A 144,179-nucleotide genomic window follows, 5' to 3' on the forward strand; every position below is an offset into this window, starting at 1 on the left:
CGGCCACGTGAACGGGCATGGTTGTGTTCCAGAAAATTCCATTTGCAGCAATAGGTGGTGGGTGAGATTTGGCCCACTGACTGTAGTTTGCTGACCTTTGAGTTTTACCATTGGTAAAATGTAGTGGTTTCCATCACACAATTACTTGGAGCTGTGGATGCAAAATGAACGAAACTCTTAGAATTTCTAAGAAGTGGAAGAGAGTTTTATTCAAGCTCACGTGAGGACAGCTCTCTGGGACACACAATCTTCGCAAAGAAGAGCGAGCCCCAGAGAAGGAATGCTTTATATGGGTTATGCATGTTTTTTGTTACATCGAGAGCTACAAATCATCATGATGAAGGACATTCCAGAAAATGATAAACTTTACCTTGTGCTTCTAGTATGTGCGAGGTTGCAGGATTTGGAGGTATGGCAATGGAACCTAGGGATATTTTCACTCTTATCTTTAGTTAGAAAAAAATTTTTTAAGGTTATTTGCTAACCAAGCAGATGTACAATGTGTGCTTGGCAGAAATAGAACCCATGCTTTGAAGTTTGGTTAAGTCACTCTGACCTTGGTCAATGTCAACGCGTGGCTTCCCTGGGAGCCCAGCAGCAGGGCCCACACACATAAAAAGTTGAAAATTTCCTTTATCATTTCCCTCTTTTAATCAATAATCTTTCCTCAGAAAGCATTGTTGATCACCCTTATTTTTTCTGTCCCTCGGTACCAGGGTGACTGGCCTGGGCCCATCAAGTTCCTTGTTGCTAAGGTTTACCATGGGGGGAAAGTAACGTAAATGATGGGAAGCTTAAAAAATGATAAGTTGACAGGCAAACACAGTACATGTGCTTGGTTCAGATTATCTACTTTTACATTTGCTATAAAGTTTATAATAAAGATACATGAACAGTGAAAGAATTCCAATAAGTAACATTTGAAGGAAGCAGTGTGATTTTGGAGTTTCCTTTATCAGCTCTGATCGTTATTTTGAGGGGTTCTTAGATGGTTATTATTTTGATCTGGCTCAGCTTTTGTGCCCAGTTATTTAACCAAACCCTAATAAAGTTTTGCTGGGAAGAGCATTTTGTCTGTCTGATGTGATTAACATCTATGACCAGTTAATTGCTAGTAAAGGAGATTACCTTCAATAATGTGGGTGGGCCTCATTTAATCAGTTGAAGATTTTAAGAAGAAGAAGAGGGGAAAAACCCTGAGACCCATCTAGGAAGAAGAATTTTGCCTCAACAATGCAATATATGCCTGAGTTTCTAGCCACTGGCTTGCTCTAGAGATGTCAAGCTTGTCAGCCTCCACAGTCATGTGAGCTAATTCATAGATATATCTCCTATCGATTTCTTTCTCTGGAGAACCCTGCATGATCTAGAAGAAAAATGCCTACTGCATTATTTCTTACCCTGAAGACTCATTCTGCTTTACTGTGTTATTATCTTTACATATTTATTTGTTAATTCATCCATCCAACCACCCATCCATTCTTCTAGCAATCTTTGCCATCTAAGTAAATGGTACCAGTGTGCACAAGTTCTTAAAACTGGAATCCTCGAAGGTATCCAAGCCCCCTGTCTTTGTCTCCGAAACAGATTTCCTCCCTACCCTCACCCCATTTCCATGGTGCCACCCTATTCCAAGCCCCCTCTGGATAAAAGAACCTGAGGTAGAATTTTTCTCTGGCTTCTTTGAGCCTCTTCTTCATGTTGCCATGACATTTGGAATCCATATGCTTTGAAATCATCCTTCCTTATTTTGCAAAATTAATATCTAAAGACATACGCAGAAGAATAGCACTATGCGCTATGATTTGATCTTGATATATTACACAGTATGCCTTTAAAAAATAGAAATACCACTATACGCTATGATTTGATCTTGATATATTACACAGTATGCCTTTAAAAAATAGAAATAAGGAGTTGGTATATATATTTTTATACCCTTAATTTCCTCTCCTAGGAATTCCTCTTCTGCATTCCTTCCTCCTTTATCTACCAGTCCACCAATAGAACATTTGACACAATTTCATTACATAAAATTATAAGACAAGGTTCATGGGTGTCATCATGAAAGGTGAGAAAAAAGGGGAAAAAAGAAGGTTAATTCGGCTCAATATACTGTAAATCAAAGCATGATACACTTTTCACTTTTTGGCAGAGGGGTCACTGAGTCAGCCCACATATTGACGATCATCTTGCTCATTCCATCAAGTGAGATGTTGAGGACGGATGGGTCAATGTTGCTCTAAAATAACAGGAAACCATCTCTAACTTTTCTTTTTTTTCTTTTTTCTTTTCAGTGTTCCAGAATTCATTGTTTATGCACCACACCCAGTGCTCCATGCAATCCATGCCCTCCATAATACCCACCACCAGGCTCACCCATCCTCCCACCCCCTCCCCTCCAAAACCCTCAGTTTGTTTCTCGGAGTCCACAGTCTCTCATGGTTCGTCTTCTCCTCCAGTTTCCCCCAACTCCTCCTCTCCATCTCCCCATATCCTCCATGTGATTTATTCCTTATGCTCCACAAATAAGCGAAACCATATGATAATTGACTCTCTCTGCTTGATTTATTTCACGCAGCATAATCTCTTCTAGTCCTGTCCACGTTGATACAAAAGTTGGATATTCATCCTTTCTGATGAAGGCATAATACTCCATTGTATAGATGGACCACATTTTCCTTATCCATTCGTCTGTTGAAGGGCATCTTGGTTCTTTCCACAGTTTGGCAACTGTGGCCATTGCTGCTATGAACATTGGAGTACAGATGGCCCTTCTTTTCACTACATCTGTATATTTGGGGTTAATTCCCAGTAGTGTGATTGCAGGATCATAGGGAAGCTCTATTTTTAATTTCTTGAGGAATCTCCACACTGTTCTCCAAAGTGGCTGCACCAACTTGCATTCCCACCAACAGTGTAAGAGGGTTCCCCTTTCTCCACATCCTCTCCAACACACTGTCTTGTTGCTTTTGGCCATTCTAACTGGTGTAAGGTGGTATCTCAATGTCGTTTTGATTTGAATCTTCCTGATGATGATGCACATTTTTTCACGTGTCTGTTAACCATTCATATGTCTTCTTTGGAGAAGTGTCTGTTCACATCTTCTGCCCATTTTTTGACGTAATTATCTGTTTTGTGTGTGTTGAGTTTGAGGAGTTCTTTACAGATCTTGGATATCAGCCCTTTGTCTGCACTGTCATTTGCAAATATCTTCTCCCATTCTGTGGGTTGCCTCTTTGTTTTGTTGACTGTTTTCTTTGCTGTGCAGAAGCTTTTCATCTTGTTGAAGTCATCACTAACTTTTAAAAGGAACTGCTAGGTAAACCAGACTTTCAGAGAACATTGCAAACAATGTGCGTGCCTTCTTGCTAAGTACTGTCTCTGGCATTACTTACCCTTACTCTAACCTGCTTGTCACCATTCCAGGGAAGGAAGGGCCTTTGCTGACTTCCAGTTTCTAGAATCTTCTTTACAACTTCCCAGACATTCTCAGCAAGGAGGACTCTGGTACATGTCACCAGGGGCATGCCCAGCAATAAATAGGGGACCCCTATTAAGGGCAGAGTGGGGTCACATATGGTCAGAAAGGCAGAAATTAAAGTTGGCCCTGGGCATCACTTTCTCCAAACTGGTGTGTGGTCAGAAGCCAGAGGGCGGGCTGCTCTGCCTGCCAGCATCACCTTTGGGAAAGACCCTCACTCTTGAGTGCCCACCTGTGATGTCAGAGACCACGGGCCTCTCTCTGAGACAGGTTGTCCTCAGGCAAGGGGATGAGTCCCTTTTTTATTAGACCTTGTGTTACGGTGTCCGATGGCTCCCACCCGTAGCCACATGCACACATTCATGGTGAGCCTGGTCTGGGTGGGTCAGATCTGGGTCCATCCTGGCTTCACCTCTGAGTGTGAGTTTTTGAAAGGTGGGATGAAAAGACAAGGGTCAGAGGGTAAGAGAGGTGGAGAGGCCCTCTGTGGTAAAGCTGGATGCTTGGATTTCTCCTCCTCGCTCCTAGAGGGATCCCTGGTCTGGTCCCATTGGCCAGCACCGCTCTGCCTCCTACTCATGTTAGGGGAACCCTTCTCAGTATAGATGGGAGCAGACCACAACGTCCCTCAGGGGCTCAGTTTCTCTGCTGGACTCTTCCTTCTCTGGGTTCCAGGAAGCCCCACCAAGAAGCAAGTGTGTTGAGTCTTTCAGACTCCAAGTTCCTAGACCTGCCACTTCCCAGTGTTGGGAAGAACACAAGAAGAGGACAAAGCTCTATTTCCAGTACACCCCCTCTCCTTTGATTCACTTCTTGGCTTGGGCCCAGCTGGGAAGGGGCTTCTCTATTCCCCACCCCTGAGCCCCCAGCAGCCCCCAGTCCACATTCGCTCTTTCCGTTTGCATAGAATGGGCCACATGGTTAGCGCAAGTTTCCATAAATCTGAGTAAAGGAATTTTGTGCAAACTTGACTTCTACCAGACTTCTTAAAGAGTCCTGATGTTTTTTCTCCCCTGAATATTTGAAAACACAAGACACACAATGGCATTCTTGGGCAGTGACGGTATAGGGAAAGTTGGACTATTTCATCCACAAGTTCTTGAATTTCAGGTAGGGAAAGTACTATGTAAACAGAATGCTGTATTAAAAGTTTGTTCATTTTTCCTCTTATTTTTTAAATGTCTCAGTTATGATACCAACAAAAGCTGTGCTCAAATCAGATTTGATGGACCTTCCTTTGTATATTTCAGGCAACCTTGCTGTTATCACCATGTGGGTATATTTCAATCAGCACTGTCTTCGTGTGCCAGGAATAGTATTTCTTTTTTTATATAACTTATCATTTAACTTTGTGACTCTGTTCCATGGAGGTGGTACAAATTTTGCCAGCTTGAGTTGACCCCAACATTTCTGGGGTCGTATTTCAACTCTGATCATGAGAAAAGACAGGGGAGAGCCTATCTGACATTTATTTGTCTGGGATGCTAGGATTTGCTATTGTATCTCTGATCCTTGAGTTCCAGTCCTCCCTCCCACTCCACGTCGTCCCTCCGTTTTGCATGACCCATCTGTGGATCTAATTTGGCTGCCTTACATCTGTGCCCAGGATGCATTCTGCTTCCGGGGCTCTTCCTGGGGCCAGATTCAAACCCCCCACCAACAGAAATCCTTGTCAACACTCTTGGGGCTCAGTCTGAGGAGTGCACGGGTGCGATCCTTTGCTCAGGGTCCTTCCAGCATCGTAGATCTGCTGGCTTTTACTGACTGTCCCCCCGCAAGCCTGGGGATGCTAATATTTCCCAGGTGGCGAGAATAGACAGGCTTTTTATTTGGAACCTCCACTTGGAAAACCCCAGAGCATTTCCCTGCTTTCTGCCATAACATGATTCTTACCTGAGCTCACACACTTGGCTCCTCCCTCCTGGTTCTCAAAGGGTCCCCGCGAACATGAAGGGGTAATGTCAGTTAAGGCTGAAAGAGTATCATCGGAGACAGTTTCTCTCCTTCATCAGCTCTATCTAGTAAATGATGCTTTATTGATGTTCACTTCCTGATGGAAATGTATTAAGGTCTTAGAAAACAACGGTGAACATAACATCATTCTCTCTTGAAGGCTAACAATTCAGGATGGAAAAAAAAAAAAAAGAGAGCTGCCTTGATCTGAACTTGATAATAGGGTATAAACCAGCACTCTGGTAGGCAGGTGAGGACACCAGTGTACCATGCGGGTGTCTGCACTGTTTCCTGAGTATCATTTGGTGCTCAGGAATCGCTATGTCCAGAATTTGAAATTACTACTTTCACCACTGATGCGAGGCAATGGGCTCATCCCTCCTGAAACGATGGAGGCACACAATGTGCCGATCGCGTCTTAAATACTGAAAATGTGTCCCTCAGCTGCTCATGGTTTGCATGAAAAACTTTCCCCGCAAGTAGGTAGGCCAGCACGATAACACTGGTCTTCAATGAGCTGAGGAGATTAACACTTTCTTAGCAAAGAAAACTTGCCTGGTGGATCCTTAGCATTGAGCCTCTGTGTTTAAAAGTCCAAGTTGCAATCTTGAAAATCTATGAGGGATCAACAGCCAGGAAGTTCTCGGATCCCATCACCCAGTTCAGCCATTTGCTCAGGGGTCTCCGATCACTGTGTACAATGCATATTGAGACAGTTCAGGGACCCAGGTGGCCCAGGACCAAATGACAGAAGCATCACACTGAGTTCAAAATGGACTGCCCAACAGAATGCCATCCCTACTCCCTGGGCTTAATATATACCTTTGCAGGGTTCCGTAATTCTGAATGTATTGATTTTATCACAGTTTCTGGAAGAATTACATTGCAAGTAGTGGAAGGTCCTTTGAGAGAAGTTTCTTGGTAACTGTTTTCCACTGTTTGCCCAGCATCTAGCCATTTGCCTGCACATTGTCCATGCTTAGGATTTGGCCCTAAAGCCATACTATAACAGAAAATACTTGCTTATAAAACTCCCTCAAGGAAAAGTCATTTATGTCGAAGAAATGAGGTCATTCTTGTACTTGGCCTGATTCTGTGATACCAGGAACTTGTCAGTTACTACTTGTATTCTGCACAAGGATATAATTTGCCTCAGTGGTTCACTAGAAAATGTTACATCTTATTGATAGATTTGCCTAAGAACAACACAAAGACTACATTTGTAGTCCATACATGGGGCAGAGTTTAAAATAGATTTTTCCCTTGGAAATAACGATTTGGAAATAAATTTCCTTTTGCACATTGTGTTATTTATTTATGTTCTAGCTCATTGCAAAGGAAGATAGAAAATGGCTTAAGAAGATACAATATTTCAACATCATAAAAAATTTAGGAATATCGAAGAGGCATTTTTAGAAAACCAAATAAAGGACCAGGGGTCTGGACTTAAAATAGAGCCAGAGGGAGGGTCGCCTGGCAGGCCCCATGGTCTTACACTTGGTGGGAGGTGGACCACAAAGTTGGTTCTAACCATGAGGCCTACAAAAAGATGCAAATGAAATCAGCCACAGAGCTGGATTTCAGAAAATGCTTGAGTCAAGTTTTAAAGGGCGGGTAGAGTTTGCCAAAGAGTCAAAGGCAAGGAGTATGGTTAGTGAAAGGCAAAGGTAGTAGATTTTAGCAGAGGCAAGAAATGTGCAAACATCTTCCAACTTGAGAGAAAAGAAGCCATTCAGATGAGCCCAGAAAGCAGGGGTTAAGTACAACAACCCATGTACAACACTTATACATTTAGTATAGTCCCTGCAAAGAAAACATCTAATAAATGTGATGGTTACACCGTCTGTGGAGGCTTTGGCGTTGTTTGATGGTGATCATTCTTTTGGGGTGGTGGTGATAGTGGATGGGTTGTTGTCGTGGCTGTTGGTGGTGACTTTGTTGTGCCGGTTGATGGAGGCCATGTTGGTTTTGTTGCCACTGATGAAGACTGTGGTGATGGTTTTTGTTATTATGGTTGGTACTGATGGTTTTGTTACTGGGTTCAGTGGTAGTAGTGTTGGTGGTAGTGTTGATAGTGGTAGTGGTTTTGTTGTTGATTTTCTTGGTTTGGGTGGTCATCATTGTGTCGTCATTCTTGGTGGTGCTATCAGTCGTGGTTTGGTTGTTGCTGTTGTTGCTACTGGTGATGGTTGTGATGGTAGTGTAAGGAAATATCCATGCCTGGACCCTAGGGGACAAGAATGGCTGGGGTTCAGGCTGGTTCAGGTCTTCAGTTGGATTGTCTTAACGTTCATAAAGATGTGCTGTTGGGCTGTGTGACGTGTTGTGAAAATGAGTAATAAGATTTTGTGCCTCAGAATCCACAATGGCCAGGGACCTCTCCCCTTAGGAGAAGACCCCAGGCCCATAGTTATTAGGTGGTAAGAACTTGAAGCCTGGGATCCATAGAGCTCAGGTGTTATTTGATAAAAACTGTGCAAAATCTTTGTGGCAACACCAGAGAACTACCGAAACTCTTCCCAAGGTCTAAGGAATTTTAAAATGTCAGTCGATCTGCAAGCTGGATTAGCAGGCTTGGAGCCCTGGGGCGGCAGATGGTGACAAGCTCTCAAATGCCAATTTGACCCCAGACTGAAATATTTCTGTGCACACTCCTGATCTCTATCTTACTTTCATTCATGTCCATCTGTTTCAGAGGCTGGTTGTTCACTCAAGAACTAGGCACTCTCTTCGTAACACAGCAGGGGTACGGCGGAGCCTCTGTAGGCATCTGTAGGGCCATCTCACAGCGTGAGTGACAACTTCTGTGTAAGCAGTTTAGGGAGGGTGAAATGGATGGCAGCTGTCCCAGGCCACACCCGGAGCAATGGTGCTGGGAAGATTCCAGGCACCAATTTTTTAGTCTTGGCATCCCTAGGTTCTATGACTATACTTGCTCAAGTGCTTCTGATATTCTAAATACCAGGTGGTATTTTTCTTCAGTGAGCTTGGATGATTGTAGGAAGGATGAAATAACGCAGAAAACAGCTCGAGGAGGGGAAAGAAAGAAGGTAGAACCATTAATGAAAAGAGTATGGGGATTTAACTTTTGCTTTTCAGCGTAGAGGCCCGCCCATGATGCAGAAGCTTAGTGTGCCCGGAAGAACCACCCCCTCCCCCTAGACCTGGCACTGCTCCAAAGGGTAAGCATAGCATGTGTTTTGGTGAGAAAGTGATCCACAGAGTTTCTCCAGGAAGCAGCAAATCAATCTCGTCAAGTCGTAGGGATTAAACTCAAACTTTCCTATAGTGCTTAGTACAGTGTGGATGTATTACTTATCCACTGTTGCAGAAAAATTACTCTTAACCTGGTAGTGTCAAATGAGGGCATTTGTCAGCTTACTGTTTCTGTGGGTCGAGAACCTGGGCGCGGTTAGGTGAGGTCCAGTGGCTCAGAGTCGCCAGTGAGGTTGCAGTCCGGGTCTCAGGAGCGGTGGCTTTGACCTCATGGATCAGCTGGGAAGGATGCTCCTGGGCTGCCGGTCTGAGGGCCTCAGGGCCTCCGTGGGCCTGGGCTCACAAGATGGCAGCTTGTTTCAGCACCGCAGGCAAGCAAAAAGAACCAAGGAGAAGGAGTGGAGACAGGAAGGAAGTCACAGTTTTCAGAGCCTCACCTCAGGAGTGACAGACCATCGCTTTGAAGGCATTCTCTTCTTTAGAATCCGGTGGTTGCCTGGCCCACCCACAATGAGGAAAGAGTACCGGAAGAGGTGGGGCCTTTGGGAGCCATTTTGAAGTTGTGGAACACAGAAGCGGGTCAGTATTTGACTGTGATTATTATGATTCCTAGCTAGGTACTATTTCGTATAAGCTGAAGACACAGCAAAGCAGAACAGTAAAAATAGGGGTTTTTTGAAAAATATATAAAGCTTTATTGAAATCACATGTTGGACCTATTTGATGAATCTTCAATCACATCTTGTGTGTTTCTCCTTCAATTTCCTATTCCCTAGTTACTCAGGGCAAAAGGTCTTTAACCAGTGAGTATAAATTCTCCATTAATCAGAAATAGTCACTATCCTTTGTAACAGTGAGCTAAAAATATTCAAAACTGAATTTGTCAAACTTGAGTAAAAACACATCTATAGAAGATAAGCAAAAAAGAGGGAAAAATAATCCAGCCACACTCAAAACACGATGATGATGATGGTACTTTTTGTTTGACCTTTTTTTTTTTTTAAAGATTTTATTTATTCAGTGCATACAACAGGTGCATCCAGACCCTTGGAGCTTTTAATAACCTTTTGTTTCACCCTTCTGGACCTCTGCAAGCTTAGGAAGGGCCTTATTTTCTAGAAGGAGGAGTGCAATCTCAAGATGACAGAGGTGGTTGGGAGCACAAGGGCTGTAACCCAGCCCAACTCCAGAGCCATTGTCTCCACAGCCCCTCCACATTCTGGTTTAGGAACATACTTTTATATACAATTTCATGTAAAATTTGCTTCTGGCTTTTTTTTTTTTTTTTTTTTTAGCAAATGCATTTAAAAATGTATGTAGCCTTGGTGTCAGACATGCTATTTTCACGAGAACCTCCAAGGAGCCACTTCACGAAAAGCTCCTTTGCTCTTTGCTGGCATAGACTCGGCTCCTAACCTATCAGAGAATTTCTGCCAAAAAAGCCTTAATTAGCACATTACTCACTGGTAGGAAAATAACCTCACACACTCCTGGTTCTCGGCTAACACCTATAGCAGGTGAAAGGGGCCCCCAGAGGCCCCCAGCTGCACGGCCACTTTACACCCAGGTTCCCAAACATTACTGAAGCCATTGCATCTGCCCGAGGGAATGCAAAATGACAGCGTCAGGAGAGGGGGGCACAGCAGCCCTTCAAGTGTAGTGTCGTGCTCAGGAAGCTTCCGAGACACCTCCTTAAGATTCTGATATCAGTTCCTTTGGACATATAGCTAGAAGTGGGATTGCTGGATCATACTGTAGCTCTAGCTTTAGTTTTTTAGGACTCTCCATACTCTTTCCCATAGTGACTCCATGAACTCACATGTCCACCACCAGCATACAAGCATCGTCTCTTCTCTGCGTCCTTGTTAACACTTCGTAGATCTCTTGACTTCTTCAGAACAGCCATTCCAACAGGTGTGAGATAATATCTCCTGTGGTTTTGATTTGCATTTCCCTGGTAATTACTGATGTTGAGCACATTTTCATACACCTGTTGGCCATTTTTATGTCTTCTTTGGGGAAATGGTACTTAGTTTCTTAGAAAGTGTCTTTCTTTCATTTTTAAATTTCGTTATTTAGGATTTTTTTTTTTTTTTTTTGGCTATTGAGTTGTAGGAGTTCCTTATATATTTCGTGTATTAAACCTTAATCAGATATATGGTTTACAAACATTTTCACTCATTCTGCAGGTTACCTTTCCAAGTGTTGACTATTTCCTGTGTTGGGCAGAAGCTTCTTAGCTTCTTGTAGCCCCACTTGTTTTGCTTCTGTTGCTTATGTTTTAGTGCCATATCCAAAGAATTGCTGCCAAGACATGTCAAAAAAAGGTAAAAAATTTTTTTCCTTATATTTCCTTCTAGGAAATTTAGAGTTTCAGGTCTAAATGTTTAAATCTAATCCACTGTGAGTTAATTTTGTATATGGTGTGAGGTAAGGGTTCAATTTCATTCTTTTGTATGTGGGTACCCAATTTTTTAAAGCTCCATTTATTGAAAAGACTATCCTTTCTCCACTATATACTCTTGCTATCCTTGTCAAAAGTCAGCTGACCAAGGGGGCATCTGGGTGGCTCAGTCGTTAAGCATCTGCCTTTGGCTCAGCTCATGATCCCAGGGTCCTGGGCTCAAGCCCCACATCAGGATCCCTGCTCAGTGGGGAGTCTGCTTCTCCCTCTCCCACTGCCCCTGCTTGTGTTCCCTCTCTTGCTATCTCTCTCTGTCAAATAAACAAATAAAATCTTTTTTTAAAAAAGGTCAGTTGACCATATATGTGTGGGTTTATTTCTAGGCTCTCTGTTCAATATTGGTCTGTATGTCTGTTCATATGCCAGTATTACACTGTTTGGATTACTGTATCTTAGTAATACATTTTGAGACCAGGAAGTGTGAGGCCTCCAGCTTTGTTCTTCTTCCTCAAAAATTATCTGGCTCTTCACAGTCTTTTGTTGTTTATGGAATTTTAGGATGTTTTTTCTATTTCTGTAAGAATTTCCATTAGGATTTTGATAGAGATTGCATTGAATCTATAGAAGATTTTACAACTTTACATATTTTTAAATAAATTAGTTATACAAATCTTTTCTCTCTTATGTATGTTATAAATATTTTCTTTCAGTTTGTCATTTTTTGACTTTGCTTATGTCATATTTATGGCATCCAAAATTTTTATTTTATTTTTATGTAACTTTATTAATCTTTTATTTTTCTTATTATGCTCAGTTAGCCAGCATATAGTACATCATAAGTTTTTGACGTAGTGTTCAACGATTCATTAGTTGTGTATAACACTCAGTGCTTTATTGTATTTAATTTTAAGTGAAGTCATAATTACCAAGCCTTTTTACTCTACTCAGCTTTAGGAGAATTTACCCCTGTTTTCTTCTAAGTATGTGTACACACACACACTCTTGATCTTAGCCAAAAGGCCGAGAAGCGATGTGTACACACACACACACACACACACACACACACACACACACATTTTCACATTTAGATCTCTGATCTATTTGGAGTTTATTTTTATGTATGGTTTGAGGAATGGATCTAATTTTATCTTTTTCCAAATAACTACCTAATTGCCTCAACATCATCTATTAAAAGATTATGGCTGTCCTGGTGATTTGAGATCCAGTTTTGCATCTTTTTCTTTACTTTGTCTTCTACTCCACTGTTCTGTCTGTTCACGTGCCAGTCACCACACTGTTTTAATTGTGTAGGATTTGTATTATGTTTTACCTTCTAGTAGGCTTATTCCTCCTCCCACTCTCCCCCACCCACCGAGTCCTTTCTTCTCAGTGTTTTCCTGGCTATTCTTGTGTGCTTATTTTTCTAACTCACCTAGCTCCATTAAAAAGCTCCTGAGAATTTTTACTGCATTTTTAATTTTTATTTGCATTACATTTAATTTTAATTTTTAATTGCATTACATTTATAAACTAACAGGGAGCACTGACATCTGGAGAACATTGAGGCATCCCAACCAAGAACAAGAGATGCTGTTCTATTTGTTCACTTATTCTGGAGGAGACTTCCTCCTCTTATTTCCTTCTCTCCCTTCACTGCCTCATCTCCAAAGGGTCCCATGTCTTCTCCGTATATCCGTTTCTCTCCCACAAAATAACGCTTCTTCCAGGATGCCCCCTTGGGTCCCACCCACCTGCAAGTGTCTTTTCCACGGTAGGATGAGAACTCTCCAGCTCCTGGCTGGTGCCCAGTCATTTGTGTGCATTGTTTCCCTTCCTCCTTCCGGGGGCGGTTCTGTCTGTAGTTCTTCTAAGCCCTCTGGTCCCTCTGCTCTTTCTTCTACTCTTTCCAGCCTCTGTATTCAGTTGCTTGGAGCAGTGGCGAGTGGGCGTGGGAGCTCTGTGGGAGTCCGTTGCTTTTCCCTCTATGTTCAGATAATGCAAAGATTGTGGCTTTCTCTCTCTTCTGGTAGTGCTGAAGGCATGAGTCCTTTAGAGTTTCATTTGTTTTCCTTATCGATTTCATGGTTGTTTTGGGAGGAAGGCCAGGTTCCAAACCAGACAACCATTGTTCTTCCAGGCCTGAAGCTTGGGAGCCAGGCAAATCTGGAGCTAGATCTCACATCAGAAGCTGTCATTTTCCCCGTTAAAGACTTGACTATATTCCTAGACTATGGTATACAGAGAAGGACAATTTCAACTGATGAGGAAGTTTTGTGCCCCGAGGAGAAAAGGGTTTGTCAGGGGAAATTTTGAGAGCAGAAATGAGGGAACCCAGTTCCCAGGGAACCCACATTCTGGTGAAGAGGAAAAGAATCTTGAAAGTAAGTGTAAGTGAAAGCAATAGAATACAGACTGGGTGGAAATCTGGATTTGACTAAATTTGATTGCAGTTCCTGGGGCTTTGTTCCAATATAATATACTAATGTAGACATTCTAAGTTAGGTTGTGACAGTCACAAATAAACGGTACAGAGGTACTGGAAAGAACTGCCCCCCCCATCACCCTGTGCCTTGGTTGTCACCCATAAAAGAAGTATCTGACCTCTGAAATTGGGTGTGTCTGTCCCTATTTGGGGGTTGCCATACTAAGATAACAGTGTATTTGGGGGTTGGTTTATTATGGCCTTTGAACTTGAAGTATGCAAGGGGAAAATGGCTCTATTTCTCTCCCACTTCTATTTTCCATTCTGCCCTGTGGGATTTCCCTTCCCTGCCCATTGAAGAACATCTCAGGCAGATCCATGCAGCTTTCTCAATGCCTCAGCTCATGTAGTAGAGAAGGTTCACTACCAGGCATTGAAAGTCTAGTTAGACTGAAAACTTCAGTGTCACATCTGGTGCAAAACTGCTCCTAACCCCAGCTCTCCTTGCTTCTCCCTGCATCTTCAGGATGGGGAGGGGGGCTCAGGGAAAACTGATCGGGGGAAGCAGGATACCTTTTCCATGCTTGGCGCCATTGTAATCCACCTGTCTTGTCTGTGTGCTTGGTTTTCCCAGAGCTGACACTCTCTTGGGAAGTGCCTCTGTGGTCTGGCAGCCCCTCAGAGAACTCTGCAAATAGATCATAGAACTCTGTTGCAAAATAGATCTTTTGCAATCCTCCCTCTACTCTTGTTCTGATGGTATACCCACAGCCTCCTGGGGTTGGGACCCCTCACCACTGGACGCTGCCCTATCAGGTGGGTGCTTCCAAATGGCTTGGCTTGACCGTCTTCTCTACATCCTTACCGTTCAAGGCAGTCACACACGGGGGGTCCCAAGTGGGTCCCTTCTCCCTAGCTCCTACAGTGCCCTGCTCTAACCAGCTGTCACTTTCAGAATTCTCAGGAGAGAATCAGGCAACAGTCTCTGTTTACAGGTCCCCTCAAATGCTAAGAAACACACACTTAGCTCCCCTAGGACTACCCTTCATGTTTGCTCAGCATGCAGTGCATTGGCTGTAGGATGCCCCATCTCTTACTCTTAAAGTGTGTTGTTTCTTTTCTGATATCTCTGCTGGAGTCTCCTTTTCCTTAGTATGAGAGAGTGGCAAAGGACTCTGCTTCCCTTTCAAATGGAGAATCCATAGGAATCTTCCCCCAGCTGGCTTATCTTATTTTTTGGCTCATTCCCTTCAATAAACTCATTTCTTCACATATATGTAACTGTGTATATAAGTATTATGTTTTTATTATATATATGATATTTATATTATAACAATTATGTTATACTGTATTATTTTATCTACACATACATACAAAAGTGCATACTGCACGCAAATGCATGGGTCATGTTAGATGCACGGTTGGGTTGCTAGACTGTCTTTTCCATCTTTTCTTTAAAATTTAAACTCAGTTATCCAACACAGAGTACCTCATTAGTTTTTGGTGTAGTGTTCAATGATTCATTAATTGCATATAACACCGAGTGCTCATCACATCATGTGCCCTCCTTAATGCCCATCACACACCCAGTGGTTCCATCTGCCCACCCACCTCCCTTTCCACACCCTCAGTTTGTTTCCTGGAGTTGAGTCTCTCGTGGTTTGGCTCTCTCTCTGATTTCTTCCTGTTCCGTTCTCCCTCCCTCCCTCTGTGCTACTCCTTATATTCCACATATGAGTAAAACCATATGATAATTGTCTTTCTCTCCTTGATTTATTTCACTCAGAATAATCCCCTCCAGTTCCATCCACGTTGATGCAAATGGTGGGTATTCATCCCTTCTGCCGGCTGAGTAATATTCCATTGTATGTGTGGACCACATCTTTATTCATTCATCTGTTTAAGGACATCTCAGCTCCTTCCACAGTTTGGTTATTGTGAACACTGCTGCTATGAACATTGGGGTGCAGGTGCTCCTTCTTTTAACTACATTTGTCTCTTTGAGTAAATACCCAGTAGTGTAATTGCTGGGTTGTAAGGTAGCGCTCTCTCTCTCTCTTTTTTATTTTATTTTATTTTACTTTATTTTGTTTTCTTTTTTTCAGTGTTCCAAGATTCATTGTTTATGCACCACACACAGTGCTCCATACAATCCATGCCCTCCTTAATACCCACCACCAGGCTCACCCATCCTCCCACCTCCTCCCCTCCAAAACCCTCAGTTTGTTTCTTGGAGTCCACCATCTCTCATGCTTCATGTCTCCCTCCGATTTCCCCCAATTCGCTTTTCCTTTCCTTGCTCTTTTTTTAACTTCTTGAGGAATCTCCATACTTTTTTCCAGAGTGGATATACCAGCCTACATTCCCACCAACCATGTAATCTTTTAATAAGATCTGAAGGAATGTGTAGAACTTTATTCTGGAATAGGAGGGTCTTTCCCTCTCTTTGTTTGAAGTCTTAGCCAGAATCCTGAACCAGGGGAACGGTGTCAACTATATTTAGTTACAAACTCTTTCTACCATTTGTGATCATCTCTTGTGGGCCAATACCTATCCTAAATGCTTGAACCAATTTTCATCCTGTTCCAGGAAGGGAATTTTTCTTCGCTCCCTTCAACCGAGTAGGGTACTGGGGTTCAGCGAGGCAAACCATCTTGCCCAAGATCACACATCTGGTGAGGCCAAACGTGGAGAGGGCTGGAGAGCTGTCTAATTGTGAAGCTCATGTTCTGGTCTTCATCACACCATCAGATGGTTAGACAGCATCAGATGCCTCCTGCTAAACTACAACAGGCCTCCTTCTCCTGGAAGGGGCTGATGAAAAAGTTCAGCGGGGACATTGTGCTTGCTATCATGAACGTTGGTGTGGATAACACTATATTCTCTGGAAACCATGGAGATAGGATCTACATCCCATTTACAGATGCGAGACCAAATAAAGACTGCAAACTACTGCTCCTCGAAGAGGGAGATCAGCTGGTCCCTCCCTAGGGACCGTTCACATTTCTCGTGTCTCTGTGAATGTCCATTTTTGACATGAAGCTATCTGTGCCCTTGGGGAAGATACCATCAGAGGCACGTAGCCTGTGCCACATGCCAGGCTCCGTGCAAGGTGGGAGAACTCTTTGGATGTGTAGTCCTGTCGTTCAAAGAGCAGACCCAACCACCAGCATGGTATTTATATATAGATGAGCAGCTATCCTTCTATCAGTCTTAAATGAAATAATTTTTAAACCAGTAATTATTCTCCCAGTAGAGGAACAAAAGGAATTCTGATCCTGGATATGTTATTTGTTCCACCCTTTTGTGGATACACACCCGTGCTTGGTCTTTGGCTGACATGGACATTGAGCCATAAACCATTGGCCAGAAAGATCCTAAATGATCAATTTCCCCTGTTATTTTAACTCCCTCGTCTCTCCTAACTGTACCACGCACATTTTCCCTCCCTGACCTTCCAACACATTCCCAGCTTTCATGAGCTTTGTACTTCAGTTATTAAATTACAAAAGAAATGGAGCAAAAGGACTGAAATATATTTCTCAGAAATACAGCTGTGCTAGCAACGGGCGCCGCATGTGAAGTATGTCTCTTATCCCACTTCTCCTCATCACATTTCAGCAAATAAATCCGACTCTCTGTGGAACAATTTTGGTGTTAGCACAAAGTAATTCGAAACAGTGGGGGGTGGGAGACGCATAATTATGACCAACAGAAGATGTGCTTGCAAAAGCCGTGCATGAAATGATTGAGTTAGGAGAAAGCTTTGCCAGAAGCCCAGAAAATCCTTCTGTTTCCCCCTAAATTACAAAGCATTTATTCTATTCTGTAGTGATTTACATGATAATTCCATAAAACTATTTTGTCTAAAATTATTCTGTTTGTCCTCCTCACTAATAATGTTAGGATTCATCCACTTATTTATTCATACATTGGACAGAGTAAGAGACAGTTCCACGTAAATGAGGTCATTACATCTCAATCTAACACATGGATTGAGAGGGGCTGCTGAGCAGGCATCATCCGCGAGGACCATGTAGCAATCTGCATGGTCATGAGAAGCTTCCTGGACAAGGTGATGGCTGGACCAAGTCCTAGGAGAGGAGGTGGCATTGTTGAGAGTGAGGTAGGACAAGATGTCCTGGGTGTAAGGGACTGGCGTGAACAAGGACCAAGGCATGACCGAGAACATGGAAGACAGAATCAGGAAGTATAAGGAATATGGTGAGTGGTGTCTTATTTGGCTTGGGCTACCATGAGATACCATAAGCTGGGTGGCATACGCAGTGGAAATCTTTGTTTCAAAGTTCTGAAGACTGGAAGTCCAAGATGAACATACCAGCAGGGTCAGTGTCTGGTGAAGTCCCTCTCCTTGGACTGCAAATGACTACCTTCTTACTACGCCCTCACATGGCCCTTCTGTGTTCCTAGGTAGAGAGATCTCCACATTTTCTCTTTACTCTTCTTAGATGAACTCTAATCCAATCATGAAGGCCCCACTCTCTTGAGGTAATCTAACTCTGATTACCTCATGGATCTTCCATCTCCAAATACCATCACAATGAGGTTTAGGACTTTGGCATAGGAATTTGATGGGACACAGTTCAGCTGATAATCGTGTGTATATTAGGGTTCTCCAGAGAAACAGAACACATATATATGTGTCATATATATACATATATATATGTATGTATATACATATGTGTGTATACACACACACACACACACACACACACACTCAGTGTGTGTGAAAGAGTCAGAGAAAGAATTGGTTCACACAATGTGTGGGTTGGCAAGTCCAAACTGTGTTGGACAAGCCAGCAAGCAGAAAATTCTGATATGAGTTGATGTTGCAGTCTTGAGTATGAATTCGGCATGACCATCCAGATGGGCTGGAAACTTAGGCAAGGCTTCTGTGTTTGGGTCTTGAGGCCAAATTCCTCCTTATTCAGAAAGCCTTAATCTTTGTTCTTCAGGCGTTCAATTGGATGAAGCCTGTCCCCATATGGAGACCAATCTGTGTTATTAAAAGCCCACCCATTTAATGTTAATCATATATTTTTAAAAGATTTTATTTATTTGACAGACAGATCACAAGTAGGCAGAGAGGCAGGCAGAGAGAGAGAGGAGGAAGCAGGCTCCCTGCTGAGTGGAGAGCCCGATGCGGGGCTTGATCCCAGGACCCCGGGACCATGACCTGAGCCGAAGGCAGAGGCTTTAACCCACTGAGCCACCCAGGCGCCCCAGATGTTAATCATATCTTAAAAATACCTTCGCAACAACATCTAGACTAGTGTTTGATCTAGACTAGTGGTTGATCTAAACTGGTGTTTGATCTAGACTAGTTTTTGATCTAGGCTAGTGGTTGACTCAATAACTGGACACCATAGCTTAGCCAAGTTGGCACATGCAATTCAAAAGGAGGTGAACGTGAGAGATTAATGGTCTGGTACTAGATTCCAGAGAAGCTGACCTGTGCTGATGAACCACCAGTGCCTTATAGATCTGGGATCATAAACACAGATGTCTAAAGGACAAGGAAGGTAAGACAAATGAGTGAATTGAGACCTGCTTGTATTTCTTATACACTTTGTATATACATCAAACACATGAGAATTTTCTATTTTATAAAGAAAGATGTGTTCTCAATTTCTTTTTTAGTAGAGTGCTTTGATTTATGTTTTGTTTTCCCACATTTGATAGGGACAAGGATACACAAAAATATGTCTCATTATAACCAAATAATGGTGCAGATGAGGAGAAAAAATGGCAACTATCATGTGCCTTTATTAGTGTTGAGAGAAGAGCATTGGAGGAAGCTTGATAACACTGGAGAGGACCTGCTTTCTAGCAGGGGTGGCCAGGCCACTGGCCCAGCTCATGGTACTCTATGGGCATATGGAGAGGTGTGGCCAGCTGTTCTGATGTTTATGTGACATGTCCCATTTTTGAAACATCAGTTCAAGATATCTTAAAAGACTCTATAGCCAAAATTCCTCTGCTGGAAATGCCAGGACTTCTGCTGTACATGCTGGGTTTAGGTTTTAAACAGTACACTTTCATGTGAAGTGAATTCAGTATCCACCACTGCATAACAAATGTTCCCCCACTTTTGTGGCATGAACATTTATTATTGCATGGTTTCTATGAATCAGGAATTGGGAGCAGTTGAGGTGGCGATCCTGGCTCAGGATTTCTTGCAGGTGCTAGTGAAGATGTCAGCTGAGGGCTTGACTGGGGCGGGAAGACCCACTTCCAAGCTCAGTCACGTGGCTCTTGGCCAGAGGCCTTTCTTCCTCCTTCTGTGCAGCTCTCCACAGGATTGACAAGAACCTGGCAGCTGGCTTTCCCCAGTGTGAGGGATGAGAGAGACCAGGATGGACACCATGGTGCCTTTCATAGTCTAACCTCTGAAATGAAATCCTAACATTTCTGCCATCATCTCTTGGCCACACTGACCCCCCTGGAGCAATGTGGGGGGGGACTCCATAGCACAGGACTCTCAGGAGGTAAGGATCACTGGGGGTCATCTTTAAGGCTGGTTACTGCACTTGGTTTTGGGCTGACATCTGTGTACAGGTTAGATTTGTGGTAGGGGCCTTTTCGGAGGATATTAGTTTGACAGAATGCTGATGACGGCATATGGTAATTAGAAAAAGGAGAAGAAAGTAAGTTGACAAATACTTAAGGAATAAGATCACTGAGAACTTATGATGGATTCAGTGACTCATTTCTAATCAATGGAGAAGTCTTATGGGAGGGAGTTCTAGGGAAAAAATTCTATCCTGATAAAAATACAGAACTAAAGAATGAAGGCATCCTCATTTCCCTGGCTTCTCCCTGAATTTCCCTGCCTTTGGAATAATTATGTGGGACCACGTTGTATGGCGTTGTGGCAGCCATTTGTGACAATGAGGTGACAAATGATTATGCTTGATGTGGTAAGGCTGGCTGTTTGGTGATATTGCTAAGTCATTGATCAATCTTAAAATGTCTCATCTCATTAACAATAAAGACCATAAGAACTTAAACCACCATGTGTGGAGCATTGTTATGTGCTGCTGAAAACATTGTTTTTGTTTTTTGTTTTTATTTTGTTTTTTCAGTGTTCCAAGATTCATTGTTTATGCACCACACCCAGTGCTCCATGCAATACATGCCCTGCATAATACCCACCACCAGGCTCACTGATCCCTCCGCCCCCCTCCACTCCAAAACCCTCAGTTTGTTTCTCAGAGTCCACAGTGTCTCATGGTTCATCTCACCCTCTGATTTCCCCCAATTCATTTTTCCTTTCCTTCTCCTAATGTCCTCCATGTTATTCCTTATGCTCCACAAGTAAGTGAAACCATATGATAATTGGCTATCTCTGCTTGGCTTATTTCACTCAGCATAATCTCCTCCAGTCCCATCCATGTTGATACAAAAGTTGGGTATTCATCCTTTCTGATGGAGGCATAATACTCCATTGTATATATGGACCATATCTTCTTTACCCATTTGTCTGTTGAAGGGCATCTTGGAAACATTCTTGACATACAGGGCGAGAGACAGTGGCATGAATTCTGGCCCCAAATCAAATGGTTTAGTGGAAAAACTATGAAGGTTTTTATTTCACAGTTCATGTAGATGATGGTGATGCTGGAGGAAGTAAACATGATGAGAGGAAAGAAGGTTCCAGGCCATGTGAGTCCTGGTGAAATGAGCCTGGCTGGGGGACATCCACATGAGTGAGACCCGCACGTTTCATTCCCCTCTGCATTCCTCATAGCCAGCATCACTTGTCACACATGGTCAGCCTCTGAGAAATGTATGCTGAGGAATGAACGAGTGAGTGGACGAAAGGACGATGAGGTCTACACAAAGGTAGTGGTCATGGGTAGAAGAAAAAAGACCAGTTGTCTGTGCTCAGTGACAGAGCCTCTGTGTAAATGGCTTGTCACAGATCCCTGTAAAGATTTTAATCAGTGTATTTAAAAGTTAGACTGGGGGCACCTGGATGGCTCAGTCAGTTGGGCGTCAGACTCTTGATTTCAGCTCAGGTCATGAGCTCAAGGTGGTGAGATCAAGCCCCATGATCAGCTTTGCCCTGGGCCTGCTTAGGATTTCCTCCCTCTCCCTCTGCCCCTCCCCTCCACCACTCGAGTGCACACTCACAGTCTTGCTGTCTCTCTTTCTCTCTCTCTTAAAAAAAAAAAGACTGTATGGAAAGGGAGACATCACTACATATGAAATGCATTGAGAGGACATTCATTTTCTTTGCCCTCTAGTACATATTTCTTTATATGGTAAATTGCCTTTGAAGAAAATGCTGTCTCTATTTTTGCAGAAGAAAACTGTAGGAGAGAAGAAAAGGAAGTGAACCAACTTGAAGCTGCCAGGTGGCACAGGATTTTCAAGGATTCTCATTTGAACACCAAGAGAAAGCCTGGTGGTCAGTTGTTATTTTCATTTGAAGAGTATCCCACGGGTGGGTCCTTCTTTCTTCTTCTTTGGACTTTGAAGTTTATTTCCATCTTCTAGGCTGCCTTCAAATGATGACACACTGCAGCAGAAGCACACGCCATAAAGACAGAATATTTATGGTCAAGTTCTTTGTGTGCCCTCGTTTTCACTAGACACTGGAAATAGGGTTTCAGACGGAGACCCCACCAGGGAGCCCAGCTAGCAACCATGGTGAACAGCAGCCTGGGAAGACGGACACTCATGTCTACCGTGTTGGCTGGGAACAAATAGTGAGGTGCAGACCAGCAGATACCACAGGGTCTCAGCAGGGTCTTCATGGCTAATCTGAGTTGGTTTGCATTGCTCCCCCCCACAGTCAACCCTGATTCTAGAACATCACGTGGTGCAAAAGCTCAGGGAGGGCCCTGGTAAGAGCTCCATGCTTAGCCCCACCTGGTTGCTCCAGGTGGGCAAGTTCTCTGGTCTTCTAAGTTGGCGTAGGGCGTGGGAATGTTTGAGGCCATCTAGGGTTATGAATGACAGAACTAGACTGCCCCACCATGGTTTCCTCTCTGTGTCTGGTGGCTAGACATGGAATTTGGGGGCACACTTGGTGGGGGTGTGCTCTGTTCTCCTTGTGCTCCTGTGTCCTCACTCCTGTCCCCGATTCCACCATCAGCCAGAGGGAATCCTTCCCTAGTCTTGAGGAAACCTTTCTCCGTTCAAGGATTTTGGAGAGTTTGTTTCTGGAGTCCTCACATGGCTTTGGAGCAACTATTGTTCTTAGGGATAATAAACTTAATGGTCTTCGGGTCTTTCTGCCCTTCCCTCTGTCACATCCCACCACTGAGGCGATTATAAGCAGAGTGATTCATGGGTACCTACTCTCATGGGGAGACATTGGCAAAGGGGGAAATTGAGTGAAGAAAAAACTCACAGGCAAGAAAATCATTGTTTAATATCTCCAAATAGTCCCCTACTGGAAGGGCCCACTATCCTTTAAGCCGGGCCTTGCCAAGCCTGAAGACGCCCTCCCACACTGTAGTTAGGGCGCTGCACCATCATGACCTGAAATATATTGGATCTGCAGGGCTGTAGGGCTCTACTTCTGTTTTGGTTTCTGATGGTATGTCCCTGATGAGAAAAGTGACTTTCCCTCCAGCTTTGCCTGGTTGCATGGAACACGGCCATCACATCTAATGGTCACTGGCCTGGTCCCCATCAATGCTTTGGTTTTGCTCAGAATATAACAGAGCAGATGGGATTCATGACCCTGGGAACCATGACCCAGCTGTCTGTGACTCCAGGAATTACTTAGATCTACCTGATGACCTACCCCATGGTTCCTCCTGGGGCATGTCTGGCCCCAGTGGGGATTGACCTGGGCCTGGGGGTTTGGGTTGCTTGTCTTGAAGGCCACACCAATTTCCCCTGTTTTTGAGTATGAGCCCAGTTTGGCTCCTTTCTCCCCTCTGGGTCATCCTGGCATTCCATCAGGCTGGGGAGACCACATTTGAACTGTTCATGTGGAAAATAGTGCTGGTTTGTAGCAGAAGGGCCCAGAATTATTTGTTGGAGGGACAGGGAAGGCTTAAAGTCAAATACTCATCTTTGAGGCTTAAGTTATAATACAGACAAAACATTACATGCATTTTTTTTTAAGATAGAGATAAAGCATGAACAGGGGGAAGGGCAGAGGGCATGGGAAGAGCAGGGTCCCCTCTGAACAGGGAGCCCGATGTGGGGCTTGATTCTGGGACCCTGAAATTGCAACCTGAGCCCATGGCAAATGCTTAACCAACAGATGTCCCCATTGCATGGACTCCTAAGAGATCCCATTTTGGAGAATGTGACTTAAGTATGAAGCCAAGGGGCTTGCCAGCTCCTTCCCTCAACTCAGACATGGCCTTAGGGAAGTCCCCCAATGGAAACTCACTCGCCTATGTCCCTGCTTCTCACTGAGTCCAGCAGCATGGCTCTCTTGTCCCCAGATTGTCCTGGTCTAGTACTGAAAGCCTTGTACCCCAGAAAATCCTGGGTCCCAGCAGATGGAGTGGGAGGAGGGGAAGATGGGGAGTGGAAGGGCCATTGGTCACCTTAGACCCCTAGACTGCCCCGGGCTCAGGACTAAGTTGATCAAAGTGATGATTAGGATGGGGGGTGGGCTTAGACACTATAAATCAGCACCAAATTTCATTTTTTGGTTTACATTTCTGCCTCAGTAGAGTATGGAGTATGGCTTCTTTTCACCAAATCGTTGGATATTAGGAAAGCAACATAGGCTTGCTTACAGGAAATCATTTCAACAACACAGAGGAGTCCATGTGGAGGTTGGAAGTCAACCTCTGTCCTGACTTCCTGTTTCATATCTTCCAGCCAGGGACAGCCTCTTCCAATCATTTCCCAGTGTTAGTCTACAAATATTCAATGCTCATAGCTGCCTCTTTATACACAGTATGTGTGTTTTACAACCCCCCCTTTTTTTGCAGCATCTCTATTTTGAAATTCCACCTCTAAGAACACCTATGCCTTTTTTATTTAGGTTTTAAAAGACAACTGTATAGTTTTCTTCCCACCCAAAACCAATGTCCAGTGGCCTACTAGTGGATACATAGCTCGTGCTTAGTTTTCTGAGATTTTGAAAATCCGCGATGAGTAAGCTAGAAGCACATTTGTGCACGCATACCTGCTGGGTAAATGGCCACAGGTGGAATGGCCCTACCCCGAGGTATGTACACTGCACACTCTGATAGCTAAGAAATGTGCATCAGTACACTGTACCCTTTCATGTTCAGGTTCACTGTGTGTGGGCATGTCTGCTCTCAAACTTTCTCATTATCTCTGGGTAGCATCAAACTTCACAACGTTTGGCACTCTGATAGCAAAAACAAAAAACACTACAATTTTATTTGCATTCTTTTAGTTAAAAATTGGGCTGACCCTCCGTTATACCTGAATTGGACACTTGTCTGATTTGTGAGGGGACTAACTTTTCCTCTCCTCTGTTCATTCTCCCTCTTCTTTTGTGAACTCTGAGGGTTTCTGCTTCTTAAGACTAGAATCTATAGTTTCACGATGATTTTATTTGGTTTCTTCATCATGAATTGCCTTTTGTTGTTCCTGGAGGGTATTAACTATTTACATTTAAATATTTAAATCTCAGTGCAGCTTGGGAGCAGGCAGCCTGCCGCTCATGGGATCTATTTCACATTACCAAATTAGATTTGTAATATCTAAATGTTTTTCTCAGTGGAGCTGTTGCTGCAGGAAGTAGATAAAGAACAAGGGTCAATTAAAAAAAAATGGAGATACTCTGGGAAGGGGCAAGTTTTCGAGGGAAGAAATGGTAATAGCAAAAATTGGGATAAGCGTGACATAAAAAGCTAAGGCACTCTTAAGCCCATGGGGTTCAACACTTCTGATCTGAATTCAAATTTCATCCCCCAGCTTTCTGAAGTCTTAGGGAAATCATTGTATTTGTTTTTGTCTCTTCATTTCTTCACCTGTCTTATCAGAGTGTCGATTAATATTTAATATTAATATCTAAATAGAACAGAGTACAGTCAAAAAATTCCTAGACTAGGAGTTCCGGGAAAATGAATATTTGTGTGATTTCCCCCCCCACTGATCAGCTTTATAAATTCAACCATTTGGCAGTCAGTTTCCATTATAAAAGCTGAATCTCTCAGCCCCCAAATCTTGGTCTTATGGGATATCAGCTGTTCTCAGAGCACGGATTTCATCCAGTGGCTAAGACTTTGTCTTTGACAAATATGAACCATCTCTCCAACTGTCAGCTGTGCCCCTTCATCCACTCACACCAGAAGCAGGCAGTTATGGGCTCAGGTACAATGTCAGCAAGGCTCAGGGTCTTCACCTGGAGAGTGATACGAATGCCAAGTTTCCCTGAAGACCTGTTCTTCCATCTTCTGAGGAAGGGATCTTGGTGGCCATGTTCGTTCTACTCACGGGCTGGTCATCCTGGCTTTCCAGGGATTCATCTACCTTCTCCCGCTGAGTAGGGTGACCCTTCGTGTATGTGTGGTTGGATCTCTTCTGCCTTGCTGTTCCCTTGTTGTCTCCATGGGACCCTTGTCACTTCCCCCAAATGCTTGCTGTGTGAAGGGAGGCTCCCCTAAATGACTGTCCTGCCATCGGTCGCTCAATTTGGCCAGTCTCGTGAGCTCCAATTCTAAAGCACTCATCGCTGGTATAGACTTGTTTATTCATTTTTTTTTTCCAGCCTTCTCTTTGGACGATGTTGGTTGGAGAAGTTCCAGAGTCTACGTCCCTACCTAACAGTATCATATCACAAAGCTCCATGCCACAGATGAACCGTAATCCCAGTGCTGCCTCTTCCTTTTGATGTCTTTCCTACCCAGAGGAGCTACCCTCTAGCTGCTGGCAGAAGGGGTACCCTTATTTCTGGCATTATTGGCACTGATTGACTGGTGTCCCAAATCTCTATGACATCTTCTCTCCAGAGACCAGCCAAGTGTCCAGGGCCCACTCTGGTCCATGGCGTTGAAATCCAAGTCATACAGTCTAGCTCCGTTTTTGCCTGAAGGCAGTAACTTAAAGGAGGAGCTGCTTGGCCCCTTTCACCCTTTTACTGACCCATCTCTTGCATCCGATTGTTTTTCCCCCTTTCCTGAAATTTTCTTTTCACTTTCACTTTTTCTTTCTTGCTTCTGTTGATCCCACCCCCCACTCCTCCCCCACTTGGTCTCCTTTGATTTCATTTCCTGTCTGATGCCTCCATCACTTGTGTGGACTCTGTCTGTCTCTCCAGCATCCCTTAAAACTGCCTTTCTTCCACGCTCATCTCTGGTAGCTTTACAAGGTCATTCTGGGCACTGTCATCTGGGCTATTTTAAATTACCAATTTGTATTAGTTAGTGCTGTCTACATCACAAATCACCCCAAACTTAGTGGCTTGACATAATAGCTAGTTAACTCTTTGTTCTTCTAACTGGCCATTTAGGCTGGGCTCAGCTGGGCGAGTTTCCGCGCCCTTATGAATTTCTATTCATCTCTGAGTTTCCTTGTATTTCCAAGATTTTTCACCCTTGGCACTATTGGAGTTTTAGACCAGATAACTCATTGTTGGAGGGGCCATTCTGTGTATGGTGGGATGTGTAGCAGAATCTCTGGTCTGTACCTGTTATATGCTGGTAACAAACCCTCTTCCTCAGTGTGACAACCCAAACTGTCCCTAGGCATGGCAAATGTCCCTTGGCGTGGGGAGGGGGTAACAGACCCTGGCTGAGAAGTGCTAATCTCACACAATACTCAGAAGAGTGAGAGCCAAAGGTATATTTAATGAATGAATGTTATTTTTACTCCTGCAGATGTAAAACTTTTAGAAGCTTTTGACACTCACTGGACAGACCTGTAGTGAGTAGGTTCTCACCAGGGTGAATATTTCAAGGTTTAAAGGAAAGAGAGGCAGGAAATAGCCTTGCAACGATCTGACTTGGAGACATGAGACCACATGTAGCTGGAGCAGTAGATCCCATGTTCGACATCCCTTCTAAGTTTTTCTTCAGACAGGGCATCCACACGTCATTTAGTTGTCTACGTAAAGTGACCCCTAGGCTAGTTTTGCCTTCTGCAAGTCAGATTCATGTCTCTCTAGCAGAGACTTTAATGATAATAAGGAAATAGTCCATTCTATAAAAGGCTTTAATTTTTTGCACTGTTTTATCAAGAACAGTAGTGATGCGATTGTGAGGAAGAAGGGGAGTTTTAACTACGATGTGTGGATTTGATTTGGGAAACATCTCACAGTCTTTCAAAACATATGGAACAGATCAAACCCGTTGTGATAAAAATTGGAAAAAAAATGTTTCCAACATACGAAGACATAACTTTACAAAAGTATTAGGAATTAATACACATATATAGGCTTCAAAATTAGTATTTGTCAAAGCATCATTGATTCTAATTTCTAGCATTTAGATTTCCTTTAATTCACGTCTGTCTATCAATCATTGTTTGCTTGTTCCTCAGAAACGGGCATCTTTTTTTCTTTGTCATTGTACCAGGTTATGCTTATATGCAGTATGAATAAGACATTGAGGAGGACTTCTGAAACACTCAGTGTTACCCCGTCACATTTCATTTTTCTTGTCAGAGAAGTAGTTTGCTCCATGCAGTAACTCAAAGTTATTCAACCTAGTCACAGCAAAGCTGCTATTCATCTTGTTGCCAGACATATAAAGAGAAGGGTTTCAGTCAAAGATGAGCTCAGGGAAGAAGCAGATGAATATCATTACGGGGCTCCCTGTGTGATATGTCCGCCATATTGCCAATGAAATAGTAACCCCTTTCAGCAAGAATTGCTCACCACCCAGGCCCATGAGGAAACCCAATTCGTTTTTCCCATTTCAACTTTTTAGAGACTAATCGGTCAGTGATGTTCACCTCTATCAGAGGTATTAAACAGCCTCATAATTCCTTTGAGAATGCTGCAATGTTGGTGCCTCCTATATGCTATGGATGGAATGATGCTCCCCCACACCAAAATTCATGTGCAGAAGTCTTAACCCCCAGCCCTCAGAATGTGACTGTATTTTGAAATAAGGTCTTTACAGAGATAACTAAGTTAAAAATGAGATCATTTGGATGGACTCTAATCCAATATGACGTGTTTCCTTATAAGAAGAAGAGATGAGGGGCACCTGGGTGGCTCAGTGGGTTAAAGCCTCTGCCTTCGTCATGATCCCAGGGTCCTGGGATCGAGCCCCGCATCGGGCTCTCTGCTCAGTGGGGAGCTTGCTTCCTCCTCTCTCTCTGCCTGCCTCTCTGCCTACTTGTGATCTCTGTCTGTCAAATAAATAAATAAAATCTTTAAAGAAAAAAAAAAGAAGAAGAGATGAGGTATGCAGACATGCACACAGGGAGGACTATGGAAAGATACAGGAAGAAGACAGGCGTCTGCAAGCAAAGGAGAGACCTCAGAAGACACCAACCCAGCTGGCATCCTCAGCTTGGACTTCTTGCCTCTAGAATTGTGAGAATATAAACTTCTGTTGTTGGAACCACCGAGCCTCTGGTACTTTATTATGACAGCCCAAGCAAACTCAAATAAATGCTATATTCCAAATCTGTTGTGCAGTTGTGTAAGTTAGATTTGAGTTTCTTAGAATGGTCCTCCCAGTCTTTTCTATTGCTTCCTGGGCAAGTACACAAATTGAAAATAAGAACAAAGATAATGAAGGGCATCTCCACGGAGGCATATATATATATATATATAGATAGATAGATAGATAGATAGATATACCCTTACATCTATGACTGGTCTGTAACTGACTTCTACGTTGCCTATGGTTGCAATTTTCATTATTTGTTCAATTGGACCTATAATGGAACTAGAGTAGACACATGGCTTCTTTTCCAGAAACCTCATTATTTCAAAATTGTGAACTTGATCAATGATTCCATTTCAATGGTAGAAAACATAAGCTGGATACTGAATCAGGGTCATTTTTTAAATGAACTCACTTAGAATCTCTCTCTCTCTCTCTCTTTCTTTCTTTTTTTTCTTACTTTATTACCCAATTTATGGGAAAAGCTCAAATCATTGTAAGAATTTTTAAAAACATATCCCACCACCATGGTTCACTTAGTCTGTAATGCAAGAGGTCCACTATGGTTCTTCAAAAGCAGACAATGTGGCTGGTGATGTTAAAAGCCTGAATGTTCTATAAATAGAAATAAATTGTAGAATCAGAATGGCAGTCAAACTACCTTTTTTTCAGAGATGAGAAAACTGGCAGAGACAGAAAATGAAGCATACTAAGATTTATTTCTTCTTCCAAGTATCTTTCTGTAATTTAAAATTTGGAAGAAAAAGAAGTTTCCCTCAATACCCTTTAGACATTTGTTTAATCTCATGCAATGCTCTTCAAATCCACAAAAGATAACCCAGGAAGATTTGAGGTCAACCTATGTAAGCATGTTATGGATTCTAGTGACCTCATACCACTTGCTTGTGTTATTAAGATGATTGAAATTTGGCCTTCCCTCCCCCCAAAGTCTTATTGAGAAATAAATGACATCCATCACTGTGTAAGTTTAAGGCATACAGGATAATGGCTTGATTTACAGACATTATGAAATGTTCACACAATAAATTCCGCTAATGTATCTTCTCATATAGATGCAATAAAAAGAAAGGGAAAAGGGAAAAAATTCTTCTTGTGATTAGAACTCTTAGGATTTGCTCATTTAATAACTTTTAATAGATCACACAGCAGTATTAGCTATAGTCATCATGTACATAATATCCTTAGTACTTGTTTATCTTCTACCTGAAGTTTGTACGTTTCACCACCTTCCTCCCTTCCACCTCCCCCCACCCTTCACCTGTGGTAACCACACACACTCTGGTCTCTTTTTCTTTGGTACATTTGTTTATTTGGATTCCACATACAAGGGAGAACAGAAGTTTCTCTGACTTATTTCACTTAACATAATCCCTTCAAATTCCATCCATGTTATTGCAAATGGTCAGATTTTCTTTTTTTAATGGCTGAATAATATTCCATTGGTTCTACGCACCACAACTTCTCGATCCATTTATCCATTGATGGACACTTAGGTTGTCTCCATGTCTTGGCTTTTGTAAACAATGCTGCTAAACCATGGAGGTGCAGATACCTGTTCAAGTTAGTGTTTTCAGTTCCTTTAGATATATTTCCCAAAGTGGAATTACTAGATCATATTGTAGTTCTATTTTAAATATTTGAAGATCTTCGGTAGTGTTTTCCATAGTGGATGAATCTACGGTCCCACCAATGGTGCACAAGGATTTCCTTTTCTCCACATACTTGCCCGCTTTTATCTCTTATATTTTTGGTGACCGCTGTTCTAACTGGCATGAGATGATATCTCAGTGTGGTTTTAACTTGCATTGCCTTAATAACTAATGATGATAGGCATCTTTTCCTGCATCTGTTGGCCATTTATATATCATCTCTAGAGAAATCAAATCTTTTCAAATCTGTTCAAATCTTTTGTCCATTTTGATTGGGTTATTTGATTTTTTTGCTATTGAGTTGTAGGAGTTCTTAAAATATTATGGGTATTAATCTCTTATCAGATATACGATTCACAAAATTTTTTGCCCATCCCATAGGCTGTCTTTTCACTTTGTTGCTGGTTTCTTTTGCTGTGCAGAAGCTTTAAAGTTTGTTATAGCCCCACTTGTTGATTTCTTATTTTGTTGCTTATGTTGCATTGGTAACTGTGCATTTGCGTAATTGGGCTCTTCTTCTAGACTTTATAGTTTTTCATCAGCAGAGGTAGTTCTTCACCAGTTAGTTCAGTTTGAGTTGTATACACTGGTAATGTGCTTGGGCAGGTGGGCATTGCTATTATGGTCTATTGAGACCCCCTGGACAGGACTGCTGGTTTTCTACCCAAGGGGGGCAGTGGGAGGGCTCTGTAGTCACCTGCATTCTCTATCAAGCTTACTAGATGACCAGTACTGGGTACTATATGAAGTAGTAGATAGAGCTATAAACTAGTTTCCTTACCCTAGCAGGGCAGTAGGACAGGACCCAGGGTGTGTATAACACATTGCTAGGGGACTTGATTCAGTCCAGAGTGTACATCAAATTCCCCGGTCAGACGAGGCCACCAGCAGATAGGGGAGCTGTGGGCTGTGCTCCCTATTTAGCTGCCTCTCTATCTACGGCTATCGAATTCGCTGTGCAGCTTGGTGGGCTCTGGTTAGGTTCTCAAATCAGAGAGCCTGAAGGCTGTATTCAGCACGAGCAGGGCTATGGGTGAGACTCTCTGCTGGGCCCAGTGGGAGAAACAGCTGTAAAGGTGGTAAGGCTCTTGGTTTGTTGTCTTAACCCAAGTCTGACCTGCACCGCAAGTTCTCTGATGGACCAGGGCCACTGGCTTTGCTCTACAAACTATCAGCTCTGCCCACCTGCCTCGTGGCTTGCGTGCAGCTGGTCCCACAGCCCTTCTTGTCCAATGGGGCCAGAAGACACTCCCCACCGCTGGCAAGGCTGTGTCTCAGCAACTTCACCTGGCCAGGAGGTGGAGGGGACACCGACTGGTGGGGCTGGGAGCCGTCCTCAGTCTTGGCTGTGAACAAATCCCCCCTGCCTGTGCTTAGCATGGGGACACTCCAGGCCTTGTACTGGTTTTGCTCTGGGGACAATCAGCTCCGCCTGCTCGCCTCTCTCTGCCCAAGCACCACTGGGCAGCACGGCTTCCGGGAGTCCCCCCCCTCGCCCCCTCCAGCCCCTCTGATCCCCTGCGGGTGGCGCTGTGATTCAGCTCTCCCCAGCAGTTGAGTCCTGCAGACTCCCCTGAACCCCATGGGAGGAGATCAGAGTAGGGACTTCTGCAAAGCGACCCACTATGCAGGATCCAGGTGGGGACTGGTTGTCCCCCTGGGAGCTCTTTTCCCTCTGGAGGAACTGGAGGCTCCAGAGAGACCTCTCTGCCTGGTGTTACACTCGCCTGGGGGAGGGGCAAGGTGATCTGCTTGTAGCCATTTCTCCTCCCTTGGAAATAGTCCGGGCTTGGTGTCTGTGGTGGGCGGGAGTTTTCAGCCTCAGCCCATGTTTTAGGATTCTTGCTGTGATGTCTTATTCTTGAGTAGTTGTTAGTTGTGTGTGTGTGTGTGAAAACAAAATCAGGAACAACCTGTGTCACCCTCTTAGACTCTTGATGATAAGACCATGATGCAAAAGTTGGGGGGAAAAATCTCATTGTGTTCAGAGTGCTATGGGTTAGTTTTCTTTGTTTATGGCAGAGGGAAGCTCTGTTTTCCACACAGTGGCATTAGGTTGGACACCAGAACACCTCCGGAGTTTTAAAGATAATGAAATGGGTTACCTGAGAAATCATGGAATCTCTCTCTCTGAAGAACCTGGAAAAAAATTGTCTGACTCTTCTATGTCAAGGACACATCGTTGTGCTTCTTCTTTGGGCTATCGATGCCCCAGAGGCCCTACTAGATTTTTGTCGATATAAGAAAAAAGTGAATTATTACTTCAAAGATGCTGCAGGCCTTTAGTTAACAGTGTTTTTGCAGAGGGCTCAGTCAAGAACCAGAAACAGCATGTTGCAATTAAAAGAATGTAGGCTTGCAGAGAGAAGAAAGGCAAGGTGCCTGGTGGGCCGTCAGCTTGCAGCACATCAGGTTCCCATCACAATTGCCCACAAACGTGGCCAAACATCAGAGCACTTGCTCTTCCCATAAGTAATTAAGGTCCACAGGGGAAGTGTGTTTAGATACAAAATTTTAGATGCCAGGAAAAAAAAAAAATCACAGAATCCCCAAGAATATGTGAGTTTTGGAGATAGAATCTGACTTTGGCTTTTCATACGAATCTGGATTTTCTGTAGTGGTTCAAGGGCATTAGGCACAAGTAATAAAACAGGACTGTATCATTTCAACTCATATGAATCTTCACCAGAGGAATAAACCATCCTTAAAAGTCAGAAAGCTGTATCTGCTGCATATTAATGGGAGCATGAAAGCATCCAAGGGAACTGGCTCATTCCGGGGATGTTCAGCCCCATCACTTTGACTTTGGTCCATAGAGTTAATTGTGCCTCTGATTGGACTTACATGTGAGAACATTCTGTATGTTTACATGAACTGGATGCTTCTAATCACCGTGTTTATTTTATAGTTTGTGGGTAACCATGAGAACAAATTTTTTTCCCATATGTCTTGGTCTCTTCTCTTTGACTTCACAGTTTACCTATATTATTTGAACTATAACTGATACACAAGAAACTGCACATATTTGATATATGCAATTGGATTAATTTGGACATATGTGCACGTCCATGAAATCATCATCACAATCAAGGTGATAAGCATACCCATCACCTCAAAAGTTTCTTAATGACCCCCTGCCTTTTTTTAAAAAGAGATATTATTTATTTATTAGACAGAGAGAGACACCGCGAGAGGGGACACAAGCAAGGGGAGTGGGAGAGGGAGGAGCAGGCTTCCCACTGAGCAGAGAACCGGATGAGGGGCTCTAACCGGGACCCAGGGATCATGACCTTCGCCGAAGTCAGACGCTTAACCAACTGAACCACCCAGGTGCCCCTCCCCCTGCCTTTTTTTGGTTGTAGGAACATCCATGTGAGATATACCCTCTTAATAAATATATTATGCATGTGACACAGCATTGTTGACCCTAGGCACTATTTCGTACGGCAGATCTCTAGGACTTACTCGTTTGTGTATCTGAAAGTCTATACCCATCGAACAACTCCCAATTTTCCCCTTCCTGCAGCCTCTAGCAATGACAATTCTACTCTCTTCTTCTCGGAGTTTGGTTATTTTAGTTATTTCATGTAAGTGGAATCATGCAGTATTTGTCTTTCCGTGTCAGGCTGCTCTCACTTAGCATAGTGTCCTCCAGGTCCATCCGCATTATTGCATATGGCAGCACTTCCTTCTTTTTTTAATGTTGAGTAATATTCCATTTTAAGGATATTTTCTTCATTCATTCATGAGGAACACTTGGATTGTTTCCGCATCTCGCCTATAGTGACTAATGCTTCAGTAGATGCAGATAAGTCGTCAAGGCCCTGATTTTGATCTCTTCTTTGGTACTGTACCATCTGACATTTCTCTTGACGTTCCCATAACTGAGCCCTATGCACGCTGGGGCAAACCACAAACCCATTTCCGGCTTAGTTCTGAAGTGGGCAAGTCTTCCTTATTATAAAATTCCTTTCCTGCAAAAAGAGTAAGATGTTACTCCATTTCCACTACATGTTCTAAAATATTGTGGGACAGGATAGATCAATTTGGAACACAGAGACAGAGAACATAGATAAACTTTTTCTCTTAATTTTTTATTTGAAAACAATTTTTTAAATGATCTTCTTTCATGAAGTCTGTGAAGTCCGGCCACATCTGCAAGCAGTGTAGCCACTTACCACTGCTAGTTGGAAGAGTCACAAACTGTCGAAGACGGAGTTTCCAGAATATTCTCTGCCTTCATTACTAAATACTAAATTAGTAATTACCAAAAATGTATTGTTGCTAAAATAAAATTTGCTTATTTCTCAGGTGTGTTTGTGTATCATAAAGGCAACTACCTCTCCTCTTTTTTTTTTTTTTTTTTTTGAGTGAGAGACATGAGTTGGGGGGGTAGTGGCAGGGGGAGATGGAGAGAGAGAATCTCAAGCAGACTCCACACCCACCATGAGCCTGACTCAGGGCTCAGTCTCACAACCCTGAGATCAGGACCTGAGCCAAAATCAAGACTAGATGCTTAACTGACTGAGCCCCCCAGATCCCCTCGACCTCCCCTGTTTGATGTTTTCCTGTGACAGCACATTGTCTAACTTTGAAAGTCAATTGAAAAATCTGTCTCACGTTTGCTAAAAACAAAATAGAATACAACTCTACAGAAAAGTGTTTTTTATACAGACATTTATATGGTTAACCAGGAGCTGAAAAGAAAATATAAAAATAAATATGTTAACCAGGAATTTGGGGGCTCCAATTTTGATGTACTATTGGAAACATTTGAGGATGACATGCATATTATTTTATGATATTGTTGTGGAAATCAAGCATAAATCCTTCATTTGAAACTATTAAAATAGACTATACCTAAGCTATTTGTACAAGTTTATTCTTTCAGGAGGTTTTGAATCATCTTTTCAAGTCCCAAGAAAAAAATTTATTGGGATTTTGAGTACATCTCTATTAGAACTATGTATTCACTCCGGAAAATGGGCATGTTAAAATATTCATCATGGGGGCACCAGGGTAGCTCAGTCAGTTAAACGTCTGACTCTTGATTTTGGCTCAGACCTTGATCTCAGGGTCGTGAGACCAAGCTGCATGTCAGGCTCCAACTGGGCGTGAAGGCTGCTTAAGAACTTCTCTCTTCCTTTCCCTCTGCCCCTCCCCCATTATCTATTTATCTATATATAATATGTAAATATATATGCATATATATGTAAATATATATGCATATGTATGTATATGTATATATGTATGTGTATATGTATATATATATGCATATGTATATATATTCATCATGTTCTTATCTATGATTATAACATGTTGTTCCTTCAGTATTTAAAAAATATTTTTTCACAATAAAATTCTTTCTTTAATGAGGTTATCCCTTGATGCTTGGTGTTATATATGTGCTGAGAACAAGATCCCTGCCTATTAAGACTTTTATGTTTCTGGGGCATAAGTTAAGTTTAATTTTTTCAACCTTACTGAATTTCTTTCTTATTCTTTGAGATTTTTCCGAATGATTTTTTTTTTTGGATCTTTAACTTTTCTTTGCAGTTTTTAATAACTTTTGCCTTATCCTTCTTAATAGGTATATTTTAATTTCCCCCCCATATTTTATTGCATAAACCAGAGCTTTCTGAATTATATAAAATAACAACAGTGATGATTATCATGCTCCTGATTTTAACCAGAACGTGTTTAGCATTTTAAAATTAAGTGTGATAGCTGTTGGTTTGAGACTTAAAAAAAATTATACTGAGAAGATATTCTTCTATTTGAAGTTTGCTGAGCTTTTTTTAAAAAAATAGTAAATAATGTTAAAATTCAATGAACTTTTTTGGGCAAGTAGTAGGATCCTTAGTTTTTCATACTTGTTCTCTTCATGTATAAAATTATATTAACAGATTTCCTAGTACAAAGCCAGTTTTGCACTAGGGGAATCAACCTTCTTTTACGAGGTAAATCAATTTTTCAAATATTATTGAATTGCATTTAATGTCCCTATTTCCAAATGAAATTGGACTTGAGTTTTAATTTATTTTGTGTTATATTTTTTATACATTGGTCTAGTGCTCTTCTGCTAGCTGGATAAAATGAACTTGATAACTCTGTCTATTTCTCTGTCCTATGAAATCGTTACGCATATGCACTACTTTCTTTAAAGTTTTGAAAAACTTATTAGTAAAATAGCCTGGCTCCAAAGACTTTATGGTGTGTGGTTCACTGGTTGGTTTCTTTGGTAGCTTCTTCTGTTTCACTTATATCTATCTATTCATCATCTATCATCTATCATCATCATCTTACCTATCTACACACACACACACACACACACACACACACACACACACACACACATTTGATATTTTCTCAGAAAAAATCCATTTATTTAAAAACAATCAAGGTCCATCATAAGTTTTCCCAGGCAGTACTCTTTGTCCAGCTTTGTTGAGATAGAATTGACATACAATGTTTTGCAAGCTTAAGGTGTCCAAGATGTTGATCTGACTCATGCCTGTATCACAATATGATCACTGTCGTAGTGTTAACTAACACCTCCGTCACATCACAAAATTATTTTTTTATGGTGAGAACATTTAAAATCAATTCTGTCTGCAACTTTCAAATACATACTACAGTATTATTAACTGTAATTATTATGCTGTACATGATTCCCCTGGAACCTACTCGCCTTGTAGTGGGAAGTTTATACCTTTAAACAGTATCTCCCCTTCTCCACCACACTCCCCTCCAGTAACTACCATTCACTCTGTTCTGATGAATTTGGCTCTTTTAGATCCACATATAAATTTTATCATACAGTACTTGTCTTTCTCTGTCTGACTTATCTCACTTAACATAATGTCCACATAGTCCATCCCTCTTGTAAATGGTGAGCTTCCTTCTTTCTCATGGCTGAGTAATATTCCTGTGTGTGTGCGTGTGTGTGAATATAAAGAAGATGGATTTACCCATCTTCTTTAATATCCATCTTCTTTATGCATTCAACTTTTGACTGATATTTGGATTGTTTTTATATCTTGGATCTTGTAAATAATGCTGCCATGAACAAAAAGGTGTAGATATCTCTTTAAGATTCTGTTTTCTTCCCCCCACCCCACCCCCGCCTTTTTTTTTGATACACTCAGAAATGAGATTGCTTGATCTTAGGGCGGGTCTATTTCTAATTCTCTGAGGAACTTCCATGCTGTCTTCCAGAGTGGCTGCACCAATTTACATCCCCACTAACAATTCTCAAGCGTTCCCTTTTCTCCATATCTTGGCCAACACCTGTTATCTCTTGTCTTTCTGCTAACCGCCATTCTAACAGGTTTGAGGTGATGTTTCACTGCAGTTTTGATTTGCATCTCCCTGACCATTAGAGATGTTGAACACATTTCATGTACCTGTTGGCCATTTGTATGTCTTCTTTGAAAAAAAAAAAATGTCTGTTCAGTTCCAGTGTCCATTTTTAAATCATTTTTAAATTGTGTTCCTTTAGTTTTTTGTTTGTTTTTGCCCTTGAGTTGTATGAGTTCTTTATATATTTTACAAATTAAGTCCTTATCAGATACACATTTTGCAAATATTTTCTTTCATTCCATAGGTTGCCTCTTCATTTTGTTGATTGTTTCTAATGCTGTGCAGAAACTTCTTTGTTCGATATAGTCCCACTTGCTTGTTTTCGCTTTTATTGCTTTTGTACTTTTGGTGTTACATCCAAAATGTCATTGCCAAAACCAATGTCAAGAATCTTTTTTCCTATATTTGCTTCTAGGAGTGTCACAGTTTCAGATCTTCTGCATATGTCTTTATGTTGAATTAATTTTTGCAAGTGGTGTAAGGCAGGGGTCCAATTTCATTCTTTTGCATGTGGTTGTCCATTTCCCCAGCACCATTTATTGAAGAGAATATCCTTTCCCCATTGAGTATTCTTGAGTCCCTTCCCAAATAATAACTGACCCTTTACAAGGGTTCATTTCTGGGTTCTCAATGATCTTCCTTTGGTCTACATTTCTATGCCAGGACCAAACTGTTATGATTATTATAGTTTTGAAGTGTAGTTTGAAATCAGGAAGTGGTATCTCCAGCTTTGTTCCATTTTCTCAAGATTGTCCTCACCATACAGGATCTTTTGGAGTTCCATATGAATTTTAAGATTTTTTTCCACTTCTGTAAAAAAATGTCATTGGAATTTTGATAGGGATTGAATCTATAGATTGCTTTGGGTATTACAGACATTTTAACAATATTCATTCTTCCACTCCGTGAACAGTGGATATCTTCCTATTTGTTTGTGTTTCTTCAATTTCTTCCATCAAAGTCTAGTATTATTTTAACTTGAAGAAAATATTCTGTGTCTTGGGGGACAATTTCTTCTCCTTTTTTTACTTTCCTGATAGTATTTATTTGTTTTTTTTTTTTTCAAGAGGGTATATACTTTTTAAGACCACTTTTCGATTTAATATGAGTTCAAATATTTCCATTGCAATAATATTTTCTTCCCTCCTCTTTCCTGCCATCTTCCCCCTTCTTTGTCTCCTTTTTCTTCTTTTTCTGGTTATCACTCTGTTTGAACTTCTTGAGTTAATAACAGCTTAGTTCACTTACCTTTGTTTAATCTCATTCATAGTGAAAGCATTTAAAGCTGCGAATTTTCCTCTGATTACATACTTGGTTATATGCTTTGCTGTTTTATGTGTTCTATTCTCATTTTGTTATTGTATTTGTAGCTTATAATTTTGATTCATTTTATTTTTAACCAATGGTTGTATAGAATATTGTACAATTTTGAAGTATTTGGAAAAGTTTTATTTTTCAAAACTAATACTAAAATCTCTCTTTTACTCTGACTCTACTAGGTAATAGGGGGGAAATGCAAATGTTTTATTCTCTTCCCGCCTTTACGAATACATTCTGAGACTTTCAAAACACATTATTATCATCAAGTTATTATTTTCAATCCTATATATTTTTTTGTAAGATTTATTCATTTATTTGAGAGAGAGTAAGAACGTGCAAGTGAGGGAAAGGGCAAAGGGAGAGGAAGAGGTCTCAAGCAGCTCCCCACTGAGCACTGAGTCTGACACGGTGCTGGATCCCACAATCCTGAGATCGTGACCTGAGCCAAAATCAAGAGCCAGATGCTTAACCTATTGGACTGAGCCACCTAGGTGCCCCTAGCATACGTTTTCTTTTACACTGCCAGTAGCCCACTTACATTCATCCACCGTAAAATTACTTTATTTTCCACTCTGTTAATGTGGGTTATTACTTTCTCTAGTGTGTGTTTTAATTGACCTCACTTAAATTTTTTCCATATAATCTGTCTTCATTTCATCCAGTGTTCCTTTCTGCAAAGCCTTTCTCATCGTGATTCGTTCTTCCTTGTTCCTCAGAAGTGACTGCTTCTAGCTTCCCACCTGTTTTGCCTGCCTCACGCTCCATTTCCTGAACCATGCTTCAGTGGCTGTGGTAAATATTTGACTGAGGTATAACCCCTCCTGCATCTTCAAGATGGTGTTCCCTTTGCTCATCTTGGGGGATTTCTCACAGGTCGTGTTGAACATGAGGGTCTTGCTTCCGGTGGTCACGGAGACCTGCCATTTCCCTCAGTTTGAGTTTCTGCACACCAGATGGCCTTACTCGCCATCCCCTTGGTGACACCCATGCAGCTTTGTAGATACTCAGAAGCAGGTTTTGTCGACCTTGAGAGCTTTAATACCTAGCATCGAGGCCAATCTTGCCCCAGTCCCCCTCCGTTCATGCTGTAGAGGATATGAAAGGTCTTCCAAATTTTCCTCAAGCTTGAATGTATCTCAGCCCAGTTTCACCTGCCGTGCAGTTGCTGCAAACTTCTTCCCAAGGCCGGAAACAGAAGCAGAACCCTGTCAAGCCTGGATCTAGTTCATGGGCTTCCAGGTTCCCGGTTTCTTCATAGCTGTTTTACTAAGAAGGGTTTGGGGCTTTCTCAGGGCTGTGGCAAGATGACAACTGAAGCAACGACAACAAGAACAACAATAATAATAATGTCACAACTGGTTCTAGTAATAACGACAACAGGAGCGGTCTGTCATCTTAAGAGGTTTCCCGCACTGAGCGCTCAGGCATGAATTACCAAAGAGGTTCCACTAAGTCACACAGTGGGTGGTTGGGAGTGGGGTGTTGCTGGGAATTCCCTGAACCAGCTGAACTCCATAATCAACACTTCTAACCGTGCACTGAACTAGAAAGGGTTTTCTGTGCTACTTAGTCTACTTCTAGGGCTCAAGAATCAAACTCTGAACGATGTCATGGCATTGGGGCCTCTAATGGTGAACGAGTGAAATAAAATGATGGAACACTGACAAATCAGTGAATTCTAGAGAAAAGTGAGGGAAAAGAGGGAAATTCCTGGAATGACTCCCATGGGGTATTAGCCTGAGGAATCAGTGTCTGAGAAAGAGTTAAGGAATAATTGTTTTACCAATTTTCAAGTCCGTTTTCACGTACCCTCCTCTCTGATGCTTGTATTGTAGCTGACAGGACTTTCTCACCAAACATCAAGACCTACAAAACTGAATTTAAATTGAGATAATAAAAGAGATAAAAAAATTGAGTTCAAACAATAGAAACCCATTGGAAAGAAATTGCCCTTTTAACATTTTCTTTTTACTGATTCATGGGTGGCAAGAGGAGGCTATCCACTTCAAACACAAGTTGACACCTATTGGAACACCAACACATTGGAAGCCAGGATTGAGAAAACCTTTGTTTGATAAGTACGGTAACGCAGACTCATTTTTTCTTCTTCTGCCTTTATTTTGGGGAAACAAATGTTGCTTCCAAGGCCCTGGTTTGTTGCCCCTAAGCGAAAGACAAGAAGTCACTTTGTGTTCTCCTCTCGTTTGATTTGCAACCACTGAAATTTCCTTTGATCTCATCTTAAGGTCTTCCATATTTTCGTGAACTAAAAACTTTTGTTTTCTCCAATTGTTATAATTTATCATCGGCTTTCTTGTCAACAGCTGCAAACATCTTGGATGCTACACTTAAAAGGGTCAATTTGGGGATTCATTTGTGTCTTAATTTTGGCCAAGGAACCTAATTAGTTCTAACTCTTCCTTCATGAATTACTAAGAAGCCAGTTCCCTTGTGTAGTAACACTAGACCCGGAATAGCTTTGTTAAAATTGGATGCCTCTCAGGGGAGAAAATAAAAAGCTGTAATTTCTTTGAAGATAAACTATGGTTGATTCTTGGAGGTGAGGGTTTATTGAGTTATAATGGTGAGTCTAATTCTAGTGGAATGTATTATATCCCAAAGTGGTGTTGAGCGTAGCAACTGGCCATGTTATTTACACCTGCTATATAATGGCTGACACTTTATACAAACCCGTCTCTAAACAGACCCATGCATTGGTTTACTGCTGGCTGTGTAATAAAACCTTTTTAAACAGGCAGTGTAGTTAGCACACCCGGTTTAGAAACAGAAAGCATCATACCAGAGGTCATGCTATAATTCAGCAAGAAATATAGATAAAGAAAAACAACAAGAAATGTACTTGCCTCTTTATGGTGGCTCCCTATTTAAAAAAAAAGAGTTTTGAGGAAGCTTTTTAAAAAGGCCTGTAAAAAGCCACATGTTTTAACTAGTCACCGTACAATTTTTTTTTAATTTAAAAAAAATTTTTTTTTTATTTTCAGCGTAACAGTATTCATTGTTTTTGCACCACACCCAGTGCTCCATGCAATCCGTGCCCTCCCTAACACCCACCACCTGGTTCCCCCAACCTCCCACCGCCCGCCCCTTCAAAACCCTCAGGTTGTTTGTCAGAGTCCAGAGTCTCTCATGGTTCACCTCCCCTTCCAATTTCCCTCAACTCCCTTCTCCTCTCCAACTCCCCATGTCCTCCATGTTATTTGTTATGCTCCACAATTTACCTGATATTTGTGTATGTTTATTTTTCATTTTTCATCATTTCATAGGCTGAGGGCAGACAGCCACCTCTGCATCACTGTAAACCTTCGGGAACGCTTTGTTCATTTCCAGAGATGCATCCACCCATGAAGAATAGTCTTTGAAAGATTTTCCTGGGGAAGGAGTTGGGTGGAGAGAACTGAAGGGGAGGAGAACAGTATGAAGAACCAGGGAGAGAGAAAGAGCTTCTGAATTCAGGAAGAAAAGTCCCCAGAGACAAGAGAAATGAATCCTCCTTTATTATGGGTCTCACGGGTCCTCAGGGAACATCTTTCTTAGTAAATAAATTTTTGAAAAATAAGTGAGAAAATCAGGATGAAGGAAAAAAATAAGAGGAAGCCAAGTTGAGGCTTCTCCCCAGGGGTGAGCCGAAAAGCCAGTTTCATGACACTTGGGGAAGGAGAACACGTCTTGTCATGTAGTTCTTGGCATCCACACAACATAAACACTAACTCAAGGGAGACACAGTTCTTTTTGATATGCAGACCTGAGAGAAGGTTTTCTCATTGTTTCATGAAGACCAGGCCCTTTGATGTCAGGAACTATTTGATCCACAATAGTTCGACCACAAATTCAGCTAGAAACTGAAGGGCACTTTTGTTCAGGATTCCTCACCGGAAATAGATAGCATAAAGTCTCAGAGATGTTTGGTGTGAGCATCTTAACAGGTGACTAAATTACGTGACCAGGATCTTTAATGGTCTGGCTAAATGTAACAATAAAAACTTAATATTTAGAACCACTGGGTTTTATAAGAATGGACTTCCATTGGGGGAGTTGTCTGTGAACCCTAGGAAATTGTATGCAAAAATGTGAGTGTGTAACTTATCATTGAAAATCTGTAACTCCGGGTGCCGGCTAGGCTTGGTTGCTTGAGTGTCTGGCTCAAGTCCTGATCTCAAGGGTCATGGGATTGAGCCCTGTGTCTGGCTTCGTGCTTAGCAGGAGTGTGTTTGGATATTTTCTCTCTCTGCCCCTTCCCGTGATCGTGCTCTCTCTTTGAAATAAATACATAAATTTTAAAAAAAAATTTTAAATAAGAATTAAAATAAAAAAAAAAAAAAAGAAAATCCACAACTTCATCAGGTTCTCAAATTGTAGGTGACCCCAATTTTTAAGAACCACCAATCTGGAAGAAGGGTAGTGTGAACTCTCAGGCAATACTGTAGAAGTATTTTCCCTCTGAATTGACCTGTCGCTCACCATTGGCTGGCAGTAGGTTCCAGGGACATTCTGACAGGCACCGAGGGTGCAGAACACACCCTACACTGGGTAGTGAGGAGGGTGGTTTTTGTTTGCTTTGTATGTCGTCGCTTCTATTCCTTCACTATTGTTCTAAATGTCCAGATTAGCAGGTGCAGGTGGTGCTGATGCACCAATGGTAGGCGCCATCTTTGCTGAGCATTTCTCCCAGTGCCCAGTTCAAACCATTTGTGTCCAGTACCAAAGCAGCCAGTCCCCAAGCATGAAGCCGCTAACATAGCTAACATGCCAACTTCTCCATTCGTGCCCTGCTTTGCCTTGTAACTACCATGGTCTTTACAAAGTGGTGAGGCAAGTGGGCTTCTGGAACTGGAGGGAATGAAAACCAGTGGTTCATCCACTGGTAGAGGTCTTTACATTCCCAAACTCCACAGCTGTTGATATTTCCCCCATCATAAAGATGTGGATATGAAGTCATCCAGAACCTAGGGGACTCACCCTTCCTTGAAGGAGTGTGGAAGGTTGGACATCTACTTGACACGAATGTCTGTCTGTCTTTCCTCTGCATTTCTCAGCACACACGGGAAACACCTACATCTAACTTACCTATGGTTCTTGTCAAAAGGGCAAATCCCAACCTTGTCCCAGATCCACTTAATCAGAATCTCTGAGGGATAACTAGGAATCTCTATTTGCTTTAATAAGCCCAACAAGCCATTCTTATATTCAATAGACTTCAAGAATTCCTTTATTTCTGAAAAAAAGAAAGCATATTTTCCTATAACCATATGGAATTTCATTTAACCTGCCCAAGGGATCAATCAGCTCTCTGTCCATGGCAAGAATTTTGAAGCTTATTCAAGGTCACTCCATCAGTGGTTTAAAGAGTCCCTATATTTCTATGGATAGCTAATTAATATCACTTAGCACAGTTTCATCCTCTTGTTTTCCCCGATACAAGATTTTTCTCTTCCTCCACCCAAATGTGAGTAAGATGAGAGAACATATTATGTCTATACTATCCTGGGTAAAATTGCCTCTTAAAAGAATCAAAATTTAGAGTTATTTTTGGACACACCATGGGTGATTTCACTGGAATAGAAATCTTAATGAGTGTCATGTTGTTGAATATCCTCTAAAAAACTTCATCTGTCATGATATGTTTCTGGTCATTTTCTTTCTCCTCTGATACTTTGATACCTACTTATCTTCAGGAACTATGGTACCTGTACAGTTTTATCAGCAAATAAGAAATTAAATGGGACACTTTTGTAATTAAAAAAAAAATCACTTAGCATAGTCATCTCAGCATCGAATCAAAAATGATGTCTTTATTCTGAGTTTCTGGTCCTCAGATCTCCTCGGCAAGGAACAATGCCTAATGTGCCACTTTAAAGTCTTGGGTTGCTTTTTTCCTCTCTGCAGGAGTCCATCCTATTGAGTCAATGACTCCAGGGATTTTCTAGTAGCTCCTCTTCTTGGACTGGCCCTTGGCACGCGTAGCACCACATACCCATGAAGTAACCATGGATTCCTATTGGTAGAAGGACTTCGCCTTCTATTCATTACCCGCCCCATTCAATTAGAATTACACAAAACAAATACTAATTAAAGATCTACTGCAAGCAGGCATCCCTGTGGGCACTGCAGAGCACTGTTAAAGAGGGTAGGATGCAACCTCTGCCTTCTGGAAGCTTGACAGAAAGTACACGGAGAAAGCTGGTGACACCGGAAAATCTCTTGTTAGTAGATGAGCATTTCTGCCCTGCTCTGTGCACGGCCCTTGAAGATGCCTGGGAAATAAGGGGCAGGTGCCTTTGACTCTTTGGTGGCCAGAGGGAGTAGAACAACAGAGCGTTAAAAGAGAAGGTCCGTGGTGAGATCCTTAAATCTTCATCCGAGCACACGGCAGGCTTTGCCTGGTCCGTCTGTTCACCATGACCATCAGTCAGGCTCTCAACCATGGGGCTGCTCATGGGACTGACTCACTCACGAGAGGATCACAAGATCAGATCGTATTGTAGACGCCGGCATCACCTAAAAGTCAGAAACATTTCCCAAGTCAGGTGAAAGCATCGTGTTTCCCTTTTCACTGGTAGCTCTTGTTTAGTCTGGCAATAATTTAGTATAAGTAACAAAATCATGGATAGAATTTTGGGGAACCAGTGGATATTTATGTTTTTAAGGCTCAATTTTAGTGATGTACTGTTATCATAATGTGTTAGCTTTAGAGAGATTATTGACTATGAGAGACTCTATAAATAGGCATACCATATCAAATTCTATTTAAAATATATCATATGCTAATGACTCTTAATTAGAACATATCATATATTAGAAGATATAGTTGAAATACCTACTAATAATTCAAGCTATCTTTTTGTGGTCTATCAAAATAATCACAATTATTAATTTTAATGGCGTATTTTGCATGCATTTAAAACTCACACAAAAAGTAACCAGATATTTTGGAAGTATATAACAATGGTTATTTTACTTTCAAAGTAATACATGTTACCTTGAAGGGCACTATAGTATAAGAAATACAGGAAAACACATAGAAGGAAATACAGATAATCCACAAGTATTGTTACTAAGGTGTAATTATTATTAATATTTAGATTCATATTTATAGTACTCAATGCTTTAAAATAAAATTGGAATTATTTGATGCATTCCACTTTAAATTCTACTTTTAAAATGTTGACATTTTAACTTGTAGATAATTAAGTTCTGAAGATCTAATGCACAGCATAGTGATTACAATTCTGTATTATAAACTTCAGAGTTGCTAAGAGACTAGATCTTAATTGTTCCACCACAAAAGAGATATTAGTATATTCCATGATAGAGGTGTTATTTAACAGCACATTGATAATTACATTGCAATAGATAAACGTATCAAATCCACACATTGTACACTTTAAATTTATCTCATGTTATATATAAATAATAGCTCAATAAAAATAAATTTTAATTTAAAAAGTTAACATTTCACTGAGAGACTTTTTCAATAATATTAAGTTTTTTGAAAGGCAAATTTTATAGCAGGCATATATTTTCTATTACATAGATATAATGTAATTTGCCCATTCCCTCCTATGATTTATTTCTTTTGATTTATTTTTTCCTCCTCAATTTTCTCCTATTTTCTTCTCTCTCTCTCTCTCTCTTTCTGGTAAACAAAGTTACACAGAACATCAGATTAGAGGCCTTGTGTGTGATTAATTACGTGACACAGAAAGTCCCAAGAATTGCTTGGATTTAATGGCCACTAGGAAAGAGTTCTCCATGGGACAGACCTCCCATTTGGTGACCAAGTCTTTGGGAAATGCCCAGGGATAACACCCCTACTGCTAGATCAACATTTTTTTTTCCTTCCTTAAGAATAATATATTTTTGAAAGTGAGATTTTCCCAGGGACAACAGCTGTGTCATGTTGATGACATGCTGGTACTGGGGCCATCATCTGCTTTTGAGGGGCTGATAAATAAATCTAGGGATTGAAGAGCTTATAAAATAGATTTATTCAATTGTTCATTTTTTTAAAAGATTTTATTTATTTATTTGAGAGAGAGAGCACAAGCCAGGGGGTGGGGGTGTGGCAGAGGGACACAGAGCAGCAGACTCCCCACTGAGCAGGGAGCCGGAGGAGGCAACGCTCGACCCCAGGACCCCAGGATCATGACCTGAGCCGAAGGCAGATGCTTAACCAACTGAACCACCCAGGTGTCCTTCAATTGTAGTTCAAAAACAGTTTTTATCTGCCTAAAGAATTTGCTTGCATTACTTAGCAATATTTAATTGTGTATATAACACAACACACTATACACTTTGTAAAAATAATATTTAGAAAAAACTAGGTTTCTTCCTTGGCACTGTGGACTGTGGATTATGCTGGACTATGTCATTTTATCAACAGCCATCAGCCCTGTCTGGGTAGTTTCCACAGGCACTACAAAAAGTCCTCAAGGTCTGTCGTTAATATGTAACGACATCACTGATCTGAGTAGACATTGACACAATTATTAAATATGTAAATAATCACCTTGGGCTGGTGGCTCCAATTTTATTTTTATAAATATATTTATGATACACTACAATACAATATAATGTGATATTGTAACAAATATTACAGATATATAACTATATTATAAGTACCGTATACATAAACATGAATCGTTTTTTCTAAGCTCTCCAGAAGTGTTATCCCTGGACATATTTTTGTCTAAATGGGATGTTTTCTGTGCTTCTGCAGTGTTGGATTATGTGACCAATTAATCCATTTCAAAGGCAAAAGTCCACTTTTCTTCAAGTCTCACCTTTGGCTGTTTACTTATTTTTTTCTTTTCTTTTTTTTTTTTTTTTAAGATTTTGTTTATTTATTTGACAGAGAGAGACACAGAGCGAGAGAAAACACAAGCAGAGGGAGTGCGAGAGGGAGAAGCAGGCCTCCCGCTGAGCAGGGAGCCCCATGCAGGGCTTGATCCCAGAACTCTGGGATCATGACCTGAGCTGAAGGCAGACGCTCAATGACTGAGCCCCGCAGGCGCCCCGCACCTTTGGCTGTTTGAATAATAACACTGCTCTACAGCGCTTTCCCCAGGACGAATGAACATTCCTGGGCTATTTCCTCCCTCACCCGTAGTTTTATCTGTGCACTTTACCTTGATGCCTCTCACATCCCTGGTGCTGCCCCAGACCACCTTTTCTCTCCAAACCCTTAGACATGGTGGCCTCTTGGGTGTCCCCTGTGAATTCATGCTCCATTCAGTAGAGAAGAGCTGGGCATGAGCCCTGAGCTGGTGAGCCTGTTGTGAACTACACAAAGCCTCTGTCCTCCAGGGTCCAGATGGCAGTGGGTGAGGATGGAGGGGGATAACGTGTCAATACCTTGGACTCACTCAGTCTACTCTTGAACTTCTTCTGGGCTGTGTCCAGACCTGCTCTTCTTCCCTAATCTCCATTTCAGTTTTTGGCACCCCTCCTTCCCCTCTCCTTCCATTCTTATAACAAAAATGTGCACTTCCCTGGCTGCATGCTGGCAACACGACAGTAAAGAACTCAGACCTTGAGCCGACACCTGGAAAGACAACAATGTCAACAGTCTGCTGAGACAAATGTACAGGGCTGTGTTTGCAGGCAGGAGGGCTGAAAGAGGAAAGGCCCAGCCCTGGGACATCAGGTAGTTTGCATTTGGAGCACAGACTCCTCCGATCAATTAATTGAGGCTGCCCTGAGGTCTGGGTTGAGAAGGTTACATCTCGGTGGAAGCAGAAGATTGCTGTGATCGATTAGTAATGTCTGCCATGGGAAGTAGCTAAAGGCTTATGGTCATGAATGCTAAGCATTTACATCCTATATTGCTAACATGGGTTTCTATCTTAAAGAACCAGGGGAAACCATCCCTAGATGCTTCCTGAGCATCCAACAGTTTGCTGGGCTTGTATTTAAAGCCACCTGTGCCTCACTCAGGAGGGCTCTGCTTCCCCTGGGTTCTTATCTCCACCATCAAAACTTCCAAAATTGTGGCTGTTCATAAACTATACTGTGTGTGTGTTTTTTAATGCATGTGACCAGTGAGTATCATCACCTTGATTTCTTAGGATAATATACACAGGGTCTTAAATCATATGTGTTAAATGGATTTCCAAGAGACTCGGAGATGTACAGAGATCGGTATTCTGCCTGATGAAGGATTGTAACAGTATGAGATTTTGTTTTTAAATATTTTATTTATTTGACAGAGAGAGACACAGGGAGAGAGGGAACACAAACAGGGGAGTGGGAGAGGGAGAAGCAGGTTTCCTGCCGAGCAGGGAGCCTGATGTGGGTCTTGATCCCAGGACCTTGGGATCACGACCTGAGCTGAAGGCAGACCCTTAACAACTGAGCCACCCAGGCACCCCAACAGTGTGAGATTATTGTGTGGGTTATTATGAGTTGTTATTATGTTATATATATTATACATTGTATATTTCAGTAATACATATTATACTATAACACATATGGCCCAAAGATTTTTGGAGGAAAAAAATGGACTCTGCCTGGAGAGAGTGAGATACAGGTCTGTTTGTCCTCCATGACTTAAATCTTATGAGAGCAGATTCCCGCTCCCCAAAGGGAAGCCTGGATAAGCTTTTTGTCTGCCTAATTCCAGGCAAGGTACAAAGAAGCTGCTTAGCTGTACAGCAAAGCCATGTTCTCCCAAATCAGTTTTATCAGCAATAAATGGGATGTTTTGTACCTCATCACCCTGACCATTGCCTGCCCCCCAGTTATTCCTACATTTTGGCCAGGAAAATGGAGTGTTGGGTATTAACCTATAAAATTTATATAAAATTCCCTCACAGCCTTTCATTTCATAAGTCCATCCAGTCCTATTTCCATGAACGTCTCAGATACCATGAAAAAAAGCAAATTGGTGAGGACACAGACAATTAAAATATATCAGAGAACTACATGCTAAGGGCTTGGGGAGAACTAAATCCTAGTGCCTGAGCATTTCCAAATGTAAGATGGCTACAAACCTACCGGAAATCTGTTAGAAAGCAGTCTGATTCTGTAGGTCTGGGTGAGTTGAGGGTCTATATTTCTTTCTTTCTTTCTTTTCTTTCTTTTTTTTTTTAAGATTCATTTATTTGAGACAGAGACAGTGTGTGTTTGAGCATGGGTGGGGAGGGGCAGAGGGAGAGAGAAGCTCAAGGAGACTCCATGCTGAGCAGGGAGCCTGATGTGCTCCATTCCAGGAACCCGAGATCATGACCTGAGCCGAAATTAAGAGTTGGACACTTAACCACCCAGACGCCCCAAGGTCTGCATTTCCTGCATCTCCAGGTGATGCCTATGCTGTCAGTCCATGGACCACACTGAGTCGGGAGTAGCGACGAAGTCCGCTAAACCACGCTTACTCGCTGCAGTATTGCATAGAAGAGAGGCACCCAGTCCATTTATTTTGGAAAGGCCCAGGAAGACTTCTCTGAGGAGAAGACAACTAAGCTGAATCTTCAAAGATGAGCCATTTGTCAACAAAGATCTGGAGTAATGGAATGTCCAAAGGTGAAGAATTGTGGAAGAACATGGTAGTTTGTTGTAATTGTCTGAGGAGCCATGGGAAGCCGCCACAAGCCTGAAGTGGTATGTGAGCTGGAAAGAGGAGAAAATTAGAGCCTGCATTCAGTGCTAAGGATGGACTTTTTCTTTTACCCTGCAAGTAATTGGGACTGTTTAAGAACTTAAAGGGAATTTTCAGCATCTAATTTTCATATTTCATAGACTTTCATTTTTGAACAACAGTTTTAGAGTCACAGAAAATTTAAGAAGCTACTATAGAGGATTCCCATTTATCCAACACCCACTTTCCCCATTACTAACATTTTTAGTAGAGTATATTTGTTATCATTGATGAGCCAATACTGTTACATCATTATTAATTAAAATCCATGTCTTCATTTGTTTCTAAAGACTTTTTTTTTTTTTTCCCTGCTCTGGGATACACGAGATTTCATTGTCATGTTTTCTTTGGTTCCTTCTGGCTCTGGCAGTTTCTGAGACTTGCCTTTTTCTTGATGACCTTGACAATTTTGAGTACTACTCAGATATTTTGCAGGATGTCCTCTATTGGGGTTTTTCTGACATTTTTATACCAATAAACCTGGGATTATGGCTTATCCAGAGGAAGACCAGAGAGGGAAAGTGCCACTTTCATCATATAATATTAAAGGTACATAATATCAACATGATGGTGGGGGGAGAATGAATGGATGAATTACAGGGGATTTAAGGCAACAAAACTATTCTATATGATACTGTAATGGTGAATACATAACTTTATGAATTTGCCAAAACCTGTAGAATTTTACAGGACAAAGAATGAAGTTTGGTGTACGCAAATTAAAAAAAAAATCATTAGGAAGTTTGAGGGGATCCCCATAAGAAAAGCAGATGAGAGCAGAGAATCTAAATCATTACAAATGAATGAAATAATCACATTAAAAGGGGTGAAGGCCAAGGTGCTGACCTAAGTCACTCTGGAAATGAGCAGAGACTGAGACTAAAAGCAAAAGGAACTGCACAACAACTTGTACTGTAGTTGATAAAGTTGTTTCCCATGGGGTGTGGCTTAACCTGTAAATAAATTATCTCACCTGGATAAGGGACTTTGAGATGTGCATTCAGATTACTAATCAGTTGACCTTAAAACAGGGAGATTATTCTGGATTATCTGGGAGAAACCAAAGTCCTCACAGGAGCCCTTAAAAGGAGAAGCAGGAGAGGAAGTCATAGAGATTGAAAGCACAATGGGTATTCAATGTGCTGTTGCTGGCTTGGAGATGGAGGTGGCCGTTGTCAGGAAACAGGGACTTCAGTCCTACAACGGCCAACAACAAATATGTGTTTGGAGGCAGCTTCTTCCATGCAGCTTCCAGAAAAGAACCCAGCCCAGTTAATACCTTGAATGATCCTAAGCAGAGTAAATAGTCATGCTGTGTGGGACTCCCGACCAAAGAACTGTGGGGTCACAAATGAGGGTTTTAGGGCGCCTGGTTTATGAGACGTGGTTCCATGGCATCTGCATCCCAATAGAAGGACCTGAGACTAGTTCCTGAACCCTGCTAAGTCACTCTCCTCATCCGTAGAGAGGAGCTAATGATAGATGTGTTCCCTGAAGATTAAATTAAGTCATTACATAACAGTCTCATGTGATTCATGGAACTTGGTGGAAATTCCATAAATGCAGGCACACTTCACGGATATACAATCTTCACTGTGGGAGTGAAGAGTGAAACGGAGAAACTCTGACTAGCAGAAGTGGCCCTTTCACTGAGTTTTGAGGAACCAGCAGAGTTTTGATAGACAGCTCAAATTAAAATTAAGCCAGTAAAGAATCAGGCGAAGAAAACCCCACGGTTTACACAAATCCATCACATTGCACTGAAATATGAATTTGCATTTTAATAGGCAGAAGAAAATTAACTGATCTCAGGATGTGGCAGCTTCTGGAGGCAACGTTCAATCCCAAAAATAAAACAGGAGCCAAAAAAAAAAAAAAAAGGAAGGAAGGAGCTCAGTATAGAATATATACAGTGGTTTATAGCCCATATGTTCATCGAGCTGACTGACAGGCCCAGCACCAACACAGGGCTCGTTTTGACTTCAACGGTGTACCATCCACACTGTATGCGCTGGAATGTTTCCATGTAAAGCACACCAGCGCCCCTAAAGCCTGCAGGGGCCACACCATCACACTCTTGATTAACATCCGATGCACGGAATAGAATAACCTCCATGTTTCTACAGAATTTGAAGGAAGCCAGACTGAAGGGAAACCACTGAGATTTTAAATAGTGTTAATTCAGAGATGACAGTTCTGCTGGCTTGTTGGGAAATGCCAGTAAGAAAAGAGGGAGGATGGGAGGTGATCTCGGGTAACATGGGAGTGGATTCGTGTTCTAGAGTTGCCACAACATACTCTCCCAAACTGGTGGGCTTGAGGCAACAGAAATTTCTTCTCTCATGGTTGCAGAAGGGTGAAGTCTGAAATCAAGGTGTTGGCACCAGCTGGTTTGTGCCAGAGGCTCTGCGGGAGAACCGGACCTCGCCACTCTCCCGGCTTCTCGGGGTTTCGGGCAATCCTGGGTTCCTTGGCTTGTAGATACATCACTCCAGTCTCTACCTCTGTTTTCTCAGGGACTTGTCCTCTTCTCCTTCCTGTCAGGACACTGGCCGTTGGGTTTCGCACCCAGCTGGGTAACCCAGGATGATCTCATCACAAAATGTTCAACTTGATTATGTTTGCAAAGACTCTACCCAAATACGGTCACATTCATGGAGCAAGGGGAGTGATGACTTGGAAATATCTTTTCTGGAGGTCACCATTCAACTCATTACATGGACCATTACCTAAAACCTATGGAGAAACAGCCTATACCTTTATAAATGTGAAATTATAAGGGAAAATAAGACAGCAAGCCCAGTGTGGCTCATTTCTATAGGTAGCATTTTAAGTTAAAACAAATTATCTAATTTGAATGTCAGGTAACTATTAGCATAATCTTCCACATGAACAGAAAAGCTTATTCTTAGAAGAAAAAACAGAAAAGTTTAAATCTCTGGAGGAAGTTAAGCCATTAGAAGCAATTGGAATTTCTCAACCTCTCCTTTTCCATTACAAACTTAGAAAAACATTACAGTTTAAAAATATAAGCTATTTTCTACCTTTTTTTTTTCAATTTTTTAAAAAGTATTGCTATTGGTTAGGTCCAAAAATTCCAACTGGTAGTTGGGGTGATTCACTGTTATCTTTTCAGCCTTCTTGCCCTATCTTTTTTTTTTTTTTAAGCACAAATGCTTTTAGAATCACCTTTATTTAGCAAAGTTTATACAAGAGTAAGCTCATTTCCAATTATGGTCTTTATAACTTTGTTATGAATTAACATAGGTAAGAGCATGCAGCTATAAAGTGGAATTTCATTGGCTGAAGCAAGTCACCTGACAACATTTCATTATAAGCAGGTGGGGAGTAGCCAGAGTTCCCAAGGAGAAAGGGCCAGATTATCTGAGAAACAGCCCAAACTACCACACGTTGGCATCCAAAGAAATGGCAATAGATTTTTCTGATTCGGGCTATGGATCCCGTCCACGTTCTTCCATATCTAATCAAAGCTCACCTGGTCTTGACAAGGAAATTCAATTTAAATTATTATCTCTGTAACAAACAAGATAGAGTTAGCCCTCCTATAAAAATTTCTTATGGAAGTGACAGAAGTACAGCCTACGTTGTTTTTTCTCTACTGACATATATTTAGAGAACATAATTTTCAGAAGTAGCAGCAAATATTTGAGGTGTCGTGGTCTCTCTACAGACTGAGGGTGTGTGTGTGTGTGTGTGTGTGTACATGTGTGGGGGGATGCATATATGTTGTGCTATTTGTTATCGAATATATTTGCTCATATTTGAGGTCCCCTCTCTCTGGGCAAATAAGACTTCACGTCCCACCGCCCGGAAGGCTGGTGTGGTCGTCTAGCTTACTTCGGACAGTGAGCTGGTTGGAAGTGGCGTATGTCACTCCGGACAGAAGCATTTAATCATCTAGAAGACACTGCACTGATACCTTTCACTCAGTTATGGTAACCAACACAGCATGCTCTACAGGGGGGAATAAATCCATCAAAGGCCATCCTGCCTTTCCGAATGAGGAATGACATGCAGGTGAGACCTCGCAGACCATGATGGACATGCAGCCTGGGTCAAAATAAACCTTTGAGATTTGGGGTTTTGCTACCTTATGAACATAGCCATCCATCCCTCCGTCACCTTCGCAATGCTTGTGGCTCCCCCCAGCAAGGGGCCCATTTTCCTCTTCTGCCCCCCTGAAATGGGCTGACTGGGTGGCTTGCTTTGATCAGTCCCCTGAGGGGACAAACTGAGAGTGAGGAAGGCCTCCCGCTCTCCCCTCACACCACCCTCAGCCTGTCTTGGAAGCCAGCGTCCATGGGGAGGGACCACGTGTGCAGAGACTGGCTGAGGGCCAGCGTCCACCTCCAGGCATGACCCACGGGCCCGCCTTGGACCCCTCAGCCCCAGATGACAGCACCCCACGAGTGACCCTAGGCGAAACCCAAGGAAGAGCTGCTGACTCAGTCCCGTCCAAAAACTGTTGGACTCTTAAGTGAAGAAATTTGCTTTTTGGGATCACGCGGTTTGTGTGGTTGGTACGTGGCAATGGATAACAGATGAGCGTAAACTGTGTTTGTCCTGATTAATGCGTATCTGTGTGTGCACCCATGGGTGTGCACAGTTGTGTGTATGTGGGTGATAGAGATCTGTGCATATGTTACACACATCTACACACACACGGTTATGTCAGACCGATTTTGATCAGCGGGCGGGGTCAAGAATGTGACCCCGTTTTTCTTTTATAAACAGAGAAATTCAGATGTCTCCTCGAATCTTCCTTATTCCTGTCAACCCGATTTCAGCAGATGGCTGGATTAAAGTGATCTTACAAAATGGACTTGAGGAAGTCATTCTCTAATAGCTGATTCTTCTGGAGACAAATTGTATTAAAACCAGATTGTGGGGTTAGAAGATCAGTATCTCTGTTTTTTCCTCTTTGTCCTGATACATTCCAGAATATTCTATGCGGTCCATTGCCAGACGTGATTGAGGCCACCTTCAGGGTCAGGAAAGATAGCATTCATGCGCCTTTTAGAGGTTAGGATTACATCACTCCTAACTGACACTGTTGTGATTAGTCAAACTGGAATCATTTGGGCTAAAATCGAGCATGGAAATCCACTGATGGTTTTAATAGAGAAAGTCTTGTATAAAAAGTTATAAAGACTTTTCTAAATTATTTCATCTGAGGAAGAGGGTTGCTTTACAAGAAGGGACCAGAATTCAGGCCGATTAGAGTCTGCAGCTAGAAAGAACAGGTTTGGCTGAAGTGGAAAATTTTTAATATTTGCTTGAAAACTAGGTATTCTATTGCTGCCATACCAATGACCATTAGCTAAGGTGATTGAAACCACACAAATTCATTACCTTCCAGTTCTGGGGGGCAGTCCAGTGTGGGTTTCAGTAGACTGCAATGCGGTGTCAAAGGATGAGTTCTTCTCTGGAGGCCCAGGGACAATCTGTCCCCTCATTCAGACAACTGATGTAATTCAGGTCATCGTGGTTGTAGAACTGGGACCCCCATCGCCTTGCTGGCCATCCCCTGGGAACCGTTCTTTCCTCCCAGAATCCTCTCTCCAACGCTCGGACCTTGCCCTTACCTCTTGACACTTCTCTTCCTGCCATCTGATTTGTCCCCCTGCTGTCTTCTTCCAGCTTCACGAACTCATGAAATTAATTTGGATCCATTCAGATAATCCGGATAATTTTCTCATCCCGGATGTGTTACTTTAATCACGGCTGGAAAGCCCTTTTACCATGGAAGGTGACATCTTCACGAGTTCCGGGGACTGGAATGTGGACATCTCGAAGAGCTGTCATTCTGCGCCCCCAACCCCCGCCACACACAACCTACAGAGAGGCAAAGGGTCATTAGAGGTACATGTTTTGAGTATCTCGAGACCACCGGGTCTCACTCTCGGGGCTGGGCGGTTTGGGGCGTGAGCTCAAGGAAGGAGCACGTTAGAGATTCTGTGTACCTTGGTGACCAGTGGGGTGTGTTCTGTGCGAGGACGAATGAGGTTCTTATTCAGGCTTTATAGTTTGTCCATTTATTTAGAAACACTTCAGACGTTTCCATCATACCTTTTATTTATTCTTAAAAAGTATTTTTAACTACTTCTGACTATTTAGGGACTCCTTTATAGATGAAAACTGACTGTTCATGTCCCAGTCTTGAGACACTTACTGGCGAATCCAGGGCTCAGGGAATATGTGCAGTTTGGGTGTCCCCCCGCAGAGTGGGACAACCCGAAGGCTGTCACCGCCCCTTTTTCTGACTCTGTGGGGGAATGGTCCCAAACCGGAGACATTGTCTTTTGTCATGGGGAGTGTAGAGGATGAGAGGATGCTCACAGGAAGGGAACTCATTTGGGACAGTCATATGGATCTCAGTCAGAAGCAAGGTAATATCAAAGGGAACCCAGTGATAAAATGAAGATCTTCTATTGGGTCTCCTGGGCCTGACCCATTATGACCTAACAAAAATGTTCACATCATGTGTTTTCGCCTCTAATAGCTTTGGAGCGGGCCCTTGCTAGGAATGTGCCCATGCCCCAATTTCTCATGCATCGGATAGACCTGGTGGGGAATCAGGTCCTGTCCTGTGATGGCGTCTACCGGCCACCAGCTTGGTGGCTCTGTGAGGCGTTCATACAGATGGAAGGAAACAACTCCTAAGCTACAGCTCCGAGCTGGTTGTTCCAAGTAGAGGAAGGTTCAGCCTGAGATCTGTTCTTAAATGCGGTACTGTCATCCTTCCCAGAGGGCAGCCAGCCTAGGTCTGGAGGGGAGCCACAATTAGGGATGTCAAAGTGGCCTTTCGGAAACCAACCTCTGTTGCTGCAGTCCCCACGTCTTTGGGGAGGGATACTCTCCATTTCTCGGGGCAGGAGTTCCGGGGTTCCCGTGCTCCCAGTGCTTCCCCCCAAGTCTGGGCTCAACTGTCCCCTTTGAGAGTCCAAGAACTGATTTGATCAGTTTTCACAGAGGTTATCAAGCCTTGGGGGTGTGATCCATGCAGGAAAATTAGTAACAGACAGATTTATTAAATCTGAATGCCGATTTGCTAATTTGCCACAGGGAATAGACTTTGCAGGCATAAGGATACTTGTATCCAAGGCAACCTCTCCCGGAAAAGCAGATGTAGAGTGAGAGCAAGGGGAGGGCGAGGTTTTGTGGGGTGCTGTATTCATATCGTGTCTTTCGTGACTTCTGAAAACGAGGTTTTAGTGATTAGAAACCCATGTTGTGTTGTTATGGTGGTTTTAGAGTAAATGATACTCCTCGGTTTTCCATTGCCCTGGACTCCCAGCAGGCTTGTCACGGGAACACGTTGCCTCATCCTTGCTGCAATATAGTTGAATAAGTAACAATTTTTAAATTGGATTATCAGCCAACTTTGCTACCAATTACTTCTATATCAATAGCAAGTCATTTGGGGTAAATTAATTTGATCCGCGAGTAACTCATGCATTATTGATTGTTTACTAGATTTAATTCCAGGAACTGGTGCATTTTATTGCAACACTTGGAGAGCGTCTGCCGCGCAGCTCACCGTGGGGGCCCCAGCAAAGAGCGCTCGGCGCCTCGGGGGAGCTTGGCAGACATGCGCAGTAAGGATTACTGAATCAGACTCCCCGAGGACACGGTTTTGACAAAGGTTTCAGGTGATTTTTCAGTTCATGGCAGTATGAGAGCCATGGCTGTAATGGTTAAGAGCATGGATTCTCAGGCCAGATGGCCTGGGTTTGTAGTTTGGCTAGTCCGCGGCAGGCTGGATACCCTCGGGAAAATCTCCTCACCTCTCGGAAACTCAGGCTTCCCATCTGCAAAATGGACCCAGTTATGATTCTTGCTTCTCAGGGCTGTTGTGAGGGTTAGCTGACTCAGCACGTGTACAGTGTGGTCTGAGCGGCCCCTGGCCTCCGGAGGCTTATTTTAAGTGGTCGTTGTTACTTCGGCCGTCATTCGAGGGGTGGTGGAGAGTGAGGAAGGGTCTGCTCTCTGAGCTCTAATTTCCTGAGTGTTCAGCATCTGAATGGTGGTGGGATGACTGCCCGGGGGAAGAGGGGCCCCTTATCTGTTCCAAGGCCACGACAAGATGAGTGAATTCATCTGACTCTGGCTTCTTCGCTACCACAGGCCTGTCGGTTTTTAAGATCACTCTTGCCTTTGAAACTCTGTGCCTAAACATTACCCCAGTGTCTTGTCCTGCTAGGGCCCCATCAGGAGGAGAAGTGTAAGTCAGTCGGGGCTTAGCCCCATCAGAGCAGGAATATTTGTAGTAGAAGCCAATGGAACCTTTTAAGAAAAGAGTGGGTTTCGGCAAACCGCTTTTGATTGTGATCCAGGATACACTGGAATGTAAAGGTGAGGCCCCGCCAGGGCTTCCAAAGCACATAGTGAATGTTTTCTGTCTTTAAAATTACACAAATGAATCATGTCAACTGACATAAAAACTAGGAAACACCAGATTAGCAAAAGGAAAAAAAAAAACCACCCATAATTCTGTTGCCCTGAGAAAATAGCAATTAATTTTTTAGATGCATGTTCCTCTGGCTTTTTCTATGTATATATTTTAAATTAAAATTGGATTGTACTATAATTCTCTCCTTAACTGGCTTTTAAAACCTAACATGTTGTGAATGAGTTTTTAATATCAATAATTGTAGGCTATCTAGATCACTGTTAATGATTGAATTATATTTCATTGTGACTTAGGGTTTATTTAATAATTCTTTTAAGTATTTAAAAAATACCTTCCCATCTTATAACCAATATGCAATGAGATCTCATGTATGAATATCCAATACTTATCTGCTCCTTTCCACAGAGCACATTCTCAAAGGCCGAATTACTAGATCAGGAGGGTAAGGCATGTTAATGGCTTCTATTAAATGTTGCCAGTCACCTTCCAAAAAAGTTTAAACCTGTTTCTGCCTCCACCAGTAGTAGATAAAAATGCCACCATTTAAAACTTTGCCAATGCTTCATTTTAATCTTCATTTTAATCTTGCCCAATTTCAAAATGCTGTCTCACCCTATCTAAAACCTTCATGAAATATTTACTGAGCCCTTGCATGTGCCAGGCACCGTGCAAGGCCCTGGGGCTGGTCCTTACAGAACTCACATGGTGGCTGTTGGAAGAAGAATGCCTCCTCATGCCAGTAGGGGCAGCGCTCCGCTAGGAATCATGGGTGGCACAGCATGACAAGGCGGGGCTTCCTAATCAGAACCCGAGTCAGGACTAACTCCCAAAGCGGGGGCATCATGGGACTCCCCCAGACATCAGGGTGGGAAATGGAACTGGAGAGAGAATGGAAACACCAGGGCTAGGAGAACGCAGGGTGAGACCACGATGTGGCATGCAGCCATTTTAATTAGCCTCTCCTTGATTTCTAGACAGGTTGAACGTTTTGAGTGCTTATTGGTCATTTTCTTTTTTCTTGTAAAGCTCTTCTCGACATCCTTTCTCTGTTTAGCTATCCAAGTATTCTATTGATTCTGCTTTTCTAGTTCTACGAATCCTTCTATAGCAGAGGTATATTAACCTGTGGCCAATCCTGAGACACATTTAAAATAGTGTTTGGGGCATATCTACTTCTTTAATAAATTGCCTATTTTATAATCTTTGTTAATTTTCCTTTTGAGATGTGTAGTGGGGTTTGTTTTGTTTTGTTTTGTTTTTTGGTCTTCGGTTTTGAGATTTGTTTCTAAAATAAAGACAGTAACTCAGTCTCTTACACATGATTTCTTTCTGGTCATTACTCATCTTTTAATTACTGTTGGGGGATTTTTGATTCTGCAGAAAATTAAATTAAGTAGTTACATTTGTCAGCCTCTCCTTTAAATATTAAACCCTTCTCTACCTAATAATTTTATGAGGATATAATTGTCATTTAAGGTTTGTAGTTGGATGAACTTTGGCAAATCCATGCACCATGTAACCACCGCTATAATCTAGACATAAAATATTCCCCTCATCCCAGAAAGTGCCCTCATGTCCTATTCCAGTCAATTCTCTCCACACCCCATGCCCTGACCACAGACCACCGCTGTTCTGATTTCTGTCACCACAGACTCATTTTGCTTACTCTAGAGCTTCTTATAAATGCAATCATGCATTAGGCACTCCGTGTCTAGCTCTTTCCTCTCAATGCAATGTTTTTGATATTTACTCATGTTGGTGCGTGTAGCAGTATTTGTTCCTCTTAATTCTGAATAATAATTCATTGCATGACCGTATTTCCATGTAGTTATCCATTCATCCAAATGTCTTTCGGTGGACATTTGGTTTCTTTTATGCTTTTGGCTACTATGAACAGAACTGCTATGCACATTCTTTGCATAAGCCTTTTCGTGGACATACGCTTTATTTCTCTTGGGTAACTGGATAGGAATGAAATCGTTGGATTGCGGACTACGTGTATGTTTAACTTTACAATAAACTGACAAACTAGGTCATCGGAGCCATATCATTTTCGTTCCCACCAGCCAAATATGAGGGTTCTAGTTGCTCTGCATTTTGACCAACTCTTGTTCCATCTTTAATTAATTTCTCTGTAAATTCTGAGCAAGGAGGAATCTAACTTCATCTCTCCCTGGGTGGTTAGCCACTTAACATTATTCATCAAATGGTCCATAATCTCTCCATTTCTTTAAAGACCAGAATGATTTTATAAACTTTTTTTCTTTTTATGGACTATCCCTTTATTCCCCTGGTTTTTCTGAGGCCAGCATCACTCGGTTTTAGTCATTATTGTTTCCTAATCTATTTCAGTATCTGATAGTGAAAGTCATTCCTCTTTACTTTTTTTGTTGCTGTTGTTGTTCCAAAAGATATCTGGCTATTCTTTTTTTTTTTTAAGATTTTATTTATTTATTTGACAGATAGAGATCACAAGTAGGCAGAGAGGCAGGCAGAGAGAGAGGGGGAAGCAGGCTCCAGTGCAGGGCTTGATTCCAGGACCCTGGGATCATGACCTAAGCCAAAGGCAGAGACTTTAACCCACTGAGCCGCCCAGGCGCCCTATCCAGCTATTCTTATACATTTAATTTGTGCTTGAAATTCAGGACTGTTTTCCTAAAAATGTGATTTTTATAAGTCAAGAAACAATGGAGAGATAGAGAATAAAATTGCGATTGTTCCGTTTGTCTATAGATTTTTGCCCAAGAAAATAACAATCCAAAGTCTTATTTTTAAAAAGGCATTAGGTATTATTCTTACACAACCAATGCAAGAGGAGTTTTTTTTTTTTTTTTAAATTCCATACCTAGCTGAAGTTCAAGAGTCCTTTTAATTACAGCTTCAGGCATGGAAATTCTTATGGGAAATAATTTTAAATGTTCTCAACTTCCTACGATCTATTTTTGGAGGGGAGTTTATATTTCTTGTTAATCTGCTCCAGATATGGTTACAATGCTCCCAAGGCTTGCCACTAAAGTGACCTAGCTGAGCTGTCAGACTCAGACCAAAGTCTGATGTCCTAAAGTTACCCACTAATGGAGCAAGTTTGTTACCAGAAGATCATTTACTAACCACAAAGCCAACAGCAATCTTACCTTCATGCTCAGAAATCACTATATAACCACGAGCTGGGTTTTAGGAGAGAAAAAGATTATGGCTCCCATCAAGGAAAGAGCAGTGGACTTCGAGTAGTTGGGAATTATTCTGAGTTTGGGACTAATTTTCAGAGCTATTGATTAAAATTTAAGACGGTCATTGATGCAATCCCATTTGGTTTCCCTTCTTGACTTGTGCTAGGGGTTAAGATCCTGGGAAGTTCAAAGAGGAAACAATGGGGCTGAGACTATAGAGAAATTGGAACACTCATGTTGTGCTGGTAGGAATGTAAAATGGTGCAGCTGTTATGAAAAACAGAAGGACTAGTCCTCACACAATTAAAAATGGAACAATCATATGATCCAGCAGTTTTGGTTCTGGATAGACACCTAAAAGAACTGAAGCTAGACTCTCCAAGAGCCGTCTGTAAACCCACGTCCACAGTGGCATTATTCACAATGGCCAAAAGGCGGCAGGGACCCAAGTGTCCACGGACAGATAACCATATAAACAAAATGTGCTCTCCACATACGATGAAACGCCGTTCAGACTCAAAAAGGAGGAAAATTCAGAGACATGCCACGGCACGGATGAACCTGGAGGACAGGCCAAGTGAAAAACTCAAAAGGCCTGACACCCAAGGGAAGACATCTTAGGTCTCTTCCTAAATCAACGTGACTGTGTGGGAACGTTGCGTACACCAACAGCCTGCTTTGTGAATGACTAGCCTAAAGGAATCCATCTTGTCCTTGAGATATCCATCCATGCTCCCACTGCCTGCATTCCTTTACGATAAAACTTGTGATTCCTGCCTGTACGCTAATCTACAATCTTTTGAGGTGAAAAGTATATAACCCCATAAAATCCATTCACTCTCCAGAGTACTTTCTTCCCCGGGAAGAGCGTGTTTCCCAGGCAGCTGTCCTAACTTGGGCTCGAATATCACTCTCGTTCATACTTTTAGAGATTCTTAAAGGTTTGTTGCTTTTACATGAACACGAGTCACAAAGACTAAATACTGTATAATTCTACTCATCCACGGTACTTAGAATGAGCAAATCCACAGAGATGGAAACTACAATGATGGTTGCCAGAGACCAGGGTGTGGCGGGGATGGGGAACCATTATCTAATGGGGGCAGAGTTTCAGTTTTGCAAGACGAAAATAGTTCTGGAGGTGAATGATTGCACAACAGCGTTAATGTACTTACTGCCACTGAACCGTACACTTAAAAGTGGCTAAAATGGTAACTTTTGTGTTATGTATATTTTAGTACAATTACAATTCATTTTTAAAAAGTAAATGGAATAAAAAAGATCCTAGGAAATTCAGGTTCTGAAAAACTACAGGAAGGGTCATTATGTTCGTCAAGGTACATTAACTGAAACAAGCAGTCCCCAAATTTGGCTGGCTTAGTGCGATACAAGTTTATTTATCACTCATATTTCAGTCCATTGTGAGTTTGGTGAGGGCAGGTGGGTGGTGTATTTGGTTCATAATTCATTCAAGGAGCCACACCCTGCAGTCTTGTGGCCGCAGCCTCCTCTAGATCCTTGGAGTCCCATTTATTGGAGAGAAGAGGAGGATGAAGATAGTGCTTGGGTAGTTTTTATGGGCCAGGCCTCAGAGGGGCACACATCAGTCCCAGTTACGTTTTCCCTGGGGGAATTCTGTCCCAGTGACACCCATAATGCAAGGGACACTGGGAAATGTAGTTTAGCTGTGTGTCCATGAGAAAGAAGGGTCTTAGATATTTCTGAGAACTGCAGGTCTCTGTTCCAGGTGAGTCCCACTAGAACGGCATATTTAATAACTGTCTTGTGAGAATAAGATCTGCAATATTCTTAGTCAGGATCTGGTAGGAAAGATATTTCTTACAGGAAGCAAAGAGATACTATGTCTACACAATTGGTCCCAAGTGCTTAGCATGATTATACATAGTGATGTGAATATACATCTAATTATTTCAATGAATCCACATTTTGATCTGAAGATCTATGGCTTCAACAACAGACCTCCAAATTTTCTTCTGAAATTCAGGCGAAGAGTGACTCTTACGGAGACAGTCATTACTAAGATCAAGTTCAGAGATGGGATGGTAGGGAAAGCTGACTGGCACCACAGCTCAGATGGGAATATAGAAACCCCCAACCACTAAGGGCTCATTGCAAGGTTCTAGACGACTCTTTTCTTCTAGATGCTCTAGTACTGAAGTGAATGAGAGTGGGTGGAGGGGCTCGGGCAGGCCACAGAGCCCCAGCCACAACTTCAGTGAGTCATAAGTTGTCTTCTGGCCTCTGGAGTGTTCCGTCCTCAAGCCTTCCCCTGGGCTCCTTCAGAAAGACCTACAGAGGCACACCCCATTTTATTGCCCTTTATTGAACTTCACAGATATTCTGTTTGGTACAAATCGAAGTTTTGTGGTACCCTGCACTCAGCAAGTCTACCCATGCCAATTTTCTAACATTTGCTCACTTCGTGCCTGCGTGTAACATCTTGATATTTCTTACAATATTTCTGAGGTTTTCATCATTGTTGTATTTGTTAATATGATCTTCGATCAGTGATTAAGACTCACTGAAAGCTCAAATATGGTTAGCGTGTTTTAGCAATGAAGTATTTTTAAATGAAGGTAGGCACATTGTCTTTTCTAGATATGATGTCTTTGTGCATCTAACAGACTACAGTACTGTGTCCACATGGAGCTGGGACGGCACTCGTTGAAGTGGGGTAAGCTACAAATACTGACATTATATGTATATTCATAAAACTTTGGGTTTGGTTATAATCTTTTAAAAATGAGGCCTTTAAGCACCTGCATAGCTCAAGTGGCTAAGCATTTTTGGACTCTTGATTTTGGCTCAGGTCTCCAGGATTATGACATCAAGCCCTGCTTTGGGCTCCTTGTTGGACGTGGAGCTTGCTTAAGATTCTCTCTCCCTCTCCCTCTGCCCCTCCCCCTTCTCTCTCCACTAAAAAAAATACTAATAATTAAAAAAAAAAATAAAAACCAGGACTTCAGAATTTGTTACAGATTTCTCTATTAAATGTGCCCACATTAACTTGAAAAATCTTCATGATATGTGAATCACTTCCCAATTTATCTTGTTTGCCAGATCAGAATTTAGCATATTTGGTGATTTTTAAGTAACATGCATGCTATTAAATTACTTCACATTTTTCTGCTAGAAGTCCTTTCATTGCCAATTTCTGTTTGGGCTATCCTTCCCCACCCCAAGCCTTCCACACCAGCACCTAGCTGAATAGTGACTGGCTCCACTGTTTACAACAGAAGTCTCTGCCCAGATTCATCTTAATGCAATTCAATCACTACATTGAGGATCAATTCAATGATGCATTTAGGAAACTGCTAACATTGTCCCTCCTCAGCCTGCCCAGCTGACCTTCCTGAGAACATCAGTCTGATGGGGTCTGATGACAGAATATATTCAGTCTTCCTGTTTGGGATTTCTCCACACCACAGCTGGACACAGCCTTCGATGCTTTTCATACTGTGAGTCTGTTAGAAGCACATAGAAGTCTTAATATTTCCTAAGTGTTCCAAACAATAGCCATTATAGGAATTGTTTCCGAGCCAATGTGCAAGCTGCACTCCCTACTGGACCTTTCCACAATGTCACTGATGAACAGATGAATTTTTATTTTAGTCACTTAATTATGCAAATTCACAAAGATTATCGAGCCCCTACACGTACCAAGCACCATCTAGATCCTGGGGCTACATGGATGGACGAAAATTGTCTCTGTTCTAATGGAATTTCAGATGCCAGGAAGAGGAACAGGCAATAAAATTAATATGTCCAGTAGTGATGAGGTGTTAGTGAAAAGAAAAAAGGAGAGAGAGAGAAAGAGAGAGAGAGAGATGATGCAGGGGGAGGAGGTGGAGAGTGATGCTGGCATGGGTGGAAGAATTAGATACAGTCACACTTGATCTGAATTAGGACAGGGCATGGATCTTGGAGCCATAGGAGAGTGCTTCAAGCAGGCAAGACCTTAGGCTCCACAGAGGGTAACCTGTGCACATCACAGGGTCCATCCTGGTATTTGCACTGGTCCCAGTGAAACCCAATGTGAAACCAGGGGCATGAAGTCACATACTCACCAGTGTAACAGATCAGGAGTTCCATGGAGGATCTAGACAATGCAGTAGAAATGTTAGAAATGCCAATGTGCGGGGCCCCTGGGTGGCTCAGTCGGTTAAGCGCCTGCCTTCAGATCAGGTCATGATCCCAGGGTCCTAGGATCGAGCCCTGCATCAGGCTCCTTGCTCAGTGGGGAGTCTCCTTCTCCCTCTGCCTGCTGCTTTCCCTGCTTGTGCTCTCTCTCTCTGACAAATAAATAAATAAAATTTTTAAAATAAAAAAAGAAAAAGAAATTCCAGTGTGGATTCATTCACCCTACATGGCCAGAAGTGCAACGAAAAGACATCGCACACGTGCAATTTTTATTTTGCTTTCTTTCATACCATTTTTTGCTCAGTGTTTTCCAGGGTGAACATAGAGGCTGAATTAGCAAAAACCCAACTTCTTTAACTTGGGAAAAAAATTTTCTTTGGTGAAGGCAGCCACAAATTTGTTTAGCATGTATATAATAAGATTATAATTCTTAAACTATGTTGAACAGATTTTCTTTCTATTATCTAACTTAGAAAATGCAAATTTTCCTATAGCGGTACACTTTATTTGTATATCTTGGGTAAGAATTGGCTGTCTCTAAAACTCATTCTTGAAAATCACTGAATGTCTTTTATTATTCCTCTATTACTAATTTTATTTTTCATATAAAAATTTCCAGGACCAATTGCAGACGTACAACTATTTCCATTTAGGCTGTAAACTGCTTATAATTAAGTTTGCTTTTTAATTGCATATTTATGTGGAGGCCATTATACCTGGTCCAAAATGCACATTTGGTAAGTATTCTCAGTTTTAGATAAGAAATAAATGCCTACTACTTTAAAAATGCAGCCTTCCTCTCCTCCCCGCCCTCCCCCAGCGAGGGATATTAGCTCTACTGGTCATGAATCTAACTTTAATAAAATTTTCTTTCGCTCGAAGGTATTGACAAAAGTGGATGCAGTTTGCATATTTTGACCTGTTAAATAACAAATGCAAAACAAATGTAAATGCGGCTCCACTTTTAATACACTTTTGCATCAGGCAGAAGGACTCGTGGGAACATGGGCGTGCATATCCGTGTTTCATTAAAACTCATATTGGAGATAGAGCTCGCCCTAGGACATGTTACTGCTGACTTCTGATTGAATTAAAGGAAACGGAGAAAACAGAAACTGATATAGTTACATTCCAGAGAGGTGATAGAGAAGCCATTACCTCGGAGTATTTTGGAAAGATAAGACGGAGCTAGAGTCTGAGATTGAGGTCATAAAATTAAGAGTCAGCAAATTTCTGTCCAAGTTCTTTGCAAATACTTCCGACTCCTGCTATTATATTCTCCATATAATATTAGCCATATAATGGCAAAACAAAAACAAAAACAAAAAACCCCACAACAGTGGAAGATAACTTGTTTCAAGTGCACTTGTGAATGGCTCCTTGAGTAGACAGATGAACTTGCTTAACACCTGGCTGCTTCCGAATTTGCTAATGATGCGCAGGAGTATGCACGGGGCGTGGGAGGTGCCCACTCAGTGTTTGTTCAGCGGAGAGATAAACAAGGGCAATGCCGAAGATCCGGGGCTGCCAACATACTTGATACATCTGCGAAATGAAGCAGCAGAACTTGAAGACTGCTTTGCATTGTAAAAAATGCTCCTGCATGACTGCCCCGGGCAGGTGCACTGGTGATGAAGAGACTCCGGACAAGGGAGTGGTCCTAGCTCTCTCGCATCAGCTGGAGTTGAACCTCACCTCCGACACTACCAGGAATGCAAGGCGGAGGGGTTTTAAATCACTCGGGAGTGAGCTGGCCCTACCGGGGCTTTCGGGAGGAAAAAAGCCAGAGAGACCCTTCAGGGATGCCGGGGTTCGGGTTCTCATCGCTTGCTCTGCATGAGCACGTGGGCCTTGCCGGGGCTGAATTTGGCTTGAGATCCAAATGCGGGTCAGATGTCCCGGGGCATAGATTGTGAGTCTAGATTCTTCCTAAATGGTGCATAAGTGCTCTAAGAAATTGAGGTTTTCATTTTGGCAGGACCCTGCCTTGCTAACAATGGGTCATTCCTCCCTGCTGAACCCTCCCCTCCAGTAGAACGAGTATGGGGCCAATGGAAACTTGGCTGAGGTAAGTGCTTCAGCTCGAGGTAGCCCTCTCCGATGCCACAAGGCCCAGTGCACTGGGCACTTCATCTCACCTTCCAGAGGGCGTGATTCTGGCCTCTTCCCGTCCAACTTTCCTCCAACCCAAATCATGCAGGGACAATGCAGATCCAGCGTGTTGTTGATCCAACAGACTATTGGGGAGAAGAAAAGTCATGAATATTGTTTTCATAAGCCAATTTTTAAGGTGATTGGAAGCCAAAATGAGGCCTAAATGTCTGTACCCAGCAATCTGGGTCAACAGGAGAAATTTGAGTTGTACTAATTATCAGTCCATACAATTAAGATCATATTTTTCTCACCCCGGTTGGTTGGTGGGTTCCCTCTCCTTCCTCCACTTCACACCCCCCATGTTTCCACGGAAATATTGACTTTCTCTGTTCTAGATCAAAGCACGATGCACTGTGAATATGTCTGATAACTACTACTTTTGGAATACATTTGATCTCGTCTTGTTTTTGTAGCCAAAATTGCTTATTGCATGATTATGTGAATTCCAAGGAGGAAGTAAATTTTGTAAATCACTGTGTTAAGTCACCACCAGAAAAAAGAGAGTCCACTGAACCCAGGAAAGACCCTCCTCTTGATTGCTTCATTGTTAACATTATCCAAATCTGTGCTGTGGCAGGGTCTGTGATTATCTAAATTGTGTTTCATAGCAGGTAGAAAGAATAGATTTTTAAAATTGGTATTATCTGTTTAATTGTAACAAGACCACACTCAGATTAGTGGATAATTGAGGGAGGATATTATTTCACAAAGTGAAACTTCTATATTATCATTTAATCTGTGCAGAGGGAGCCTTAAGTGTACAGAGATAAGTATTAATGATGACAGAAAATTGGAATTTAAGGTTTCCCTTATGTTTCCTTTTCTAAATTGAATTTGGTTGCAATTTAAAATATGTTGGAGGGCAAAAAAATATACGTTGGACCAATTTCACTCTATATGAATACCTGCAGAGCCTCGGGTTCCATTGCTGGATATTCTTTCCTTTTCTCACACTTTGAGGAAGGACTGCAGATTCCTGTGTGTATCCTTTGCGATCAACAGCAGTGGGATACAGATACACGGATGTGGGGTTTGCCCAGCTTCTCCCAAAAGCGTCGTCATTAAACATGTCTTGGGAGGACCCATGGTCATCATTATCCCATCACTCAACTGTATTTAATCGTTCTCCCAAGGAGGCTGCACTAGTCACACCCAGGTCAGCAAATCCAGTCTTCCTTCTAGAATACCCAACGTTTGGATATTCCCTGCAACAAGGCACAGGGAATTATGCATCTTTTCTGAAATTCTATTCTCTCTTCTTTCATCCAATAAAGAGCCGCCATAAATAATCCCTAATATCCTTTGCAGATCTGACATGATGTGGTTTGGTATTAAATTTACTGTATTGAATTTAAAAAGTCAAGTTCATGTTTTTTTCACACACTCTGAATTAGTGAGATTCCTTTTATTTCCTGGTCACAGACCTTATTCTTCATCTTATCCGTTTATCCCACAAATGTCCACAAAAGGATATTAGTTGATGGTGGGTAAATGGAATAATATTTTCTGCTGTAGGAAAGACATTATGAAGTTTATGTAATACTCAATTCTGAATAACAATATCTTTCTAAAGATGAGAACCTTCATTCATTTTCCTCATTGCTATTCATGCAGCCACGCTTCCAGAATATCCCCATATACATCGACACACAAATATCCGTTCCTGGATGCAGGGAATGGGGCTGATGTCCCAAAACCACATGAAGCGAGAGACTGTGAAGCCTGGTCCCAGCAGCTGGGGAAACAAGGCAAAGAAAAATAATCTGCGCCTTCTAGGAATTGATAAAATTACGTCTGGAGAAAGTCAGCTCAAGGAAGAGAAAGAGAAACCAGGTGCTGGCCAGCCTTGTTTCAGGAAAACCTGGAATGCTCAGTCTTAGCCAAAGAGATCTGGCTCCTCGGATGAGAGAGAGAACCATTCAAAATCGGACCAGGGCAGAAATGACATTAAGGTTTTTGTTTTTGTTTTTTAATATTTCACTTATTCATTTGCAGGAGAGAGAAAGAGAGGGAGAGCAAGAGCATACAAGCAGGAGGAGGGACAGAGGAACAGGGAGAAGCAGACTCCCCGCAGAGCAGGGAGCCTGACACGGGGCTTGATCCTGGGACTCGAGGATCACGACCTGAGCCAAAGGCAGACACTTCACTGACTGAGCCACCAGGCGCCCCCTGACACTTGGGTTTCAAGACCACATATTCACCTTCTTCATTCATGTCTCCAATGCAACAGTTGCAACCAGCATATATGCAGACGCATCGATACTGGCCCAGTAGACCCAAAGATCCATAGATCTCCCAACCACAGGTCCTCTGGGCGGAGGACAGCCAGTCAGCCTACCCGGGGTGTTCTGTGCAGTTCGGAATGGAAGAAACTTCTCATGCCGGTATGGTAGCCTTATGCTTTGTAAACCCTTCTTATAGCACAATAAAACTCTGAGCTGTCAGAGTGGGTATGTGAGAGGGAAGGAATAATTAAATTTATAAGGGAGAACCCAGAAAAGTAATGTGTATTTTTTCTAAAAAGTTCTTCTACGAGAATGTTTGAGAAAACCGTGAGTTCAGTGAATGCAGCAGTCAGCTCTAGTTTAGAGATCCCTGGTTTGGGCCGTAGGTACATCGTTCAGTGCCTGGTTTTGAGCAAATCACTCCTCGGGCTCCAGTTCCTAGATGTGAAAAGTGGAAGCACATCCCTGCCTTTCTCTATCACCTGTAGCTGTTGTAGTCTAATACACCTCAAGTGACAAAAGCTGGAAACGTATGGGTTCATTTAAATGTCAAAGCCAGGGCACCCGGGTGGCTCAGTGGGTTAAGCCTCTGCCTTCGGCTCAGGTCATGATCTCAGGGTCCTGGGATGGAGTCCCACATCGGGCTCTCTGCTCTGCAGGGAGCCTGCTTCCTCCTCTCTCTCTCTCTGCCTACTCATGATCTCTGTCTGTCAAATAAATAAATAAATAAATAAATCTTTAAAAATAAATAAATAAATAAATAAATAAATAAATAAATGTCAAGGCCAATGGGAAGTGAAAGCTGGCTCTGAGCCCTGGTCTGGCTGTCTCTTCTCTGAGCCCTGCTGCTCTCTGCACGGAATCCATTCTCAGACAGGTTCAGATCTGCCTCTCATGGTGGCAAAATGGCTGCCGGCTGAGCCAGACAAACATCCCGTCTCGGGCAGAAGGGGACATTTGCCCAGCCTGCTCCAGCAAAAGTTCTGGGATTACTTCTGACTTGCCAAATTTGGGCGTCATGCTGATTTCTGAACGGATCGCCCCAGGTCAGGTGAATGGAAATGTTAGTTGTCACACCTGGGTCTTGTGTTTATTTTTGTATTTATAGATGCGGAGTCCCAAATAAGACACAGAAACAAAGATGGAGGAGAGGAGGTGGTTCCTCCAAAGGAAGTCACGGTAAAGGTGGGGATTAATGAATGCTGAGCAGGAAAAAACAGAAGTTGTACAAGCCTCATGTTAAACCGTGGAAAGGAATCTGCACCCTCATTGAGTGTTAACACGGAAGGCTGTGGTCCTGAATGGTTATGGACGCACATAGGATTTGAAGTCAGACTGTGGTCCACATCTTGGAAATGCTACTTTTCACTTGCATGACGGAGGGCAGTTTCCCATCCTCTGTGTACCTCAACTTCATTATCTCTAAAGTGGAGATAATATTGATTTTGTAGAGTTGTTAAGAGGGCGAAAGAGACTATGTCTGTCAACTGTTTAGCATTTTAAGTGCTAAACACATGGCAAAGATTCTGCCCCTTCCCAAAAGCCCCCGGCCTCAGATTCTTTCACTGTGAACTCTTTCCATTCCCTAAGAAACAGATAATTCCCATGCTATTTAAATTGTTCCAGTGCATAGGAAATAAGAAAAGCTGACAATTTCTAGATAAATCCAGCATAACATGTATAATCAAATTTATCACACAGAGCACCAGAAAAATCTACAGACCAATCTGTCTTATAAATAAAGAAGTAAAATTTCTAAATGAAATAGCAAATAGAATCAGCCACGTATAAAGAGATTAGGGTACCATGACTAGTAGGGTTGACTTCAGGGAAGCAAGCATTAGCTCACGTATTCTGCTTCATCAGGCTTCCTTCCACAAAGAGATGGCATCGGATGGGACAGGCAGGGTGACATGAATGCACAAAATATCCTGTTTCTTATTTATAGTGCTTGGACACTCCTTTCGACAATCTCTTTCCTACATAATTTTATCCAGTCTCATGACTTTAAATATTATCTGTACGCAGGTAAATTCCAAATGTGCATTTCCAGCCTTTGTGGCTCCCCAAATTCCAAATTTCTCACTCACGGCTTAATAACACCTCAGAATATATCCACACCAGAGCTCTTGACTTGAACGTTCCACCAACCTCCTCCTGGAAACATGGCACTGTCACTCTGCAGTGGATCAAGGCGATGACCCAAGAGTCATTCTTATGTCTCCTTTCTCCCATCAGAGCATCTGAAATTCCTCCTGGTTCTACCTTCAAAATACATTACAAGTCCTGATACTTCTTTCCACCCTGTACCACCAATCTAATTTAGGCCAACAATAGCCTTTGCCTGGTCTACTGCAGTAGCCTTCACACTGGTTTTCCTGCCTCCGCTCTTGCCCTTTCCTGACCCCCAAGTCTGTCATCCAGAGTAAATGTCGTTGCTTTTGGTTTAACAACAGCCAGAGTAAATGTTTTAGACATAGATCTGATTACACACACACACGTACACAGACCTTACGAGGGTTTCCTGTCACACAAAGGATGCGGTCTCGTTCTTACTGTGACCCAAAGCTCTCTGTGATCTGGCCCTTTCTGGCCTCCGTTCTCCTCTCCTTGGGTTCTTCACCTTGCTCGTGCTGCTCCTACAACAGCAAAGTTTGATCCTCTGCTGTTCTGGAGCACTTCGAGCTCTTTTTTTTGACTCAAGAGAGCATTGCCATCTGCTGCCCTCTCCACTTGGAATGTTCATCTCCTGGATATGAAGAGACGATTCCTTCTCGCCTAGTTCGCTTTTCAATTATCACCTCCTCTTGGGCGAAATCTGCCTTCCCTGGCCGTGCTCTCTAAGATAGCATCCCTCTCTGTGTTACCTGGAAGTATTTACTTCTCTGCTTGTTTAATTCTCATCTCCCCCACCAAATGGCCAAAATGTAATTTCCCAGATGACAGAGACTCCATCTGTCTCGTTCATTACTATGTCCTCGTGCTTGAATAGTGCCTAGTCCGTAAGACATACAGTCAATATGTGATGACATGGGGTAAAAGGAGGAAGGGAAAAGGAGAAAGAGAGAAAGGTAGGGGGACGACAGGGGAGGGAGCAGGGAGGGAGGGGTTTGAAGATCCGTAGCTGGAGACCAAATCGTGAGGACTAGAGATTTTTCGTGGGAAGCAGGTGCAGCCTCTCTGACTGGCCTTTCCACGTTGTCACTAACAAGGGATTCTTGTTTGTAGAGCATGCTGAATTCCTTACGTGTAGGACTTGAATTCAGTGCAGTATCCCATTACACCCCAATTCTATTTGCTGCCATGCACATAAATTCCAGCATATCGAGAAGAGTCAGGAAAAGCCCACGAATATGTTACCGGGATGCACGGAGGGAGGGAAGGGATGAGTAAACACGAGTGGCCCGAAGGGCAAAGACAAAACTCGTTGTCCGAAGATCTACTGCACGTTCGAGTGGGGAGAAACAAACGAACAGATTAAAGAATGATTAAAGAATGATCAGTCCGAAAGAGTCTGCCGCGTTTTAACCAAAAGAGTCCGGAGGCAATAAATTCCTCATAGGCTTCCCCAGGGCTGAGCTCCGTTTCAGGGAAGGTTGGGCAAGGGCGTCTCCATGGGTCTGCTCGGGTGGGGTCTGTTTCTCTCTTATTCGAACAATCTTATTAAATATACAGTAATGTTAATACATGCACGTTCTCCTTACAGCAGGAATTGTTTCCTACACAACCAAGTGGGAAGAGCCACTTGGGGAAGGTATTAAAACTATCACTCACTTGCACGATGGCTCTAAGCTCAAAGTAAATGTCCGGGTGCCCCGGGAAAGCAGAAAGCAGAAAGATGATCATTGCAGCCTTCTACCTGGTGAAAGGCTCGCCACTGTCAATCCAACTGCTCGGGAAAACCTCGCACTTTCTTTCGAGGAGCTGAATGATTTGAATATAAATAAGCAGCTCTTTCCGCCTGTCAGTTACCTCCAGAATATTTAGTGTTGTCTCCTTTAATGATCGCTCATTACAGAGGAGTGCGAGTGAGCGGATTTAATCAGGGTAATACGGGGTAATCATCATGTGAATTTCTCCACATCGGGACTAGTTCCATCTGTTCCAAGCCATTTGTCCATGTAAAACTGTCACCATTCCGTGCCGATGACTGACAGCTGAGGCCAGACGTGCGCGTTTCCCAGCTCAGACCCAGAAACTCTCTGACGTGTCCTTCTCACCGAAACAAACTGCTTAAAAGACGCAAAGGGGTTCTGTTTTGGGGGCCTTTTTCTCTTTCGTTGGTCTGATGGGTGGCTCATGACAAACACTTAGCTCACCCTGGCTTAGCCCAAGAGCATGGCCGAAGCCGTGGTCATCCTGATTGATGCGGAGGGATGTGGGGGGAAGGCCTGGGAGCACCACCTCGCGGTGCTCCACATCACCACCGGCTCGCAGCACCCCCTCCCCGCCCCAGGCATAGCAGCCACACAAACGCCGTGCTCCCAGGAACAGACATCTCCCATGTCAGAAGGGCGGCGTGGTGGCCCTTGTCAGCAGCCTCTGTGTGCGCTCACGGAAGAGACTGGCGATGGAAATTATTTAATGAAAAAAGAAATGTAGCTTAAGCTTCATGAATTTTTATGTTTTCCTCCATGGATGTCCGCGTCAGAAGACCTCTGTGAACGGAAGTTCTCTGTGAAGGGTGGCCTCTACGCCCCAGGCTAGTTCTAACAAACGTTATCACAGAATGTTTGAGAACCACCTAGCCCCGCGAGGTGCCCGATTCCAGAAGACAAAAAGCTGTCAATAAACACGAGGAGACACACTCATGTCCTTTAAGTCTCTGCTCTCCCGCGCATTACCTCTGCTCGTTTGCTGTCAACGCTGAAAGACAGGACTGTGGTTTTAGACTCAGAATCGAATTCTTTCCACGTTACCCCTTGTGTCACCATGACCTGTTTGCAATAGCAAAGTGCCCAGACCACGCTGCAGGGCACAGTACGCGAGTGTCGTGACCATGTTGGGCAACAGGGAGGAGCTAGATGGTGGTCCCGAGGCCTGATGTCTCCAGGAACAGCTGGAAAATAAAAACTCCCTTTCGAGGTGACTTTGTAACATTTACTTCTTTTTGTCTCTGTGATGAAAAGCCTTATGTAACTGGCTTTGGTTCTGCTTCACAGAAGTACCATATGCCAAACACCAAAGGAATGAATGGGGCCGGGGATGAGGAGAAATCCGGGATAGGCCCTGGTGGAGCTGCGCGCCAGAGGCCCCAGGGGAGGGGCGCGGGCACGGGGCTTGGGTGGAGAACCAGGGCGGTAGTAGCTGCTCCTCTCACGAGGGATCCCGGCTTCATCGTCCTGTAGGTTGAGGCCCATCTGTGTTGCTTGTCCAGCCTGCGGAATGCAAAACCCGAAGCACTTTTTAAGTACTTTTTTCCTTCACACCTGAGGGAGAGGAACAAGACTGACCCTGATTCTCATGCTCAAGTCTGGATCCTTTTTGGCAGAAGCCGCTCAGGAACCGCCTCCCTCGGTGTCTCTTTCATGACGGTCCGGCTCATCCCCTTCATCTCACTGAAGCTGAGACAAGAACAAAGTAGAGTCCCGCAAGGTCAGACGTGACCTGTTCAGGGAAGAATGAAAAAGTAACCTAGAGATTTACGCTCACCGCTAGTGTTTTCATATGGTTTCTTTTCCATTTTTCTAATAGGGAGATTCATTCTGCGTATCCCTCATGACACCATTGGACAAAATGAAATGTTTCCATAAGGACCCGTCTCATTAAGGGGGTGGGGGGTCCGCTGGGAACATATGGTCAGGTGCTAAGCTGGAAAAGCTTCAGTCCCCTCCCCAATATGAAATAGATTGTTCCCCACTTTGTGCCCCTGGTAGTGAACTGTCCAAAACCTAATGGTTTTTAGGTCACACTATACCCGTGGCTGGCCCTTAAGTCTCTGAGCACCTTGAAAACAAAGACCATGTTCCACTCACCGTTATCCTCCCAGGATCTAGGACCGTGGTGTTCAACTGGGGCGAGTTTTGCCACTCAGGGAGCGTTTGGCAACATCTGGGAGCACGGCTGATTGGCACACCGGAAGAGTGGGCTGAGCTACCCCCATCTAGTCGGTAGAGGCCAGGGAAGATGGACATCTCACGTCACACAGGACATCCTGCCCCCCCCACCGACAAAGAATTACCCAACCCAAAATGTCAACAGTGTGGAGACTGAGAAAACCTGGTTTAGTTTAACACACAGCACAGACTACATGTTAATAAATTCCAATGTAATTTTTCCAAAAATAGTCTGTTAGACAAGTATAACAAAAAACTGAATCAGGTACTCGTTCTCTTACTACTTTTCCTCTGAAACAACCAGCTCATGCCATAAAAATCTCATGTATTGAGAAAAGAACAGGAAAAAGGTTTCAAAGCCAGCGTCATCCCACAGGCGGCTGCAGGTGTGTATGGTGCTAAGTGAGTCTCTCGCTGGCTTTTGCTTCCTTGACTGTGGACCGACTGTATCCACATATATGTCAGCCTCATTCCTTTGTCTCTGTCTTTTGTCACCCTTTCTGTTCATCACATATATTTTATCACATAACTGCTTTAAAGTTTTCGGCCGTCCTGAATCACTGAATTGTTGTGGACTGGACAACTACCACTCGGCAGTCCTGCGTTGCTGACCGTTCTATGCAGTCGGAGCACAAGGGATCATTCCGCAGACATGTCTTTTCAAAGGATGCCCCACTCACACGAAGCAGAATTACACCTGTGGGCAGGGAGCTCAGTCGTCAGGGGGGAGATGAGGGATTGAGAAGCGTCCACTGGTCATGCAGTGAAGGCGCCCTTCTCCCAGCCCTGAAAGTGTCTGGTTCCGCCATTTGCTTATGATGACGTTGGACGCTAAGTAGACCTGGAAAATGCAAAAGCTGACACCAAGAAGCAAATCATCGCTGGGGTATCTCTCTCTTATTTGACTGCCTTGGAACCAAATTGACAGTACGCTGATAGAAATGAACGGACACCACCTTCCTGCTTGGCCACCTTTATCGTCAGAGTCCTGCTCCCCTAAGAATTTCTAGTCTAGGTGAAGAAAAATAGAAAGCTCGAATAATCCAAACTGCCCCCAAATCTATAAACACATCCATTTTTAAAGTAACTGATCATTTTTCTTCCCAAAATGCTAGAGCTTTACCTTATTATCCATTGCCTTTTTTCGACGATACAATTTCTCATCGGGGTTTTAGCAAACGGCCTCATCCTGGTTGTGAACGGCACCGAGTTGATCAAGCAGAGAAAGCTGGTTCCGTTGGCTCTCCTCCTGTCCTGCCTGGCGACTGCCCGGATTTGTCTGCAGTCGCTCATCTTCTACATCAACCTGGCTATCATCCTCTGGATCGAAGTCCCTCTACTTACTGAGAATTTTTTAATCTTCATGTTTGTAAACGAATTGGGACTGTGGTTTGCCTCGTGGCTCGGCGTTTTCTATTGTGCCAAGATCGCCCCCATAGCTCACCCACTCCTCTTCTGGTTGAAGATGAGGATATCGAAGCTGGTGCCGTGGCTGATCCTAGGGTCCCTGCTGTACGCATCCGCCCCCTCTATCTTCTCCAACAAACATACGTGGGCTTTTCCCCAACAAGCTTTTTGGGGTTTTTTCTCCCCAAACACAACAACCCAAATTAAAGAGAAGCCTGCCTTACAGATTGCCTTTCTTGTGAGGTTATCGTTGCCACTACTCATCTTCCTCGCGTCTGCCCTGCTCTTGATATTTTCCCTGGGGAGACACACGTGGCAGATGAGAAACACGGCCATGGGCACCAGGGTCCCTAGCACGGGTGTCCACGTGAGATCGCTGCTGTCCGTTCTGTCCTTCCTGGTCCTCTGCGTCTCCCACTACATGGCAGCCGCTTTGCTCTCTTCTCAGATTTTTAAGCTCAGGAGTCTCATGTTTTTGCTCTGTGCCTGGGTGTTTGGGTCCTTTCCCTCTGGACACTCTATGATCTTGATTTTAGGAAGTCCTAAACTGAAACAAAATGCAAAGAAGCTCCTCCTCCGTGGGAAATGCCGCGAGTGAGACAGAACTTGGATCCATGTGAAGAAGCCGCAGCTCCCCACGGTAACGCTGCCCGCCATCCCTCCGTCGCTCAAACAAAACCATCTGCGCGTGAACACACAAAACATCACCTACACATCACGTTTGTCCAATGTGAGGCATTTTTATAGATTCGCTCCTTTTTCAAAGGGTTAAATTGATTTCCGAAGTGCAACACACACGGGCGGATTCCGTCAATGTTGATAACCTGGTTGTGATATTTACTCTCGCTTGCAAGCTGTTTCCTCCCTGGGAAAGAGCGGGTGAGCGGTACGGGGGTCTATCTGTGTTATTTCTCACAACTGCCTGTGAATCAACAATAATCTCAAAATAAAAAGTTTAAAGAAAAAGGAAAAGATGCTTGAACTCGTAATGGCTGAAGGATGCAAGATTCCCATGGGGTTCCCGGGCTCCTGACAACTCATCTTAGATGATCTAACCTGAAAGCACTGGCTGCCCCTTTCTTGTCTACTTGCAGATTATTTTTGCTCTGTTTGTTAGAGTCACGGACAATGGAACCATTCTTCCTCATCAGATCAGAGAGGAAGCTGAGGACAAGCCGGCTTTCTCTGTCTGTGTGATTTTGCTCACTGACCTCACACAGCTGAGATGCCGGATGCCACGTTGACATGTCCCAGTGACTGCTAAAAATATTTTTTTTAATTAAAAATTTTTTTTAAAAGCAGAGGGAAGAGGAATCCAGGGCTGGATTTTCCATTTTCCCTAACTGGACACACTGACCAGAAAATAGCTTGCAAAGATGCTTCATTTTTGCATTTGTGTGCTGGCCTTTGGGACCTTTTCAACCGACAGTAACAAATTAGGACTCCTACCACACTGCCTGTCTTCCCAGTGAGGCAACGTCGGTAGGTGGGTGGGCTGGGGGTGTTTCCATCTGCTTCAAGTCACAGATGCATTTTTTGTTTGCGTGATGATTTTAGATGCTAAGATGTGTGTGTGTGTGTGTGTGTGTGTGTGTGTGTGTGTGTGTGTATTTCTAAAACAGCTTCAGAACCCCTAGCTTCCAGTGAAGTGAAGGTGTTCCTCTGTTTGGCTAGAACTTGTGGGTCACGTGTGATGATGGAAAGCCTCTTTGGGTTTGGGTTTGCCAGTTGCTGGCAGTGTAGATTCCAATACCAGTCCAAGACATGCAGGCTTGGTTGCACCAGACTAACAAAGGTCTTTGTTTCAGAAGATGCAGGAAAGCGTTTATCTTCTTGGGTGTGGGAACTGAGCTCTGAGGCTACTCTTCCTCTGTCCATGCATCCCATCCTTCATTCCCCAAGGAGCAGATTCCCAGCCTCCATCTTCCCCTATTTCATTTTCCTTCGTCCCAGCAGGTGGGAAGGTGCATAACCAATCGTGCGCACAGACATCCGGCTCTGGGACCAGCGGTTGTGTCCTGCAGGTGATTGTTGTCCCCGCTTTGAGAAGGGACAGTGAAGAGTTACTTTTACTTTCTGGGGATCTCCAGTTCAGATGCTGGATCTTTGAATCATAGTGTACACCAGCAGGCGGATAGAGAGAGAGTGGGAGTGATTTCAAACATTTGGGAAGAAATTCGTAAATACACAACTCTTGTGTGATTTTTTTCCCCCCTCAGATACCAAATTCTGATTCCATTTCATGCAACTTTTGCTCTAATAATGCTAGTTAATGAGATGAATATTAAGGTACAACTGTTTGTATACCTTAAAGTTACCAAGCAGTTCTAAAGAAGAGAAGGCAGGCTAAAGAAAACTATTCTAGAAACATTTTCACAGTCTGCTTTCCTTGAAATATTTCTTCCAGAAATGTTGTCTAGCTATCATATCGGTGGATATTGTGTAGGATGCTAATTGCTCCATTGGAGAAACAAAACAGACTCAGCCTTTGGTCTGTCCCTAGCAGCTCTTGTCTGGACTCCTTAGCCTGGACAGATGCCTTTTGTCCTGCCCATCTAGCCTGAGGTAGAATGGGGTTGGCCTCTGGAGAGACACAGATTCTTCCTCTACACTAGGCCTGCATCTGTGGGGATGGACTGGCCATTGTGGCCCCTGGGAGACTTGGCCGGGGTTCCCATGCCCATGGGTTGGGCCAGAGAGCTGCGAACTGCAGGACACAGTGCTGTGCACTCTTTATCCCCTGTGGTCTCCCATTTGGAGGAGATTGGGCACCCCTGCTCAGTCAAGGACAAAGGAGGAAGGGTCACCAGGCAGGGCCTTACTGAGGAGGGAGCCAGCATATCACCCCTTTCCATTTCAGATAGGGGCTCAGTAAGCAGCCCCAGACCAGAATGTCAGGCTTGCTGCATCACGTCCCATTGCCCTTTCTGACATGGACTCCTTCGGCGCCCGCGCTACGGGGATTCTCCGTGGCTTCCGATGAATAAACATGGTGGCCAACTGAGAAGGCTAAATCTGGGCACTTCTATTAACACATCTTTTAAAGAATAAAAGCTATAGCGATTTGAATATTCAAAAAATAAACACAACAGTTTGAAAAGTCTCACAAATTAGAAACGCCTTTTAAATCCTCAGTCACTCACTCATTCAAATATAATAACTGCTTGAAGATAGAATAATCTGGACCTGAAAGTGCTGGGAGCATGTTAGCATTTAAAATCTGCTGGTCTTCAAGCTGATGATCACCCATTCCAGAAAGATCTTACACCGTGTCTTGTGCTGAAGGGTAGTGATACTTGTCAGATGATAAATATTCTCATCCTAGGCTTGGGGACTATGGTTGCCATAACTTTTGTCCACAGGGACCTACATCTCTATGGGTAACAAGAGGGACAGGTAATCAAAAATATCCAAGAGAAAAAGAAACCAGGCAGATCATCCAAATAGACTTTGGCAATCAACGGGCTAACAGATGTTACAAACAGATGGCACCCATACTGGAGAGAGCTCCCAATGACAGGGACAGGGAGCCCCCACATGTTTGAGAAAGTGTCTAGCTAAGGTATGAGCTCAGAAATCAGAGTAGAGATGGTGTTAACACAAACTTAGAATCAACGGTATGTTCTTATTTTAAAAATCATTATTTTGCCACCCAATAATTGCAGACTGTCTTCTGAAATCTTAATGCTGGGGAAAGGGTAGGTGCTGGGGAACCTGTCTCAATGAGCTGAAAATATTAAGCTTTGGGGGAGGGCCCACATAAATTCAGATGGCTGGTAGACCCTCTCTTCACCATCTTTCCATGTTGAGCCCGCATCTCCCTTTCCTTGATACACTAAAGTACTTGATCTATCACTCCATACCTTCACAGGATTAAATACTGATTGTTTTTAAGATGCGATGTGAACATTTGGTTTCATATCTGTGACATCTGGATCTACCTCATCATTTTGGCTGGGGGTCAGGAGTTGGTGATTTTAGCCTATAATTTAAAACATATTCAAATCAATGAAGTGTGGGTTTCCTTTCTCTTTCTCTCTCTCTCTCTTTTTTTCTTTTTTTTGGTGTTTTATTAGTTTCTGTTCTAAACAGTTCTCCACAACATCATCAACATAACATAATATTAAATAAAATATCCCCTCAGATCTCTGAAAATAGGCCCATTTTTAAAACAATGACCGAGAATTCGTTTTGTGTCAACCTCAACACTCTTGAGAAAGGAAATACATTGCGACTCTATTTTTGAAGCTGGAATGCAGGTTCCTAAATGGAATCTTCACCTTCTCATAACTAAACTCTCTCTCCTCAGAGATTTCGTAAGTAATGCATGTAAGTACGGGCTGATGTATAACTGGGTAGAATTTGAATTGGAGAGTATCTGAGGTCCTGTAACTAAACTGGGCTCAGCACTTGGTGGGCACGCCTTGGATGACCTAAATTCTAGAACCACTGGGGAAACCAGACTCTTTCGAAAATAGGCAGGTAGAAGAGGATTTTGAAAATAAAGAAGTGGCTAACAGTGGGACAGGCTATCACATTGCTGAATACACGGACTGTCCTCTGGCCATAAACCCAGTCACTTAGGGAGCAGATGTTGTGCTTGTGATTGCAAATTAATGTTTTACTCCACTTCAAACCTAGGCGATTGGCTTCTAGAGAACACTGACCAGATATGGCCAGGAAGCTCAGCTTCATGATAAACATTCGCTCAGCAGGGAGTCTGCCTGTCCCTCTGCCCCTCCCTCCCCACTCGTGCACTCTCTTTCTTGCTCTCTCTCTCTTGATTAAAATCTTTCTTTTTAAAAAAAGGAAAGGCTATGTCCTTTTTTAAAAAAGGAAAGGCTATGACCTCTATGTCCTGGTACCATTCATGGGCAAACGCAGGTGCCCATCTCCACCGGGAATTCACTCACTAGTGGATCCTCAGTCAGGTTTCCCGATTAGAATCAGCTTGCACTCAGGCTCACAGATACCTTTAGAATCTAAATAGATCACCACCGTTCGAACACGGGTTCCTCCCCACTATCAGAGTCTGCAAGGCACGTTACAGGCCACCAGACCTAGGAACGTGCAGTGGTTGTTGGGATAGAGCCTGGAGAACCCAAGTCCTTTGACGTCTTCCTTACAAAGAGGTTAGTCTGTGGAATTTAAGAAACAAAACAGAACCTAGGGGAAGGGAAGGAGAGATGAAATAAGACAAAATCAGAGAAGGAGACAAACCGTAAGAAACTCTTTAACTCTAGGAAACAAACAGGGTTGCTGGAGGGGGTGGGGGGAGAGGAGAGGGGATAACTGGGGGAAGGGCATTAAGGAGGGCACGTGATGTGAGGAGCCCTGGGGGTTCTATGCAACTGAAGAAACACTAAACTCTGAAACTCATACTACTCTATATGGTAATTAATTGATTTTAAATAAGTAAAAGAAGAGGTTAGTTTGATATTCACCTCAAAGCTCAAACACAAATAAACCTAAAGGGTAGATTTCACTCTGTCTTCCTTTCTCTCTTTCTTTAATGGGTGCTGACCGGGTGCTTGGGGAAAATCATCAGGGAATAGAAATTCTAACCCCTTGGGGCATCGAAGTTGGGCTTGATTGCCTGGAGTCAAGAATTCTGAAGACCGATTCAATCATTGGTAGCTAATTCAGAGGGAGCAAACTGATTTCGAGTGGTATGCTTCTAGAATGTTAAAAATATAAACGCCTCCCTGGATGGGACCAGGTCTTGCGGAGGTGACCTCAAGGAGCAGGCTGTGGGCGTAGCTTTGGGGGACAGCCGTCCCTCCCAGGTGTGAGTGTGACTCGAGCTGAGTTCAGCGGGCTCAGCTGGGCAATTGCATTGAAAGCCAGCAACTCTTTGGTTTTGTCCATGCTCTGTGTTTCCTTACGCTCCTGGGCTCCAGCCCTGCCAATCCCAGCGACTTTGTCCTGCTGCACGCCCAGATCTCCCAGATGTGGTCTGAGGGCTGCTTCTCAGGGGTAGCCTGAGTGTGACGCCTCCCAAAGACTTCCCAGCGGGCTCCCAAGTATAGCTCCCTGTCGCCCTGTTTTTCCAGGAAGACAACAAATGAGCCTCTTGTGATGTAGTTCTCTTTGGGGTTTCACATCATTGCTAAAGAGAGTAAAAATTTAAAAAAGCAGAACAGAGCATCAAAGCCAGCAGGGACCTCCTGCGGAAGGAGCTTCCAGACGACAGGGCTAAGTGCTCCGAAGGCCAAGGTCAAGGGAGACCCGGGCATTTTCAGCCCCCTAAGTGCAGAGCATTCTGATGGGAGTGTGAGCTACTGAAAAGTCCAGTGATACTCTCGCTGGATTTTTCCATTTCTAATTGGATTTCATACTTATTGCACATAACACAGAATTGAAAAACAAGGATGAAGAAGAAAATCATACAAAATTCTTCATCTTAATAGATCAGCAATTCTGATTTGCCCATGTTCCCACTCAAATGTTATAAATAAAAATGTTTAATTTTATATCATTATAATCATGATAAAGCTATATTGTAATAAGTTTCATTTCCCTTATTATATTAAGCATTTTCTCATTGATCATTGTAATAACTATGGACTATTCTGTTGAGCTGGTATATAACACAGTATCCCGAAACAGAGGCGTTTAGTAAATATTTGATGAAAGATGAATTAATGCACTTTACTTATCTACTCCCTTATTTGGGGAGCATTGGATGTGCCTTCAATCCTACTATTATGAATAATATTTAATAGAAATCTTTGTGATTATTGTTTTTCCTGCCTTTTGGATAATTTCGTAGGGAAAGTTCTCAGAAATAGGATTCCCAGGCCGGTAGCTATAAAACGCATGGGCAAATCTCTTTTTAAAGAGATTGTGTGAATTTGCTGCATGGCCAGTTAGCAAGGCATGAGTCTGCTGGTTTTTTCGCATCTTGACCAGCACTGCTATTTAAGATTTTTTTTTATGTTTTCTAATTTAATAGCAGCAGAAAGGCTTCAATTTGAAAATCTCTCTAAAAAAGAACGATGGAGTAACTTTTGGTTTTAATCGTCATTTGATAAGACTTTTCCTGTCACCTGACACAACCCTAATCAGCTTTCAATGTTTCTCAATAAACCTCATTTCACTGAGTTAGACAGCTTCCAAGGGAGCCTGTGGGGCATCCGGCAGCTGCTCTGTTCTGAAGGGGACAAGTTTAAGTCACTGGACTCTCTTGAACCATCCTGTGCACTGAGCCTGTCATTACATGCCAGGTAGGGAAGGTACAAGGTGACAGAAACGCTCTGAGAGACAGAGCAGAGGCCAAAGGCTTGGGGCAGCTTGGGGCTGGCAGGGAAGGCTTCTCAGGTTGGGGAGGGGGGTGCACTGGGGCCTCGAGGTTGTTACTCATGATCCCTGCTGGGGCCCTGGTAAGTGTGGCCGTGTACCCCGTCCTTCCTCTGGGCCAGGCTCTCTCCTCCACGTGTCCCAAAGGTTAATTTATTGAATCGCCCCAGAGTGTGAAAGGCAGTCGTATTTTCTTCCTAAGTTTTGAGAGAGGGGAACGGGGTCCTGGGAAACATAATTTGCCCACAGTGCCTCAGCTGTCAGGACCCAGGCTCGGGAGATAAGATTCCACAGTCCCTGCTCCCAGGTACTGAGGTACAGGGAGCGCAGAGGCTCCCTCTTAACTCCAATAAGGTTTGCGCAGCTGGAGGGTACACACGTACTCAGTGATTACACCTTGTCTTCCTATTTGTTTTTTTAAGAAATTACGATTAAAAAGCCCATAAGGGTGATGATGACGTGCACTTGCCTGGCTTGATCCTAATATATTAAAAACAGACCTAAGGCCGGTATTATTGATCCCATCACCCATGAGGAAACGGAAACTCAGAGACTGAGAGACCCGCCTAGTGGCAGAGCTTCTAAGTCACAGGTCCCAGGCCTTGGAGAGCACGGCTGACTCCGGGGGGTGCTGAGGGCCAAGCGCAGGGCGAGGCCAGATTCCCCGAGGCGATGCAGGAGCGGCAGGCAGAACCCGCCTGGGCAAGGCCGCGGAACTGGAGCTCAGGTCCTGGGAACGTCCGCTTCGCAGAAGACGAGCGATACGACGGGGAGGAGCGGTGGTCAGGAAGGGCTTAGACGAACCCCATGAGCGGTGCCGGGCCCTTCTAGAATGAGAACACAAGGAACTGAGGGTCCAGGGCCGGCTGGAGTTCACCTTGGCCAGAGAAGGAGCTGAGGAAGGAGGGGGAGAGGCACCTGCGGGCCCGCCGTTCCGGTGGGGCAGGGAGCCCAGGCGGAGGTGGAGCGCGCGCGCAAGGTGGGCGTCTGTGCGACAGCAGCCCGGGAGCTGCTGGGGACCCCGGCCCTCAGACAGGCTGAAATGTCCCCTGTGGCATCAGCGTGGACGCTAGAGTCACATTGTGTGCGTGACAAGACCCAGGACGCGGGGCTGGGTAGATCCTCTAAACGGAGCTGATTCCCCCGGACCCCCGCCCCCGCCCCCCAACAATCGGTTCATCGACGGCCCCGCCTCCCGCACACACAGTTTTCCTTCGCCACTCGGGGCTTCTCAGTTCGGGATCAACATTTTCCGTCTTGGATGAAACTGGGAGAAAATCTGGAAGGGGACGTGCAGAAGGCCTATTCCTCGCTGTGCTGGACCGCGTGTCTCCACTTCGACCCTATGCACATGTGCTGGGTGACCTTGAGGGCGGTGGGGGCTGTCCTGGGTGCTGTGGGATGGAAACCGGGTCTCGGGCCTCACCCACTAGAGGCCAGCAGTGCCTCCCCTCCCCACGGTGACATGCAGCTAAGTCTGCGGACATGACCCAGTGTCCTGGGGGGCTAATTCCCCCGCGTGACAACTGTCCCAGAGGGGGCCTGCTCATTGCCTCTCCAAAGGGAAACGGGCACATACAGATGGAGACTAACGATTTCATAACTCAAGAGTCATCGGTGACTCCTGTTCTGCGTCTACGATTAAATGATAGAGCATCGGCTGCGTTTCTGCGACTACCACCTTCCAGATAAAACTATCGATTGTGTCATTCAAACCAGATGCAAACTCAGTCCGTTTCGGTCTTTCTCCCCCGAGATTTCCCCAGGACGCGTCCTCTCTGGCTTCCTACTCCAAGCCATCGTTTGTCGTCTCCAGACAACAGCTCCTGGAACCCCCAAAGTGAGGGCGTCTCAGTGGTTCTGGGTACGTCCCTGCGTCTGGGGGTGTTGTAGAGTTTAATAAATCGGTGAGTACAGGAAATAAATAAGGACGACTCCCGCCCGGTCACCCATCATTGCTTTAGACACTTGGAGGAAGATGGCAAACCAGGCGGCTGGAGCCGTTCTCCATCTCCTCCCTGAGAAGCCAGCCGCGGCCACCCAGACCTGGGGACAGCCCTGTCTCCGGAGGAGGGCACACGGCAAAGGAGCTCAAGGACGGAGCCTCAGCTGATGGGAGCCGGGGAGCCTCACGACGAATGTTCTGGAGACTCGGACCCCATGAGGAGGGTGAGTGTGCCAGGAATGCTCCTGTGACGAGGACGGTGAGTGAGGAATGGGACTACGTTTCACATATTTTTTTCACACCGGAATACCCCTGGCACTAAGACACCCAGCTGGGGAAAATGAAAATAGATGAAAAGAGAAGTCCTTCACCAGAAAGAGAAACTGCATATGGCTGGACTTTGGGGGGAGGGAGGTCTTTCCAAGCAGAGCATTGAAGTCAAAAAATCCATAGAGCCGAGGACCTAAACATTTACGATACCTCTGCAGAGTGATAATCATCAGAATATTAGGAAGCTACCCCAACGTAGGTAACAGAATTATTAACGAGCTGAGAACTCCCAAAAGCAGCAAGAAAACGTCCAGCCTGCGCAACAGAGTAGGCAAAAGATACACAGTAGGGGGCTCCAACAGAGGCAGAAAGTGCACAAAAATGTCACCACCAGCGTGCGTGCGAACTGGAGCAGTGAGGCGGCACGTGGCTTAGCCGGCAGGTGAGCCAAGGCGCAAAAGCTGGGGCGGGAGGGGGGACAGGTGCTGGCGAGCCCTGCGCGCGGGAGGGACAGGCGAGCGACGGACGGCGGCCCAGGAGCTGCTGGCCACGGCGCCTAGAGTTTTCACCACGTGGCTTCTCGGCCCCTGCAGTCCCACAGCTCAGCACTTAGTAGCAGGAAGTAAGGAGATGAGCACCCCAGATGAAAATCGAGAAAGCCTCATTTCCTTGATGTTCGGAGCTGGGTGGCCCACCCTTCCGGGGCGCTGGAGGCTATCCCGGTACACGCTAACTGTGTGACAGGGTTTTTAGTGAAAGTGAAAATGTGGAAAACCCTAAATGGCCGGGAGGGTGTTTACATAAACCACAGCTGAACCGAGCAATGCCGTACTCCCGCGTCAGTTAAAAATATTTATGTTGGCCGAAGCAAGGATGTTTGTAAAACATTGAATGCAAAAAATAGATAGTCCAGTAATAAATGTGATGTTATTTATTTATTTATGGCTCTCTTTCTGCCTTCTGACCTTCTGCCTTGCGTTCGAAGCTGGGCTTGGTCTGAATTCCCCTGACTCTCACGGGGCTCTCTCTCTCTCTCTCTCATTTTTTCTCACACGCAGCCTGTGTTCACTCCTGCCCAGCTGTGCCCTATGGGCTCCTGCTTCTTCAGGCTTTTGGTACGACCCCAAAAACAAGTTCCCCGAAGCCAACTTGAAAACAGAAGGGGCCTATCATGTACCAGCGGCTGTTCTAAAATATGTAAGTCTGGTTTCTCCCTCTCCTGTTCAAGTCCCTCCATTGCTTGCTTTCATATTCAGAATGAAAACACTACTTTCTCTGTAGTTCATAAGATCCCATGAAATGTGAGCCCTCTCTGAACTCTTTCTGATTTCTTTCCCTCTGTCTCTTTTCCTAACTTGGTCTACATTGAGTACATCACCCTCCATGCTGTCCCTAGTTAACATACCAAGGCTATGTCTGCCCCAGGGCCTTTGCACTTGCTTCCCTTTGCTCAGAAAATGCAGCGGGGCTCTCTCTCTCGATTGTTCAGGTCTCTGATCAAATGTCACCTCCTTGAAGAAGCCCATCTGGATCATTCCATATAAAACAGAACATTCCCCCATCCTCTGTGTCCTCAACTCAGCCTTATTTTCCTCCAAGCACCTGATAATTACTTATGCATTCAGTTGTTCTTTTGTTTATTACCTTTTCCCAGCCAAAACAAAAGCTCCATGGGGGTGGGGGGAAGGCTTTGGCTTGTTCTTTGCTGCACCCGTGATTCCTAATAGAACATCTGGTCCATATTTATTGTCACACGAATGTGCACGCTAAAAAGCTGACAAATGTTACAAACCCCGTAAAATCTGAGAAAATAACATGAAATCGTTATTTGTAGTAGTAACGGTAATGGACCGCACGACGCCCTCTGCTATGCTCATTTCTCCGGGTTTTTTCTCGGCACACTCTTTTGTTGCCTCCTCCTATAAAAATAATTTTGTAGTATCATTTTCTGGTAGAGAGAATAGAAAATTAATTCCCACCTTTCCTCTAGCAGGGTTGACAGAAATTTGTTTTTTATTATTGATAGTTTAGAAAAGCTTCTTTTGGCACCACCTCTGATAAGGGGTGAGGCTGCAAAGGGTGACTTTCCCTATGGTTTCCTGCTACGTGGGTCCTCCCAGCGGGACCGGGGAGGTGTGCAGAATCAAGGGAAGCTCTCAGGCGCCCTGGGTCTTTCTGGGGCCTGGGGTGGGTACAGGATCAGGCCAAGCCCTTGGAGCTTTTGTCCCCCAACCTCTCTGGATATGACCCCCCACGGCCACTCCCTAGCTTGCACGTCCAGCTCCCCACCCTCAGACCTAGTTCCTCCACCAGAAGGGGTCAAGGTCACTGGTGGGCTGCAGCTCCTGAATCCTCTCTGCATCCCTGGGGCAGGACACAGCCCAGTGGGAGCCTCATTCTCCTCGCGGCCAAGTCCATCACTGAGTGAAAGCAACCTTGGAGCCGGAAGGAGCAGCTCAGGGGCTCACGTGAGGGGCAAATGGGGCTGCCCACTGGTGCACGCTTTACTGCACTGCCGTGGTCTGCTTCGAGATGTTCTTCCAGGCGTGTCCTTCCCCGATGCTTCCGCACTGCAGCTGGAGTCCCGGTGGTGGCCCTCCGTCGTCTGCGTCAATCCCTTCTCATGCCTTGTACCAGGGAAACGAACGTTCACTTTGTTTTTACATCTGCCATTTTCCTGTTTCTGTCTGATGTCTTTGGTCCTTCCTCTGTTCCTCTCCGACAGCCTTCTTTCGTGTTGAGGATACATACTCCAGGAGCCTATGACCATTTTCCTCCCATGTATCCACATGGACGTGTTTTAGTTACTTCTATTGTGGTTGTTCCAGGATTACAATTTACATCTTAACCCATAACAAGCTAGCTTGGATTAATACCAATTCTATTTCCATAGTACAGAAAGACATTGTTCTTGTGCAGTGACTTTCCCTCCCTCTCCTTTGTGGTGGTATCGTCACAAATTATGTCTGTGAACAGGCACACCTCCGAGAAATCGTGGGTTTGGTTCCAGACTGCCACAGTAAAACACGAATTGCAATAAAGTGAGTCAAATGAATTTTTTTGGTTTCCCAGCGCATCTAAAAGTTATGTTTACATTATACTATAGTCTATTAAGTGTGCAGTGGCATTATGTCTTTAAAAAAAGTACAGACCTTAATTAAAACTCCTTTATTGCTAAAAAATACTAACCATCATCCAAGCTTTCAGTGAGTTGTAATCACTGATCACAGATCAGCACAACAAAGATGACAGTAATGAAGAACTTGGAAGTGTCATGAGGATTACCAAAATGGAACAGACATGAAATGAGCAAATATGATTGGAAAAATGGCGTGATAGGGGCACCTGGATGGCTCAGCGGGTTAAGCCTCTGCCTTTAGCTCAGGTCATGACCTCAGAGTCCTGGGATCGAGCCCTGAGTTGGGCTATCTGCTTAGCAGGGAGCCTCCTTCCCCCTCTCTCTGTGCCTGCCTCTCTGCTTACTTGTGATCTCTCTCTCTCTCTCTCTCTCTCTCGTCAAATAAATAAATAAGATCTTTAAAAAAAAAAAAAAAGAGAGAAAGGGCATGATAAAATTTGCTCAACTCAGGGTTGCCGCAAACTTTCAATTTATAAAAAACAACAAGAGCTGGGAGAGTGTAATAAAACAAGGTACGCCCGTATACTTCGTGTCCATCAACACACGTTTGTCATTATTTTTTTTAAAGATTTTATTTTTATTTATTTGACAGACAGAGATCACAAATAGGCAGAGAGGCAGGTGGTAGGGGGTGGGAAGCAGGGTCCCTGCTGGGCAGAGAGCCCAATGCGGGGCTCGATCCCAGGACCCTGGCATCATGACCTGAGCCAAAGGCAGATGCTTAACCCACTGAGCCACCCAGATGCCCCTCATTATTTCTTTATGCGCTGTCGTTTAAATTAGATCAGAGAAAAATTTATAAGCAAAACATACATTTACACTGTCTTATATTTATGTATATTTTTACTTTTATTGGCACCTTTATTTCTTTCATAGATTCACCTTGCTGCCTAGTGGCCCTACATTTTGGTCTGAAGAACTCTGTTTAGTATTTTTTGTGGGTTAGGTCTGTTAGAGACAAATTATCTTTGATTTTTAAAATATGGGTGACACAGTCAGTTAAGTGACGGACTCTTGGTTTCAGCTCAGGTCATGATCTCAGGATTGTGAGATCGAGACCTGTGTTGGGCTCTGCCCTCAGCAGGTAATCTGTTCGAGATTCTCTGTCTCCCTCTGCCCTTCCTGATCATGCTCTCTCTCTCTCTGTAAGATAAAAAATCTTACAGAAGTAAAATAAAATATAAGAACATATTAGTTTCTCCTTCTTTTCTGAAGGATAGTTTTGCCAGATATAGAATTCATTATTGACAGTTTTTTCCCCCTCAGGTCTTTGAATATGTCATATCATTGACTTCTGCCATTCATGGTTTCTGGTGAGAAATCAGCCATCAGTATGAATGAGGATAACTTGTACAAAATCAGTCACTTCTCTCTGGTTGCTGTCAAAATTCTCTCTTGGTCTGTGGTTTTCAACAGTTTGATGATGATGTGTATGTGTAGCTCTCTTGAATTTATCCTAGTTGGAATGCACTGAGCTACTTGGGTGTGTCGATTTTGGGAATTTTTGGCCATTATTACTTCAACTGTCTTTTCTGTCCCTTCCTCTCCGCCCACTGCTTTGGAGAGTCCCATTATTCATATGTTGAGAATCTTGACTGCATTCCACAGGCGTCGGAGACTCTGTTCTTTTGTCTTCATTTTTTCCTCCTCCTGCCTCTCAGACTGGATAATCTCAATTAATTCTCTTCAAGTTCATTTATTCTTTCTTCTGTCTGCTCAGATCTACCATTGAGCTCTCTAGTGAATTTTTCAGATTGGTTATTATACTTTTGAACTGCAGCATTTCTATTTGATTTTTAAAAATTATTTGTACTTCTTTATTGATATTCTTTATTTGGTGAGACATCTTACTTTCTTTTGGTTCTTAACACACCATCTTCTTTAGCGCTTTGAACTTACTTAAATAACTTAAAGTCTTCGACCATTACGTCTGATGTCTAATTGCCCTTAGAGACAATGTCTATAGACTGCTTTTTCTCCACTGTGTATGGACAACAGTTTCTTGTTTCTTTGCAGGTCCCATAATCTTTTCTTTTGAAAATCAGACATTTAGGGGCACCTGGGTGGCTCAGTGGGTTAAAGCTTCCACCTTCGACTCAGGTCATGATCTCAGGGTCCCTGGGATCGAGTCCCGCATCGGGCTCTCTGCTCAGCGGGGATCCTGCTTCCCCCTCTCTCTCTGCCTGCCTCTCTGCCTACTTGTGATCTCTGTCTGTCAAATAAATAAATAAAATCTTTAAAAAAAATAGTAAGTCAGACATTTCAAACAATATCATGCTTCAACTCTGAAAATCAGATCTTTCTCTACCTTCATCCTGATGTTTTGTCATTGCTACTGGTTGCAGTAGTTATTGTTTGTTTAATGACTATTCTGTGCTAATTCCACCCCCAAAAACTTGTGTTCTTTTTCCTGCATGGCTACTGAAATCTCTACTCGACTTGGTGGTTGGCTAAGCGTTGGACAGAGATTTCCTCAAATACCCGGAACCAATAAGCCCCCCCGCTTTTGCCAGAGGCTTTGCACATATTTGGGGCCAGTCCTTCAACATGCAGTCAGACAGCTGACAATACTGCATTTGCCTTCCCTTCCTGCTTGTGCAAAGCTTCAGCGTCAGCTCAGGACCTACTCAGGTTTTTCCCTAGCATGCACACAACCAGGACATGCGCACAGCTCTATCACACACGTGGCCTTCTAAATTCCCAGGAACACGTCAGGGCTCTTCTAAGCCCGTGTGAAGTCATTTCCTGGTTTTTCCTCTCAGCTTTGGTCAGCCTGTGGTTTAGGCCCACTGTACCCACCACTTCAGGCAATTAAAAGCTAAACATGTCCCTCTATTGGTTTCCAACAAATATCCCTGTGGGAGAAGGCTCTTCATGCTGGGCAAGCTCTAAGTCAGGTCAGTCATGGAGAGCTTTGCAAGTATGAGATTTCAGGGAACCACGGGAGGGGCAGGTAATGATAGTTCTTTGGAACTGGGGCTTTGCAAAAGCTTCAGCTGTGTTGTCACCTCCAGTGGCTGCCAGGTTCAGTAGAACACAGCTTCGGTTTCATGTGGTTATTGTGGATCTGGAGAGCAGAGGATGGGCGTGGGGAGGTCGGATCCACGGAGCTCACTGATCTCACTGAGATTCAGCTGGTTATTGTTCAATACACCCCTCAGACTGCTCCCCGCCTACGGTTAATTTCCAGAGTTCTGAAAAAGCCAATTCTGACCATTTTAGCCATTTTTCTCATTGATTTTCTGGAGAAGAAAATTTCTGGCAAAGAGAATTTTCTGCCTTTCTCATTGGTATCATTTAACTTTCTTTTGATACGTGAACAATCTTAATCATGCCGTCTTTACGTAGCCTCAACCTGACCTGATGACTCTGTTTCTGCCGGGGGTTCGCCCTGAATCTTGGTACTTATCTACTCATCTCTAGATCTAAGTCTTCACTGCTCTATAACATGAGTGTGCCCCTAAAGTATGTGGGAGTACAGTGTGTGCTTACGGAGGCACCCAACCCAGGATCTATATTAGCATCATTGTTGTTCGCACACGGAATTCTCAGAGTGAAGGATTGTTCTGAGGCTGCACCAACGACATCAGCATCACGTGGGAGTTTGTTAGAGATGCACATTCTCAGGCTCTAATGCATTTAGTAAACCAGAAACTAGGGGGCCCGAGTAACTGTTTTAACAAGACCTTCAGGTAGCTTTTATGCTCATTAAAGTTTAACAACCACTGGAAAAAAGAAAAGTGTGTAATTTACGCCAACTAAAGCATTCTGGTCACCTGAGTAGCACTTTATTCTCTGCCTGCATGGAATTGTGTGAAACTGGATGAATTACTTTTTCTCACTTATAAGCTTTACATCCAAATCTGTAAAGTGATGGGGTTAATGTATAATCAAAGAGACCGTGGGGTTGTTTTGTTTTGTTTTCTGTATGGCACCTGAATTATCAGCCTTGCTTGGGTGTACCATCCCCACTCAACGGGTTAAAAAACAAAAGCATCGCTCCTTTATCTTATTATGTCATTAAATGGATTTTATCTCTCATCTAACTACTTAGCCCATCTTGAAATCTTTAAAATTCTTCATAAATGCAAATATATACTTTAAAAAATTGTTTAAATTTTTAAGCTATGTGTCCAAATATCATTTATCACATATCAAAAACTCAAATATTTTTGGTTTGGTTTCTGGATTCCATGTTCTGTTTTGCTCAGTTTGTCTATTCTCATGCCATACTGTTTTGGTTAGAGTAGCTTTAACATACATTTAAGTATCTGGAAAATAAACTCCCTACAATGCTCTTTTCCAAAACACTCTCAGAAATGATCAAGTTTATTCTTCCATACAAAACATACAATCAATTTGTCTAATTCCAAAAGCAAGGTCAGAACCATAAACAACCATTAGAATTCTGATTGGAGTTGCGCCAAATTTATGCACTGATATGAGAAGCATTTACAACATTCAGTCTTCCCATTCAGGGATATGACATGTCTTCATTTACCAAAGCTTTTTTTAATGTCTTCTGTAAAAATATTAATATTTTTCTATATATATATTCTAATATTCTATGTATTCTAGTGTTATGTATTCTAGTATTATTCCACTCTTATGACATCCTTGATAAATTTATTTTTGGTCATCTTATAGTCCTAGTAACTGTCATGCATGGAATCTTTTGCCATTTCATTGTGAATTGGTTGTTACTAATATCTAAGAAAGTTGTTAAGTTTTTCAAATATTTATCTCACATAGTGACATCTTCACATGGTTGGGTTTTGGGTTTTTTTGTTGTTGTTCAAAGATGTTTTCTTTTTAGTTAAGTCTCCTGAGTTTTCTAGGTATAAGATCATATTGTCTGCAGAAAGTGGTACTGTTTTCACCACTTTTCTAAAATTTAGATGATTCACTTGATCCTGTCTTATTGCATTAGCTAAAACCTCCCAAACAAGATTGAATTTTAGTGGGAGGTGCCCTGTGCCTTGTCCTGTTTTGCACTGCTGTAAGGATGCATTTAGGATTTTATAATTTCCTATCATGTTTTATAATGATCTGTGGTATCATTTGAAAATCATTTTGGGAGTTTTTATTTTATTAGAATTACTTAATCAGTAATTTTATTTTACTTAAAGTCTTTAACCATACAATTTCCTTCTCAATTAGATCAAATTTTTTTCAGGATCTAATGATAATTCTTTACACAAATTATTTATTAATATAATGAACAATGTTGCTGGATTCCCTAATGTTGAACCATTCCAGCAAGTGTGGATTAAAACTTTAGTGTAGTGGGTGTCGTAGAAGATATTGTAAATTACATTAAATGATAAATGAGAGGCTCAGAGAAAATATTTACAATATAATGTATACAAATTGCGTACTGTGTGGCATTTATGTTATATATAGATATACACACTATAGACTATCAGGTGATCTTTGCTAATTAATAAAAAGGTAAAAAATAGACAAAGGGTGTGAATATGCAAAACTCAGCGGTAAAGCAGTGAATTCTGGAACACTGAAAAGAAATTTAAAAAAGAAATAAAATTAAAAAAAAAGAAATGACCAGTAAATATGTGAAAATAGACTCAATCTCACTAATAATTTTTAAAATATAAATTAAAATGAGATGCAGTTCAGCTTTTCAAAATGCCAACACCTAAAAAGACGATTCTCCTTATCATTCTTCCTTGCCCTCTGCCGCTGCCCCCTCTCGCATGCTCCCGCCCTCATGCGTTCTCTCTTCCTCCCTCTCTTTCTCAAATAAATAAATAAATATTTTAAAAGACCATTCACATCAAGTGCTAGAGAGAATGGGAAAAATTGGTGTCTTTGTGCATAGGTAGTGGGAGTATGAGTTAGTATAACCTTTTAAAATATAATTTCATTTCCCATATTAAAATTTTTAATATGTGTGTATGATAATCCAGCAATTTTCCTGCTGGGAACCTACACAAAAACTGTGATGTGAGCTTGTAAAGATAAATGGTCCGGGTTTTCACTGCTACCTGATACAAGAGTTAGAATAGGAAAATCTCTTAAATGTAAGTTGGGAGGTGGGGGGCCTTGCTCACAAATTATGGTGGAGGATACGAAACCATGGAAGCTTACGGAGTGGTTAATGGGAAAGTGCGGCTCTAAGCTGTGTCTATTCCATTCCTTCCATTTGTTTGAGTTCTGTTCTTAAATAGAAAAGTATTTCATTGTTTTTATGTCTACAGACCCTGGGGACAGGTATCATTGAGGATAGGAGAGCCAGGATCAGACCAGGAGATTAGCTGCAAGTAACAGTAGCTGATGAGATAGACTTAGCAGAAAAAAGTGGATTGAGAGACCCACAGTATCCTTGAGACATCTGGAGAACTAAGCTCACTGCTTCTAGAAACTGTGCCCTGCGCCATGCGCAACCACGGATGGCCAGGAGTGGGCTTTTGCTGTACTGGAGCTGGGCGTGTTGCCATTTGCTCTGTTGCCAGGCTTTACCATAGCTGTTGCTGCCCCGGGTCCCATGTCCCTTCTGTTCCCGGGACTGCCGGGGCAAGTACTGCAGCTCCAGGAGCTAGATACCTCTACCGAAAGTGGATTTCCCAGCAGCCTCCTTCTTTAGGCTGCTTCTTCCCAAAGCAGAGTGTGCGTGTGTTAAGGACCAGCTTGGTGGAATCTGGAAACATTGGGGAGTCCACTGCCAAGATCTGGGAACCCCAGTCCTCTCGGTTCTGCCTTGGGGAAGTGGGACTCACAGAAAACTCTGCCTCCTTCCTCCCCCTACCAATTCTCCAGCCCCTCACCTGCTCTCCTACCAGAATGTTAGCTCCGCAAGGAAAGGGACTACTATAGTCTGAATGTATGTGTCTACCCAGAATCCGTATGTTGACATCCTAGCCCCCCAGAATGATAGTATTTGGAGGAAGGACCTTTGGATGCACTTAGGTCAATCATGCTGGTGGAGTCCTCATGAAGGGGGTTAGTGCCCTTGTAAAAGAGTCTCCACAGAGATTCCTTGTCCCTTCCATCTCGTGAGGACCCAGAAGAACTGTTTTCAGATATTGAGTGTGTATGAACTGGGAGGATGTTCATATACAGGCTTCAATTGGTTTAAAAAAATGAATGAATTTAGGACATTTCTCTGTGGTTGATCTGAGGACTATCCATCTGGGAGTGGATTACACTGAAAAAGGTAGAGTAAAGAGCCGAACCCATTTAGGAACCATGCATAGCTGTTGGAAGAACGCAGGTGAATAACGTGACCTCAAGTAGGCAGATAAAAAGAGTTTTGAGCCACCGATGATATTGTGCAGAGATGCCCAGAGGCACCTATGATGGGTCTGCGTGTTGGTTGTCCTAAGCAGGTTCATTAGTGGGGTGAGGCCATGGAGGACTGGGAGCTCAGTGCAAGAGACAAGTTTGGAGAAAAGGGCCACAAGACCAATAATGCAATCGGCTTCCTTGCATGTACGGGTGATAGGAGTTCAACAGGAAGTGCATCCCACGGGAAAGGAGCACGCCAAGATCTCCAGGGGAAGCAAATCTATTCCCGATTGCAATCCAGCTGGTGGTATCACAACCTAATGCCGGGGATCAGCCCTTGAATTCCCGTTCACTGAAGAGCCGCCATGTGCAATGATGGGGTTGATGCTTCCAACTGTTGTTGGAAGACATGGCAATGTCATACAGCGTTCTTGAAGAGAAATTGCTTATGAGTTTGCAGACCTCTTTGTGACCACATCAAGACTCTTTACTCAAAAAACACTCTGAACTTTTCCAGCTTTGATCGAAACAAAAACTCTGAATGCTCGTATTTCTTTGTCGGGCGTCTTAACGCAGCTGAAAACATTAAGCTGCTTTAAAAACATACCCTGAGTCACTGTTGGTTTCTACCACTGTGTCAATATTAGTTCAAAAGTTGGCAATCCGGCTTGTTCCAGCCACCTCTTTGATTACTAAATCGAATGTCTTATTGTCCCTTCACCTTTTGATGCGAATTGCTACAAGCCACTACAGTTCTATCGAGCATGGAAAATAAAGGTGAACGATGTTTCCATTATTCATTCTGTGCTTGACACGGGGTGGAACATCACAGGAGAAATGAAAAATAAGAATCTTTGCTACAAAAAATGTGTGGTCAGGGAAGTCGTGAGAAGGACTGGATGACGTGGTTTGTACCAGAGCACTGAAGGGAAACACGTTCATGGGATGTGTCTCTAAAGGAAGAGGACACCTTCTCTGTTACCCCTACCAGGGACAGGAGCACCAGGGTGGAAAATAGAAAACTGTAGATCATAATGGATCTGGCAGGGAGTGAGGAACAGGACAGTGACTGCCACCAGGATTTGAGAGGATTAAGGTACAAAGGAAATGTGATAGTTTGTAACTAGACAGCTTTTGCTCTCACAAGGGTCTAGGTAGAGGGGGAAGGAAACACGGCCCATTTCTCCATGTTGTTTTAGGAATTCCATGACTTTTCCAGGCGACACGTTGGGCAGAGGAAAGAATGACAACCCTGAGACCCCAAAGGAAAGCCCGTTGCTCACCATGACAAAGCCATGTGGACGTGGGGGTTGCTCTAAGGCAAAGATATTCTGCCTACGACGAAGTTTCAGGGTCAAACTTCAGAAGTTCCTGGTAGCATAGCAAGTCTGTGTCCTAGTTCAGGGCAGTGACAAGCTCTCACTCTATGGGACTGTCCAGCATCCGTACTCCCCTTCTAGAACCGGAACGTGCCTTCTGTGGTAGATGTTGCTTTGGTGGCTGGTCCAGATGCCTTTCCTGGACCAGAGCTTTGGGCCATGGGCAGGGTGAGCTCTGGCTGCTAATGATTCGCGGCTGCCCCCACTTTCCACATCTTCTATTGCCTGGAGCTTGCATTGGCTCCTAGAGCCACAGGTCGATGACTCAAATGACAGAAGTTTATTTCTTTATAGCTCTAGAGGCCAAGATCAAGAAGTCAGCAGGGTTGGTTGCCTGAAGCCTTGGTTTTCTACTTTCTGGCTTGCAAATATCCATCCCCCCACTGTATCTTTAAACTGTCTTCCCTCTGTACCTGTCTGTGACCTAATCTCCCCATCTGGTAAGAACACCAGTCATGCTGAATGAGGGCCCACCTACAAGACTTCCTCTGACTTTAATTACCTCTTTAAAGGCCCAACTTCAAATACAGTCACATTTCCCAGTCCTGGGGATTTCGGATTTTAACATGTGAAAGGAGGGAACACAATTTAGCCCATAACACATCAGAAGTGGTTTTGTTTTTCAAGGAAAATTTCTGTCTTTCTTATTTTTTTTTAAAGATTTTTATTTATTTATTTGACAGAGAGATAAAGAGAGAGCCCAAGAAAGCAGAGCAGCAGCAGAGGGAGAGAGAGAAGCAGGCTCTCCGCTGAGCAGGGAGCTCGATGCGGGGCTCGATCCCAGGATCCCGGAATCATGACTTGAGCCAAAGGCACCCACTTAATCAACTGAGCCACCCAGGCACCCCAAAGGAAACTTCCTAGGGCTATTTGGAGTCTGCTTATTAATATCCTCTGAGTATTTGCCGCCTCCCAAGGCAACTTCCAGTCCCTAAAAATGCAACCAAAAGAACTTTACTTCTTCTTTTTTTTTTTAAGGTTTTATTTACTTATTTGAAAGAGAGAGTATTAGAGAGACCAACCACAAGTGGGGGTCAATGGGAGAGAGAAAAGCAGGCTTCTGCTGAGCGAGGAGCCTCGTCCAGGGCTTGATCCCAGGACCCTGAGATCATGACCTGAGCTGAAGGCAGACACTTAACTGACTGAGCCACCCAGGTATCCCAAGAACTGCACTTCTAAAACTATACCCACTCCCCCTCCCCAGGAGGGTCACCAAGGACATGGCCAGGGAGGGACAGGACATGGACAAGGAAACCCCTCCCTAGGACCAGAACGGGAGTCAGGGAGAGAGAGGACAAGGCCGACCCTCCAAGGTTGCACAACCTACTTGTCCAAGAGCTTCCTTTGCTACCGGGGGCACTGCTCTCGCCCAGCAGGAGGCAGTGACAGGCGCCACCAGCCCGTGACCACCTGTGCCTTCTCAACCCACCCCTTTCCTGATTCTGAGTTGAAGATGAATAAGAAGGAGAGACTAAGTGGGACCAGAACAGTCCCATTTCCTGGAGCTCCAGCGGCTTTTCAGCAATTCCTTTCAGAGTTGAAGGTGGTGTCAAAGCCTCGGGCTGCTGCATGGGGGTCGGGCTGATTCTGGGGCCCAAAGAAGCCCACGTTCTGCTCTTGGACACCCGTGAGTGTGTTCCTTCACAGGGTCGAAGGGACTTTGCCAATGGGACTAAGTTAAAAAATTCGAAATGGGGAAATTACCCCGGAATATCTGGGTGGGTGCTATGGAACCCCAGGATCCCGAGGGGGGGGAACAAGAGGTGGTGGAGGCGGTCAGAGTCGATGAAGCTGTGACAAGAGCATCATGAGTCGAGAAAATGTTGTCCCGTTGGCTGGGAAGACGGGAAAAGGAGCCCCCAGCCAAGAAGAGTCAGTGGACTCTAGGTGAGGCTCGGATGCTGCCTCCAGAGAAACGCAGCCCCACCAGCCCACTGACCTGCGCCCCGTGAGATGGGTCTGGGGGCTTCCGACCGGTGAGACGAACAATTCCTGTTGTCTGAAGACCCTGACTTTGTGGTAATTGGTGACGGCTGCCGTGGGAAACGGAAGCTGCGTGTAGCATTTCTAAATCTGTGTTCTGCAGCTTTGGTCCAAGAACCATCACATTCTCTTCCAAAACATGCATCGTATTAGAAATGTAATATGTCATCTGGTATTTGAATGTAGAGCTAACTGGGCAGGAACTGGCCTGATGGGGAAATGGGCGATGTTGTCATTCCTGGTCCCTCCCTCGTGCTGGAATCCAGTCGGTACCCCGGGGGCTGAGGGATCCGGAGAATTTACACAGGCTCCCCTTGCTTCAGGCAGTGCTGGAAAGGCGGCACACCCGTGGTCCAAGCCTGCGGCTCAGAGGTCGGCTGGCTTTCTTCTGCTTAACGAACTGTAGGCACTTTTCCGTTTCCGTGCCTGCTCAGACACTATCAGCCAATCCTTCTGTGGCCTTGAAAAGTCACAAGGGACAGAACCTCACAGATGACCATGCAGATAAAACATCTAACTTGCAAGTCATGTAATCGAAAGCAACAATCTGGGTTCTCGTGGCCGGAGCTGGGAGGCGACGTGACCAGCTTTCCTTCATAAGGGCGCACTAACCGGGTGCACGGCTGCGGAACGCCCCACTCGTGCCGCCCTTGACCTTCTCGTGCTCCTCCACGCTCCTCCGCAGGTCGTCTGTCTGGTTTTAGGAATCCGCGCAGTCGTCGGTCTGGTGAGGACGACGGTTGTAGACGTGAACAGAGCTGGGCCGAATAGGCTTATTCTGAGGAGACAAAGGGACCGTCCTGGGTGTGAGCCACCTGCCTTTCCTTAGCATCAAAACAAAACAAAAATAAGCCCTTTGGGGCTTAGAAAAATACATCTATTCTTTGGCTTGCCAGTTCGCGCTGAGCTGATAGCTAATTTTTAGCATTGGGACAAATGTTGCCAATGGCTGCATATAAGGTTTCATTATAATAAAGAAAATGTTTAATGGGTTCATCTTGAACAAAATGGCGTACTTAATGGCAATTTTAAGAACACTGCTATGCAACAGAGCTTTTTATTTGAAAGAAATAAAGGTATACCTTCAAAAGAAAATTTTTAGCAAAGGTTGTAGAAATGGCAAAGTGTGCTCTTTTCTTCCCCTTTTGTTCCCCTGCCATTCAACCTTCCCTCATCCACCTACACTTACTGGAGAAGAGCCCTTGCCTAACGACGCGCTAGCTTACCTTCCCTGGTAGGAGCTTAGGAACCAGCAGCAGGGAAACAAAGGCATCTGGAAGTCACGTGTAGGCTTATCATCCAATCATATTTCTTGAGCATCCAGAAGGGGAGAAACACTATGCCAAGGAATGTACGTGCTGACTGAGTGCGAAAACAGCAGAGACGCACCAAGGAGGCAAATTAATCTGTTGACCAAGAAAACAAATGAACAGTTGCTGCTTCTACAAATTTTAAAAAGAAAACAGTACAACTGTCTGTGATATTAGCAGAAAACAATTTTTCTCATGTTATATCTAAGATTCTGCTTCAATGAGCTTATCTGGAGAACTTGAAAACTCAAATATTTGAAAGTAGGAATGTTGGGGGAAATCAGAGGGGGAGATGAACCATGAGAGACGGTGGACTCTGAGAAACAAACTGAGGGTTTTGGGGGGGGATGGGTGAGCCTCGTGGTGGGTATTAAGGAGGGCACGGATTACATGGAGCACTGGGTATGTTGCATAAACAATGAATTCTGGTACACTGAAAAGAAATTAAAAAATAAATAAAAATTTGTGGTCCCTGGGTGGCTCAGTGGGTTAAAGCCTCTGCCTTTGGTCCTGGGATCAAGCCCCACATCAGGTTCTCTGCTCAGTGGGGAACCTGCCTCCCTTCCTCTCTCTCTGCCTGCATCTCTGCCTACTTGTGATCTCTGTCTGTTATTTATTTTAAATAAATAAAACCTTAAAAAAATAAAAATAAAATTTTTTAAAAAAATTAAATAAGTAAATAAATAAATAAATAAATAAAAAGGAAGTAGGAATGATGGACTGTCTATTCTTTTCCAGTTCTCCATCATTATTCAGTTTTTCTTTAAACGAGCTCAGAACAGGACAGTATGACAGAGCCGCGCTGACTTTGTTGATTAACTTTTGTCAGTTGCTCAAATTAAGGAGGGAGATAAACATTGATTGTCCCATAGAAACACTGGGAATAAGTCTCACACTGATTTTTGTTGATTTGGGAAATAAACTGTAAGATTTCTCCTCATCTAGTAATCTGGGAGTTGCACTCTGCCCAACGCATTGGTACCCTCAGTTTAACATATGTTGTATCAACAGCAACTGCACAGAAAATCCGAACAGGGACAGCAGAGCCTGGGTAACAGTATTCATTCCTCACCAGGCACCTGCCTGGTGTCCTACGGAAAGTCAGACACCACCTGGGAATCCTTTGTTTCTCTTCACGCAGCAGGAGCTGCGGGCGGCAGGGCCATCTCCTTCCGCTCCTGGGAATTGGCCACATTTTTGGCTGTTGCTGCTCAGGCGGCAAAGAGAGACCGCCAGGCCACCGCGGCTGCAGAAGCAGGGGACACCCCCGAGAGCCTGCCAGGGGCTCCTCGCCTTCTCAAGAGCCCCTGGTCATCACTGAGAACTTTTACCCTTTTTTTTGCCACACACAAGTAAAAAAGAGTTTGCTCTTTGTTGCAGTGCAAACGCCCATGTGATTTCAATGCTCCGTGAGCAAAAGTAAAGACTGGGAGATTGATACTTAGTAAGTCAGAATACCAGAGGAGAAGAGGCAAAATGTACAATGAGAGGGAGAGGAAGAGAAAGCTCCTAGGGGACGAGGACGAGTTAAATAAAGGGAGGAGAAGAAAAGGCCTGTCTCGGTCGGTTCAGCTGCTGTAACAAAACACCACAAACGGGGCGGCTGTAACTACAACATCCACTTCTCATAGTTTGGAAGCTCAAAGCCCAAGCTCAGAGTGTCGGCAGATTCCGTGTCTGGTGAGCACCCGATTCCTGGTTCGTGGATGGTCGTCTTCTCGCTGTGTCCCCACTATGGCAGACGGGACAAGGGAGCTGTCTGGGGTGGCTTCCATAAGGGCATGAACCCCATTCCTGAGGGCCCCACCCTCATGACCTAAATCACCTCCCGGGAGGCCCCACCTGCGGACACCATTGTGTTGGGGGTTCGATTTAACAAATGAGTTCTGGAGGGACACAATCGTTCGGTCTGGAGAAAGGCTCAGAGGAAGGGTGAGAGGTAGAGAGTCTAAAGGTGGAGAAGCCAGCAGCAGTGAGGGGAGGAGGGCCATGAAAATGGGAGAGTGAGTGTAAGACAAGACAGACGTGTTAGTGAGAACTACCCTTGAGGTACCCAGCTCCCCATCTTCGGAGTAAGGTATACCATGTTTTCCTTAACAACTACCCCCACTGACTTGCAGAGAAGTTCTGTGAGAACTGGCATTGGCATCCTGGTTTATTAACTGTCAGTACTATTCCTCCGGCAAATACTGATGTGGTCCTTTAGTCTTCCCTGGGCGGTCCTGGAGGGGCCAGAGTATATCATTAAGACTCATGGTCGTGGGTGAGAGGCTAGAAATGCTGCTTTCCTCACTGGGAAGTGCAGCATGTTTTTACCAGAAAATTCTGGAGTTTGTATTTTATTTCATTTATTTTATTTTTTTATTATATTCAGTTAGCCGCCATGTGGTCCATCATTGGTTTCTGACGCAGTGTTCAATGAGTCATCAGTTGCACGGAACACCCAGTACTCATCACAACACGTGCCCTCCTCAACACCCATCCCCCAGGGAAGTTTGTATTTTAAGTATCATTAAGGATTATTTTACCCACACATGCTTCTTTAGCTTTCAAGTCCATAAGGATGATGAAGGGTTCAAGGTTGTTGTTTGGAACACTACAGAAGTCTAGCGTTCCAGTATAGATGAAAAACTCTTCCTTTCTGCTCGAAAGCAGTCAGATGGGTTTATGATTTGATTAGGGGTTTGCCGGGAGCGGAGGGATTGGGGACTAGGACCAAATCATTTCAGGACCTTAAAGGTTACATTTGGAAAAACTGCTCCTTCCATGGTCTTGCCCTTTTTTCCTCTGCAGTCAAACCCAGATGTCTTCTGAGCCCCATTGGGTGTCAGAAAGAAGAGCTCTTGGCACTATCTGGCAGGATTTTAGGAAAAGCTTCAGGTGAAATAAAGGAGAGAAACTCAGTTCTTACCTTTCCCAACTGCTCTTACCCAAATCTTAGGCCTCTGGGCAGTGCAGGAGAGGGGACACCAGGCCATACCACTGCATCCTTGTGACAGATGGGGTAGCAGGTGGTGTCCCTGGACAGGGACGCCCCCCCCCACACACACACGGCCTATTAATGTAGGTCTGTCCTTTAGGTCTAACTCTGTGCCCCGAGCAGTGCTCTGGACTGTCCCTCTGGGGCTGGCTTAGGGCCAAGCTGGCTGTTCTGTGGGAAACAGGATGTAACCATCCCAGAGATGCTCTCAATGGAGTGCGCAGTGGGAACTTGGGTGGTCGGTGGGATTTCCAAAAGAAAATCCCTATGATTTCCTGTCCCGATGCTCCGGGAGTTATTTCGATTTAGGGGGAAAAAAAATACCATTTGATAAAATCATTTGGCAACCAACATTCATTTTCCCTGGAAAGTGAGATTTCTTTGAACTATCAGAAGCATCCAATTTTAGTCAGTAAGATTCTGGAACTAAACAGCAGTGCTGGTTGGCACATCATGGTGAATGTCCTTAACACTACCGAATTGTACACTTAAAAAGGGTTAAAATGGTCAATTTTATATTATCTTTATTTTACCCCAATAAAAAAGTTGAGTTGGTCAATTTTACCAGGAAACAAGTTGCAGCAATAATTAAGGATCAGTATAATAATATTTGGATTTTAAATCAACAGGGGGAATGAAGTCAAATTTCCCCAAATTTGAAACCATCTGCTCCCAAGCCTGTATTTAGTGTGATTTGCTAGTAAAGACAATGAGTTCACAATGGAAACTAATTCCTTGGCAGAACCAGAGCTGCCGAGGTCTTCTGATGCGAGAGTATTAAAATTGGGATGAAAACAGAGACAAAAATTACCAGGAAAAATCCCAGAGTGAATAATGATATCAGGAACGCAGAAGCAAGCAATTGGGCTCCCATGAGATAAATTGCACCATTTGGCATATAATCACTTTGTTTAGGAAACAGTACATTCAGGGCGAATGGTATCTGCTGGGGGAAAACATCCTTTTAATCTTATCAGAAATAGCTCTGCACCTGGAGTTCAGAGCCAGCGTCCTCGCCCCTCATTAGGAGCTCAGCTTCACAGTGAGGAATTCCGCTGGAGAAGCAAAGCTACCTACAACCTTTTTCTCTCCCTTTGCAAACTGAGGCTGTGTGAGTATCGAGAAGCAGTCCTAGCAGATTCCCCAGGCAAAATGAGGGCTTCTCGAAAATGCAAAACTTACTTTTATGGGAAAACAATCCACCCGATAAAATTAACAGCTTATATTGAGCCACTGTCTGCGGAGAAAAAATTCATTTTTATTTTGTTTTCTTTTAAACTTTATAGATCCGCAGAGACCAAGCATATGCTCAGTGGACTGCTCTGAAGAGGAGGTTGCTGTTACATAACGAGCGGAGCCGCACTGCATGTTCCCAAGTCTGGCGGGTGGTGGGCTGGGGAGAAACCCGGAATTAATCCAAAGACACTCCATTTACCAGGATCTTAACACCTACAGCCTCCTTAGGCAATGAAAGGCGAAGTCAGCCCGTTCTAATGTTTACCCGAAGGTGGCTCTGCTATTAAAGAAATGATTTCTTTTTGTCTCCTCTCCAGGAAGAACGAGGAAAACTATTTACATATTATCAACTCACCTACTTCATGGCTGTTGACTGTTTCTTATCGTTAAGCTAATAAATCCACAACCCCTCGCATCTCCAGAAAGAGATGGTCTCCCAATGTCTTGATTAGGTAATTCTTCTGTAGGTGTTCCTGAAGGGACCCCACTAGACAAACAGAAAAGAATGGAACTAAGTTACTGCTGATCACGCAGAAGCCCCTTTGAACTTGCAGAGTTCATTCAAATAAAATTGTCTGGATGGACTATTAATTCCCAGTGTGACAACAGTCACCCATGGAGGACCAGAGTTGAGGCCACTGACCTGGCTGACTGGGTGGGCCTCCTGCCCCTCATTGCTGAAGCGGGTCCTCTCTCAGAACGACACCTGGGGAAAACAGGTATGTGATGACAGTCACCCTCTGATGCTCCTATTCCCCCTGGAAGCCTGGGTACCTGAGTAACTGATGTGAGCAGAGCCTGTAATCGGCAGTGTGAACAAGAAATGAACTTTGTTACTTAGCCCCTGAGATTTTTCTGGTTGTTTCTCTAGCGTTAACCAATCGAGCCTGTCTGCTACCTCCCCAGTCACAATGGGAAATATTGGTGAGTTTTTCTCTTCAGATTCTCATGGAGGAGTAATGATACCAGCAACTTTCAAGTTCAACTGGTATCTATAACTATTTGTGACCTACTGATTCCATTAAATGAGGAGTTGCAGCATCTGGCATCAGCTCGGAGGGCGGCCTTCCACAGATCAGCAGTTTGGTAGACCTCTTGGGTGACAGGAGAGTAAAGAAATTGCAAGTGTAAAGTAGGGTAGGGACGAGGGCATCCAAAACGGGGTCTCATGTGAAGTAGCAGTCAGATGGCTGCAAGAAGTTCTAGGGCAGGATTGCTATTCTAGAACTCATGAAAATTTAATGTGAGAACGTATTAGTCAGGGTTCTCCAGAGAAACAGAGCCAATGGTTGACAAAAATGATATAGATAAAAATATAGATTTATTATAAGGAATTATCTCGTGTGATTTCAGAAGTCCCGCTGTCTGCAGGCTGGTGACTTGGGAAAGCCAGTCTGAGTCTGAAGGCTGAGGATCTAAGTCCCAGTCTGAGGGCAGGAGAGGACTCTGTCCCTGCCCAAAACATCGGGTTCTAGAGAGCTCTCTCTTCATTCGCCTTGTCGTTGTTCTATGTAGGCCCTCGGAGGGTTGGTTGATGCCCACTCACATCTACCAAATGAAATGCTAATCTAATGCAGAAACGCCCTCTCGGAAACATCCAGAAATAATGTTTAACCAAATAGCTGGGCGCCCTGTGACCAGCCAAGTTGACATCTAAAATTAACTGTCAAGGGACATTAAGACTATTTCCCAAATCTGGTATTAATGAAATCGGGTGTGTACACGTGCACATATGTTTCCAGACATACTGCTGTGGGGGGGCTAAACTTTTTAACGAGACACACCATACACCCAGAAAGGCACACACATCCTAAGGTTTCCAATCAGCGAATTTTCGCAAAGTGAACACACCGGGTAAGCAATGCTCTGAAGAAACAGTATCAGCACCAGAGGATCCTCTCACGTCTCCTTCCCCTGCTACTTTTCTGACTTTTAAAGCAGAAACCTTTACCTGCCATGACTTCTTGTCCATGTTGTGTTTGTGACGCTCACGTGCGTGCACTGCCCGTCACGTGGCTCCCTGGCCTGGCATCATGTACACATACACTGCAATTCATTTCTTCTTTCCATTGTTGAAGCAGTTGAGTAGTTTCTAGTCAGGGCTGTTGCAGAAAGCACAGCCAGGAACACGTTGTACATGTCTCCTGATGAACAAGCAAGCCCAGTCCTCTGGGGTGTGTGGCCTCCCGGGGCAGTTGCTGGATCTCAGGGTATATGGTAGGTCCACTTCCAATATCATTGCCAAGCCGCTTTCCAAAGGAGTTATGCTCCCACCGGTGGAATTTGCAAGGGTCTCACTTGTCCCATATTCTTTCTAACCCTTGCTGTTTTTGTCCTCTTGAATTTGAGGTCTGAGATCCTGACTCAGGATTTGGGTGATACCATATTTTGAGCTTAAAGCACATTTCGCTGTTGCTCCTTGATCGTCTTTTCATATGTTCATTTGCCCTTGGGAGTATCCTTTTAAAGTGTCTACTTAAGTCTTTTGCCCATTTGCCCTTTGGGTTGTGTGCTTGTTTTCTTGATGATTTGTAGAAGTTCTTTATTTATTCTGGATACAAGTCCTCTTTCTGACATGTGTTTGTAAAATGCTCTGTCATTTCATGGGTTTCCCTTGCAATCCGTTCTTGGTGTCTGGATAGACAAACATTGTCGATCTTAACATAGTTCCAATTTATCATTTTTTTATGATTAGCATATTGTGTGTCTTTAAAAATCTAAGCCTACGCCACAGTCATGACTATGTTTTCCTATAGTGTCTTCTGAAAGATTTATTATTTTATTATTCACATTTCTATCTGTACTCCATCTGTAATTGATTTTTGTGTTCAGTGTGATGTAAGGCTGAAGAATCATTTTTTCCAGATGGATATCCAGTTGGCTCAGTACCAACAATCAAAAAGGTCATCTCTCCCTCCTGTCCAACAGTGTCACTTTTGGTCACATGCCAGTTGACTGCACAAGTGTGGGTCTTGTGTCTAGACTTTATATTCTGATGCATTGATTTATTCATCTAACCATGCACTGTCATAATTTTATAATCAGGATACGTATTGCATTTTTAGATTATTTTCTTCACACAAATTCACAGGAAAGGATGCACTGGTTCAGATGACATGGAATCTAGTTTGGAAGCTGTTAGTGTGTAGAGTCAAATGCTCTCAAAGGGTTACACATCCCCTAATAACACTGCTATTATTATTATATTAGTATAATTACTATTTTACTTGATTTGCCCTCAATTTTGTTCACTTTCAGTTCCCATGTTTAAAAACAATTGCACCAAATGCACCCTCCACCAATGACATTGACAACCACCATTAGGTTGTCAAATGTACCTGTCATACCAGGTACTATGATAATGGTTCTTCCAACAGATCTGCATGCTTGGTTTTTTATGTTCCCCATTTTCCATGTTAAGAAATCAAGGTTCAGGGCACTTCGGTGGCTCAGTGGATTAAAGCCTCTGCCTTCAGGGGGCGCCTGGGTGGCTCAGTGGGCTAAGCCTCTGCCTTTGGCTCTGGTCATGATCCCAGGGTCCTGGGATCGAGCCCTACATCGGGCTCTCTGCTCCTTCCCTTCCTCTCTCTCTGTCTGCCTCTCTGCCTACTTGTGATCTCTGTCTATCAAATAAATACATAAAATGTTAAAAAAAAAAAAAGAAAAGAAAAGAAACCAAGGTTCTAGATATTTCCATGACTCATCCACAGCTGCCCAGGTAGAAAACATCACAGAGGGACTATCAACTGCTCTCCAGAGCACTTTTCCCCACTGTCTTATTGCATTAATTTGCAATTTGTGAATTTCAGGTAGACGGAGCTGCTTTCTCTTGTGGGTGTAAATGCTCCATTCCTTCCTATTCTTCTGTCTTGGATCCTTGTACCTTTCTTGGGAGGAATGACAATTCATAGTCTTACAGACGAGGGGAGCCTTGCATATTTTATCCCCCAGCCCACCTCCGGCCAGGAAAGAATAATTGTAAAGATCGCTTTTGCATGGATATGCATTCCATGGGGTCTAGTGGTCTAAGAGAACTGCGTAAGCACAGATTAAGAAAATGCATTGGCCTTCCTCACGTGTCGGAGAAGAGAAAGACGTGTGGGCAGCCAGTTTGCAGGGGAAGTAGAGAACACGTAGAGAGACGGCTATTCAAATAGCTGGGCATGGGAGTTGCAAAGGCTTCTAGGGGAAATGGGCTTGAGGTTGGCTGGTTGACCCTGGAGGGAATTCTCAACAGACAGCATTCACATAGGGAGAGGCAGCAAGGCACCCGGCAAGTTGAGGGTCGTTGCCCACCCTGGAAACAGGCTCCAAAGGAGCACAAGGGCTCGTTCTTCATCTCACATACATATTTTCTCCCTCTCACACACATGCACCCACAAATCTCTCCCCGTCGCTCCCCTACACACTGACATTTGAGATCTCTGCCAGTATTCTAAAAGGAATTTTGGCAAAAGAAGGCTCCAGCTCCTTCCACAGCCTCTGACATATGTGCCTTGTTCTGAGCTGAGCTGTGCGAAGGCAGGAGGATGGATGTGGGTAGAAGATCAGCAGAGGCGTGTCCCCTCTTTCCAGCTGCTTCAAGATGTAATTGCCATGCATCTGTGTATTTTCCCCCGCGAAATTAATGTCATTTTTAGAAGAAGGCTGTGCTGTGTAGCTTAAAAAAATGGAATGCACAGTTCCTGGATTTGGGAAGAACGGAATCTGGAAATCAATCCCTATTCTTGGAGCAGATGTCAAGGGGCTCTTGTGTTTAAACTGGGTCGTGGAGCTCTCAGAGCCATGTTTGTTAACTCAGATCCTGGAGCTCCTCCAGCATGTCAAGTGATGGGGAAAGAAAGCAGCTAAGGGGCTCTCTCACCGTCACCAGGAGAGCTCAGCTTCTAGCCTCCTTAGATCTGACGCTGGCATCGGGGAGTGAGCAAGCACAGAAGCTGCAGATTGCTTGGGGGACAGGATGTCCAGGAACCTTCGGGGTCCTGCATGGTGTCCTGAAGCTCCTAGACCAGAGGGATCGTTTGCACGATTTTACCAAGATGGCAGAACTAACTCGCCAGCACATCTGGAATCTTCTCTCCTTCTCTCACAGAGTCCTATGTCTTCAGCACCAGCCATGGTGGCCTTACATTTTCTTTAAATGTCCACGACATAAGGACGGTCCTCCAAAGAGGCAGAAAGAGAAAACGAGGGGCCAGACCGAGTCTGGGCTCACCCCGGGCTTGACGCGGTTTGGTGCTGAGTAGAGAACTGGGGCTTTTGTGTCACGGCTTCTGTGTTTTACAGAAATTGGGAGGAGGGAGTCAGCGTTGTTCAGGTAAGAGCATAAAATCGTGCCACCTGCCTAGAATATGCCTCCTGCTTCCGCCAAATCAACTTCTGAACACAAAGGAAGTAACTTTTTGGAGAATTTATAATGTTCAAGCCTTGGTGCTTTTTTATCCACTAAGTCCTTAACCCTCACGGCCCTGGAAAGCTGACATTACTTCCGTTTTGAAGATGAGGAAACAGGCTTAGAGAGGTTTTCCTTCCTTCCTTCCTTCTTTCCTTTCCCTTTCTTTCTTCCTTTTTCTTTCTTTCTTTCCCTCTCCCTTCCTCCCTCCCTTTTCCTCTCCTTTCCTTTCGCTGACAATCACACAAATAGTAATGGTGAGGGCAAGATTCATTCTAGGTCTCGCTTTAAAATCCATGTACAGTGATGTCAGTTCTGGTCGCAAATGTCCTCAGGGCTTAGATCCCCATTAACCCCGGGCACAGTGTTTCACGCGCAGCTGTAGGCTCTCGGCAGGTTGGTGATCATGCTGGCCTTCTATATAGTCCCATTTTTTTACAGAACTTTTAAAATATTTTAAAGGATTGGTTTTCCAATCGTGGAAATATAGACGGTCTCAAAATTTCTGGGAGAGCGAAAATGTTCTTAGCGGGCTGGTTCATTTTGGCATGAGCAGTTTTATCTCCGAACTTCATGACAATAGAGCAAGTGACAGTCCCACGGAGTGTTTAAATGTGGCAGCAGGTCTGTTCCGAATGAGAAGGAAAAACTCAGGGTGTACATCCGTGCAGTGGAGGAGGGTGGCCGCCCGGGGCCAGCCGTGGGTAATCCCAGGTGTTCCTCCTTCATATCTCCCCCCAGATCTGCGATTGGGAATTAAACTTCCCAGAGCTCTGGCTGAACTCCCTCAGTCTTGCCTAATTCCACACGAAGCATCCCAAGAAATCTGCCTCCCTTGGCTTTGGCTGCCAATGGGCCAAAACGGGTTTCTTAAAATTGGGGTATATCTGAATCCAAATAATTCCTTGAAGTTCGAAGCTGCCACGTCTGCGGTTCCTCGGATGCCTGGACCCAGGAAGGCGTGCCAGGAAAGAACATTCCCAACGTACTCGCTACACGGACTCCACCTGGTTGTGTGACGTCCAGGAACCCCCCCCCCCCCAGAGGAAAACGGGGATGGACGGCGTTGAGAACCTGAAGACCTCCAGGGTTTTTCATCATGAGTTCCCGGATGCCTACCATCTACAAGGAGCGGATAGTCACATGGAAGTAGCTGAGCCTTGTAGGAAGCAGATATAAAACCAAAGACTTTAAGTAACCAGCCTGTAGCCGCACAGATCAATGCTGGAAGCTGAGAATAGAAACCAGTCTTTTGACCCCAAGTCTGAGACTCTATCCATCATCGCTGTCTCCCCAGGGCTAAAATACACGCTTCCCTTTAAAACAAATGGAACCCGCATGACCCAATGAAATGGAAGCCTGTTGTGACCATTGTCATAGCGACCAGATTTAGCATTCAAAATATAAACTTTTATCTTGCGTGTGCTTGGGGTGGATGTGGGGGGGACTGGAGAAAGAGTGGTCACCTCCTCTCCAAAGGCCAAAGGTTTCCTTCTTCTATGACATGATTCTTAAAGCAATCATAAAAATTATGTTTTCATGATTTGAGTTTTAGAACTTCCAGATGGGTAAGTATAATTTTCTCTTATAGATTTTTTGCTATTTTTCTAACAAAATAAATTTCAGTAATGAGAAGTATCTCCACATAGCTTAGTGAGAATCTTATTTTAATTCTATGGTGATCTTTATAGTAGTCAAGGTTCTTTATAAGTTTGATGATTCAATATATAATTAGTACATTTTATAGGATTTCAAATACTTTCTAGCCAAGATGTAATTCTATATATCATCATAATGAATAGGCCAGTGTTCTTCATTTATTTTGTTTCTAGGGTTATAGGACATGATTGCTTTCAAAAAGAAAATTGTTCTCCAAAAGCAGTCCCTAATGCAAGTATTTTATGAGGGAAGAGAGTAAAATTATATGCAGCAGAAATTCTCAGTGTCCACTCCGCCATTTTTCTAGTAAGAAGAACCCTAATTTTTTTTTATTTTTTGTTTTTTTTTTTAAAGATATTTATTTATTTATTTATCTGACAGAGAGAGAGAGAGGTCACAAGTAGGCAGAGAGGCAGGCAGAGAGAGAGGGGGGAGCAGGCTCCGTGCCGGGCAGAGCGCCCAATGCAGGGCTCGATCCCAAGACCCTGAGACCACGACCCGAGCCGAAGGCAGAAGCCCAACCCACTGAGCCACTCAGGTGCCCCCAAAACCCCGATTTTCTCTTCATCTCTTCACCTCCAAGCCAAATGACTACTTGGCCACATCCAGCAAAACTAAATGTAGCTGTGCATGTTGATGAAAGAAATGTAAGTCAGAGTGTTTGTGCAGGTTCCAGAAAGTTTTTCTAAATGGAGGAAGGCAACCTTCCTTCTTGGACTGTGGCTGTGATGGTTGGAGCTCTGGCATTCAGTCAGGATGCTGAGGTTATGGGACATATTCTCAGGATAGCAAAACTGTTGGCCAGACAAATCCTGTGTCTTAAAGACTAAGGAGAGCAGGCCCAGGTGTGCCCTCAACTACCCATCTCTGGGCTCCTTTTTAGGTGAGACAAGTAACATTTCTATTTTGTGCAAACCACTGCCAGTTTGGGCATTCTGCCACATGCGGTGGGACCTAATCCTAGTGGATACAACATGTAACATGATATTCTCATTATTGATTGGATTATTCTGTTAAAAACCTAACCTCCCAGGGTTAGAAATAGTCCGTCTCGTCTTTTCTCCACCACACTCCTCTCCATCCACATCACAAGCGGCCCCTGGAACCCACCTGATGTTCACGCAAGGCTCTCTGGGGTCATCTACTCAGGGAACAGGTAAGAGGAATTTGCAAACCCCTCTGCAGAGAGCCAATGGCCTCTGATGACAAAGACGTGTGCCTAATTAACTAGCTGCCTGCAAGTGTGAGAGCAGCCGGCTGCTTCATCAAGGGGCCATCTCCAGCCTGTGACGCCATCGTGTCTTTTGTCCCCTGGCAGCTCCATACAATTAATGTATGACCACTGCCGGGCTCAGTTCCGAACAACCACAGAAAGGGCCACCTAATGCCAGGGGGTGGGGGGTGGGGGGTCCCATCCTGTGAGCACAGGCCCAGTGCACTTCTCGTCTGCTCAGCATGGCCACTGAGGTCCGGCCTACATCCCCAGTGCTGGAGGAGGGCCAGGGCCGGTGAACTAGTCATGTGGACGAGTTATGAGTTGACTATTTTCCTTTAGGAGTTGACTATTTTCAAGAAATGCATTACTTATATTTGATGAGAAGTTACAAACAGACCTGAATTTTCGGAGCAACCTTTATCAGGGAGATGGTCTCATGCTTCATGTAGGAAAGCAGGTGGGAGGAAGGGAGGCCCAGCTAAGACCTGACTTCTGGGCAGAGGTGGAACTGACCGTCCAGAAGTGAAAGTTATTACTCACCTCTCCAGGTGCTCTCTGAATGCAGGCCTCGTACGGGCCGTTGGTGGCACGGGCACAGGCACGCCACCATCCGCCAGGCACAGAAATGGTGAGCCACAACAAATCAGGGGATGATTTTACCATCCGCACAATTCACCTTTAAGATGAGACCATCGAGAGACAGGTAACCCTTCAGGTGTTCTTTAGTGTGATAAAATTCAGCAGCAAACTGGCGTATTTTTTTTTAAATGTGAAAACTTCTCTTATTTCAGAAACAGTCTTTGAAGGCAAAACAATCTTTTTTAAATTTTTTTTATATTTTTTTATTTATTTGACAGACAGAAATCACAACTAGGCAGCGAGGCAGGCAGAGAGAGGAGGAAGCAGGCTCCCCACAGAGCAGAGAGCCCGATGTGGGGCTCGATCCCAGGACACTGGGATCACGACCGGAGCTGAAGGCGGAGGCTTTAACCCACCGAGCCACCCAGGTGCCCCGGCAAAACAATCTTTTATCAACAATACTACTTAAATATACGACCTAAATATGCATTATACACCACGCTCCCGATGTTAACTGTTTAAGTAGCAGAACGTGCTCTCGTACATGAAGCTATATCACAAATACAAGTATTAACCTCATTTCTTCCTATGAACTTTATTCAGGTACAATCATACGCTGAAAATCTCAGCCTTTAACAACTTCTCTCTCAATAAGAAGGGAATGTTGTTCCAATTCAATGATCAAGCTGCCTGGCGTTTACATCTGAGTGATTATTACTAAATCATCCAAATGCGTCACAATTACAGTTTAAGGGTTTTAGGGGAAGAGAGTAATATAGTTTCCTTGGAATCCTCAAGTGCTATTTTAATTGAGCCTTCTTTCCTCTTCCACCTTGTTTTACATGATTTAGCAAGTGGAGTGCAGGTTTGAAAGTGTTTGCTCCCAAAATAAGGAGCCTGGTTGTTGTTGGTACAAAATCTACTGACTTTGGAAATGTTGCTGAATTGTACATCCTTCCTATGTGATATGTCATAGTATCAGTGCATTGCAAATTGATTATGCTTGTTCAGATGCAACTCTTGGAAGCCCACTGGCACATCATTTTAAATATGTTTGGTTGTTTTTGCTGGTTTATAAATACCCAGAAGAGAAAGAACCTGGATTCTGTAGCAGACTGGGATCTAAAATGGAAAGCTTCTCACCAGGAGGGAAGATTTCTGAACCAGTGAGTTTTGCAGAAGAAGAAAAGGGGTCAATTACCAGTTCAGGTTGAATAGTTGATGGTGCAGACACCTGAGCAGCAGAAAGAATTAAGAGGAGCAGGAGAAACCTTAGAATGAACTTGGCCTTGGAAGGGGTTTAGACCTGGGAGCAAGAGGAGCATTGGGATGGTCTGTAGCGTCCTGGAAACGAGCAGACATAATAGCCACGTATGAAAAATGTACTTTGGGGGACGCCAGGGTGGCTCAGTCGGTTAAGCATCTCCTTCAGCTCGGGTCATGATCCCAGGGTCCTGGGATCGAGGCCTGAAGTGCGCTCCTCGCTCAGCAGGAAGGCTGCTTCTCCCTCTGCCTGCTGCTCCCCCTGCTTGTGCTCTCTCTCTCAATGTGTGACAAATAAATAAATAAAATCTTTAATATATATGTATATATACACACATATATATATGTATATATATAGGTCAAACATCTGATAAGCACCATTTGGGCATACTTTGATTGATATTAAAGTTTATATTTCTTTTATCTTATGCTTTCATTGTAGTGTCCTGCTTTCACAAGAGCAGGTACTTTAATGAATACGTGTTTTCTTTTCTTTCTTTTTTTTTTTTACGTGTTTTATTTTCTTAATAAAGGGAATTGCGAGCTCCTTAAGAGACGAGCCAGGGAAATCGAACTGGTAGTTTGTTCATTCCATAATTCAACAAAATTAATTGAGCAATATGTATTTTTACATCTGTGTGTTTGACTTCTGAGTGATTTTCATGAACACTCAATCGTCTTTGTATCACCTTGAGTGACGAATGCAGTATTTTGCTGCTTTATAAAGATTTGTGAAATGCATCGAATTTTGTAGAGAAGAAAGCACAAGTTCATATATAACCACATCTCACTTGAGAAATGACTACCGGTTAGTTAGGCAGCTCCGACAATGGGTATTCAACATGCCGGCCGGGGGGGACCTGGCTGGCTCAGTTGGAAGAGCATGTGGCCCTTGATCTCAGGGTCATGAGTTTGAGCCCCACACTGGGTGTAGAGATTACCAAATAAATAAATAAGTAAATAAATAAATTAACTTAAAAAATGCAAATCACATGTTTAGTCCTGCGAAGCTCACCTGCCTGGGTTTAAAGCCAGGCCTTGTGATCCGTTAGTTCTGTGACTTCAGAAAACTTACATAATCTTTTGGGGCCTCCGTTTCTTCATCTACAAGCAGAGGATAATTGTAGATGTGTAGATGTGGCAAAGATGAGACCCTGGAGTCATCGGGAATGACAAGTTTCTACCTGGTAGTTGTGTTTGGGTGCAAAGCCCAATATTTGGGATTTCCTGAAGGACAGAGAAGAATATTTCCTTGCCTTGAGGGAGATTCTGATCTAGTGTGGCAACAGGAAAAAGTGCAGAGAGGCACCTGGATGGCTCAGTTCGTTAAGCATCTGACTTTTGGTTTCTGGTTTTTGGGTTGTTTTTTTTTTTAAGATTTTATTTATTTATTTGACAGAGATCACAAGCAGGCACAGAGGCAGGCAGAGAGAGAGAGAGAAGGAAGCAGCTCCCCACTGAGCAGGGAACCCAACGTGGGGCTCAATCCCAGGACCCTGAGATCATGACCTGAGCAGAAGGCAGAGGCTTAACCCACTGAGCCACCCAGGTGCCCCTCAACTTTTGGTTTTGGCTTGACTGTCTCTCCCTCTCCCTCTGCCCCTACCCCACTCACATGTGCTCTTGTGCTCTCTCTCTCTCTCTTTAGCTCTCTCTCTCTCTCTCAAATAAATAGATAAATCTTTTTTTTTTTTAAAGAAAAGGTACAAAAGTTATAAGAAATGTGTCTGCGTGTGCAAGGATGAGTATGAAGCTTCGGGGAAAGTGTGAAAGGTGTTTCAGTGACAGCTTTCTGGAGAACAGAGCATGTCAGCTGGGTTTTAAAGTAAGATTCATATTTAAATTTAAATTCACCATGTGAGTTGTACATATCCATAATTCTAAAGTTCAAAATTCTCCAAAAACCATTCTATTCATAACTCATGTGGCTAACAAAAAGAAGAAGAGGAGGGGGAGGAAGAGGAGGAGAAAGAAAGAAAGAAAGAAAGAAAGGAAGAAAGAAATTGCATTGAGTGGCGCCTGGGTGGCTCAGTCAGTTAAGTGCCTGCCTTGGGCCCAGGTCATGATCTCAGGGGCCTAGAACTGAACCTCGCCTTGGGCTCCCTGCTCAGCGGGGAGTCAACTTCTCCCTCTGCTTGCTGCTCGCCCTGCTCATGCTCTCTCTCTCTCTCTGTCAAATAAATAAATAAAATATTTTTTAAAAAGTGACCCAATGCACTTTTAAGGGAACAGTTGACATGAACTGATGTGAGGCTATTTACCATCTCTATGGTTCCACATTGTGACTATTTCTAGATTTTTCTGCAGAAATATTCGTGTGTTTGGTTACAGGGTGTTGCCCTAGACCTCACTGGGAACACAGACCAGTTAGTTCTTGCTATGCAATGAGCGACTCCTACATGGGCTTAAAGCAACCACCACCGTTCACGGTCTCTCTCTCCTTATGAGATCGAGGGTTGATGGGCACAGCTGGGTCGTTCTTCTGTCCCACATGGAATCCTCTATGAGTTGTGGGCATCTGGAGGCTCACCTGAGCTGGGACTCCTCAGATGGCTCGCTCACATGGCTGGCAGGCAAGTCTGAGCTGGGCCACAACTGAGACGAATCAGGTCCCCACCAGAACCTTCTCCATGTGACTCGCTGGGGCTCCTTCCGCATGACAGTGGGGTTTTGAGAGGGTGGACTCCAAGAAGATTGAAGGAAAGCTGCAGCTTTCCTAGGGCACAGGCTCAAAATTTATAGTGTCAATTACATTGCCTTCCAGTGGCTCAACAAAGTCCCACACTAGCCCAGACTGAAGGACAAGGGAAACTTAACTCCCTTCCAGCTTGAGAAGTAGCGAAGAGTTGAGATGTTATGAAACGACCCCAGGATATTATGTACTGTGGAGTAGGCACCATCTGACCTTTGTAACTTAAGATACTTCTCCAGCCTCAGGAGCTTTGCTTAAGAGCTAGAACATCTGTATGTCCTCCCACTGTGTGCTGTTCATCCAATCTGGTGCACGTGAACTTGGAAATACACCACCACCATGGCCAGCACCTTAAAATATGTTTCCTGAAAGAATGATGAAGGTATGAATGTTTATGTTCACATATATTGAAGTTAATATCCAAATGTCTTATCACAAATTGAACTAATTGCAAGGCTGTAGTTTCAAAGGTCCTGTACATTTTGGAAGCTCAAAGTAAAGCCTTAATATTTTCTCTTTTAAATAGATCCAGTGGAATCTAAACTCCAAAGTGATTTGATATCCAGCATTGACTATTTTTAAACTAGATGAACAAAGTCTTCTCTTACAGGAGAAGTTTTACATCATTTCTTTTGCTCATTAAATTTGCATTTCCATTATACTTCTCTACAATATAAATATGGGTATGTATTTAAATTTAATTTTCTAAAATATCATGTGATATTTTAAATACCCTGCTCTACCGTTTGAATAATTACTTCTGGATTTAGTTATCATTACAATAATTACCATTGCATTATGGAACAAAAATGAAAATGTCTCACAAATTTTGATAATTATAAGAAAGAACATAACATTTTATTGAAAAATGCATCTTTAGTGGGATGGGCACTCTTTTCTTCTTTTTCTTTTTCTTCCTTTTTTTTTTTTTTTTTTTTAGTTTATATGTCTCTGGATAGAAATCACTTGTTGCTAAAACATAAAAAGAATTCAGTATCAATTCCATTCCAATTTTCAGTTTTATAAGTTCAAGTGCTTCGAGAATTCATCCACATAAATAGATGGAAATGGAAGAAAATTGTGGTAACAATGTCACTCAATTCTTTGAACTCTTCAAAGCTACCCTCCAGAAATTGTACTATCATCTATCATCTAAAATTACTTTTAATGTTCTATCAGCTGACAATTTAATTAAGTTCTTCTGCAATCTGGCTGAAAACAAAAAAGATGGAAATCTATCTGACTTATTACCAAGTCATTAGTACGGATTTCTTTCTCCATTTCTCAAAGTGTGCTCTCTGAGCTGGGCACATGCGAAGGTGAAGGAATGGTGAGAGGAAGTCTTTTGTTCACTAACATGGCTTTTCCTCCCCTCGAGGGCTAAAGGACCAAATCTGCCCGGTGAGCGGAAGTCACAAGGAGTCGGAAGGAGGGAGGTGAGGAGTGTGGTCTCTGAGTCTGTGAGTCCCTGCCCCATACCCAGAAAATCAGCTTAATGTTTACACTTTATTAAATACAGCACTTCCGGGAGAACAGCTTCCTCGTGAACCACTCAAGACCCGAGCATTTGGAGGGAAAAAAAAACAAAAACAAAAACAAATAGTTTCAGTGTATTGGAGGGAGTGCTACAGACTCAGTTCATGCAATTGGTTTGTCTTTGCAAAATTCTTAACAAATTTACATTAAAAGTTGAGGGTAATGAAATTAAATATTTTACACTAGCAGAAATGTGAAATGAGTCTTCATGCCTGGCATCTAGTAGGAGAATAATAAATGTGAGTGAATGAATGAATGAATTAATGGTATAATTGGAAATTATCAGGATTCTTTCTGGGCAAATATGTTCCTGCAGTCATTGGATTTTAATATTTGTGTGGTATCTGAAAGGGGTGTGTGATTTTCATGAGACTGTCTGCCTTCAACCCCAAATCATAAGTATAGACTGAAACTCTCCAGGTGGGCCCAGTGATAATAGGAGAATTTCAATTACCAAGTGTTACACAACAACGCTTTGAGGACTGTAATACAAACTCTGTGTGTAGAAAGCTGGAGTCAGATTGTTGATAATTCAGTGCTTTGGTAGATGTCACCCCTTGAATTTTGAAATAGAACTGACATAACATTGATATAAAAAGGCCAATGTGTTTAAATATATGAGAAAAAAACTTCCAAAACTTATTATCCAAAAAGGTGGTTATAGCAGTAAAAGCTAGCTATGAACCCGAAACGGTGCTCTGTCTCCCACAATTTGGAGATGTTCTTTGTAGATGGTTCCCCAACTTAGACCATTTTCCGTATCGATTGTATACTTAGGTCTGGCCATAAACCAGTTCTCTCCGGTGAAGTATGAGTGGAAATGATGCGTGTCACTTCTTAGCTGGGGTGTTTTGAGGCAGCCGAGCCCTCTCTACTGTCCTCTTGCCCTTGTGCTGGTTAGAAAAAAGAATACTTTGAGGTATCATAGCACCCAGGTATGGTGGCCCCACATGATGCAAGGTGTTAAGGTCTTTGAATCACAAGTTAGGAAAAAACTGCCTTCTGACCAGGAATCCTGCATTGGACTGTTATATGAACAAGGAAAAAAAAATTCCGTGATATTAAGCAACCAAAATGTTGGGTTTATTCGTTATAGCAGCTAGCATCACCCAATAAAACAAATGTATAGATTGACTATATATATACCTAACTGTATATCCAGTTCAATAAATTAATGCATGGTAGGTGTATATTTTCTATTTAAGAGAACATAAAGTGTTTTTATTTAAGGAAACATAAGGTATCTCTGTGCTTAAATTTTTCCTATCGACTTTCAGGAATTCAAATATGCCCATTTACTCTCAGGACTCCATTCAAACATGCTAACTTTCCAAACGCCTGCGATTAAAAATGTTGAAACTTGCAAAAGGGAGCTATGGATTCGATCACATTATGAAGAAGTATTTGGAAAATGTCATTCCAGCATGTCTCCCGGAAAAAGTGCCAAGCAGCGGCATGTCACATTACTAGAATGATTAAGAGTTAGCAGCCAAGTCAGAGCGATGGTGTTGAATGAGACGAGGGCCGAGCTTCCGGCTGTGGCATCTGTTAATTGCACTGTGTGGCGTTCCCGCGGGCGAACGCATCAGCATCTACGATTGGCAGCGGAAGAGCCTGACTGGCCGGAGCCCACCGCCCATCCGTCTTCTTTCAGCCTTCCTTCCCAAAGGCCAAGGTTATTGATGCTCTAACAAGCACACTGACAGGCTTTATCAAACTTCTGTTTAGAGTCCACTGATCACAGGAGGGCAGCAGCTCTCCCTGCAATTTATACAAATGACTTTGAATATGGTAGTTTTATTGCTGATTTAAAAAAAAAGAAGAAGAAGAAGAAGAAGGGAGGAACCTGTTGAAGTCTTCACATTTTTATTTGGGGCAAAAAGAGAAGAACAGCACAAAGAAAATCAGTCTGTCCAATTCTTTCGAAAACTAACTTGTACTAAACAGGTCAGAAATCAAATAGCATTTGAATCGGTTATGGGTGGACCCTCCGTTCTAACCTGACAGATACTCAGCTAACAGAACTGCTAAGGTTGCATCACCTTTGAAGAAGTCAGTTTTGATCACTCCCCGAGAAAATCACGCGCAGCATACATTCGAGTTACGTAGCGTGCAAGCGAATTCTAATGACTCAGATACCCCTGAATTCAAAGCCATTAGGAATCCTTACAACGTCTGGTTACAGTCACACATCGGGAAGGCAGGCAACATCATCAGCTCGGCCCAAATTCGGGTCTGTAATCCAGATGTTCTGTTTACATGCCGCCAACCTTTCATCTTTCTGGTTTTTTAAACTTTAATTGATGTAAATCTCTGACCATATTGACCTGACGCTTCCCAGGCTTCGCCGTCCTTGTGTGAATCATCCACTACACAAAGAGTTGGATGATCACAGAATCTCACCATCAGTTTTCACTACATTTTGCTGCAAGTTTCTGGTTTATTTCTCGCTCGTTGTCAATGTCATTGGTGGGTCAGCTTCATGTATCCTCATTCCAGGACCAAAGCCGGAGGCGCAGCACCCCCTCTTGGGACAGAATGTGGTCCTGGCCAGAGGAAAATAAGGGAGTTGAGGCAAACATCCAGTGGCCCTTAAAGCTTCTGCTCCGATACAGCCTCGGTCCCACAGCTCGCACAGTCAGACAGGGGAAGACTTAGTGCGGAGGAGCCAATAGCTGGCAGTAAAAATCTCAGCTCTCAACTCTCTCGGTCACCCGTATTCATTACCCCCTCAGCACCAAACAGACGTCATCCTCTTGTAGAAAATACTCCCCAGGTCCCCTTCACCCTGAGTCCGGGATTTCATGTGATCTCTCCATCAGCTCTGCATCTGACTCCCCTTGGTCTGGCTACCTATGAACTACAACAACAACAACAACAACAAACAATGGACGTTATCTTTGGGAAGTGCCTGGGTGGTTCAGTGGGTTAAGCTTATGTCTTTGGCTCAGGTCATGGTCCCAGGGTCCTGGGATCGAACCCCACATCAGGCTCCCGGCTCAGAGGAGAACCTGCTTCAGCCCCTCCCCCTTGCTTATTCTCTCTCTCGTTCTCTCTCTCTGTCTTAAATAAATAATCTTTAAAAAAAAAAAAAAAAGAAAGAAAGAAAGGAAAAGGGCCCAGTTATCAACCTCTTCTGTAAAGGCAAAGTACTACTGTTCAGTACCCCAGGCAAAATTTGCTATCTGCCCTCCCTGGGGTAGGCTATTGTGTTTCCTTCACACTTTACAAGAGTCACTATATTTACACTATGTTGGAATTTTATTATTTCTCTTCCCAGTGCTGTCGAAATGCAGATGAGTCCTTTAGCAAGTGTTACCCCTCTGATTTACAACTCCTTGGTCTGACTTCGGGACCTTTCCCCAGTCGCTGCTGGGTAAGGTCTGCTTCTCTTCTCTTCTCTTGCCCCTGATCCGACGACATGGAAGCCTGGCCTATCCCACAAGGCACCCCTGTCTCATTATGTAACCGTAAATGTCTTAAATGTCTAAGGGGAAGATTTGTAACCATTTCCAGGCGATGATTAATGACTTTTGCTTTTCATTTTACTCTGTTTCAGTCTTAAAGGTAGAAACGGTAACTCCCAGCAGGGCCTCTCTTTCCACTTTGTATCAAGAATGAGATACAGCTATGCCCCCTCATCCATAGGGAAAGGAAAGGAATCCAGAGTGGAAGGTGAAAGACTGAGACATTTCTCCCAGTCGAGGGAATGCCAAGGTCCAGAATCAGGACGGTCAAGTCCATGATTGACTTGTATTTGGAGCTGGACAAGTGGAGGGTTGCATCAGATGAACTTACGTTATTTTCTCTTTTCCGTTTCCCAGCTGTTTACTCTTTTATCTCCTCCGGACAGGCGGAGGTGGGAGGACCCTTATGTCAGACAAAAACTTGGTGTAGATTTCAAAAAATGAAGAAACACGGTGTGTTCACTTCCACGAGAGTGTTGGTGGAACCTACTCTGGGAGATCATAAAGGTCCCAGAGACCCCAGGAGCCGGGTGTCCGGAAAGGCGCTCTTCATGTGCCTTTTCTCCTATTTCTGAAGCTTGATAAACGTAGGCACCAGAAGAAAGACGAATAACCAGGAGACAGATTTTGTCCATAAACCCTGAAACCAGATCCAAAGTCCGTGCTTCCTGATCAGACTCTGATGATCGGGCCAGGTGCCCAGGAGCCTGGGAGACGTGAAGAGATCTGCTCGGAGGCCTCTCTTCTATTGGAGCCAGGGGCGCTGGGGGGCAAGAGGACCTGTCTCTGGGGTCCCAAACAGACCAGGTTTGGCCACTCGCTGCCCACAAAATCCAAAGGCAGAGAAACAAGCAGTGGTAAACCAAGAAAGAAATTTATTTCAGAGAGGCCAACACCTGGACGATTGGACTAGCATCTCAAAGACTGTCTCCCAAGTGCTGAACATACCTGCAGGTTTGTCTGGGGCAAAGACAGGTGGGTACGTACACGTCGGCAGGGAAGGCCAATTCCATCATTATCACCGGTGGAATCTTGCTGGCTCTGGGCAGTCCCTGTTGCTTGAGGGATAGTCTCATTGCCAATCAGGGATGCTGTGCCCTCGGGGTCTTCTACCTGAGCTGCGGCACCAGCTGGAAAGCAGAACCCACCTAGGAAGTCCAAGGTCAAAATGGAGGCAGCCGAAATCCTTTTGCCTTAGCTCATCCATTCTGGTCCCACCATTTTCCTCCTAATGCTAGTCTTCTTTCCACCCCCACCCACCCTGCAGCACTGTGGTCCCTCCAGACAGTCCATGAATCTCAGGGTCATGGAGCAGACCCTCTTGGAGACAATCGCTCTCCGTTAACAATCAGAATGAGAACTACCTGGCTTAAGGTTCAAACAGTGGGGTCAAATGGCTTCTTTTGTGAAATCAGCTTTCAAACTTGCCTATTCCTTGGCTGTCACCCTCCAACATTGGCTGTTTTCAGTTTTCTACTTTCAAGGCGATATTTTCACCATTGCTTGCTTCGTGGGTCTTTCCACCCTCTCAGGCCAAAAGCAGGAAAATGCTGACATAACCTTAGTGTTAAATAATGTTCAGCGCTTGCAATGTTTGCATTTTAAAGGGGACCTCGGAGAGAGGAAGGAGCCGCATTCCCCTGGTGGAATTTAAGGCTCACATTCGAGAAGAGATGAGATATTCTGCAGTTAGGGACTTTTTCCAGGATCCACTTCATATCAAAGTGGATTCATGAGGTCCTACTTTATCTGTCCCCAAAACCAAATATTACTGAGTGCTAAATGTGGGCTAGGCACTGTTTTCAGGACCAAACAGAAAAAAACTCCTGTTCTTATGGGAGCTTACTTTCTAGTGAAAGTATTATTTACTAATAAAAGTAAGTATATAGTTTGTTATATGGAGATAGGTGCCTTGGGGGTGAAGGGGGTCAGATAGAGCACAGGAAGGGGAACGAGACGTATGGGGAGAGACTGTGAAATTTACATGGACCCATCAGGCTTGAAGGAGGTGAGAACGTGGAATAAAAAGTCTGGGTCCATTTTTCATGTTTGCTGACAGCTTCCAAGCCCACCACCTCAGATGCCCCCATTCTGCCCCACACGTGGGTGGGATTGTGGTGCCAGGAGGAGGTGTAGTGAGACTGGACCCCTGCTCAAATGGGCTGGGTAACCTCCATTCCCAGGGGCCACCCTCAGACTGTCTCCACACTTGATTTAATGCTCTGCTGTCAACATCTTGAAATTCTTAATCATTTTTGAACACAGGGCCCCGTATTTTCATTTGCCATGGGTCCTGTCGTTTATATAGTTCGCCCTTTCTCCCAGATCTGAAGCAGAGGTTGGAGGAGTTCTCATATCAAATTCAAACTTGGTCTTCTGGGTTGTTAACAAATGTATTGCCTTTTTACTTTGGAGATAATTGTAATGATAACTTTTGAGATACATTCTGAGAAAATTGCTGGTTCACATGCCTGTAGGAAAATCTTCAGAGAGATTCCCTGATACGCTTGATTTTGTTTTTTCTGATGGTAACATCTTGCATCAAAAATATGGTGGTGGTTTTTTTTTTTTTTTTTTCAAGATAGGAGGACGGGACATCTTTTCCTTAACAGCTTGTTAGTTGCATTTATATTTTAAATATTTAGGCAAGTGGGCCTGTTTGTACTGTTCATTTCGTCTGCAAATGTTAGGATTCCAGCCATGACCATGACCTTTTGCTGGAAAACTTCAAAAAATACTCGACACTCCTCCACTTCTCTCCCCTCCTCTCAGACTCTATCTAGCCCCTCCACTCCCAGTAGCCGCTCCCAGCTACACACGAGGTCAAACCCAGCGGCGGATTCTCATTTAGCTAACTTCTTGGCAGCATCGGTGGAGTTGATTTCTCCATCTGAGAAATCTGGGCATCTGAGGTGGTGGGCTTGGAAGCTGTCAGCAAACATGAAAAATGGACCCAGACTTTTTATTCCACGTTCTCACCTCCTTCAAGCCTGATGGGTCCATGTAAATTTCACAGTCTCTCCCCATACGTCTCGTTCCCCTTCCTGTGCTCTATCTGACCCCCTTCACCCCCAAGGCACCTATCTCCATATAACAAACTATATACTTACTTTTATTAGTAAATAATACTTTCACTAGAAAGTAAGCTCCCATAAGAACAGGAGTTTTTTTCTGTTTGTCCCTTCCTGAACCTGCTTCCTTCTTCAGGCTTCCAGCACACTAAGCGATCTCAGTGGTCCTTCCTCCTGTCTGACTGGACACCCCTTCATCCATTGCTGGTCACCCCCCACCTGTCACCCTCCACTCCTCTCCTCGCCCCCACCTCCCCAGAATTCTGGGCTGCAGGGCTCACTCTGCACTCTGCTCTTCCCCTCCTACCCTGTTCTCATCCTGTCCCATCATCTTTGAACTGAAGACTCCCAACTCGCCTTGTGAATTCCAGGCTTGCTTATCCCAGCTGCCAGCAGGAGGAATACTTTGTATCATCACTTTGTGCCAGCCGAAGCTCATTTCTTAAACCAAGATTAAAGGCAGTAGGACATGATAAAAAGGATGGAGATTATTTTAGGTAGTTCTTTCTTGACCCATTTGCTAATCATTGCCCAGGAACTGCTAACATGTTTTTGCTTTTGTTTCTAGACCACATTTTACTTTATATTTCCACTTTGCAAACTCCAGGAATGATTTGAGATGTGTATTTCTTCTACGCCAACATGAAATACGTATTTTAAAATTGGATTTTCTGTTTTTATGTTATTGCCAGTCATCGGCAGCTTTTAACATTTGAATTAAAATTTGTTTCAAAATACCTTGCAAATCTAATCAATGTATAAAATATTGTGAAAGTTTTCTTTCTTTTTCTTTTTAGGTTTATTGTTCTAAATTAAAGGCCAGAGGAAACTGTTTCTTTTTATGTATATGAAGCCTATTTCGATGTTAATTTCAACTCCAACAGGACCTTCTAAATTGATGGTCTAGTGAGTGGGAAAGTATCATTCTAAAACATGTAAGGGGTGGCCTGCCTGGCTGATTCAGTAGGTTAAGCTTCTGACTCTTGATTTCAGCTCAGGTCATGATCTCAGGATTGTGAGATCAGCCCCACATCCGGCTCCCTGCTGGGCATAGAGCCTGCTTAAGATTCTCACTCTCTCCCTCCTCCCTCTCCTTCCTCTCTAAAAAAAGAAAAAAAAGAGAGAGAGAGAGAGACAAAAACCAAAAAACATTTACGGGGTGCCTGGCTGGCTCTGTCAAAAAAGCGTGCATCTCTTGATCTCAAGGTCATGCGTTCGAGCCCCATGTTCGGTGTGGAGATTACTAAAAAATAAATAAACTTAAAAAAATTAAATAAAGTTCAACCAATCTGTGCTTACGTGAAAGCATTCCTCAGAGCCCGTGTAGCTCTGCCCAGCACCATTGCCCGCATAGGGCAGCCAGTTAACTAGAATTTCTCATCAGTCCAGAAAAAGGTTTTTTCCACTAAATGAGGAACAGATGAAACTGAGGTGGGTGAGACCAGTTCAAAACGCTTCTGTGGATGTGAAAAACTGTTACATATCGGCACTTTCTTCTGGTTTCACCTGGTATCTACGAGAAACTCAGCACGGGGAGGGATGGAATTGTTAACTAGCAGAACGACTCTGAGAGATGCTTCCGAGCAAAGGAAAAGAAAAGCAAAAGCAACAAAACAAGAATGAGAAGGACTCGGGGGACACCCCAACCAGGAGTAGGTCTCCTCCTCCAAACCCAGAGCCAGCAGGGTCTGCAGGGACCTTCTTGGGTGGTGGCCGCCCTCCCCTCGAACAACTCTCCAGATGTGCGCAGCAGGGAAAATGGGGGTAAAACTCTAGAGCCGCAGACACCCAGCTGATCAAGACCATGTAATCGAAATGACTGCCTTCATTGTCCTGTACAAGGAACATACAGATAGCCCATGTGCACTGTGGCAAATTTAAAACAGAGAAATTCACCTCGGAGAAAGTGACACTCACTCACCTGTGTACATATTTCCAGTTGTTTTCATGCAGATTGGTATAAATATACACAATTCAGATTGTGCTACTTTATATACTGTCTTCCGCAATCTGTGTTTTTCACCCACACCATAATTGTGTCGTAAACAATTTTTGCAAGAATGTTATGAACAGTTTTCTAGGCCTTGAAAGAGGCTTTGAGAAGAAAGTGAGATTCAGGTAACTCCACCTTAGCCTTGTAACGGATGGAATAAAACTCATTTGATTATTCTTCATTGTGAGATATTTCTGTTTCTCAGATTTCTTTACTGTGTCGAAGAGTAAGTGGCCGCAGTGGCACTCTCTGTCCCTAAATTTTGTAAGTCTCTCTTATTATTTCTTTAAGTTAATTTAGAATGAAATGGCATATTCACTTTAAAAGCTCTTTCCTAAGTATTTGCTTTCACAAAATTTACACAAATGAGCACTCCCGTCAGTCAGACAAATACAAGGGCAAACTCTACATTTGATCATCTTTGTTAATTTGGTAGGATGAAAACAACATCTTGTGGTTACTTTATTTTTTAATTTTGTAGCAAAATTAATTTTTATGATTGATAACTGTTTTATTGTTCCTTTTATGAATTCTTATTTATTCATCTGTTATTTGGGATTTTCTTTTTCTTAAGGACTCTGTGTCTTTAGCATCCCCCAGATCATCCATGGCTTGAAAGTATAAAGCCGCCTTAGCTTTCGGAACCCAATCCATCATTGACGGGAACTCAGTCATCCCTAGCCTGATTGCCAGGAATCAGCTCACTGCAAAGAATCCGGTCCCGGTTACTTCTGGGAGACCCACACACCCTCCCAATCAGTGAGCTGCCGTCACTGTCTGCTCTCTGACTTTCTCTGTTCATCTTGCTCCCACTTGTCCATGTCTACCATCATCGGGAGATCATATTGGAAAGTCTACCATCATTGGGACATCATATCGGAGAGTCACAGTTCTGCCACCACTAGTCAGGTATGAATACTCTTGGGAGGTAACAGAGAAACTGTCTTCTTGAGGGTAGGAAGACAGTAGTGCCAATCCCGTAAACTCTGTGGATGCCCATCCTTAGGGTACAAGAATTTGCTAGGCTTCAGAGATGGGGTGAGTAACCAGGGATGTGGGCGTGCGTGAAGCCACTGTCTTTACTTAGGGACCTGGGATCCAGCTAAAATAAGCAAATGTCCCTGGATGTACAAACATACTAAGTCTTTGCCCATGACAAATGTTGCAAATATTTTCTTTTTAGTCTGTTCCTTCCATTACAACTTATTAGGTTAGAGTATGTAACTTAGTTTGCTTCTACATGAATGAAATAAGGACTTGACTCTCTTTACATAGACTAGTATGTAGGCTACAGCTCGTGCCACTACAGAATGCCTGAAAAGGCTGGATAAAAATAAGGTTCACTCATATGAGGAATATAGGAAACAGCACAGAAGTCATAGGGGAAGGGAGGGAAAACTGAATGGGAAGAAATCAGAAAGGGAGGAAAAAACCATGAGACACTTTTAACTCTAGGAAACAAACTGAGGATTGCTGGAGGGATTGTGGTGGGGGGTGGGGGGTGGGGGTAACTGGGTGACAGGCATTAAGGAGGGCACGTGTTGGGATGAGAACCTGGTGTTATACACAGCTGATGAATTCCAGAACTCTACCTCTGAAACTAATGATGTACTGTATGTTGGCTGGTTGAATTTAAAGAAAATAAAATAAGATAAAATAAAATAAAATAAAATAAAATACACAGCTGAGCTTTCAAGAAAGTGCAGAGACTCCCAAGCACTAAAAATAAAGAGAATAGACTCTCACTTGGTTGTATTGTATGAACTGGGGGAGAGGGCAAGTGGGGCATGCTTATCTTGGTTACCACTGATCAAGGGGCTCAGACTTTAATAATTGCAGAAAATAAGATGTTGGGTCATGTAAGATGATGAGACAAAATTGCCCCCCGCCCCCAACCCTGAGAGCCAGCCCTATCAACTGGCCACATCCTCAGTGACAGGATACATGAACATCCACTGACCAGCGAAGAGATAACAAAGTTGTCTCCTCCTGGGTTCATGGTGGGAGAAACTCTTCCCCTCCTTAACCGTTCCAACCAGGAGATTTCTTTCATGAAGATTCTTCTTGATGTTACTCTATTTGGGATCCCAAAGGAAGAACTTGACAACAAAGGAGTCCCAGTCTGGTATCAATCCGGGGATGCCCATCGCCCTCTCCAAGGGACATAGTTTAATCCAGGACACTCGGGATTTTCACTGATAAAGCCCCACTGAGCACAAATTCACAATCTAAACGTAAGAATCGTTTAGATTGAATCATAAGAATCTGCCATGTGCCTGAGCCCGCAAAACACACAAACAGTAGATTTAGACCCTGGAATAATAGGGTACTGATAATAAAGTTAACATAGTCCAGGGACTGAAGCCACAGAGGAAAAGAGAAAACAAGCTCGATATTTTGATAGAAAGACCATGTGCATTCTAACAATGAGAACCACCTTCACTGAAAACAAAAATAAGGAGGTCAACCAGACGTATCCAGAAGACGAACTTTGAACACTTACCTGAAGATTTCATCACTCGGTCACCTTTCAGGCATACAAAGAGTAGATGCCCCTTGTTTGGGAGTGAAAGGAAACTCAAATGATAGTAAAGGATTTAGGTCGCCCTGAAGTTTTGGATAAGGAATTTCCCATAATCTCCTTCTTGGCAATACCAGGAGTACTTTAGAGAGGGGAGATTTAGAGGAAGACAGTAGAGTCACCCTGCAATTATATCTATGAACTAATTATAGGTTATTTTCTAGATGTTTATGCTTCACCTTAAACAGATTCCATGGTGTGTGGCAAAGGCTGCTTGTTTTCCACAATATTGACTTCTCCTCCTTCCATAGCAATAAAAACCCAGAGTTCTGTCTGGGCACCAAGCCATACTGAAGAGTAAATTTATTCTCAAGATTAAATTCTGAATAATGGGATTGAGTGAAATCTCTCAGTTATGCTTACCAAGCAAGGATGTGTCGTTCCCCCCCTTCTGCCACCTTACTGGTGGATATGACTGGTGGATATGGTCTTGCCTTGGGCCACGAAGGCAAGACAATCACCAGGGCATGGCAGAGGAAGGAGAAGAAGGAGCCTGGGTGGCTGGTGACCTCAGTGGAGCAGAGATCACTGTTCAGAGATTTTGTGAGAAAGAACGAAACTTCTGTGCTTACACCAACAACATTTGGGGTCTCTCTCCCACACCGAAATCTATAGAGCAGAACTCAGTACCTGGAGGTACAACGTTGTCTTGGTTCGAGCCGAAAATGGATGTCCTTGGCTTAGAGGAAACATTTTGATGGTGGGTGGCCAAGACTCAGATCTTGGCTGCTGGGAAGCTGCTGGTCCTTGCTTTGCGCCAACAAAGCATTCAGGGACATGATCACCTGGAATATGTTGGGAGGCAGAACACTGAACTATCACCAACATTTAAGGAAAGGGTCAGAAAACTCAGAATATTGGTGCGTCCTGGCTACTCCTTGACACACAACCGACGCCAGCCAGACGTTGAGCGAAAATGGAAGGAACACGGCTTCGCCAAGAGACGAAGTGCTCTCTTGAGGAACAGACTCACTTCCAGAGAGTCGCCTGAGTTGAGTAAGTGTTCTCTTGTGACTTTGTAAGACTGATAAAGCCAGACTTGACCCCAGACTGAAATGGTGACAGGAGGCAGCAGCGCGAGACGGCAGGGGGAAGGACCAAAGAATCAGGAATTGCTCTCACGTTCCTCTGAGGAGAATTCTCTTGTCAGACAATGGGACTTCAGAAGAAGGAAATTTCCTTCCCATCAAGACTATTGTTCCGGGCACGCTCAAGACAGTCCCCATTAACTTGAATAGAATTTTGGCCGAGCAGGGAGGTAGAGACCTAAAAATGCTGAGTGTTAAGGCTTTGATGGCGGTCACTGCTAAGTTTCTGAGGAAGCCGTGTTGCCAAAGAAGCCACGGGCAAGCCCGCAGAAGGGTGTGACTGGTGACTGCCACCCTGCTGAAGGTTGTGCGTCCCCCAGCTGGACCCAAAGGCCGAGGGACCAGCAAGACACTCTCAACAGACACGCCAGGGGGCCACGGAAGACAGTGGACGAGGATGTCCTTCCGGGGAGGTCGACCAGGACTGCCAGATGGAGCGACCAAGGAACGGACTCCGCCCCTGGGCAGAGGCTCCTCTGAAGGATTTATGAGTCGGTTAAGGACTGGTGACTGCCATTTGTCCTCCGCTGGGAGCCATTTCCTCGCTGAAGGCTTCTGCCCCGGCTCCGCCATTAAACGTTGGGTGGGACCGGTGGGCAGAAAACTTACCTTTCAGTTTACAGCTAGTCTGAGGGGATCCAGCCCGTGGAGAACAGAGCCGTGCAGAGCACTGCCTCTCGGGCTGCTCTCATGAACTCCCGAGGTGAGGCTTAGGGATTGCCTGCCGCGGGTACCGGGGGAGGGGCACGTTCTTTACATCCGAAGATGGCCCGCGGGGCCAGCTAAGGCGTCTGACCACGCGACCCAGCTCCGACCCAGGAAACCTGCGCGCCACGTCCGAGGCATGGCCACGCGGGAAAGAATGCGCACTCCCCTCCTCCTCTCTCCCCTCCCTTCCCTCCCGGCTAGAATTGCTGGGGTGATCGTTATCCGTGCTGGGCCGTGAAGACGCGGGAAGCCCTCCAAGAAGGGCAGAGCCACGGAGAGAAGGGACCGGGCCCCCGAGGTGCGTGTGGGGTGTTGTGTGGCTCTCCCGGTCACCCGGAAGCCTCCAGCGTTTCCGCCCCCGTGGTTTTGGGTGTTTGTCATACTCAGCCCAGTCCTCACTCCCGCTCCACGTGGCGAGGCTGAGGCATTCTTGATGTAATGCTGTTCTGGATTTTGTTTGATGTTTTGGTCCCAGATCGGAGTAAATTATGAGATACCTCAAAATGGTGGACTAAATGAAAATGACAGCCAGGCAGCATCGCAGACGCGCGCCCGCTCTCCCTCCCCGCTTCTCCCCTCCATATGTGCACACTGGAAGGTGAAGCAGCAAAGGACAAGTTAAAGCCCCTTCTCCCCCCCACCCCGCCTTTTTTTGAGATTTTATTTATTTGATGAGAGAGAGACAGAGAGAGAGGGAACACAAGCAGGGGGAGTGGCAGAGGGAGAAGCAGGCTCCCCGCTGAGCAGGGAGCCCGACGAAGGGCTCGATCCCAGGACCCCAGGATCATGACCTGAGCGGGAAGCAGACCCTTCGCCGACTGAGCCACCCAGGTCCCCCTAGAGCCCCTTTCTTGTGAAGAAATTAACGGGGAGCGTGGAGCCCAGGAGCGGGAGGACTGGCTTATGGGCCAGGAGAGGGCATCACTGCAGCTCTGTCCCCTGCTGGCTTTGCACGTCGGGGAAGGACAGTCATCACTCCAGCCTCACTGTCTTCATCTGTGGGATGAGGTTTAAGATCAATGATCTTGAAAATCCTTCCTGGCTCTCAAATCTTATCTTGACATTAACAAAGTAATATTAATTTTGCAGTTTCATAATCTGCAATTATACATTCTTGTCTTCAACTCCATCTGCTCGCCGACCTCGGGAGTGTGAGCCATTAAATTTAGAATAAAAATGCTTAGAAGTTCAGTTTGCCTTTTCGTTATGAAATAAAAATTAAAGTGCCGTGAGTGTTTTGTCAGTTCAAATTAACATTTGGACGCAGGAGAGCCCTGATGCCTGTGTAGCACATACAACAAGCAGTCTTTTCACACTGTGGCTTGGCGGGGGGGGGGGGGGGGGGGGGGCAGTGGCGGGGTGGGGGAAGGAAAGTCATGCTTTGAAACTAAATGGGGTTCTCTTTTTTCACAATCAAATCGTTTGGAGGACATTTTAATTTCCCACCCATTTTTCTAAAAAAGGGGAGTACGGGGCTCCGAAGCCTTTGTGGTTCAGCCAGAGCCCTGAGATTCCTAAGTTGCTCGGCCCTTGCCTGACACCTGGCTATTTACCCCGAGGGGGAAATCAATCTGGGCAGGCATCCTTTGCTCAAGTTATTTCTGGACATGTCTAGTCAGCCTGATCCCAATCTTTTAACTATAAGGTCCTTTATTGCCTACGTTGGCACTGCCTTTTGTGAGACCTAGAGCCTGTGTCCCTTGGTCCCCAATGTCTAAGGAACACTATCTTGTAACGCAAGGGCTTCTTCTTATGGAGAATCGTAACTCAGGGCTGGCTACATCTGACGTGACTTGGAGAAAACTCAGGACTGTCTTCAAAATGTAGATTTTCCCTAAATGTGTGAACTGGAAAACATGAGCTGCTTGTTCAATACAAATGATTTTCCCACCCTAGGTAATGTCATTCTCCGAGTCAGAGCAATTTACCCAAATCCTTAGTATCACATTTTAAAATTGTTGGAAATCATCTAATGCAGAAGTACAGTCATTCGTTTTATTTTCATTCTGCAAGCAAACATTTTGAGCACCTGGGGACATAAGCCACTTTGCCAGGCACTGCGAATACCAAGAGGAAAACCCGGTCCCGGTCTGGGGAGCGAAATTTCCAGAAATCCACATTCCTGAATAAAGCCTGCAAGGAGAAGAAAATGAGGGCAACGGAGTCGTAGCAATGGCGAGACTGTATACTAATTCTGATCTGTTTCCAGAAGGTAACAGGTGGGCTGTGTGTGTCAACATTCCTCTGGGCAGTGGTTCTCAGAGTGTGGTCCCCAAGCCGGTGGGATCAGCATCACCTGCAGACAGTCTGAAGCTGTCAAGTCTTGGGCCTTGCCCAAGACCTACTGAATCCAAAACTCGGGAGGTTCCTGGGCCCCAGCTTGATTTGAACGAGGCCTCCCGATGATTTTGAGGCATGCTCAAATTCAAGTGACCGCTGGACTGCAGCAGATCCCAGCAACCGCCCCCCCCCCGGGAGGTAGGGGGCAATATTCCTCCACTCCTGCTTTTGTAAAGACCACGTTATTGAAACACCATTACTTTATGAATCTGAATTACAACAGAGACCGTATATTTACACAGAGCCCAAATATTTACTACCAGGCCTCGACAGGCAGCGTTCTCAGTTCCTGGTCTGGTAGTGGAGGTGGGGGGGATCTGGCCTCTGATGCCCCCAGCGGTGTCCCCTCCGTCCCATCTATGCCTCTGTCATGACATGAATGACAGGTTGCGAGACACTTCACTGAGGTGGCCTGAGCCGCTGAGGTTTGTGACTTCACCGATTCAGTTCCCACATTTGGATGAATGATGGGCCACGTGCGCCACAAGGCTCTAGGGAGCGAAACAGAGGCCAGCCCAGCCTGCTCAGTGTACCATTACTTCACTTGGTGGAAGTTGGAAGGTGTGGCACCATTTTTTAGGAACAAGGGATCTACATACCATTTCCTTACTTGCCCAAGAGCCTGACATGTTTTCCTGGGGTGAGTAGGCATGACATCATCTCCTGGGGGTAGGGAAAGGTGAAACAAATATTGTAGCTCTCATAGTGGTGTAATTAAATAATCGTGTCTGTGCTGGTTGAGCTGGGAAGTTAGGGTAGAAGGGAAGTAAACAGTGGTCAGAATGGTTTTGGTGCTACGCAGTGGGGAAAATCTTTTCTTAGTTTCTTTCTCTTCCATTTATGCACAAAGCTGGGAAATCTGATCTTTGCAGAAGAGAAAAGTTGCGTGTGTGTGTGTGTGTGTGTGTGTGTATGAAAGAGAGACAGACAGACAGACAGAAGAGAGATCCCCAGAAGACTAGCAGTCTCTAAAGTAACAAACTTGACAACATTGTACAGGAGATATTACAGAGCAGCAAAACATTTTTTAGAAATCCATTGATGAAACTTGATATTTTGGTGAATCTTAAGCAAGGCAAACAAATACTAAGAATGTTCTAAAAAAAAAAGGAATGTTCTGTGAGAACATTAGATTCTGAACAAGAAAGCATACTTGTTTTTTGTTTTTGTTTTTAAGATTTTATTTATTTGACAGACAGAGATCACAAGTAGGCAGCGAAGCAGGCAGACAGAGAGAGAGGAGGAAGGAGTCTCCTGCTGAGCAGAGAGCCCGATGCGGGGCTCGATCCCAGGACCCTGGAATCATGACCTATGGTTTAGTTGGAATGAGTTGCAGGGTAGTATGCTCAGAGCAAGAACCATAGAGATGGACAGAAAAACGCAACTGGGCACTTAAGTCTTTGTTTTCTTAGATCCTTTCTTTCTCGGGACTGTCAGGACCGTTCACGCTTTGAAGACTGGTGAGTCTTTTGTACTGACAATAAGCTGAGGCTAATGTTTGTTAAGTACCTGGGTATCGGCTTCATCTTGGGAGCCTTTTACAAAAAACCACAGGCCTGCACACATCCCCTAGAGACTGATCACTAGGTGTAGGGTCAGCTTCGGCTTGTGTAGCTTAAAAAAACACACACACACACACCAAACCACAGATATTCCTGATTAAGTCACATTGGTTAAGTGTCACGATGACCAGCTCCATCCAGAGGAGGTCCTGGAAGATTAGCATCAAATTCCATTGTTCAGTTACTCAAGTTTACTGTGTTGAAACTTGTATGGGACGATCCATACGGGTGAGAGTACGGAGTTTAGAGTCTCATATCTCTGGATTCCTCGGCTTATTATTTTGTGAGTTGCTTCATAGAGGCCCATTTTCCCCGGACCACATTTTCAAACTGTAAGATTAACAAAGCAGTGACTTTTTTTTTTTTTTTTTTTTTTTTTTTAAATGGCTGCTGGCTCCTCACCTTCCAGTGTCACACTGCTTCATTCACCCAAGATTCATCTTGGGGACTTCACCACCAACACTCATCACACATCGAAGAGTCTGGCTTTCTTCCATGACCCATCTGTCCTGCCTGCCTGCTACGGCCATTAACGTCTCCAGCTCAGGTCCCATTGTCATGGGCACAATGCACAATGCACCTCCTTAACCTACCCTGCCCCAGGCCAACTTGTCCTGGTTCACCTTCCCCAGGCTCCCAGCGCAACGATCCCTTGGCTTCACCTTGCTCTCCATTGACACCAACTTTGCCTTTGTCCCCAAGTCCCCTTAGATAGCTTACGTCGTATGACCACCCTTGAAGTCAACTGCCTTGCTAATGTCCTTAGCTTTCCTGCTTCTTTCTTTTTCCGTTGCCTGGGAACCATCTCCCGGTGGGACCCAGTATCATCTGCCTTCTCTGCCCCCGGGGCCTGAGCGGCTGAACTTGGCTGGAGAAAATCCCATGTCATGTGGTGCAGTTCATTTTAAGATGAGAACCACACGGGGCACCTGGCTGGCTCCGTGGGTTAAAGTCTCTGCCTTCGGCTCAGGTCATGGTCCCAGGGTCCTGGAATCGAGCCCCGCATCGGGCTCTGCTCAGCGGGGAGCCTGCTTCCTCTTCTCTCTCTGCCTGCCTCTCTGCCTGCTTGTGATCTCTATCTGTCAAATAAATAAATAAAAATCTTAAAAAAAAAAAAAAAAGATGAGAACCACAAGCCTCAGCTGGGCATTCAATGCAGCATGGAGATTCCAATGAGTTCATTTTCTTGATTCCCAAAATGTTGATTTCACAGCTTCTCTTCTCTTCCCTAACGTTAATGCCCTCTCCCTACTCCTCATTTCGAACCCAACCTCATACGTTGTTCGGAAAACAAAAGATGTGAGGGGCTAGCCTTCATCTGCACCAACACAACTTCTCTTCCCACCTGGTCCTCTCTCCTATGACAAGTCGAAGACAACCCCTGCTCTCTCCAAACCCCAGTTCTACTGCCTTGTCGCTCTGCAAGGCCTGTGTGCCTGCACTTATCTTGTTTCTCTAGTATGTGGTCAATTTCTCCGTCCATGAAGTTATTTCTGCCAATGTATAAATATGCCTCAAATGACCCACTTTAAAAAATAGCCCTCTGTGCTCATGTCCCTCCAGCTGCTCCCAGTTTCTTTGTTCCTCTTCAGGACAAAACTGCTCTAAGAAGCTGCTTTCGCCCCCGTCTGTGTGCCTTACTGCCCATCAGCCTTCTTTACTGAATTATGAAATCTCTTGAGCATACAGAAAAGGATAATAATCTGATGGACACTCACCAAACCAGCTCTATCCAGTCTTAACAGTCCTCCATATTTGCTTCATATTTTTTATTTTTTCCATTGCCAGTGGGGCTGCATGGAATGTAGATTTTCAACTTTACAAGGGTGCCCAGGATGCCTTCCCAAGGGGTGGTACCAATTTGCACCTCTACAGTTTCTCTTGCCAATATGTGATAACAGTTGGTACTGCCAGACTTTTTCACTATTGCCAATCTGATCGATATGACATGGTGCCACTTTGTTTTAATTACATTTCTCGCAGTATCAGGACGCTTGCATTCTATTCTTCTCTTGATCGGCCACCGGGTCCTGTTTCATTTGGCCAGTAGTCTGGTTTCCTCCTTCTCTGGTGCACCGGTAGAAGTTTGAAAACCTATTCTGTCTACCATCTTTCGTCATTTGTATGCCCTGAAGTTTCTCCCAGCTACGGCTTGCTTCTTAAGTTGTATTTCATCATATGGAAGGTCTAAACTTTAATGTTGCTTACTATATTGATTTTTTTTCCTTTTTCTTTATGGCTGGTCTTTGTATCTTATTTTGAGAGCTGCTTCCCTACCCAGAGGTCATAAAGATAGCTTCTTATATGTTTTCTTAAATATTTTAATGTTTTGTTTCTCACTTTGGCTTTAATCTATTTTGGAGTTATTTCTATAACTGGCTTGAGGGAGGTATCTAAGTTAGTGTTTTTACATCAAGGTTCTCGACTGTCTTACATTCATTTATTGAGTTGCACCTCTCCCCAGTGAGCCCCTTTATCACACATCAAAGATGGCATATATGTGGGTTTGTTTATGGGCCCTCTGTTACATTGTTTATTTTGTCCCTATGCTGATATCTCAGTGTCTTAATCTCTGTAGCTTTATGAACAATAAAGGATTTCAACCTACCGTACTCATTCTCTGCAGAAATTCCTTAATCCCTCTCAGACATTTCCTCTTGTTTATCACTTTTAGGCTCTACTTCAGTTCCATTTAGTTAGCTGAGATTTTGATGGGATCTCCATTGTATTTACAGATGAATTTGGGGAGTGTGGATTTCTGAATGAATATTTCATGTTCAAGAAATTATACACTAAATCATTCCACACACAAATGTGGGATAGCATCAATTTATTTGGACATTCCTTAGGATCTCTTGATTTAGTTTTATAAATTTTCCACAGAGGTCCAACATACCTTTTGCCAAATTTACTTAGGTAGCCTATCGCTTTTTTTGTTACCATGTTATTTTTTCTAAATTATATTATCTTGTATTTCCTGAGGGTTTATGGGAACAGAACTGATTTATATACTGAGATTCTATGTAGCAAACTTCCAGAACTTTCTCTGTATTTTAATTATTTATCTGTAGATGTTCTTTTTTTTTTTTTAAAGGATTTTACTTATTTGAGAGAGAGAGAGCATGTGTGTTTATGGGGGGAGGTGGAGTGCAGAGAGGGAGAGGCAGAGACTCTCAAGCACACTCCTTGTTGAGCACAGGACCCTGAGGTCCAGACCTGAGCCCAAGCCAAGAGTCGGACGCTTACCCAATTGTACCAAATGGACGCCCCTATCTGGAAAAGTTCTTAAGTGGTTTTACTGGAGACAATGAACATTTCTTGGAGTTCAGTTTGTTTCTTCCTTTTCAACCATTGTTTCAGTGTCCAACAGAAGGGTAGTTGTGTGCTTGCTTGTCTTGATCTCTTTCAACTGAATGTCTCCAACTTCTTAGGCTTAAATGTCATGTTTTTTGTGGATTTTGTTTTTGGAAGATAGTCTATCTAATTAGATAAATTCCCTTCTATTATGAGTCTAATAGCCAAGAATTTTTTTTAAATGATAAATTCATGTTGAATTTTATCAAAGTATATTAAGTAGCTATTGAAATGATCATATGGTTTTTCTTTCTAATTCTGTTGAGGAGGTGATTTGTATTAGTATATTTTCTAATGATAAAACATACTTGAAATGTGAGGGTTGTGCCCTATAATTTTTCTATTCACTGGAATAAATTATAAAATAGGGATTAATTGTGCCCTGAAAATTTGGTAAAGACTTCCTGGAAAATGATCACTTGGTAAGTATTTACTGATTCAATTTCTTTAATGGTTATAAATGTGTTTGGATTTTCATTTCTTTAGTTTCCTAAGCTAATTTTTTTTTTTTAAGATTTTATTTATTTAGCAGACAGAGAGAGATCATAAGTAGGCAGAGAGGCAGGCAGAGAGAGGGGGAAGCAGTCTTCCCGCTGAGCAGAGAGCCCGATGCGGGGCTGGATCCCAGGACCCTGGGATCATGACCTAAGCTGAAGGCAGAGGCTTTAACCCACTAAGCCATCTAGGCGCCCCTAAGCTAAAATTTTCTAGTGAATTAGGTATCTTGTCAGACATTCGTCTACTTTATCCTTTATTATTTTTTTCAGCAGTTGATTCTATTGTAACTTTACAGATAATTTCATAATATGTGATACTTACTACATTATTACCCTTGCTTTGCTCCTGACTTTTGAGTTGGGCATTTAGCTTGTTGATTTCAGTCCTTCTTTCCTAAGTACTCAAGGCTAAATTTCTTTGTAAATACTACTTTAGCTACATCACCTAAGTTTTAAGTGTTGCATTTTCACACAACATATGAATTTTCCTGGTTTCCATTACAACTTCTTTGTTCCATCTGTTACTTGGTATGTGGCTTACAATGGACAACTGTGAAGTTTTCAAAATTATCTTTTAAATTACTAATTTATAACCTAATCCCATGATGCTGATTATTCAAAATTCACTGAGGCTTGCTTTGTGGCCCCAGACTTGCTTAATTTTTGTAAATCTTGCCTGGGCATTCAATATTTCCATTAAATAACCTTGCTAATTGCTTTTCTTAGGATATCTAAATTCTGACTATTTTTCCCCTTAGAGATTTATCAATTAGTGACAGGAATGTGCTTCATCAAAGGTTGTGGATTTGTTAACTTTTCTAATTATCCTGTAGATTTTTACCTTTTATATTCTGAAACTATTTTGTTAGTTGCATACATGTTTGTATTTCCTAATGAACTGAATCTTTTTCTGTGGTGAATATTTTTATTGAAAAAGATTTTCGGGGCACCTGGGTGGCTCAGTGGTTCAAGCCTCTGCCTTCGGCTCAGGTCATGATCTCGGGGTCCTGGGATCGAGCCCCGCGTCGGGCTCTCTGCTCAGCGGGAGCCTGCTTTCCCCTCTCTCTCTCTGCCTCTCTGCCTAGCTCTGATTTCTCTCTGTCAAATAAATAAAATCTTTAAAAAAAAAAAAAAGAAAAGAAAAAGATTTTCTTTTTTTTTTAATTTTTTAAATTTTTTTAAAATTTATTTTGCAAAGTTTGGGATTTTATTTATTATGCATAAATTGGTTACATGATGCAATTTTCTTTAAAATTTTTTATTTATTTTCAGCTTAACAGTATTCATTATTTTTTCACCACACCCAGTGCTCCATGCAATCCATGTCCTCCCTAATACCCTCCACCTGGCTCCCCCAACCTCCCACCCCCAGCCCCTTCAAAACCCTCAGGTTGTTTTTCAGAGTCCATAGTCTCTCATGGTTCACCTCCCCTTCCCATTTCCCTCAACTCCCTTCTCCTCTCCATCTACCCTTGTCCTCTATATTATTTGTTATGCTCCACAAATAAGTGAAACCATATGATACTTGACTCTCTCTGCTTGACTTATTTCACTCAGCATAATCTCTTCCAGTCCCGTCCATGTTGCTACAAAAGTTGGGTATTCGTCCTTTCTGATGGAGGCATAATACTCCATAGTGTATATGGACCACATCTTCCTTATCCATTTGTCCGTGGAAGGGCATCTTGGTTCTTTCCACAGTTTGGTGACTGTGGCCATTGCTGCTATAATCATTGGGGTACAGATGGCCCTTCTTTTCACTACATCA

At 43.6% G+C, this 144,179-nt stretch overlaps 1 protein-coding gene across 1 annotated transcript; it reads left to right on the forward strand.

The window, feature by feature from the left end:
• Window positions 1-78,328: 78,328 nt before the first annotated feature.
• Window positions 78,329-79,225, forward strand: TAS2R1 (taste 2 receptor member 1; the record flags this gene model as incomplete). The annotated part of the gene is made up of 1 exon (XM_080804377.1): window positions 78,329-79,225. One exon carries the CDS (start codon window positions 78,329-78,331, stop codon window positions 79,223-79,225), a length of 897 nt encoding a protein of 298 aa, XP_080660503.1.
• Window positions 79,226-144,179: the final 64,954 nt, after the last annotated feature.

The sequence above is a fragment of the Martes martes genome, assembly GCF_963455335.1.
Source record: "Martes martes genome assembly, chromosome: 5".
NCBI lineage: Eukaryota > Metazoa > Chordata > Mammalia > Carnivora > Mustelidae > Martes > Martes martes.